This window comes from Microcaecilia unicolor, chromosome 9, assembly GCF_901765095.1.
Source record: "Microcaecilia unicolor chromosome 9, aMicUni1.1, whole genome shotgun sequence".
NCBI lineage: Eukaryota > Metazoa > Chordata > Amphibia > Gymnophiona > Siphonopidae > Microcaecilia > Microcaecilia unicolor.
The window spans coordinates 23,360,531-23,492,239 of NC_044039.1; the positions used below are offsets into that span (position 1 = coordinate 23,360,531).

At 46.1% G+C, this 131,709-nt stretch overlaps 3 protein-coding genes across 3 annotated transcripts; 1 reads left to right on the plus strand and 2 right to left on the minus strand.

The window, feature by feature from the left end:
• Nucleotides 1-1,485: 1,485 nt before the first annotated feature.
• LOC115477709 (uncharacterized protein C3orf20-like) lies at nt 1,486-53,270 on the minus strand. The gene is made up of 11 exons (XM_030214762.1): nt 52,660-53,270; nt 46,006-46,126; nt 41,758-41,889; nt 39,143-39,253; nt 36,778-36,931; nt 28,523-28,745; nt 26,896-26,997; nt 24,137-24,461; nt 21,315-21,431; nt 8,178-8,320; nt 1,486-1,787 (listed from the first exon to the last, which is right to left on the minus strand). The coding sequence occupies exons 1-11, from the start codon at nt 52,710-52,712 to the stop codon at nt 1,646-1,648; spliced, it is 1,623 nt and encodes a 540-aa protein (XP_030070622.1). The 5' UTR covers nt 52,713-53,270; the 3' UTR covers nt 1,486-1,645.
• A 4,719-nt stretch (nt 53,271-57,989) lies between these two features.
• LOC115477959 lies at nt 57,990-75,927 on the minus strand. The gene is made up of 6 exons (XM_030215120.1): nt 75,481-75,927; nt 73,482-73,585; nt 68,292-68,839; nt 65,714-65,785; nt 64,863-64,962; nt 57,990-58,280 (listed from the first exon to the last, which is right to left on the minus strand). Exons 1-6 carry the CDS (start codon nt 75,526-75,528, stop codon nt 58,052-58,054), a joined length of 1,101 nt encoding a protein of 366 aa, XP_030070980.1. The 5' UTR covers nt 75,529-75,927; the 3' UTR covers nt 57,990-58,051.
• Nucleotides 75,928-83,544: 7,617 nt separating this feature from the next.
• METAP2 (methionyl aminopeptidase 2) lies at nt 83,545-121,336 on the plus strand. The gene is made up of 11 exons (XM_030214118.1): nt 83,545-83,950; nt 86,832-86,933; nt 89,089-89,160; nt 96,796-96,898; nt 99,450-99,611; nt 100,726-100,907; nt 101,001-101,095; nt 114,853-114,949; nt 115,834-115,937; nt 118,635-118,750; nt 121,064-121,336. Exons 1-11 carry the CDS (start codon nt 83,704-83,706, stop codon nt 121,314-121,316), a joined length of 1,533 nt encoding a protein of 510 aa, XP_030069978.1. The 5' UTR covers nt 83,545-83,703; the 3' UTR covers nt 121,317-121,336.
• The last annotated feature ends 10,373 nt before the right edge of the window (nt 121,337-131,709 follow it).

Consider the following 131,709-nt stretch of genomic DNA (forward strand, 5'->3'; position numbering starts at 1 on the left):
CTCTCCCCTGCATGCACCCATGTCCAGCAGTGACCCTCCACTCCCCTCGCCCTGCATGCACCCATACCCAGCGACCCTCCTCTGCCCTGCATGCACCCAGATGTCCAGCAGTGACCCTCCTCTGCCTGCATGCACCCAGATGTCCAGCAGTGACCCTCCTCTCCCCTGCATGCACCCATGTCCAGCAGTGACCCTCCACTCCCCTGCCCTGCATGCACCCATACCAGCGACCCTCCTCTGCCCTGCATGCACCCATGTCCAACAGTGACCCTCCTTTCCCCTGCCCTGCATGCACCCATGTCTAGCAGTGTACCCTCCTCTCCCCTGCCCTGCATGCACCCATACCCAGGAACCCCCTCCATCCACCCATGCCCAGCAGCGACTCCCTTTTCCCCCCCTGCCACCCCCTCCCGAGTTGTTTCGTGAATTCTTCTCCTCCCTCCCACCCTCCCTCCCGATCCGGTCCCTCACCGCCCGCTTGTTTTTTGAATTCTTCGGGGCAGGCAGTCTTGCCTGCCCGCTTCCAGCGCCGACTGTCCTCCCTTGCCGCTCGCACTTCAAAATGGCCGCCGAGACTTCAGCCGTAGTCTCGCAAGGCCGCCCTCTGGAAGTCTCGGCGGCCATTTTTAAAGGGCGAATCGGCAAGGGAGGACAGTCAGCGCTGGAAGCGGGCAGGCAAGACTGCCTGCCCCGAAGAATTCACGAAACAAGCGGGCGGTGAGGTGGATCCGGAGGGAGGGAGGAGGCAGGGAGGAGAGCCAGAGCCGGCTCGCTATTTTCAACAACCGGCTCGCAAGCCGGAAGAAAATTTAACAACCGGCTCTTGCGAGCCGGTGCGAGCCGGCTCCAGCACACCACTGCTTTTGTCTGATCTTCAAGGCCCTGAAAGGAAATGGCCCTGAGTACCTGAGAATGATCTTCCACACATCGCCAAGGACACTAAGGTCCTCCTAAGGACTTTCACTAACCACACCCTCTCCAAAAGACATTACACGATGTGATACCCGCAAGCGAGCCTTCTGTGGAGTAGCCCGCACACTCTGGAATGCATTGCCAGAAAGGCTCTGCTTAACACAAGACTACCTCTACTTCAGGAAGTAGGTGAAAGCTTGGCTCTTCAACCAGGCCTTTAATGGAAGAAGTAACTAACTTGTTAGTCTCACTCACACACACAAGGATTGACTCGGGCTGCACATACTGCAGCGGGACATGTTTATCCACTCCTACCCTAGCTGAAATTATATTTAACCATCTCTCTGACCTCACGTGCAACTTTCTTCAAATCAATCACCTTACTTTCTAACTATTCTTACTCTCTTAACCTACCTATATGTTCAATCTTTGCTTATACCCTGCACTGTCAATTAAAATGTCATTGTAAGTAGTAGAATATGCCATACTTTGTATTGTTATTTGAATATTTTTACTGCTGTAATTGCCTATTGCTCATGTTTGATCTATTCTTACTGTACACTGCCTTGAGTGAGTTCCTTCAAAAAGGCGGTAAATAAATCCTAATAAATAAATAAATAAAGCACTGATCGGCAATTAGAGGATGAAAAGCAGGGAATGGTGCCCATCTTCCCTGAAGTAATGGCGATGGCTCTGTAACAATATCCTGCAGAATGCATTCTGTGGAATCTTTTCACTTCCTCTGCTTATCAGAATCGGCTCTGGGATCCTGGAGAAAACTTTCCAGTTTAATAGAGGAGGAGGGGGAAGAGGCTGCTTTCTTCTGGCTTCCTGTGCTGATGGTGAATGTCACAAAGTCTTGCGGAGCTGCAGTTCTGTAAAGAAAGAAGAAAATGTACCTAACCCTGTTGCACGCATCCAATGTTCACCATTCTAGATCACCACCAATACTTGAGCAATTCTTTCCTTTAGCGGTTCTGACAGCAAGATGTGTTTTCAAAATTGTAGGAATCTATGCTAAATATCAGTAACTGACTGTTGTTTGGTAATTTAAATGTTACTGAAACATACAGGATGCAAATGGAATAGATAAGGTTCAGTACTGTATCATTAAGAGTTCTCAGTTGGAATCCAGTTTAAGAAATAATCCTTCCCAGTTCCAAACATCTCATCAGCTTAAGTCTGGGTCAATTATATTGGCATCCTAACAGTCTCTTTCCTTTGAAGTTCTTCAGCACATTCTAGCCGTGATTACCTCTAGGTTGTCAAGGCATATCACCTTTAAAGGATATATCTGTTCCCCTTTAACCTTACTCTCGAGACCCAAGTAAACTCAGTAACAAAGAAAATGTTCTATTCAATGTGGAAGCTCGAACGATTAAAACCTTTCTTCACCAAGAGCAACTTTTCGATACCTAATACAATCAATGGTCCTAAGCCATGCAGATTATTGCAACGGAATCTACGCGGGCTGCAAAGAACGACTCATTAAAAAAAACTCCAGACCGCCCAAAATACAGCAGCCAGGCTGATATTCAGCAAAACACGCTTCGAAAGTGCCAAACCCCTCTGAGAAAAGTTGCATTGGCTCCCAATCAAAGAACGGATCATCTTCAAAATCTGCACCTTAGTCCAGAAAATCATATACGGCGTAGTCCCAGGATACATGATAGACCTTATAGATCTACCAATGAGAAACAAAGTCAGATCGTCAAGATCCTACCTAAACCTACACTACCCAAATTGCAAAGGACTGAAATACAAAACAACTTACGCAGCCAGCTTCTCCTACATAAGCGCACAACTATGGAATGGGCTCCCAAAAGCTGTGAAAGCAATCCACGACCACTAGAACTTCAGGATATCACTAAAAACCAACCTCTTCAAAAGGCCTACCCCAACGACCCCACGTAACCCTCTTCACCTACCAACACGGCATGACTATGATCGAACAGGACATCACGCAATCTTCATCCATTCCGACCCTCCACTTATACCTCATACGATCACTATACAACTTTGTGTTTGTTATCCACCGACTGGGCAAACGCCTTTGACGGTACTATGTAAGCCACATTGAGCCTGCAAATAGGTGGGAAAATGTGGGGTACAAATGCAAGAAATAAATAAATATCAATTTAGGTAGTCAAACTTTAACCAATAAGAAACAAAGTCAGATCGTCAAGATCCTACCTAAACCTACACTACCCAAATTGCAAAGGACTGAAATACAAAACAACTTACGCAGCCAGCTTCTCCTACATAAGCGCACAACTATGGAATGGGCTCCCAAAAGCTGTGAAAACAATCCACGACCACCTTAACTTCAGGAAATCACCAAAAACCAACCTGTTCAAAAAGGCATACCCTACCGACCCAACATAAATGCCTATGCTCTACAACACAGCAAAGCCAAAGCTCGTAATGGACATTATATAACCTCTCCTCTCTTCGACCACAACATCACCATGTATTTGTTTCTCTACCGAACTTGGCGAATGCCTTTACGGTACTATGTCAGCCACGTTGAGCCTGCAAATAGGTGGGAAAATGTGGGATACAAATGTAACAAATAAATAAATATCAATTTAGGTAGTCAAACTTTAACCAATAAGAACAAAGTCAGATCCTACCTAAACCTACACTACCCAAATTGCAAAGGACTGAAATACAAAACAACTTACGCATCCGGCTTCTCCTACATAAGCGCAAAACTATGGAATGAACTCCCAAAAGCTGTGAAAACAATCCACGACCACCTGAACTTCAGGAAATCACTAAAAACCAACCTCTTCAAAATGGCCTACCCCAGCAACCCCACATAAACCTCTTCACCCAGCAACACAGCATGACTATAATCGTACTGGACAACACACAATCTTCATCCCTTCCGACCCTCCACTTATTATTCATACGATCACTATACAACCTTGTATCTGTTATCAACCGACTGGACAAACGCCTTTGACGGTACTATGTAAGCCACATTGAGCCTGCAAACAGGTGGAAAAATGTGGGTTACAAATGCAATAAATAAATAAGAGGAACACCACTTTTGGGGAAAGATTTTGGTTTTCTTTGGTAGTTTGTGGGATAAAAGAGGTTGTCTGAAAACCCCACACCCTCTCCCCCTGTGAATCATTGATTTGCATCTCCATGGGCTAGATCTAGTGGAGAGGGAAGATCTCTCTTTATTTCCCTGTATTTAGGGCTGTTGAGGAGCAGAGAGAAGAATATTCTTGAAAAGCTGTAATTTACAGATAACTTCTCACCTAATGTGCTCTCCACTCTCACTCCCCGCAGTAAAAGTCCAAAAAGCTAAAATCACTCTAGTAAAATGGTTAACATATTATTTACAGGGGGGGATTTACAAGGAATTTGTTCATCCTTTTCTTCACAGATATACAACAGGCAGATAAAAGAAAAATATAAGACACAAAATTAAAGTCTGGATCCTTGACTCGGGACCCTTTGACTAAACAGCGCTGAAATCTGTGCTGGGGGGGGGATTCCATATATGGCACCTAAAAATTCCATGCAGAAAACACTTCCACCTATTCTATAAGATTTAGGCACAGTATATAATAGAATATGCTTAGGCAGAAATCGTAGTGTCTAAATCTATGCGCCTACTTTTACACCAGCAAAAAAATGGCATAAATCCCAGGGTGTAGATTTAACAAACTATTTATACATTGACTGTGTTCTGATCTATCCCCCCTGATACTCAATATAGGTTTCACGCTATCAGAAGGGATCTCCTGTTGTGAGCCCAGTGCTTTAATGTGGCTGGTAAGAGCTTTAAGAATTTGTTATTTTTTATGGTTGTATGAGGTTGATGATGTGTTTAGTGATATTATATATCTGTATGTAGGATCTCCTGAAGAAGTTATAATGAAACATGGCCTGTGTTGAGATCTGTGGATATACAGTGGTGGAAATAAGTATTTGATCCCTTGCTGATTTTGTAAGTTTGCCCACTGACAAAGACATGAGCAGCCCATAATTGAAGGGTAGGTTATTGGTAACAGTGAGAGATAGCACATCACAAATTAAATCCGGAAAATCACATTGTGGAAAGTATATGAATTTATTTGCATTCTGCAGAGGGAATAAGTATTTAATCCCTCTGGCAAACAAGACCTAATACTTGGTGGCAAAACCCTTGTTGGCAAGCACAGCGGTCAGACGTCTTCTGTAGTTGATGATGAGGTTTGCACACATGTCAGGAGGAATTTTGGTCCACTCCTCTTTGCAGATCATCTCTAAATCATTAAGAGTTCTGGGCTGTCGCTTGGCAACTCGCAGCTTCAGCTCCCTCCATAAGTTTTCAATGGGATTAAGGTCTGGTGACTGGCTAGGCCACTCCATGACCCTAATGTGCTTCTTCCTGAGCCACTCCTTTGTTGCCTTGGCTGTATGTTTTGGGTCATTGTCGTGCTGGAAGACCCAGCCACGACCCATTTTTAAGGCCCTGGCGGAGGGAAGGAGGTTGTCACTCAGAATTGTACGGTACATGGCCCCATCCATTCTCCCATTGATGCGGTGAAGTAGTCCTGTGCCCTTAGCAGAGAAACACCCCCAAAACATAACATTTCCACCTCCATGCTTGACAGTGGGGACGGTGTTCTTTGGGTCATAGGCAGCATTTCTCTTCCTCCAAACACGGCGAGTTGAGTTCATGCCAAAGAGCTCAATTTTTGTCTCATCTGACCACAGCACCTTCTCCCAATCACTCTCGGCATCATCCAGGTGTTCACTGGCAAACTTCAGACGGGCCGTCACATGTGCCTTCCGGAGCAGGGGGACCTTGCGGGCACTGCAGGATTGCAATCCGTTATGTCGTAATGTGTTACCAATGGTTTTCGTGGTGACAGTGGTCCCAGCTGCCTTGAGATCATTGACAAGTTCCCCCCTTGTAGTTGTAGGCTGATTTCTAACCTTCCTCATGATCAAGGATACCCCACGAGGTGAGATTTTGCGTGGAGCCCCAGATCTTTGTCGATTGACAGTCATTTTGTACTTCTTCCATTTTCTTACTATGGCACCAACAGTTGTCTCCTTCTCGCCCAGCGTCTTACTGATGGTTTTGTAGCCCATTCCAGCCTTGTGCAGGTGTATGATCTTGTCCCTGACATCCTTAGACAGCTCCTTGCTCTTGGCCATTTTGTAGAGGTTAGAGTCTGACTGATTCACTGAGTCTGTGGACAGGTGTCTTTCATACAGGTGACCATTGCCGACAGCTGTCTGTCATGCAGGTAACGAGTTGATTTGGAGCATCTACCTGGTCTGTAGGGGCCAGATCTCTTACTGGTTGGTGGGGGATCAAATACTTATTTCCCTCTGCAGAATGCAAATAAATTCATATACTTTCCACAATGTGATTTTCCGGATTTAATTTGTGATGTGCTATCTCTCACTGTTACCAATAACCTACCCTTCAATTATGGGCTGCTCATGTCTTTGTCAGTGGGCAAACTTACAAAATCAGCAAGGGATCAAATACTTATTTCCACCACTGTATGTATGAATGTGGATTGGAATTGAAAATCGCTGAGAAGGAAATTTGATATAAGGATCCGGTTTGAGTGGAGTCATTTGCTTCAGTAGAAGATTGACCCACCTCGAAGATGTTTTGAACTTCCATTTTGGATTCTTTTTTCTGTTTATCAACGGACTAGTGTTTGATACTCATTAATGAACTTCATGATGGAACTTTTTACATTTCTTCGTTTGGAATGAAGATAAGATAAGTCATCTGATTTTTATAATGATACATCTTTCTAATTGGTCATGAAAATTTGAAATGAACTATATTGAGTATCAGGGGGGATAGATCAGAACACAGTCAATGTATAAATAGTTTGTTAAATATTAACCAGTGATTATGTTTGATTTGAATAAAGCAATGTGTTTGTAATAATGTTTATTTTTGCTATTGATAAAAGATGATTGGGTCATAATAAAGTGGCAGATAACTAGACTGACCAATAATTAAGAAATTTAACCTGTGTTAGTATATTAAGGGTGTAGATTTAGGCGCAGAGGGCCATTTTCTATAACAGTGAGCGTAAATCTTAGAATGCCCGTTTCCTCGCCTATAACCATGCCCTCTTTTGCCTGTTAGAAGTTAGGCACACTGCGTTATAGAATGCGCTTAGCGAGTTGTGCGCTTAAATTCTAATTTTTGCCTGTGCGTATTAGGCGTACTGTGTTACAGAATACGCTTAGTGAGTTGTATGCGTAAATTCTAATTATTGTCAATTAGTGCTCATTATTGCTTTTTAAGTGCTCTTAACAAATGCTGATTAGCTTGTTTAGTCAATAAAGTTACACGTGTTGTTATAGAATATGCTTGGATTTCAGCGTGGAACTCTAGGTGCGCTAGATAGAATCCGGGGATTAGCATGTTCTAACATGGGACTTTTCCATGTGCTTAGCCCAGATTTACCACAGTTTATTTTGAAAGCCTTTTTCTTTTTAGGTCAAGCACTAATGTTACCATTGCAAAAAAATGTATGTGGGAGCATTTACCATCCTCTATTAAGGAGGTGCTACGTGCCCCCAGGGGTGTAGCTAGGTGGGGCCGTGGGGGCATGGGCCCCCACAGATTTAGCCCTGGCCCCCTCTATTTTTTACTCCTCCCCCACCCTCCGCCGCCAACCCTCTGCCGCCAGGTACCTTTGCTGACTCCGCCAGCCAAAGTCCTCTTCAGCGCCAGTCTCCGGCGCGTTCACTGATCTGTTTCTGTGAGTCTTGACTCCTGACGTCCTGCACGTAGGAACGTGCAGGACGTCAGGAGTCAGGACTCACAGAAACAGATCAGCGGCGGAGGTGGGGGGCAAAAGTGGTGGGGGAGGGGCTAAAATGTGCCCCCTCACCTCGGGCTCTGGACCCTCCTACTGCTGAGGTCTGGCTATGCCCCTGGTGCCCCCATGTACAGAGCTGTGTACATCTAGTGGTACTATAGAAATGATATGTAGCAGCAGTAGTAGTAGTTAACTCCGCATTGCCCGAGTTGCATGCACTAATCAGAACATAAGGTTTAAAAAAAAATAGCTAGCCCCTCCCTCTATGCTTTCAGCCAGTGACCTGATGGTTTCCTAGCAGTGTGGCACATTTGGGATTCTGGCACAACACTTCAAATTGGGAGCTCTGAGTTAATGGTTAAGCTTCTGGGGATTTCCTGAATCCCTCCAAGGCTCTGACCCCACACCAAACATTTCTCAGTAATTTGCATATGTTACATCGATTAGTCTGAATACCTGAACTTAAAATCATGGGGTAGACAGTGGCCCATCAGGTAGTCACTCCGGGTTTTCACTATTTGCTTTAGAAGGTCCTTTATTGACTTGCTGTAGCCATTGAAAATGTAGTTAGCAAACAGTAGCTTTCCCTGAATATACATCTGCCGGAGTAGAGGAGAGAAAATCATTCAACGATGAATAAATTTGGTCTTTTTCATTCACTCCCTACTCCCACCGCCCAGATGTCCCTTTAGCAGGGTGGCTTTATTGCTGCTGATTTTCCCATGCAGAAAAATTCTTACTATATCAGGAGTAACCCTTTATACTAAAGGGCAGCACAGCTTATTACATCAGCAGCAAAGAACAAACTTAAACCTGTGCGCAATTTGTTGTACGACATTTATACAAATGTCTGAAAAGGGAAGAGTCACTTTCTGACCAAGATCCAGGAGTAATAGAATGCAACAGTCCCATAGTCCCAGCTTCTTTTCAAGTAGTATATAACGTATAATTCACTTCATTATCCATTTAAAAACTCATGCAGTGCAGTCCTGCATCTCATAACAAATCTTATGACATTTCTGCAGTTGTGATTTTACCGTCATTAAAGTATAACTTACATTCTGCCCCCACAGCTTGCCTGTGCATGTTTAGATTCAGTTTGTATTGTACTGACAGTAAGCTAATGTAAGCAGCTTTCTGCTAGGTTCCTGTAATTTCTGTTTTTGTAGGTTACATGTTTAGGGATACCATATTTGCTCCCCCCCACTAAAAAAAAGAGGATACATGCCCGCCCCCCTGCCACACCCATCACATCCTGCCCTGCCCCCTGTCACACCCCACCCTGCCCCTGTCACTCCCCGCCCCATCCCGTCACTCCCCCCCCTAAGGATGTCCTATTCTCCCCTCCCCTCCTTTACCTTACCATAGTGACCTGGTGGTCTAGTGACCTATTTGGGGCAGGAAAGAGCCCCCTCTTTCCTACCCGGCACAGCTGCAGACTGTCTTGCTGCCTCCCATCCCAGCACCAATTCAAAATGGCTGCCGAGAGTTCAAGCAGTGACCTTGCAAGACTTCTGTGGAAGTCTCGCGTGAACAATGGAATTACCAACTGGGGCACGCGTTAGCTGGGCGGTAGTTTCAAATTGACACACATTTAGGGTTACCATATGTCCGGTTTTACCCGGACATGTCCTCTTTTTGAGGACATGGCCAGGCAACCGGGCGGGTTTTGCCAGCCTGCCCATTTGTCTGGATTTCCGGACAAACGGGCAGGCTGGCTGGCGGGCGGGCGGGCCTAGTGGTGTCCTATCCTAGTCCCCTCCCATTACTTTACTATACTGTCCTGGTGGTCTAGTGACCTCTTCGGGGCAGGAAAGAGCCACCCTCTTTTCTGCCCGGAGCGCTGCCCTGCATACTGTTGCTTCCTGACGGTCCCGGCGCCATTTCAAAATGGCTGCCGAGAGTCGAAACGACCTTGTGAGACTTGAAGTCTCACGAGGCCACGTCAACTCTCGGCAGCTATTTTGAATCAGCACCGGGACTGTCAGCATTGCAGGCAACAGTATGCAGGGCAGTGCCCCGAAGAGGTCACTAGACCACCAGGGCAGTACGGTAAGGGGAGGGGCGGATAGGACACCCTTAGGGGGGTGTGATGGGGGCGGGTTGTGTGAAAGGGGTGGGGCGGTATGTGTGTGACAGGAGGAGGGGCGGGGCATGTGTCCTCTTTTTGGAGGGAGCAAATATGGTAAGCCTACACACGTTGGATTTGCATAGGCGCCTATGTGATTTAGTAAAGGGGCCCCTAAGAGACTGAGCCTTCTCCTTGGATGTCAGACTAATTTGTTTTGTTTTGTTTTTACTGCTGTAGAAAAACACACTGTGAGAACTGCACAACATAAACCATTCAAATATTAGCAATCCTCACCTTTAACGGTTAATGCTGTTTACTGCCCAAAGCAGTCCATCTAATGCCGAAAAAGTTACAGCCTATTGATTTCAGTTGGCTTCTTTGACACCCCGATTTGGCACGATAAATACAGAGCTCTTAATTCAGTGCACTTCAGGGTTTTTTTAATGCAAATTCTTAAGCATGGGATGCAGTTTTTGCTTTATGGGCTGCTGATGCACCATTAGAGTCTGTGGGAACCTTTCCTATAAAACCCAAATTGCTTGGAGGAGGTTGTGGGAAGCAGCTCTATATACAAAGCAAATGTGCCAACTGGGTCACAGCCCAAGTAATTGGTGATTGTGGCTACTGGGGGTGGAGGGCTCTATAATTGTCAAATGTTATGTATAAACACTAGGTCTCTCTCCAGATCAGGTGATAGGGCTGATTCAAGCTTTTTTTTTTTTTTTTTGGGGGGGGGGGGGGGGGGGGGAGGAGTGGAGGAGTGGCCTAGTGGTTAGGGTGGTGGACTTTGGTCCTGGGGAACTGAGGAACTGAGTTCAAATCCTACTTCAGGCACAGGCAGCTCCATGTGACTCTGGCCAAGTCACTTAACCCTCCATTGCCCCATGTAAGCCGCATTGAGCCTGCCATGAGTGGGAAAGCGCAGGGTACAAATGTAACAAAAGTAAAATAGATACTATTGGAGATTCTACTTGGAATGTTGCTACTATTGGAGATTCTACATGGAATGTTGCTATTCCACTAGCAACATTCCATGTAGAAGGCTGCGCAGGCTTCTGTTTCTGTGAGTCTGACGTCCTGCACGTACGTGCAGGACGTCAGACTCACAGAAGCAGAAGCCTGTGCGGCCACATTGGTGAACTGCAAGGGCCGACTTCTACATGGAATGTTGCTAGTGGAATAGCAACATTCCATGTAGAATCTCAAATAGTAGCAACAGTGGAGGAGTGGCCTAGTGGTTAGGGTGGTGGACTTTGGTCCTGGGGAACTGAGTTCAATTTCCACTTCAGGCACAGGCAGCTCCTTGTGACTCTGGGCAAGTCACTTAACCCTCCATTGCCCCATGTAAGCCGCATTGAGCCTGCCATGAGTGGGAAAGCGTGGGGTACAAATGTAACAAAAATAAAATAGATACTATTGGAGATTCTACATGGAATGTTGCTACTATTGGAGATTCTACATGGAATGTTGCTATTCCACTAGCAACATTCCATGTAGAAGGCTGCGCAGGCTTCTGTTTCTGTGAGTCTGACATCCTGCACATACGTGCAGGACATCAGACTCACAGAAGCAGAAGCCTGCGCGGCCACATTGGTGATCTGCAAGGGCCGACTTCTACATGGAATGTTGGAACATTCCATGTAGAATCTCAAATAGTAGCAACAGTGGAGGAGTGGCCTAGTGGTTAGGGTGGTGGACTTTGGTCCTGAGGAACTGAGTTCAATTCCCACTTCAGGCACAGACAGCTCCTTGTGACTCTGGGCAAGTCACTTAACCCTCCATTGCCCCATGTAAGCCGCATTGAGCCTGCCATGAGTGGGAAAGCGCAGGGTACAAATGTAACAAAAAAAAAAAAAACATGACATCTCCTTCCAGCAAGCTTTGCTGTACAAAGGATGTGACCCCACCAAAAGTTTAATCTTATCTTAAAGGGCTTAATTTTTTTTTTTTAATTAGGATTTATTTACCGCCTTTTTGAAGGAATTCACTCAAGGCAGTGTACAGTAAGAATAGATCAAGCATGAGCAATAGACAATTACAGCAGTGAAAATATTCGAAAACAATATTTATTTATTTGTTGCATTTGTATCCCACATTTTCCCACCTATTTGCAGGCTCAATGTGGCTTATATTATGCCGTAATGGCGATCGTCATTTCCGGAATAAGAAATACAAAGTGGTATTGCATTAATGTTCATTAGTGACAAAGTAAATGAAGAAGTCAGGTAAAGAGAGTTCGGTATTTGTCCAGTTCTGGTATAAGTTTCATTGTCTGGTATTTAGAATGGATCATTGTAGAATGCCTTTTTGAACAGGTTGGTTTTTAGTGATTTTCGGAAGTTTGTTAGGTCGTGCATTGTTTTTATGGCGTTTGGTAGTGCATTCCACAGTTGCGTGCTTATGTAGGAGAAGCTGGACGCAAATGTTGATTTATATTTTAGTCCTTTGCAGCTGGGGTAGTGGAGATTCAGGAATGTACGTGCTGATCTTTTAGTGTTCCTGGTTGGTAAGTCTATGAGGTCTGACATGTAGACCGGGGCCTCGCCGTGAATGATTTCATGAACCAGGGTGAGGAGTGTGGTAGCCGTGTTAGTCCACTCTTAAGGTTATCAATAGAAATCAAACAAAATAAAACATGGAAAAGAAAATAAGATGATACCTTTTTTATTGGACATAACTTAATACATTTCTTGATTAGCTTTCGAAGGTTCTGATCTGACGAAGAAGGGCAACCTTCGAAAGCTAATCAAGAAATGTATTAAGTTATGTCCAATAAAAAAGGTATCATCTTATTTTCTTTTCCATGTTTTATTTTGTTTGATTTCTATTGATGAACCAGGGTGCAAATTTTGAACGCAATACGTTCTTTAAGTGGGACCCAGTGTAGTTTTTCTCTTAGGGGTTTGGCGCTTTCGTATTTCGTTTTTCCAAATATGAGCCTGGCTGCTGTGTTTTGGGCAGTTTGGAGTTTCTTAATGTATGGCATGGTATACTATTTACAATGTCAACACAATATGTAATAGAACATTGTAGGTGATAGCGAAGGGTAAAGCAAAGATGTAACATATAGAAGGGTATGAAAGTAGGAAGAGTTAGAAAGTAAGGTGACTGATTTAAAGGAAGTTGCACATGAGGTCAGAGAAATGGTTAAATATTATCTCAGCTAGGGTAGGAGTGAATAAACATGTCCCGCTGCAGTATGTGCAGCCTGAGTCACTCCTTGTGTGTGTGTGTGTGTGAGTGAGACTAAGGAATTAGTTACTTCTTCCAGTAAAGGCCTGGTTGAAGAGCCAAGCTTTCACCTGCTTCCTGAAGTAGAGATAGTCTTGTGTTAAGCTTGTGGTGCTGCATCTTAGGTATTTGAAAGGCAGTGGGGGATTAGGGAACGTACAATTAAGGGAACGTACACAATGAATTATACTTATAAGACGGCTGGTATGATCAGATTTGCACAAAGGTTCATTATTGGTTTGGAGAAAGGTCTCCTACGAAAGAAATGCCAACAGACAAGGAAGTAGGGATGGACCAATAAAAATGAACTGCTAAAACATAATGTCCATCTACAGTATAGGGCCACTAATTTTTGGAGTACTAGCAGCACCAAACCAAGCTCTCCCTTTATGCTTTCCCATAACAAAGAGACAAAAAGTACTGTAACTTCTAAAACCAACTCCTTGGCTCTTTTGGGGGCTCCCTGGACTCCCAAAGGGGCCTGGCATTCCCAAAGGGGCATGCCCCTTAGGGTCACCTTTTGGCTGTGCATTGCACTAGCTGTGTTTCTTTTCAGCTCTTTTGGCCGTAGCAGTTGATGATGTCAGATGCTGCCACTGCACCTCTCCCTAAACTCTCTAAATTTCTGCTCCAAAGGGACCCAGATACAGAATTGCCCCTTAAGTGTGCATGGAGTCAGCGGTGGGGTTGGGTTGGGGGGTACAGTGGAGGGACATTTTGTGCTTGCCCTAAGTGCTGTGTGCTTAAGTCTGGTGCTATACATCTGTCCCTAAGCCCTGTGAAAGAAAGTTCTTAAATAAAACTAGAGCACTTAATTCTGGGCAGACTTATATGGTCTGTGCCAGAGCCGGTGGTGGGAGGCACGGATAGTGCTGGGCAGACTTATACGGTCTGTGCCAGAGCCGGTGGAGGGAGGTGGGGCTGGTGGTTGGGAGGCGGGGATAGTGCTGGGCAGACTTATACGATCTGTGCCAGAGCCAGTGGTGGGAGGCATGGATAGTGCTGGGCAGACTTATACGGTCTGTGCCAGAGCCGGTGGAGGGAGGCGGGGCTGGTGGTTGGGAGGCAGGGATAGTGCTGGGCAGACTTATACGGTCTGTGCCAGAGCCGGTTGAGGGAGGCGGGGCTGGTGGTTGGGAGGCGGGGATAGTGCTGGGCAGACTTATACGGTCTGTGCCAGAGCCAGTGGTTGGGAGGCGGGGCTGGTGGTTGGGAGGCGGGGATAGTGCTGGGCAGACTTATACGGTCTGTGCCAGAGCCGGTGGTTGGGAGGCGGAGATAGTGCTGGGCAGACTTATACGGTCTGTGCCAGAGCTGGTGGTTGGGAGGCGGGGATAGTGGTGGGCAGACTTATACGGTCTGTGCCAGAGCCGGTGGTGGGAGGCGGGACTGGTGGTTGGGAGGCGGGGATAGTGCTGGGCAGACTTATACAGTCTGTGCCCAGAAGAGGACAGGTACAAATCAAAGTAGGGTATACACAAAATTAGCACATATGAGTTTATCTTGTTGGGCAGACTGGATGGACCATGCAGGTCTTTTTCTGCCGTCATCCACTATGTTACTATGTTACTTAATTCTTAACCAATACATAACTGTATATTTTCCAGAAAGAATGTTTAGGAAAGGCTCTTAAATAGTTAAAGATTTGGACTAATGCCAGTTGTAGTGGGATATATTTCTTTCATATTCAAGTTAGCACTTCCATATGGAAATACAGAAACAGTAACTTGGAAGGCAGCCATGATATCCCCATTGTGCGACTCTATTATGTCAACACAGGCTCCACTCAAAGCCAGTGCTATTCTGGAAACTTTGCAATGGACAGAAGGAAGAGAGGCAGATGCCCCCAAATTTAGGGTGAGAGCAGGCTCTTGGCTCAGATTACTAGTGGCCAAACCCTCTGCGGAAGCTGTGGTCTTTTGGATTTCCCTTTTCCTGGTTCTACCATACTAGTTAGGAGACCGTGAATAAAGGCACTTGGATTCTTCTGTGTATTGAAAATATTAGACTTTGTCGCATTTCCTATTTGAGGCAGGGTTAAAACGTGCCCCAGAAAGGAAGAAGACTAACCTTACTGCAGGAAGGAGGCCTGGACCTGAACAGGAGACAGGATAAAAGCTGTAAGGCCAGATGTTAAGCCTCAGGCAAAAGGAAAGGGGAAAAAAGGCCTGCACCTATTTAATACAGCATATCCTCAGCCCAAAGATTTAATGTCCCGCAGCTTCAGGAACAAGCAATAAATTCTACAGGGATAAAAAAAATGCAAAAAGAGCCATCTGCAAAAGCAACCGTGTGGGCGTATTTTTTTATCCTAACATGGAGCACTTTCAGCCGAAGTCCCACAGTGCAGTTCGTAGAAGACTTTGCAAGCGGAATTGTTTCCTTTCCTGAAACAGCTCAATTTCATGAGAAATTGTTGGTGTGTTCCTGGCTCTGGTGACGTGCAAAGAAATGTTCCCCCTAAAATATCCCTCTCTCATGACAGTGGCAGGTTCTTAAAAACATCACTTGTCCCCATGTTCAAAGGCCCTTAATGCCCCGATATCCCACCTCCCTATCCCCAGTTTAGAACTCAAAGCACTAAACTACCTTCATAAGCTCCTCTACCATTAAAAAAATGAATGACTTTTGGGCCCCTGCCCAGTGCCGTTCCTAGGTCTGCTGCCACCCGGGGTGGATCGCCGCTGCGCACCCCCCCCCCCCCCCCCCGGGTGCAGCGGCATCCGTCCTCCCAGTGTGCAGCATGACACCCCCCCCCCCCCCCCCGGGTGCATTCCTAGCTGCTGGGAGCAGCCGCGCGGCTGTCGGCTCCGCTGGCTCCCTCTGCCCCGGAACAGGAAGTAACCTGTTCCAGGGCAAAGGGAGCAGGGAACCAGCGGAGCCGACAGGCGCGCGGCTCTCTGCACCCCTCCAGCAGCGTGCACCCGGGGTGGACCGCCCCTACCACCCCGCCCTTGCTACGCCACTGCCCCTGCCCCCCCCCATCCCAAACCCTGTTTCACTACAAAGTGACTGAATCCAGAAGAAGCAATGCCCACCCATTCCTGCCCTGATGTGCCATGTTACAAAATGGCACTGCCTGGCCCCTAGCAGCATGTCAGAATTTATCACTACAGGTAAACTGGCCAAAGAAGGAAACACTCTCAAATGACTGCAGTGGTGTAGCTACGTGGGGCCACGGGGGACTGGGCCCTCGTAGATTTGGTCCTGGACCCCCCTGCCGATGACCCTCTTGACCCCCCCTCCTGCCGCCAACCTGCCATCGCCTACCTTTGCTGGCGGGTGACCCCAACCCCTGCCAGCCGAGGTCCTCTTCTTACGGCGCAAGGCTTCGTTCTCTTTCTGAGTCTGACGTCCTGCACATTGTACGTGCAGGACATCAGACTCACAGAAACAGAATGAAGCCTTGCAGATCAGCAAGGGGTCCCCCGCCAGCAAAGGTAGGTGACGGCAGCGGCGAGGGAAGGTTGGCAGTGAGAGGTGGGGTCGAGAGGGTCGGCGGGGGGGGGGGGGTCAAAATTGTTTGTGGTGGTGGCGGTGGCGGGGGGTTGGCAATGGCGGGGGGGGGCTAAAATGTGCCCCCTCACCTCGGGCTCTGGACCCCCCCCCCCCCCCGCTGAAGTCTGGCTACGCCCCTGTACTGACAGACTAACTCATAGTGGTACATGGTGGTGCCAAAGCAGGGGTAAGTGGGCATCTCACATGTCCACTTCTGAATTCAACTTCAAGGGGGTAGCCTCAAATCTGCAGCCTTTTTTTTTTTTAATTTATAGAGATCTTTTTTTGAAAGTTAACAAGAAACAAAAAAACAGAGGGGCGGAGCTTGTGGGAGGTGGAATTCTTACTTGTAATAGTTTGAGCCCTGGAGTAGGGCAAGGGAGGGATGGAGGTACCGGGCCCAGTAGGATTTAAGGTCCCTTTCTTGGGGACGGCTTCGAACAAGTGTCACCTTATATTTTTTTGTTTATTGGTCTGGCCTCTACTTCCATACATTCAAGTACAGAATGGCAACAACCGCAAAGTATACAGTGTCATACTTTGTATTGTTATTTGAATATTTTTACTGCTGTAACTCTGTAACTGCCTATTGCTCATGTTTGATTTATTCTTCTCTACACCGCCTTGAGTGAATTCCTTCAAAAAGGCAGTAAATAAATAAATAACATTTTTAAAAAATCTTCAAATTTTCAGTGAGTTTGTGATGCCACCTAGTGGACAGACTCTTTTATTCTTGAGCTCAGTGTATCTATTTTATCTGGAATCTTTTGGTGCAAGAACATTTATTTTATTTCAATAATACATATTTATCATGTTAAATAGATTTAAGGCTGATTAACATAGCTGTTACCAGGTTACTGTGCATTAATATTAATATTAATGATTAAGCACTATCACTTTAATCCTTATGTCTAATAAGGTCTATCTAGTCGATGACCTAATGTATGCAACAATCCTATCTATCACTCAGGAACTTATATGCTATACCATAACGTATTCTTCTTTACCATGTATGTATGCACCTTAATGCAATGCCTTTGTAACTCTGCTACCCGGAAATGGCAACCGCCATTACGGCAAATGTAAGCTACATTGAGCCTGCAAATCGGTGGGAAAATGTGGGATACAAATGCTACAAATAAATAAAAAAAATTAATTAATTAATATGCATTAATGCATATTATTTACCACATAAGAACATAAGCATTGCCATACTGGGACAGACCGAAGGTCCATCAAGCCCAGTATCCTGTTTGCAACAGTGGCCAATCCAGGTCACAAGTATCTGGCAAGATCCCAGAACAGTAAAACAGATTTTATGCTGCTTATCCTAGAATATGCATTGGATTTTTCCCAAGTCCATCTTAATAATGGCTTATGAACTCTTCATTTAGGAAATTATCCAAACCTTTTTTTAAACCCTGCTAAACTAACTGCTTTTACCACATTCTCTGGCAATGAATTCCAGAGTTTAATTACTGGTTGAACGAAGCAATATTTTCTCTGATTTGTTTTAAATTTACTACTTAGTAGCTTCTTTGCGTGCCCCCTAGTCCTAGTATTTCTGGAAACAGTAAACAAGCGATTCACGTCTACCTGTTCCACTCCACTCAGTATTTTATATACCTCTATCATATCTCCCCTCAGCTGTCTCTTTTCCAAGCTGAAGAGCCCTAGCCGCTTTAGCCTTTCCTCATAGGAAAGTCGCCCCATCCCTTTTACCATTTTCGTTGCCCGTCTCTGTACTTATTAACTAATGAAATGAGATTGAAGGGGGGCAGACTCAAAAAAAATGTCAGGAAGTATTTTTTCATGGAGAGAGTGGTGGATGCTTGGAATACCCTCCCGCGGGAGGTGGTGGAGAGGAAAACGGTAACGGAATTCAAGCACGCGTGGGATAAACAAAGGAATCCTGTTCAGAAGAAATGGATCCTCGGGAGCTTAGCTGAGATCGGGTGGCAGAGCTGGTGGTGGGAGGCGGGGCTGGTGGTTGGGAGACGGGGATAGTGCTGGGTAGACTTATACGGTCTGTGTCAGAGTCGGTGGTGGGAGGCGGGACAGACTTGTACGGTCTGTGTCCTGAAAATGACAGTTACAAATCAAGGTAAGATATACACAAAAAGTAGCACATATGAATTTGTGTTGTTGGGCAGACTGGATGGACCGTGCAAGTCTTTTTCTGCCGTCATCTACTATGTTACTATGTTACTAATTGCATGCAGTAATGCACTTTAGAAAATGTAGTTCTTAATTTGCAGGGAGCAAAGATGGCACCTCTCTTAATTTTTTCTCTCTCTATTCTTTCAGTTTAATGCCTGCTCTAAGCACTGCTACAGTTTCTCATGGCTTGTTTAGGACACAGCCTTCTATTAATAAAACAAAATTCCTTCCATCATTATTTTTAGTTTCAAAGGATCATTTTGTGCTGGGAACATCACCTCATTCTCCTTACTGCTGCAAAATTCAGTTTATCTGTTTTATCTGGATTCTGTGAGATAAAGGGAGCTGAATCGTTTCAATGTGATTTTATTATGAAGTCATTCACCACCACCACTTCCAAATAATGAAACGTGTTTTGAAAGAGGTTGTCAGAGTGTCCGTTACAACACTACTAATAATTTGGATCTCAAAATAATCTTGCAATTCAGTGTATGCAAAGAGATTCCACGTACGTGGAGAACTCAAAAAGTCCCACGGAGGAACTCAAACAGAAAGGGTAGTGGGGGTGAGAACCAGGCTCTCCAAAGCCAGGACCACTGAAGTGGTGAAATGAAGCAAAGTTTATTGAAAAACAAACTGACTTGACACAACGTTGTGTTTCGGCCAGATGGCCTACGTCAGGAGTCAGAATTTCAGTTTTAGTATCGCAAAATGCTAGTCGCTGCAGAACTTCAAAGCTTTGAAAACGCACCCTGTTTTCACCGAGCACCACCAAAACACACGCTCGAAGATTCACCTTTTCAGTAACTGTTACAGTTGCAACAGTCATACATGTAAGTGCTGGTACTCTGTGACATACACATGCAACAGTCATGCATGTAAGTGCTGGTACTCTGTGACATACACATGCAACTGTAACAGTCATACATGCATCTGTAATAGTCATATATGTAAATGCTGGTACTCTGTGTCATACACATGCAGCTGTAACAGTCATACATGCAACTGTAACAGTCACGCATGTAAGTGCTGGTATTCTGTGGCATACAATCATACATTATAGTAACACAGTAAATGAGGGCAGATAAAGACCTGTATGGTCCATCCAGTCAGCCAACACGATAAACTCATTTTACATGGTATGTGATACTTTATATGTATACCCGAGTTTGATTTGTCCTTGCCTTTCTCAGGGCACAGACCGTAAAAGTCTGCCCAGCACTCTTCTTGTACTAAGTTATGAAGCTAATATCAAAGCCCCTTAAAATTTACACTCCAGCCCATCCATATCTATTCTACATGCAGCAGTAACAGTCATACATGTAAGTGCTGGCACTCTGTGACACATACATTCACTCAGAGAATAAAGGAAGGCACCAATTTATAGAATGAGGGGGTTTCTGTATTTAGTTATCTGATTAAGAGGGGGAAGTTATCAACACGAGCTATTGTTCAGCCAAGTTATTTTACCTCAAGTTGGATTATTTTAGCAGAGGGTCTCATTGAATAAAATGGGACCCCTGTGCTACAATAACTCGATTTGTGGTAACATAGTAACATAGTAGATGATGGCAGAAAAAGACCTGCATGGTCCATCCAGTCTGCCCAACAAGATAAACTCATATGTGTATACCTTACCTTGATTTGTACCTGCCTTTTTCAGGACACAGACCGTACAAGTCTGCCCAGCAGTATTTCCCGCCTCCCAACCACCAGTCCCGCCTCCCATCACCGGCTCTGGCACAGACTGTATAAGTCTGCCCTCCACTATCCTCGCCTCCCAACCACCAACCTCTCTTCCCCCACCTGCTCCGCCACCCAATTTTGGCTAAGCTTCTGAGGATCCATTCCTACTGCACAGGATTCCTTTATGCAAAGGAAAAATAGCCTGATTTAAACGTAGCTCACATTGATAACTTTCCCCCTAAATAGCTGTCCAAAAGTTAACCAAACATGTTATCTGGTATAGTCAACAGCCTGGCTGAACCGGAAAGGTCAGCTGAATATCTGGCTATTATTGTCCAGTTGCATAAAATGAGGAACAAGTAATAAACTGGTTTGTACAGGTTCCCAAGTGACCATGGGAGAATGGGTTTGAAATTGGTCACTCAGGACCTCTCCTGCTCTAGACCCCTCCTCCTGTGCAGGGCTGCCGAGAGACTAGGCCGGGCCAGGGGCAAGGCAGCCCCGCCTCGGTCCCCCCGTCACTCCCCCTGCCGTTGCTGCCCCCCACCGCTGCAGTCCGCGGTCTCACCTGCCTGCCTGCCTGACTCCACGGCTCCGGGCCCCCTGCATTCAAAGCGGCAATCGCAGATTGCGTCTCTTCTGGCCTTCCCTCCCTGTATCCCGCCCTCGTCTGATGTAACTTCCGGTTTCCGCGAGGACGGGACACAGGGAGGGAAGGCCAGAAGAGAGGCGATCTGCGACTGCCACTTTGAATGCAGGGGGCCCGGAGCCGAGGAGGCAGGCAGGTGAGACCGGGAACTGCCGCGCCAGCGGCCTGACCCCGGCGCTGGGCCCCCCTTGGAGGCCTGGGCCTGGGGAATTTTGCCCCCCCCCTCTCGGCGGCCCTGCTCCTGTCTAGAAGAGAGAAACACAGACTGTGATACTCCGTAGATGGCTGAACGACTTACAAGAAACATCCCTGGCGCAATGTTGTGTCTGTGAATCAGAAGGACGCTGCCGCTGCCAGTGAGCTCATTCGCAGTGCTGACATCATACTTGAGCAGGCGAAAGGAATCCAATCGGCTCTGTGTTAAAACTTAAGAGTCAATGATAATCTTGCCAAACCAATTCATCATTCTTATGAACTATTTAAACATTTCACCTGACCCTGATGGGTTCAATCAGATTACTAGGAATATGGACACAACTGCGTCAGAATTCCTAGCTGAATTCTGGTAAATGATAAAGGATATGACATGACCTCCTTCAACACTTTGCAGGGGACAAGACAGGGGTTTATAAAATCATGAATAGTACAGAACAAATCAATGATACTAGGACTAGGGGACCCTCCACGTAACTAAGTGGTGGAAGATTTCCAACATATTCAAGGAAGTATTTTTTTTCAGTCAGTGCACACTTTAAGCTGTGGAATTTATTGTAACATAGTAACATAGTAGATGACGGCAGAAAAAGACCTGCACGGTCCATCCAGTCTGCCCAAGAAGATAAATTCATATGTGCTACTTTTTTTATTTGTACTGTCCTCTTCAGTGCACAGACCGTATAAGTCTGGCCAGCCCTATCCCCGCCTCCCAACCACCAACCCCGCCTCCCAACCACCAGCTCTGGCACAGACCGTATAAGTCTGCCCAGCACTATCCCTGCCACCCACCACCGGCTCTGGCACAGACCGTATAAGTCTGCCCAGCACTATCCCCGCCTCCCAACCACCAACCCTGCCTCCCAACCACCAGCTCTGGCACAGACCGTATAAGTCTGCCCAGCACTATCCCTGCCACCCACCACCGGCTCTGGCACAGACCGTATAAGTCTGCCCAGCACTATCCCCGCCGCCCAACCACCAGCCCCAGCACAGACCGTATATGTCTGCCCACATTAGCCCCGCCTCCCAACCACCAGCTCTGCTGGTGAGAGGATATGGCTAAAGCCTGTGGTATGGTTGGTTTATAAAATATATATCCATGTTTCTGAATGAAGGCCCATTTCACATTTCATATTTCAACTTTGTTTAAGGTACTGTGAATAGAAATAAATACATCTTAGACTAAGTGGTCTACAGAGTTCATTGAACAATATTGGGATAAAACAAAGGGGGAACACAGAAGGAGGCCTAATTTACAAGTAAAACATATAAAGAAAGGGTGGGCAGCAGTGGCGTACCAAGGGGGGTGGGGGCGGTCCGCCCCGGGTGCACGCCGCTGGGGGGTGCCTCGGCGCGCCCCTGCTCCTCCGAGTTTGCTAAACTTCGTTCGTTCGCTGCAGCTCCCTCTGCCCTGGAACAGGTTACTTCCTGTTCCGGGGCAGAGGGAGCTGCAGCAAACAAACGAAGTTTAGCAAACTCGGAGGAGCAGGCGCGCGCCGCGGCACCCCCCACCCAGCGGCGTGGACCCGGGGGGGTGTCATCTAGCGGGGGGGGGGGGGGCGCATCGGCGCTCCGCCCCGGGTGCCATCGAGTCCAGGAACGCCACTGGTGGGCAGTAGTACAAGGGAATAGAAATTACTTTACTCTAGGTACAATAGGAGTGGGGGAGGGAGTGATAAGAAGCACACAGACATAGTAACATAGTAAATGACAGCAGATAAAGACCTTACGGTCCATCCAGTCTGCCCAAGATAAACTCATTTTACGTGGTATGTGATACTTTATACCTGAGTTTGATTTGTCCTTGTCATTCTCAGGGCACAGACCATAGAAGTCTGCCCAGCGCTTTTTTGGTACTAAAAGTTCTGAAGATTCTGGAATCCTAAAGAGTTACAAGATTCCAGAATCCCAATTAGTAGCAACATTCCATGTAGAACCCCAAAGAGTAACATAGTAAATGACGGCAGATAAAGAAAGAAGGTTGTTGTGTGAGACCACACACAGCCAATTTAAAGGCTCCACTCAATTATTACCAATTTCTGGAAGTAACAGGGGATAGATCACCCCACTGGGTACTTTCTGGAATGGTTTTGTTAAAAATTGCTTGATAGGTTTTTCATGGAAAGTTTAGAAGGGGTGTGGGAACCTGGATGAGAAGAAAGGTTTGGGAGGTCTTGCTATGGGACTATTTATTTGGGGATGTGTTTTGTTCTGTTTTTTTGGTTGCAAGTTTTCTAATAAAGCTATTATCCAAATATAGATGCCAACATTTCAAAATATTGGGGTGCCAAACAAGTTACAAATTACCCCTCCCTGGACACAGTGAATGAGTTTACTCAATACTGGGGGGGGGGGGGGTCTTCAGCACCTCCAGAGCTGGTTTCTATGCTTCCAGGAGACCTGTATTGGACTGTTGATCTAACCCAGCACATCCTCAATTCTTAGAGGTTACCTGCAGTAACTTGCAAAAATGATTGAATGTGGATTAACTGTGGGGCTCAATTACAAAGGTGCACTGAAATCTGGGCTTTGCATGCCTTTATTTCTGCATGTGTTTTGCAGGTCGTGCACTAATGTTTGCATTAATGCGTAATACCCAGTGGCGTAGCTAGGTGGGACCTGGGCCCCTGTAGATTTGGGCCTGGACCCCCCTGCCAACAACCTGCCCAACCCCCCTCCCGCCGCCAACCCGCCGTCACCGTTGCCTGCCTTTGCTGGCGGGGGACCCCAACCCCCGCCAGCCAAGGTCCTCTTCTTCTCGCAAAAGGCTTCCTTCTGTTTCTGACGTCCTGCACGTCCCGCCTCCCCCACCAGCTCTGCCACCCAATCTCCGCTAAGCTTCTTTGCACCCTTTAATAAAAGCACCCCTAACAGTCAAATGTATCCAACACAAATACCACCCACCTGCATGCAAGGCATACTCCTGTACTGATTCTTTCTTTCATAGAGTTGTTCCAACTTGCCTTCGCTAGGATCATCTTTTGGGTCGAGTGAGGAAATGGCGCAAACCACAATGATTTGTTCTAAGGCAGACATCTGATTCCTAATAAGGTGATCATACTCCAGGTCTGTCACAAAAGGGATCTGATGATTGCTACACCTGCACCTCCTCCCTTCCTCTCCCATCGCAATTCTTCGAAGCACAACGGGGCAGGTCATATGGGAGTTGCACCACAAGCTCTCATCGTGCAACAGGGACTCCAGGGGCATGGGAGGAACAATTTGGGTCCTTAAAAAAAAGAGGAGCAAGTTCAGCCACTATAAGAAATGGGCAATTCAGTGCAATGTCTTATTTTAAAAAAGGGAGATTTTCCAAGGGAAACTACACAGGGACTTAACCTTTGAATACTGTCCATGCATACAAGGTATCAATGGGCTCTGCATCTGCTGTTTGTACAGGTGAAACTTCCACTGAAAATATTGCACATGGATCTGAAAATACAATGCACATACGTAATTTTCCCCTGCTGCCCTAAATAGTCTTCTAGGATCACCTCCTCCATAGTGGGGGCGCCATGCAGGCCACCCGCTTTTAGCCAGACTGAGAGAAGGTAATTTTCAGACACTCAATTCACCTGCCTAAATCCCTATTTAACCATCTGAATGTAATCAATAGAAACAGAATAAAATAAAACGTAGAAAGGAAAATAAGATGATACCTTTTTTATTGGACTAACTTAATACATTTTTATTAGCTTTCGAAGGTAGCCCTTCTTCGTCGGATTGGAAATAAACAGGGCTACCTTCGAAAGCTAATAAAAAATGTATTAAGTTAGTCCAATAAAAAAGGTATCATCTTATTTTCCTTTCTACGTTTTATTTTATTCTGTTTCTATTGATTACCTTTAAAAGTGGACTAACACGGCTACCACATCTCTCTGCTCCAGCTGAATGGAAACCCCATCAAAGTGTGAGTGTGTGTGGGAGGCAGGGGCGTAGGTACGTGGGGCCATGGGGGCCTGGGCCCCCGTAGATTTGGCCCTGGACCCCCCTGTCAACGACCCTCTCGACCCCCCACTCCTGCCGCCAACCCGCCATCTGCTACCTTTGCTGGCGGGGGACCCCAATCCCCGCCAGCCGAGGTCCTCTTCTTCCTTCGTTCTGTTTCTGAGTCTGACGTCCTGCACGTACAACGTGCAGGATGTCAGACTCACAGAAACAGAACGAAGCCCTGCAGATTGCAAGGCTTCGTTCTGTTTCTGTGAGTCTGACGTCCTGGCGGGGGTTGGGATCCCCCGCCAGCAAAGGTAGGCGATGGCAGGGGAGGGTTGGCGGCGGAAAGGGGGGGTCGAGAGGGTCATCGGCGGGGGGGGTCAAAGTTGGTAGTGGTGGCGGCGGCGGCGGCGGGGGGGGGGGTCAGCAATGGCGGGGGGGTCGGCAGCACCGGGGGGGGGGCTAAAATGTGCCCCCTCACCTTGGGCTCTGGACCCCCCTCCCGCCAAAGTCTGGCTACGCCCCTGGTGGGAGGGGGGGCTAGACTCATGTACATGCTGCCTGCAGCTAGTGGGGTAAAACGTAAGCGACATGCTCAGAAAGAAGCATCTGTTGCTTAGGAACCTCTGTCTGGAATCTCTCCTTGTTGCCGGAAGAGGGTGCTGATTAGACTGGAGCATCCGCTACAGAAGCTTCTGTTCCCCCCTCCCCCGTCAGACTGGGCATGACCACAAGAGCTTTGCTTATGCGCAGCTCTTGTGCGCATGTCCCTGGCGCAATCCTTTCACGTTCCTTCCTAATGCTCGACGCTAACAGCGCATGTATAATTTGCATACTATTAGCGCATTAGGAAGTTATTTTTGGGTGGTGGGGTGGTGGTATTTTCCGGTGCCTGAGTTTTGAGCATCGGGCCTAAGTTGTTTACTCAAATTCTAGTGTGCACAACTCTAAGGGGAGGGGGGTGGAACTAGGAGGGTTATGGTCAGGGCAGGGCAAGTACTCAAAAGCCCTTTCAGTAGCTTCTGCAGAGAAATAGTGTAAAAAAAAAATATCCCCATTCCATTTCTTATGTTTCAAAACAACTCTGTGTTTTTGTCGTGCATATTTCTATTCTACCTTTAACCAATGAATTCAAGGCAAAGCACATCAGTAAATAAAAACAATAAACATCACAGCACTTACTAATATCATCTCTCTATATAATAATTGGTCAATCTGCGTCCCTGGATGGCTGGCTGGCTGGGTTCGTAACCGTATGCTAATGAGCTTATGTCAGCTCGCCTCCAGCGTTCCCTTCCCTCTCAGTGTCCCGCCCTCGCAGAAAGACGAAATGACGTCAGAGGAGGGCGGGACACTGAGAGGGAAGGCAAGGGAAGGCTGGAGGCGACATGAGCCGAGCCGAGCCTGCAGCCGCTGCGACCTCAGGTATGGAGGGGAGGGGAGGATCGCTGGACATGGATGAGATGGGATGGGAGGGCAGAGGAGGGGGGAGAATCACTGGACATGGAGGGGAGGGGAGAGGAGAATCGCTCAACATGGAGGGGAGGGCAAAGGAGAGAGACGAGAAAACGCTTAGACGACAGCCTTCCTAGGGCCCGTTTCATTTGTTCCAAAATGGGCGTTTTTGCTTGTTCAATATAAAAACGCTAATATAAATTACATCTTATGGTTATAACATTATAAGTTCAAGTTCCTCTCAAGCTCCCTCAATTATTCCCACTTTTCCTTACCCTGATTTATTAAGGTTCTGACCTCTGGGTGGGGGATTATTGAAGCCTGACTCAGTCACACTGGCCCGGTCTTGTCTGAAATAGCTGTTCAGTAAAGATGATCTGCAAATGGAAAAAGGATATTCATCATAGCTATCAGGAAATCAAACAATTCCAGTATTTTACACCGCAGAAAAACATACATCAGACCCCATAACCTGAGAGGTTTCACAGTGCTACAGAACGGGAGAGGTACTATTGCACCGGAAGGGTGGGAACAAGGAGGAAATGGAAAACTACTGACGTGAAAGTTTAACATTGGTGGTGGGTAAACTTGTGGCCTATCTAGACTGTAGTATACAACCTTTGACACTAATGGATCCACATAGAAGACTGGTGAGCCTACTAGTCAGTGGGAGTTGGGAGAAACATAATAAGCTGAGTGAGAGGTGAGCTGAACAACAGGACAGTGAGGTGCCACAAGGATACAAGCTAAACCCTGTCTTCCTCAAAGTCTTTATCAGTGACAGTGAGAAAAGGTAAGAAGGGAAAGTGTGAAATTTGCAAATACATGATACCTATAGGACTAGATTCAGTACATGGCATTGGCACCCAAATTTGATCAGCAGGAGAGGAGTGGGAACAGAATCAGGCTGTTCAAAGAACAGACCGAGGACATCCAATATTAAGAGAAAGTTTATTGAGAGAAGACTCTACAAGGTACCCTGTTTCGGCACTGGAAGTGTCTTCTTCAGGAGTCTTGATGCTTCGTCCGTAAGAACTTGTGGACAAAGTATTCAGGAGTGAGTCTCTAGTTGAAAGAATGCTGTGGTCTTTAGAAAGACCTTTTTGGAGTGTAGTTTAAAGTATGACTTATGAACAAAGCATCACGGTCCTTAGAAAAACGCCCATGTCGCTCCAGCTTCTATGAGTATCTTTCAAGATGTGTCTAAATTATAGACACATATTTCACCTGATACTCTAGTAGGCACCTACTTTCCTTTCTAGAAGGGTTCTCAACTCAGTAGTCCTCAGGACACACCTAGTCTGTCAGGTTTTCAGGATATTCCTTGTGCATGAGAGAAAATTGCTTAGAATAGAGATAGTATGATATGTTAAACCACCCAGAAACAGTGCCAGCCTATCCCCTACGTACTTAAATTTGCATTATCCAGACTGCAATGGTCTTAGATACAAATCAACTTATGCATCCAGCTTTTCCTACATAAGTACACAACTGTGGAACGCTGTGCCCAAAACCTTGAGATCTATTCATAACCATCTCGACTTCAGGAAATTACTGAAAACCAACTTGTTTAAGAAGGCCTATCCCCCTGACCCACATTAACTTTCTACTTCCTGCGACACAGCAAAATATGGACCGTACTAGACTTCTATCACCCCTCTTTATTTCTTTGTTGCGCTATACTTATGTTTCATTGAAGTTGATTACTATATTGTGTATTTGTATTTTACCGAACCGGAGCCTGCCTCTACGGTATTGTGTAAGCCACATTGAGCCTGCAACTAAGTGGGAAAATGTGGGATATAAATGTGTTAAATAAATAAATAAATATCTTGAAAACCTGTGTCTCGAGGACTGGGTTGAGAACCACTGCTTAGGGGAATGTCTTGTTCTTCCACGTACCTGGGAGATAGGAAACTCTTAGACATGTCCCACTGTGCGTTCCCAGCAGGGGCTGATTGAAAACGGCCTAGCCAAGGGTGGCCTTCAGGTCCGGAGGGATCACCTTCCTGGCTTGCTTGCAAATCTTGTGCAACTGAAGGAGCGACTGCGGACTGAATTTTCCGTTTTCTTGCTGTTTTCTGAGGAGCGCTGGGCATCCGATGTATATGCGGGGAGTCGATTCCTGAAACACAGCATGTTACCTGAGTGATAGGGAGGAATGTACCACAAAGTGCCTGCTCTGAAGTGTAGGAGTGGGATTTTGCTACCCAGGCTGAATGAAAAGCGCTTTCTTGCCTAAGAAGGGTTTCTTAAGGGAATTTTACAGAGTGAATACGTCAGCATAAATTGAACATAACAATGATGAGCAAGGCGATCATTGTTTCTGATGACAATTACATGACTCAGCAAAAAGAATCAGGAGCTGTGGATCTTTTTCTAATGAGACAGCAGGGTCGGTCTTAGGCAGGGGCGATAGGGGCGGTCGCACAGGGCCTCGCATCTCTGACACGTCTGTCCTCCTGTCTCACAACACCTCCCTGCTCCGTACCTTAATGTGCATCCACATTTCAGTAGAAAGCACCAGGCAGCAGCAGCAACTTTCATATCCTGTCAGCTGCTGAGCCCAGAGCCTCCTCGCTGCTGCGTCCCTCCCCTTTTTGATGTCACTTCCTGCTTCCGCAAAGGTAAGATGCAGCAGCGAGGAGGCTGGGGGCTCGGCAGCTGACGGGATATGAAAATCGCTGCCACTGTCTGCCGCTCTTTACTGAAACGTGTTGGATACATATCAAGGTATGAACCTCCTTATGGCTTATGGTGGCGGGAGCGGGCAGGGGGCGGGCACGGGCGAGGGGGGCCTACTGAACTGGTCTACACAGGGCCCCACAATTGCTAGGACCAGCCCTGTGGGACAGCACAGTTAATGTACACAGTGAATACCGTATCTCCGTGGGCTTGATTTATCTAGGGATTGATGTTCAAGCAATTTGACCCAGGTGACTAAGCATTTACTCTGGTAAAATTGTCAGCTGAAAATTGCTCTCTCTCTATGCAAATGAAAATACATGCGGCGCTATGATACAATGCGCATATTTTCACCTGCACCACATAGAGGCAAGCAGGAAGTGGGAGGGGGAAGGCTGGGAATAACATGGAGATTCTCGTGCCTTAATGATGGTACTAATCTTGCAACTGCTGTCAAATGCAAAGGTCCATATACATATGGTAATGCCTATGGGGCCTGCTAGCCCTGCATTTTCAAGGGAAAACTCTGTTGCACCCTGCAAATTAGGTCCTACACAGGTTGGATTTAAACTCAGCCTTCTCAATACGGTCACTCAACTAACCACTAGGAGTGGCCTAGTGGTTAGGGTGGTGGACTTTGGTCCTGAGGAACTGAGTTTGATTCCCGGTACAGGCAGCTCCTTGTGACTTTGGGCAAGTCACTTAACCCTCTATTGCCCCACGTAAGCTGCATTGAGCCTGCCATGAGTGGGAAAGCGTAGGATACAAATGTAATAAAATAGATACCATTGGAGATTCTACATGGAATGTTGCTACGTTTGGAGATTCTACATGGAATGTTGCTATTCCACTAGCAACATTCCATGTAGAAGGCTGCGCAGGCTTCTGTTTCTGTGAGTCTGACTGTGCAGGACGTCAGACTCACAGAAGCAGAAGCCTGCGCGGCCACATTGGTGGAATAGCAACATTCCATGTAGAATCTCAAATAGTAGCAACAGTGGAGGAGTGGCCTAGTGGTTAGGGTGGTGGACTTTGGTCCTGGGTAACTGAGGAACTGAGTTTGATTCCCACTTCAGGCACAGGCAGCTCCTTGTGACTCTGGGCAAGTCACTTAACCCTCCATTGCCCCATGTAAGCCGCATTGAGCCTGCCATGAGTGAGAAAGTGCGGGGTACAAATGTAACAAAATAATTCCTAGGGGCTGCTGAAGTCAATCAACCTGAGGCAAGGAATTGTACACCCCCTTGAGTGAATTCCTTCAAAAAGGCAGTAAATAAATCCTAATAAATAAATACATAAATATGTTCTTTGATGTGGTTGACTCTTTCTCCAAATGGTTTTCAGACCTGAGGAAGGGAGTATCAGCTCCCAAGAACTGGTCACGTAATGGATTGTTAAGCTGCTGATTCTTCTTTGCCTGTTAACCTTTATGTCTATCCAAATGGTTCAAAGTTACTCTGAAAAGGGGGGTGAGATTTGATATACTGTCTTTCTGTGGTTACATCCAAACCAGTTTACATATTATACAGTGGCATATTTAGCATAAGTACGTCACGGTGTACGCACCCCCCTGTCAGACCTGGCCCTCCCCCTCTTAAAATCCTCTCGGAATCTTCAGCCGGCAGCGGCAGAGCACTCATAGGCTGCCTGTGGTCTGTTTTGGGGCTTCCAGTTCAAGGAGGAAGTATCGGAGCAGGCCGCAGGCAGCCCATTGCCGGGTGGAGACACAGAGGATTTTGGGGTGGAGGGTGGCAGCGGTGGGGGGGGGGGGGGGGGAGGAACAGCATGGGGGACAGGGAGAGACACACCCCCTGTAAAAAGTTCCTGGCTATGCTACTGATAGTATATGCAGGTACTTATTTTGTACCTGGGGCAATGGAGCATTAAGTGACTTGCCCAGAGTCACTCACAAGAAGGTGCAGTGAGGATCGAACCTGGTTCTCAACCAATTGCACTAACCATCAGGCTGCTCCTCCACTCTCCGGTCAGGACAGCTTCAACAACCACAGTCATCCCCATGTCGTGCCAGCGCTTTGCTGTGCGTGTGGAATTCCAAACATCATGTCAGCTAAACTAAGGATTTATAATGCGATTGCTGCCAAGACTAGTCATTGCCCACCTGTCTAAATATACCACAGGAATGCAACAGATTCAAATTCAGCTCTGGCATCTTCACAAGTACATCATCTGGGGTGGGATATTGCGTATGCACATTATCATATAAACTCTCCCCCTAGTTGGTAGGTGACAAGCAAATATATTCTAACTGAGCACACCCTGTCCTTAGTGTGCCTGTGTGTAATATGGAGGGCTTTTTTTGAGGGGGTACTTGGGGGCACTGAGTACCGGCACCTTTTCCATTGTCTGCTAAAATTGACCCACGGACTCAGGCTCTACGCAACAATTCTGCCTTGTCCTAGATTCTGTGACTGGTTGCAGGGGGCCTGGATATTGTGGGGTGGGTCCCTCAGTGATCACCCCACCCCTGAAGGGTGGCCTGGCATTTGAGTACCAGCATCTTTTTTGCAAGAAATAATGCACTGGTAATATGTGTAAGCATGTACTCCTAACTAAATCTTTGCTGGCAGACCTTATCCGCTCCTCTTTTAGGCTGGGTGATATAACAAATCCTCCTTTTGTTTATTTTCCTAAACCACTGTAAATCTCACCACAGCACTAGAGGGGCTGGAAAGAGCCCGCAGGCATTTCTGTAACCTGCTCTTTAAAAACTCCACTGCTGAGGGAATTCTGCCATAAAATTAAAATGTTGTGCAACAATCTTTTAAAGTCTACAGACTTTTTGTGTGTGCATAATTTCCTATCGTAAGGGTTGCTTTCTTCCCACCCCCAGCCCTGACTTCCCAGCAGTGTCACTCTCCAGATTCCACCCTCCCAGCTTTCTCTGGAGCCTTTTAACTAAAAAATATGGTAAAAAGTGGCCTTACGCAGGTCATTCCTGTGCTCTAATGCCATTTTTATCACAGGGGTAAAATAGCTGATTTTTCTATTTGTAGTATTAATGGCTACACATTAATTTTCCCCTTAGCACGAGGCCATTAACATGTGACCCCTTACCGCCTCTTATTTTGTACGCGGTAAGGGCTCATGTGCTAACCATGCCCTAATCGGTTAATCGGAAGGAATGGATCCTCAGGAACTTAGTCAAGATCGGGAGGCAGGGCTGGTGGTTGGGAGGCGGGGATAGTGCTGGGCAGACTTATACGGTCTGTACCCTGAAGAGCACAGGTACAAATCAAAGTAGGGTATACACAAAAAGTAGCACATATGAGTTATCTTGTTGGGCAGACTGGATGGACCGTGCAGGTCTTTTTCTGCCATCATCTACTATGTTACTATGTAGCACAAGGCAGAGCATACCCACTCTCCACCCCCAGTCCTGACCCAGAACTATAAAATAAATGCTATTTTTTAGTGTGCGTCCCAGGGGCATAGCTACATGGGGCCACAGGGGCCTGGGCCCCTGTAGATTTGACCCTGGACCCCCCTGCCAACGACCCTCTCGACCCCCCCTCCCGCCGTCAACCCGCAGTCGCCGTCTGCTAACTTTGCTGGCTGAGGACCCCAACCCCCGCCAGCCAAGGTGCTCTTATTCCTTCGTTCTGTTTCTGAGTCTGACGTCCTGCACGTACCTCGGGCTCTGGACCCCCCTCCCGCCGAAGTCTGGCTACACCCCTGGTGCGTCCCATGGTAAGGTATTTTTGGCTGCGGTAAGCATGCGTTAGTGCTTATCACAGCTTAATAAAAGGACCTCTCTGTCTCCAACTTAAAATGATCTCCCCCCACCCCCTGCAAGCAGCTTCAACCAACAGATTTCTCTGTCTGGCTGTTTCTCTCTGACTCCTAGTTTATCCCTGCACTTCTCTCTCCACCTCCCCAGTTCGCTCTCTCCCTATTCTTCAGCAAGAACCCCAAACTCTCTTTGCTGTTCTCTTTCTCTCCCCACCTTCTGTCATTTCCCCGCCCCAACGACCTTCAGTTCATCCTTTGTCCTCCAGAACTTTTTCTCTTCCCCTCAGGCACATACCCTCAGTTCTTTCTCTTCCCCTCATCCCCACCAAAGTATGTGCCTAGCTCTCTTTCTTTCCTCCTCTCCAAGCACACCCACACAGTCCCAATTTGCTCTCTATCAGGGTTGCCAGCTGGGAAAAACTTTCCCAGCCCCAAACGAGCCGTAAACCCACCCAAAAACCGCCCGTAGCCAATCCCCGTCTCCTGTGTCACCGAACCCCGCCTCCCGCGTCACCAACCCCGCCCCCGCATCACCTAACCCTGCCCCCGCGTCACTAACCCTGCTTCCCACGTCACTAACCCTGCCCCCTACGTCATCCCTGACGTCACCCCGCCCCTGAAAGGCTTCTATTGGTCCAATTTGGACCAATAGAAGCCCCGGAAAAGCTTCTATTGGAGCAAATTGGACCAATAGAAGCCCCAGAAAAGCTTCTATTGGACCGAATTGGACCAATAGAAGCCCCGGAAAAAACCGCCGAACTCGCACAGCGGCGACGGGAAAACCGCCCAAAAAACTGCATCCCGCGGCCGGCGAAATTTTCCCACCGCCGCTGGCGAAAACCTGCCCAATTGGGCAGTAAAACCGCCCACCTGGCAACTTTGCTCTCTATTCCCCCCAGCACATGTTATACATCCCTCAGATTGCTGTCTGTCCCCACCCCCTTGGCATCACCTGGTTGTTTCTCTCTCTCTCTCCCCACCCCCTCAGCACACAATTGTAACTTGCTCTTGGTTTCATGCCATGCTGATCACTTGCATGGCTGCCGAGGGGAGGAGGCAAAATTCCCCGGGCCTGGGACCCCAAGGGGGGCCTGGCATCGGGGTCTCTCTCTCTCCTGCTCCTGATGGAAACCGGGTGATCACGTCCCAACAGGAGCAAGAGAGAGAAAACTCCGGTGCCGGATCCCCCCTGGAGGCTGGGGAGGACCTGGAGGAGCAGACACAGCAGACTGGCGGGGGACTGGTGGGGATTTTCCTCCAGCGCTGCTCTTCTTCACAGTCTGCCGCATTGCCTTCCAAGCGGCTGATTTCCCCTCAGGCCGCGCAGGCTCTGTTTTGAAAACAAGCATGCGCATCCTAAGAGAAAAAGCATTACAGTTGTGGTGGGTGGCGGCAGAGACAATCCATGGGAGGGGCGGTGGTGACGATCCTGGGGGGGGGGGGGGGGCTGGGCCTAGAGGTGGCCCTGCTGCAGGCCCGGCTTAGTCTCTCTGCGGCCCTGATCACATGACAAAATAAGGAGACGAGCAGCCTGCATATTGAGTTACATTCTCTTCTGCCACCAAGACTCTGCTGACTGGAACCATGGCTGTACTGTGTCTGCACAAATCAGGACACCAGGGTGGGGGTGGGGGGGGGGGAGAAGCATAGCAACCAACTTTTCAGAATGATTGGGAGTGCTAAACCAATTATAAGTTACCCCTCCTTGGGCAAAGTAAAGGCACCTGCTCAATATTGGGGGTGCTGAACAACTCCCAGCACCCACAGAACTGGCACCTATACAGAGGAAGGTGATGTGACCAGACAGGCAACCTCTTTCTATGATCCGTGTTGAGGAGAACAGGAAGCCGTGCAAGCCACTGTCACTGCTTCTCTATGGTCCTGGCAGGGGCGTAGCTAGGTGGGGCCATGGGGGCATGGGCCCCCACAGATTAAGCCCTGGCCCCCTCTACTTTGGACCCCCCTCCCGCCACAGACCTCCTGCCGCCCCTCCCCCGTCACCACCGCCACCAGGTACCTTTGCTGACGGGGGTCCCCAACCCCCGCCAGCTGAAGTCTTCTTCAGTGCTGGTCCACTCCGGCGCCTTCGCTGATGATCTGTTTCTGACTCCTGACGTCCTGCGTGCACGAGGCTACATACAGGACGTGCACGGAGGATGTCAGGAGTCAGAAACAGATCAACAACGAAGGCGCCGGAATTGACCGGCGCTGAAGAAGACTTCGGCTGGGCGGGGTTGGGGACCCCCGCCAGCAAAGGTACCTGGTGGCGGCGGCAGCAACAGCGATGGGGGAGGGTCAGCAACGGTGGTGGGGGGACAGCGGCGGGATGGGGGGGTCGAAAGTGGCGAGGGGAGTCGGCGGCTGGGGGAGGCAGGCTAAACTGTGCCCCTCCACCTCTGATTTTGGACCCCCCTCCCGCCAAGGTCTGGCTACGCCTCTGGGTCCTGGGGCAGAATTCTATCCTCGAGGGAAACTCTACAGAAATTCTACATTGCGCAGAATTCTCCCTAATTAACTTCTATCTCCCTTGCTGCAGTTTCAGTCTATTACTTTTTTCTTTTCCCACAAGAGATGGAGAAAAACTATGGGATCTTAGGATTTTTGCCTGCAACCTTGCATGCATCTCATCTTGGGTACCTTTAGCGGGAAGAGATCAAATTCTAAACCAATAACACTTCTCAATCCAAAAAGGGACCTTATCACTGAGCTGAAAGAACAGGTGCCCTAAGCCAGTGGTTCCCAAGTCCAGTCCTGGAGCACCGGTTGCCAGTCAGGTTTTCAGGATATCCACAATGAATATGCATGAACTTGATTTGCATGGACTGCCTCCATTATATGCAAATCTCTGTCATACATATTCATTGTGGATATCCTGAAAACCTGACTGGCAACCGGGACTCCAGGACTAGACTTGGGGAAACACTGCCCTAAGCCGGTGCTTCTCAACCCAGTCCTTGGGGCATGCCCAGCCAGTCAGGTTTTCAAAATATCCACAATGAATATGCATGAGGTAGATCCGCAGACTAAAGAGGCAGTGCATGCAAATCTATCTCATGCATATTCATTGTGTGTATCCTGAGAACCAGCCTGACTTGGTGCGCCCTGAAGACTGGGTTGAGCAGCCCTGACTTAAGGATTCACAGAAATGACTGTAGAACAGCAGAGACATACGACTGTAGTTCATCTTCACGCAGTCATTCATCAGTCATGTGGATGTTGCAAAAAAAAAAAAAAATTCAACAACACAGCTAATTGTTGTGGGACACTTAGATTCAAACTTGGAAAACAGAAGGCCACATGACTCTCCCTACTGTGCGGGAGTAGGAACACTTCACAGAAGTGCAATTGAATACGTTGAGCTTTTTTTCCTGCATCGACAGTGGATTACAATTGTAGCAGAAGCCTTGCTTTCACTCTCTTTGAGCGTAATATTTGTATATTTATATATCACAAGACTCCTGAAGAAGGCGTTTGTAGCGCCGAAACACGTCTGTGTTGAGTCAAGTGTATATTTAAATAAAGAGATTGTTCCTAACCTACGTCGCCTACTAGTGTTGTTCGAGCCTACTCCTCCTACTCCCCCTTTCCTCAGATTCTACTTTTCGTAGGAATTTGTGTACCTCCACCCTCATGGTGGTTTGGCTTGCTGCTCTCCCTACTGTGCTACAGACTCCATTTCCAATACTAGAGTAAGAGCGCCCCCATGTGCTGGAGGAACTAACCGGCAGCTATTCGGTAGTGCTCCATCCAATCATCTAGAATGTTCTTGGCCTTTCTCTGCAGTTTTCTCAGTTCCGTGATTGTGCTCAAATCATTTGCAGGGCCTATGTCCACCTCAGGTATTTCAAGGGTCTTCACCAGCTCGGACTGTGCCAACTGTTGAATATATGAAAGGCAGAAAAGGTAATAATTAAAAATGGGGCTAAGAGACGGACTGGCGCCTGCTGAAGATACTTGAGAAACTGAGCTCTGAGCAGCACGAAATTTCAAAATTTTATAAGGTGGAGGAGTGGCCTAGTGGTTAGGGTGGTGGACTTTGGTCCTGGGGAACTGAGGAACTGAGTTCGATTCCCACTTCAGGCACAGGCAGCTCCTTGTGACTCTGGGCAAGACACTTAACCCTCCATTGCCCCATGTAAGCCGCATTGAGCCTGCCATGAGTGGGAAAGCGTGGAGTACAAATGTAACAAAAATAAAATAGATACTATTGGAGATTCTACATGGAATGTTGCTATTCCACTAGCAACATTTCCATGTAGAAGGCTGCACAGGCTTCTGTTTCTGTGAGTCTGATGTCCTGCACGTACGTGCAGGACGTCAGACAAGCAGACAAGCAGAAGCCTGCGCAGCCACATTGGTGATCTACAAGGGCCGACTTCTACATGGAATGTTGCTAGTGGAATAGCAACATTCCATGTAGAATCTCCAATAGTAGCAACAGTGGAGGAGTGGCCTAGTGGTTAGGGTGGTGGACTTTGGTCCTGAGGAACTGAGTTTGATTCCCACTTCAGGCACAGGCAACTCCTTGTGACTCTGGGCAAGTCACTTAACCCTCCATTGCCCCATGTAAGCCGCATTGAGCCTGCCATGAGTGGGAAAGCGTGGGGTACAAATGTAACAAAAAAAAAAAAAAAGGTGCTCCAAGCTCAGACTTCTGAGAGATGTAAAGTCTGGAAAGATGCTGGAATTGGACGTGAAAAAATGGAGGATCTGGCTAGCCTTATAGACAGTATCCATCTGGCAGGTTTTTAATTTGTTACTACATACAGCCCATTGGATGTCTTATAAGTTCTCGAAGCTCAAAGATGTGACACTGATGATAGACGCCAGATGTGTAAGGTGGCAGTTGAAACCTTTGAACGCGTGAAATATGCTTGCTCCCATTTACAAACTTTTTGGTTTGAAGTATGGGATAGAGTCAAACATCTACTGCCTCGTTCAGAGAGAGTTTAACCTATAAGATTTAGATTTGGAAATCTGTGGGTCTGGGAGGCTCATTGCCAAAGGGATGTGCTCAACATCTGGATTTTCTACCATCCACAATGCTTACATTGATCATTAGGAACTGAAAGGATACATCTTCACTCGCTGGAGCTCAACAGTGGAATTTAGTCTTTTTCGTAGATACAAAAAGAGGGCAGAGGACAAGAGAGAATTGAGTAAGGACAAACATCGCAAGCGGGAATTACAGGATAATTACATGTCTGGAGTGTAATCTTTTAGAACTGTTTGGATGCTTTTGGTTTTGGTTGTTTGTTTATATTGTTAAAAATGACTAAAGAGGTTTGAACTTCAAAAATGGTGCACTTTTCTTCTGACGTGGATGAAAAGGAAAGACAACAAATAATGGAGAGTGTGAGTCTCACATCATTCAGTCTTTATTTAAAACATTTAGTCTATGATGAGAGGAGTCAATGATACCACATAACATCAATCCATGGCACAGAAGCCTCGACACGGCTGTGTTTCAGCACTAGGCCTGCGTCAGGAGTCAGCAGTACCAAGACACAGTTGTAACTCTGATGAACAGAAACAGCCTTGTTGGATGGGCTTGAAATAAACATCAAGGTCATTGCTTCAAACGTATCTTCCAGGTTGCCCGTGGCCAGCCCCACGATTTTCCTTCTGTATCTTGGTACTGCTGACTCTTCCTGATGCAGGCCTAGTGTTGAACGTCAGCCAGGATTCACATAAGACTCGGCAGCTGGTAAATGCCGAAGTAGCTCCTACAGGTCTGAGAGGATCACTTATATTGAATATCCTGGGCAAATTCTACCCACAACGATCAGCATTTTTAAAAAAAATACTGAACGCCGCAGACTGAATACTGACCAGTTACAATCTAACCCCCCTGTTTACTAAACCGCGCTAGCGGCTGCCAGGCGGCAACGCAGACACAGCCCGTTCAAAGTGAAAGGGCTGTGTCGGCATTAGCGCACGGCAGCCGCTAGCGCAACTTAGTAAACAGAGGGGTACGTGATCCTCTCAGACTTGTAGGTGGACACCGAGAAGGTTCCAAGGAGGGCTCTCTTTACCTCACTGGTAAATGCCTTCCAATTTAAGAAATCCATGTGCTCATTAACTTACCTCCTTCTTAACTGGCTTCTTTGCCTCCTTCTCTTTGGGCTTTTTTCTGTTCCCTTTGGCTAGTTGCTTAGCTGCCCTGGATGTAAAGTTTTCATTGGTGAGTAGCAGTTCCTGCCAAAATGAAATCAGGAGCAAAAATTAAGGTTGGGAATCAAACCTAATTCTCCTGCACGGCATTGTCGGCCTTTGGACTGGCTCTTCAGCTTTTCCATCCCAAACTCAAATGATTTATAATATAATCATTAGAAACCCCAAGGACCTTCAAGAATGCCCTAAAGATTTCTATAAGATTTACGTTATGTACTTTTTTAAAATTAGAGAAACAGCCTTCTGTGTTGTCAGACTCCTTGCTAAGGAAGAATTCCACTGCCTGATATACCCTATATGCAGAATTATAAACTGGTATCAGAAGTGCTCAGGGTGCATTTGATTAGGTCACTGGTGGCCTCCTGAGCAAAGACCAGAACAATTTCTCCAGAAGCTATCTGCAGGGCAGCAATGTGGTCATTGTTGCATTTTCCATTAAACACTATAAGATAGATGTTTTGGTCAGAGGGGATAGTGCCTTTGACGGGGCCATTTTTAGAGGGGTCCTAGTGTTCCTCCTGCTCTGAGGGATAAGCTTGGGTACATACTATAAATGTGGACTGGTCTAGGAGGATGATAAGGAAGGTGAAATTATTCTTACGTGTTATCTTTCCTTTTGTCCTGCTCAATCAATCCAACATTTTTCTGGGACGATTGCAGCCTGGGATTTGTCTGAATGGATTCTGGCTCGTCATTCTAGCTTTGTATTGTCCCTGGTTTCCGTATATTGTCTGTTTTTTGGTTTCACGGTTTTTGGCTTTGGAATTTGCATGCTGAATTGTCCCAGGCTCACCACTCCTTTTGGTATTGGTGTCATTGGACTAGTCAGATTTCTCTGCCGCTCTGTGCCAGAGCCGGTGGTGGGAGGCAGGGATAGTGCTGGGCAGACTTGTATGGTCTGTGCCAGAGCCGGTGGCGGGAGACGGGGCTGGTGGTTGGGAGGCGGGGATAGTGCTGGGCAGACTTATATGGTCTGTGCCCTGAAGAGGACAGGTACAAATCAAAGTAGGGTATACACAAAAAGTAGCACGTATGAGTTTTTGTTGGGCAGACTGGATGGACCGTGCAGGTCTTTTTCTGCCGTCATCTACTATGTTACTATGTAAGGTTTGGACCAGTTTGGTGATAATACTGGCTAATACCATTCCCTGCTTTAGAATGTAATTCCATGGCAATAAATCATTATCAAAGTCATGAACAGATTTATTTCTCATGTGCCCACAGGGACAGGATTTTGAGCATCTTTCCCCAGCCCTGGCCCTGCCTCTCCTCTACATACATAACACCCCATTCCCAACACAAAAACAAAAGTGAATTTCAATGGCCCCAACATAACAGAACCAGAACTGCTGCTGTGACCTCTTCCTAGTAGCCTCTGCCCCCCACCAAATATTCTACCCTTTTCAATAAGGACCACTAAAAATAGCATTCACACGATTTATGTGCCTGATAAGTTAGACAAACTCTAAACAAAGAAACTGAAAAACACAGGCAGATAAAGACCATATGGCCTATCCAGTCTGCCCATCCATGCCATCTACTCTCCCTATCACTCCCTTAGAGATCCTATGTACTTATCCCACGCTCTCTTGAATTCAGATACCGTTTTCAACTCCACCGTTTCCACTGGGAGGCCATTCCATGAATTCACTAGCCTTTTCATGGGGATTGTGGTGCAGTGGTATGGCCATGGCCCACCCTATTTGGACTCTGGCCCACCCAAAATTGTGCACTCTTGCTATGGCTTGCAGAGGTCCTCAAACCCCATCAGCTGAAGATTTCCTCCTTCTCAGGCAGCCAGTGCTCTTTCAAATGGCAGCTGGCAGCACTTGCCTCAAGCTGAAACCAACACCAGCCCCTGTTCACAGGCTTAGTTTTCATGCATGCCCACCCACCTTGGACTCAGGCCCACCCAAAATTGGCTGTCTGGCTACGCCCCTGCTGTGGTGTGTGAAAGGAGGGCAGCAGCTGCGGCAGTAGGGGGTGTGGCAGCGCAGCGATGTGGGGGGGGGGGGGGTCCCAGATCACTCTCAGTCCGCCCCTGCTTAGTGGTCAGTGATCCAGTAACTTTGGTCGATTTTGATCTCCGATTCCTCCTCTCTCTGGGATGCTCTCTCCTCCTCCACTTCCAGGGCTTCTCAGCCACTCATTGCTGCCTGCTTCCTGCTGCGATTCTCCTCCACTTGAGCATTCTGTTGGGTAATGCAAAACAATGACTTAGCCCCCCTCTCCTCCCCCCCCCCCCCCCACATTTGGAAAAATTCCTCCCTAAACTACTGAGCTCACAGTCGGTGTTCACATCATATGTGTAATATTGGTGCCACAGGATCCCTCTAACGTCAGTAACAGACAACTCTACAGACAGGATTATCATATATACAGAGAGAGATGTGGGGAAAAAAAAAAGTATGTATAAATGATGGGAGGGAAAGAGTAACCGTAAAGAGCAAAAGCTTTATGAAAGCAGTGCCCGGTATCTGAAAAAGTGTGTACCAGTCCGAGGCAGGCTTAAAATAAATAGCTCCTACCTGTTCCTCCGACTGTTGGGGCACCCCACCCTGCAGTGAGGAGACAGATAACCTTATGCTCTCCTGTTGGCATTTAAAGATTAGGCTGATGGCAAACTGCCCTGCAATTCTCACTGTAATGTATTCATTAACCTACAAGAAACAGAACCAACAAGGTACATATTCATTGGAGGAAGGAAATTTAGGGACAGGCGCTCAAAATCCTGGAAAAAATGGCACTATGTGACAGCTCATTTTTTAGGGCTCGATATTCAGCCCATGGTGCTCAGCAGTTTATAAGCGATGAATTGCCGTGGGCTGAATTAACATCGCCTGTTCAATGCCAGGCCATGTCCGGACGGTGTCATTGAATATCTGGAAATGTTCAGTCATCTTTAAGTAAACTGGGCATCAGACAATATTCAGACTGGTGACCGGTTAGCGGGGTGGATAAAGATAGGGCAGCCTTCTTGCTGTCCTAATTTTATGCGTTTAATTAGTTAATTAGTTACGGCCCCGTGAAGGGGCGGGGAAACCCGTATTATCGAAACAAGATGGGTGTCCATCTTTCGTTTCGATAATACGGTTGGGGACGCCCAAATCTCAACATTTAGGTCGACCTTAGAGATGGTCGACTTAAATGTTGAGATGGTCGACCTTAGAGATGGTCATCCCCGGTTTTCGGCAATAATGGAAACCGAGGACGCCCATCTTAGAAACGACCAAATCCAAGCCTTCTTGCTGTCCTAATTTTATGCGCTTAATTAGTTAGTGGACTGAAAATCGCCGCTAACTGGTTAAGTGTGACCTCTGCCCAAGCTCCACCACTGGACCATCCCAGCACCAACTAGACAGTACTTGGGCAGTCGCTGTAATATACAGCAGCAATAACCACTTAAATGCCACTGAATAATGCCGGATGGCCAGCTTAGTGAGGTTTAACTGGGCTGGAGCAATTGACTTCATTATACTGAGCCATATTCACAAACGTCTAATCTTTCACAAGCTGACAAAATAACCTGGAGGCCATGTGGCTCACCAAAGGGAAGTCAACATCCTATATAATAATTCTCACCTCCAACGTTTTGTGCTTGGGACCATGGCTCCCTGGAGGTGGTGGTCTCCTAGGCAGACATGCACTGACGTCACTGACGTCAGGACAGCTGATTCCAAGGCAAGGGGAGGAGTAGGGAAACACGCTCAGCGTGTTTCCCTACTCCTCCCCCTGCCTCGGAATCATCTGTCACCCCCCACGCTACGGCCCCCTCGACCCCCCCCGGCCCGCCGAAAACCGCCCCCCGCCACCGTTCTGGACTACTTGTGCTGACGGGGGACCCAAACCCCCGACAGCTGAAGTGCTGTTGTGCCCTTCGCGTTGTTCATCTTCTCTGGAAGTTTCTTTGACGCAGAGGAACTTCCAGAGAAGATGAACAACGTGAAGGGCACAACAGCACTTCGGCTGTCGGGGGTTTGGGTCCTCCATCAGCACAGGTAGTCCACAACGGTGGTGCCGTGGCGGGGGGTGGTTTTTGCCAGCACGGGGGGGGGGGGGGGGGGGAGAAATTGCCTGCCTTGGGCCCGTTTCCTTGCCTTCAGAAACGGGCCTTTTTTTTACTAGTATTGTAAATATTTAGCAGCAACCACTTTGAGGCAGTTGGTTTATTCTTAGTTAGCAGCTAATTACAGAGCTGCCAAGGGGGGCTGATCTCTTATATGGGAGATTTAGGACCTACCCCACTTTGCCCATAACTCCGCCCCACCCATAACTCCACCCAGCCCCACCCACAACTCCGCCCATCCACACCCACAATGCAGTGTTGCCAGGTGGGCGGTTTTCCCGCCCAATTGGGCGGTTTTCCGTGACCCGCCGCGGGAAATTTTTGCCCGCGGCGGGTTGCGGTTTTTTGGGCTTGTTTTGGGGTCTTTCGCGGTTTTTTTGCAGTTTTTTTGGGCCGTCGGGGCGGGGCTAATGGCGTTTTGGGCGGGGTTAGTGACATTTTGGGCGGGGTTAGTGACGTTCTGGGCGGGGCCGATGACGGGGAGGCGGGGCAGTGATGAAAGAGGCGGGGCGGGGTTGATGACGGCGGGGGCGGGGTTGATGATGGCGGGGGTGGGGGTGTCAGGGGCGGGGTTTGACTTTGGGCGGGTTTTGGGCTGGTTTTGGGCTCGTTTGGGTGGGAAAAAAATTTTCCACCTGGCAACCCTGCCACAATGGCATTTAGCGGGACCAGCGGCAGCAGGAGATGTTTTAGGAAGGCCTCTTCTGTTGCTGCTGCTGGAAGGAGAGGCCGCTCAGCAGGAGATCCCAGCTCCTCAAAGGGCATACAGGAGATGATCTGCAAAAGCGGGAGCCTCCCACTAAAAGCAGGAGATTTGGCAGATCTGTAATTATACTGTCTGTCCGTGGTGATGTGATCTAGGCAGGGAACATGGCTGTTCTTTGCCTGCCATCAATCTCAGCGCTGGTAGAGAGATGGGGTATGAAACGTCAAGCAAACCAGCAGGCAAAACACAAGGATGACGCAAAGCAAACAACCAATGGACTCAGAGTTCACATCAGTAGCTTTTTTCAAAATAAGATGGACTCAACACGAATCGTGTTTTGAGCACGCTTTTACCAATACATAAGACTGGCTTTTCTGTTGGCAGGAGGTGAGAGGACAGCAATGTAGTTGCAGAATGAATGTGAGTTGTTCTATTAATAACCTCTTGGTTTGCCTGTGACTTTCCTGTTCATAGTATGGAGTTATGCTTTTAATGTATTGTAACCACTAAATAAGATCGAATCTCGGTGTGGAACAATACACAATCATTAGATATAACTAAACGATAGTTTCCACGTGTTAAATTACATAGATGTTTACACTGAAGGAAAAAATGGCCTCACAGAGCTCCTGGATTAATGCAATCAAATAGAGCTGAAAGGGAACTTTATATGATCCTCTGTTCATCATTGGCCATAAAATACCTTCGAGAGTGCTATACATTCGATAACTGGCACTGTAACAATTCAAATACTATTTATTATATCCACAGTAACAGTGTTGTGCAAAAAAAAAATTTTTTTAAGGCTCTCAAATATACTGAGCTGAAATGTGTAGACAATTCATACGATTGAAAGATTACTTATCTTTCAAGTTCTCTTGCTGCCGACACTGTAGCTTCTGTTGGTAGAGCTCATTTTTTCTCCCCTCGTCCCAAGCCGACGATGGCCAGCGTTTCGTTCCACTGCCTCAGGGTGTTGAGAGACAGAGAATAGCTTGACTAGAGCCAATTTCAAAGTTGATCCACCACCTTGACCCTGAGGCAGTGGCACGAAACGCTGGCCATCGTCGGCTTGGGGCGAGTGGAGAAAAAATTAGCTCTACCAACAGAAGCTACAGTGTCGGCAGCAAGAGAAATTGAAAGATAAGTGATCTTTCAATCGTATGAATTGTCTACACATTTCAGCTCAGCATATTTGAGAGCCTTAAAAAAAATATTTTTTGCACAACACTGTTACTGTGGATATAATAAATAGCATTTGAATTGCTACAGTGCCAGTTATCGAATGTATAGCACTCTCGAAAGTTTTTTTTTATGGCCAATGATGAACAGAGGATCATATAAAAATCCGTTTCAGCTCTATTAGATTGCATTAATCCAGGAGCTCTGTGAGGCCATTTTTTCCTTTGGCGTAAACATCTATGTAATTTAATACATTTTCAACACGTGGAAACTATTGTTTAGTTATATTTAATGTATTGTAAACCATTTTGTTTTGCTTTTACAAGTTAGGCGGTATATCAAATTTTAATAAACGATCAATATTCCAGTTCTACTGTTCCCTGGGTATAAGAAAAAACAGGATAGTCCTGGTATTTTTAAAATGTTAACCCCCCCCCTTTTTTTTTTTACTGGGTGGCAGTCTCTGTGCCCTCTCATCTATTTTGATAGGATCCTGCCTCAAACCTACATGCCAGTTTATGGGTCAGGTGTGATAATATTTTAAAGAAAAGCTAATTCTGCTTTAAATTACTATTAAAATATTTATATCTCACCTATCATAATACTTCTAAGCAAGTTACAACATAACGTTCATAATAAAATTAACACAACACTTATAAACACAATTGAACAGTTCTCTTTAAGAGAATAACAGCGAGGGAAAGACGAGCATTTATAAAATATTAGAAATCTTGTTGTTGATAATTTGAAATAGAGTAAATGTTTTTGAAAAAAAAATGACAGATCCAAACCAAAAGTGCGGCAAAGAGAAATACTAATTACCTGCATGACCACGGACTCACTAAGCCTCCCAGTCAGGGGCCATCTCCATTCCTTTGTTACCTCTCCTTCCTTATCCATTGTCATCCCTCCTTCTTGGTTAAACATCAGTACTATAACCTTACTGAAAACAAAAGAAACATGAAGCTTGTTTATACAATGGCTTGATGTTGTAGAAGAGGGAGATTTACAGCTGGAAAACAAAGTTCAAGAAGAGGATTAAAAGAGATTGGAAGGGAACACTAGGGAAGGGGGAAAACAGCACCAGAGTCACCAGAAGTACCATGTTTTCCCTGATGAGTGTCACACAATGCTTTTTTAGCAAGCCCTACAAAACCTGTTTGAGGAACCTTTCCATCATTTGGGCTTTCAAGCTATCCCAATTAGCTTTCGAAGGTTGCCCTTCTTCGTCAGATCGGAAATAAGCAAATGTTGGTAGATGACAGTATATATAAGTGAAACATCAAAGGATTCCAGTGACAGTCTAACAGGATGGGGGTGGATAGGTGAGAGACAGGAAGAGGGACAGGGAGATATGCATGGAGACAGGAGGGTGACAAAGCAGTACAATTTCTAGAAAACCCAGATCTTTGTTAAGTGCTGTCTGGTGGGTGTCAAAATATGTAATCATTCTGACTTCAAAGGTCTTACGTTCCTGTATTGTTTTAAAGTTCCCTTTCAGGATTCTTACCATGAAGTCACTGGTACAGTGTTCTGGTTTTGTAAAGTGCTGCCCACAGGTGTGATATCTTTATTAGTACTAGCATTTTTCATATGGTGTCTATGTAAATTAAATCTCTTCTTTAGCATCTGACTTGTTTCTCCAATTTAGCAGCCTTCGTTGCATTTTTTTACACGGAATGATATATAACACATTGGAAGATGATTAAGTTATGTCCAATAAAAAAGGTATCATCTTATTTTCTTTTCCACGTTTTATTTTGTTTTATTTCTATTGATTACCTTTAAAGGTGGACTAACACGACTACCACACCTCTCTACTCAAGCTATCCCAATGAATATGCATGAGATCAATTTGGAAATATTGGAGACTCAGCATATGCAGATTTTATCGTATGCATATTTGATATGGATATCTTGAAAACCCGACTGGTTGTGGGGTCAGCAGGACGGGTTCGGAAACTGTTGACTTATGCCATGCAGTTATGATACAGTCTGTCATTTCTATCACCTGTTAGGTCTTCTCACACATTCTGAAAGCAGGTAAAGAAACATTATTCATGCACCAGTATTTATGACTTCTTATTTTCTATTATAAAATCATTTGCTTTTTTATTTTATTTTTGTTACATTTGTACCCTGTGCTTTCCCACTCATGGCAGGCTCAATGTGGCTTACATATTGTATACAGATACTTATTTGTACCTGGGGCAATGGAGGGTTAAGTGACTTGCCTGAAGTGGGAATTGCACTCAGTTCCTCAGCACCAAAGTCCACCACTCTAACCACTAGGCCACTCCTCCACTAGCAACATTCCATGTAGAAGCCTGCCCTTGCAGCCGCGCAGGCTTCTGTTTCTGTGCGTCTGACGTCCACCACCCTAACCACTAGGCCACTCCTCCACTAGCAACATTCCATGTAGAAGCCTGCCCTTGCAGCCGCACAGGCTTCTGTTTCTGTGAGTCTGACGTCCTGCACGTACGTGCAGGACGTCAGACTCACAGAAACAGAAGCCTGCGCGGCTGCAAAGGCAGGCTCCTACATAGAATGTTGCTAGTGGAATAGCAACATTAACATTCCATGTAGAATCTCAATTAGTAGCAACAGAATCTCAATAGTAGCAACATTCCATCTAGAATCTCCAATAGTAGCAACATTCCATGTAGAATCTGAAATAGGGAAAAGGAACTGGGACTTGATATGCTGCCTTTCTGTGGGGTTTACATAGTATATACAGGTACTTATTTGTACCTGGGGCAATGGAGGGTTAAGTGACTTGCACAGAGTCACAAGGAGCTGCCTGTGCCTGAAGTGGGAATCTAACTCAGTTCCCCAGGACCAAAGCCCACCACCCTAACCACTAGGCCACTCCTCCTAGTCCCCAAAAGTGAAAAACAGGTCTGGCTAAGCAGCAGAATGGGTAGGTCTGGGAAGCCTTGGCTCAGCCAACTTTTTGCCCTAAATGGGAGACTGAGGACCAGCATTGAAGATTAGTTCCCACCCCCCCTCCCCCGCCAAAAAGGTGTTTGCTGCCCCTGATAACCAAAATTTGCAAACCAATCTATTTCTTGGCCACTCCTGTCTTTTACATATGTGGTTCTTCATTTGCATTTGGAGGCCCGGGTCCGGGGAATTTTGTCCCCCCGCCCCCCCCCCTCTCGGCGGCTATGATTGAAGGAGCAGGAACTGTTCCTTTTATAAAGCTTTTTCCACATGTAAACCATGTGTCACATGGCCTTTTATCAAATTACATGGCTACATACATGTGTAAGAAGTAGACACACCGCAAGATTGAACCTCTTTTTAAGTAACCTATGTGCAGGTGTTCTTGGAGGCGTAGTTTTGGTAGAGCATGTATGTCTGGATGTTCCAAAAGACACATGTGGAGTGCCAAAAAGGCACTTATTTGGAATTTATTCTCCAAAGGAAAGTAAGGGCCCCCTTTTACTAAGCCGCATAGGCACCTACGCACGCTGAACACACACCGAATTGGAGTTACGGCCCGGTTACCGCGTGGCCCTTGCGGTAATTTCAATTTTGGTGCACGTCCGCTACAAGCGTCTGAAAAATATTTTTATTTTTTGGCGCACGTAATGGACGCACGCCAAGTGGCATTTGAAGCGCATAGGTCATTACCGCCCAGATTCTTTACCACTAGGTCTATGGCTGGCGGTAAGGTCTCAGACCCAAAATGGACGTGCGGCAAATTTCATTTTGCCGCACATCCATTTTTGGCCAAAAAAAAAGAGGCCTTTTTTACAGGCGCGCTGAAAAATGGATTTGGCGTTGCGCCCAAAACTACAGTAGCGCAAGCCATTTTTCAGCGCGCTTTTGTAAATGGACCCTCTAAGTGCCTCGTGTAACAGAGATGCTCCTATATTTTAGGCACCAGGCCATGGAACTGCAGTAAACACTTGGGCATAGTGAAGGGTCTCTTGTGAGCACCATCTTTAGCATTGAAGGTAACTTTCTCGCATTGGAAATCCTTGCACCAGGGGCGTAGCCAGACAGCAGATTTTGGGTGGGCCTAGGCAAGAAGTGGGTGGGCACCAAATGTTCTCTCCACCACCCCTACATCAAAAACGTATCTCAGCTGGTGGGAAAATGCTCCTGTCCAGTCTCCACCTTGGTAGTCTGCAGCAGGCATGCGCTGAAAACTGAGCATGCGAAGGTGCCAGTATTTTGGAGAGCAGCATTTTCATTACCATGTGCTACTGTTGGATGGGCCTGAGCCCTAGGTGGGTGGGCCCCGGCCCACCCAGGCCCACCTGTGGCTACGCCACTGCCTTGCACCAAGCCACCTACCAGGAATGGTGGAACTTAGTGCTCCAAATCTACAAATACGAATCACACCTTGCAAAGACATCTTCTCGCTTTGCTGCATATCGGGAGAAATGGCTACCACTTGTATCATATTCTGGCATTGTACAGCGATAAGCACTCAATTAGATGTATTTTATGGCCTATGCATGTTTTATACTTTGATCTGTACCCTCCAGCCCCCTCCCCCCCTTTCCCTTCTTTTTCTCTTTTCTGCCTATCTCTTTTCTTAATTTTAAACCTAGATATGGATAGTTACTTCTTACATGTGAGCTCCGGTATTGCCTTACTTTGTAAAATGTTACTTGTTGTTATGTTGTGAGCTCTTGATTGTATTTGTATTGAAAATCAATAAAAGAAATTAAACTAAAAAAAACAACAACAAAAAAACAACAACCACCCATGAGTAAATTTTTAGGATTCTTTTGCACATAACCACGCACCCCGCCCATAGTCCACCCATGTGTCCACCCATCTGCAGAGTACATGCCATCGCATTTAAACGCCATGTTTTAGAGTAGCGTGCTGCTGGAATATTGGTATTTACACATATACATGCATGTGCGTATATGCTAGTATGCTCATTATTTTCACGCTTTCGTGGAGCCGAAAAGTTGGCTCTTTCAGTGCACATGGAAATTTGTGTAAGAGAATTTATAGGCTGCTGAGGGAGTAGAAGAGAAGCCTAATGGTTAGTGCAGTGGCCCAAAAATCAGGGGAACCAAGTTTGATTCCCACTGCAGCTCCCTGTGATCCTGAGGAAGTCATTTAACCCTGCATTTCCCCAGTACAAACTTACAGCCCTGTTTACTAAGCTGCACTACAGGTGCACTAGCGTTTTCAGCACATGCTAACACTGGAGACGCCCACAGGAATATATGGCTGCTTCCAGCGTTTAGTGCGTGCTAAAAACGCTAGCGCACCTTAGAAAACAGGGTCCTTAGATTGTCAGCCTGCTAGGGACAGAGAAAGTACCTGCATATAATTTATGTAGACCACAGAAAGGTAGCATATCAAATCCCCTTAACCCTTTGCAGGAGCCCGTTTCAGAAAGGCACATTGGTAGCAGTCTTTTTTGACATTTCATACCAGGGGTGTAGCTATGTGGGGCCACGGGGGCCTGGGCCCCCCCAGATTTGGCCCTGGGCCCCCGCTGCCGACCCTTCCAACCCCCCTTCCCGCCGCCGCCAACCCGCCACCGCTACCACCACTTTTGACCCTCCCCACAGCGCCCCTCTCCTTTCGACCCCCCTTCCCGCCGCCGTCAGGTACCTGTGCTGGTGGGGGTCCCCAACCCCCGCCAGCCAAAGTCCTTTTCAGCCGGTCTCCCGGACGTTCAACGTGCAGGACGTCAGGATGACTCACACAGAAACAGAATCCCAGGTTTCCACATCAGCTGCAGCAACGTGCCGGCCCAGAGACCGGCTGAAGAAGACTTTGGCTGGCGGGGGTTGGGGACTCCCACCAGCACAGGTACCCAGTGGCGGCGGGGGGGGGGGAGGGTTGGTGGTGGCAGGAAGGGGGGTCAAAAGGGGAGGGGTGCCGTGGAGGGTGAAAAGTGGTGGCAGCGGTGCCAGGGGAGGTCAAAGATGGTGGGGGGGGGGGCTAAAATGTGCCCCCTCACCTCGGCCTCTGGCCCCCCTCCCGCCGATGTCTGGCTACAAACTCTCTGCCATGAAATTAGCCCCATATGTCTCTGTGTAAATAATCACTAAGAATAAAAACCAACTGTGATAATCAGGCCTGTCCCTGGCCCTTGAAGACCAGACTTAATGACATCTGGAAGTACTCAGGACAATTCATGTTATAGTTCCTTGATAACCAAGTTACCAAAGATCAGAACGAATCAATAAATGCATAAAGAAATATGAAGTGGACCATTAAATCTGCCAGCTGCTCATGGGATCACCAGAGCTGATCTTTCAGACATGTTTATAGTGTAATGAAAGTCCCACAGGCTTGACCACAAAACGAGCACATTCTTGCAAAGGCTGGTCTCACCTGTTTAGTTCTCATTCCTAATCCTCTACTTCTACTGACTCAACGATTGAGCGCTGTGTCTCAGACACACAGCAGCAGTTGCCTGCTTGGATGAGTGACAGTTTCCATATACAGAAGACCAACAAAAGCAGGATCTGCCTGCGCTGCAAATAACTTAAGTTCTCCATTCACTGAACGCTTTTCTGTTGCAAAGTAGCCAAGTGAAGGAGAGGCCTAGTGGGAGGTCGCCTGACAGAATGGCAGCTTAGACATAGAGCTCGCCCTCGACCGCAAAGAATATCTTTTAAAACCTGGTCTATACAAATCAAAAAAATTGTATTTAAATACAGCATCGGGAAAAATCAACATGCCGTCTCCAAAATTGTCTCAACAAGATCCAACTGCAACACCGCTTCCAGAACACTGCACTAACAGCCAGGGAAGCCTGGTTCAAATCCAGCTGCTGCCCTGTGTGGTCTTGAGCAAGTCTCTTAATTCTCCGTTGCTTCATGTACAAATGTATTCTCCTGTTTACTAAGCTGCGGCTGCTGTGTGGCAATGCCGACACAGCCCATTCAAAGTGAATGGACTGCGTTGTGTGATAAGTAAGAGGGTGTCCTATTCGGTGTGGGCCACTAGAGGGTGCTAGAAGAAGGTGGAGGTCGCTAGGACCGGGGAGAGCCCTGGGATGTCCACAGGTGTGGGAGGTTATGGGCTGGGTCCTGTGTAGCTAATTAACCACTTTATACCCCACCTGAGTTGTGAGAGGAAGTGAAGTGAGCTGGCAGCAGGAGAAGAGAGAGCCCCTGGAAGATACTGGCTAACCCTATGGACTTGTGGAGGACTGTGTGTCCAAAGGAGATCAGCAGGCTGAAAATCCTGGGGTAAGAAGTCCCTAAAGCATTAGTGTTTGACTATGTGTCCTCAGTACTGATAGGAACTGTGTGTTCAGTGGAGGGACTGTGTGTCCAAAGAAGAAAAGACTGTGTGTCCAGAACTGTGTGTTCAAAGAGGGGATTGTGTGTCCAAAGAAGAAAGGACTGTGTGTCCAAAGTACTGAGAGAGGCAGGCCGTGGTAAATACAGGAGGGAGGTTTACATGCTACTTCCAAAGCTCTGCTGAAAGAGCCAAATTTTGATCATTTTTTTGTACTTACAGATGGAGAGTCCAGATTACCTGTTGGGGAGGCAGACACTGCCATGTCCAAAAGGTGTGAAGCTAGCCAGCATAGACTGAGGTGACGTGTTGCTGTAGACATTGGTGTAGATGCCTCCACAAGACAGGCCGGAATGACTCTGGCATATAGCGAGGTACCCAGAAGGATAACTGCAAACAGAGTCAAGGAGATTTCCGTTTCAGGCCTCCTTCTCATAATGCTATCAACATATCAGCAAAGGCTGGCTCTGTTCCTAATGCAAAGTCTAGCCCAGTGCTTCTCAAACCTCTCCTGTGGGACCACCAGCCAGTCAGATTTTCAGAATACCTCTAATGAATATGCATGAGGCAGATCTGCATGCCTGCAATCTCCATTAAATGCAGATCTCTCTCATGCATATTCATTAGGGATATCCTGAAAACCCTAACTGTTTGAAAACCAGGGATCTAGCTGTAGCTTACCGACAGTAGGTCCCATGAAAAGGCTCAAGGCATGAAATGAATCCAGTTTTTTTTTTTTTTTCAGGCCAGCACCTAGATCTCTGCACTAAGGTAAAAGACACTTCCATTTTTTTTTAAATCAAAGGCTTTCCTTACAGAGAAATGTCAACTTTAAGTGCTCTTAAAATATTTATTTTATTACTTTAAAAGGAGTGAAGCCTGTGAAAACTGGGATTACTTTAATCAGTGGGATTTGAATTAGAGATTTAAGTATATGTATTGTTAAATAACTTCTGTTTTTTTTAAAGAGAAAGAATGTAATCAGATGTATTATTTCTAACTAATATTGGACAATAAGTATGTTTTCAATGAAATGATTTGACTATACACCGTATTGGCCTTGAAGAAGCCAACCAGATGATCAATGTGGAATAATGAATTAGATGAGTAATATCTGGGGATAATCAGGTTAATACCACTTTTTTTTTCTGTTTACTGTTTAATTGATCTCCTTATCTTGTTTCACTCTCCCTATCTAGTGGTCTAAGGAAGAGAATAGAATTACCTGACTGAAATAATTCCTACCTATTATTTTCTCTGTATTTCCAGCAAGTTGTTTTATCGCTTGTAAAAATGTAAATGGTTATAAATAAAAAAATTAAAAATATATATATTTATTTACTCAGGGGCCCTTAGTAAAAGGCCTGCAGTAGTATAGACGCGTGTTTTGGGTGTGCGCAGAATCATTTTTCAGCGCAACTGTAAAAAATGCCTTTTTAAAAATTTTTGCCGAAAAGGTCTGAGACCTTACCGCCAGCCATTGACCTAGCGGTAAGGTCTCACACGGTAACCGGCGGTAATGGTCTACGCATGTAAAATGCCAATTACCACCCGATTACTGCTGGCGTGCCACAAAATAAAAATATTTTCCAGTGCACGTAGTGGACGTGCGTCAAAAATGAAATTACCACAAGGGCCACGCGGTAACTCAAAACTGACGTGTGTTGGGCGCACGTAGGCGCCTACATGGCTTAGAAAAAGGGCCCTTTATTCCATTATTTAGCCCATCCAACCGACAACTCCCAGAACAAGTTACAGAATTACATTCATCCTATATAATAATTTGCACCTCCAACGTTCCATGTCTGGCTGCCTGGGTTCGTAACATCTCCTGACATCAGCTAGCCTCCAGCGTTCCATTCCCCCTCACTGTCCCGCCCTCGCGTCAAGACGTAATGATGTCAGAGGGCGGAACAGTGAGAGGAAAGGGAACGCTGGAGGCGAGCTGACGTCAGGAGGGATGTTACGAACGGAACGGAAGCCAGCGCCAGCCAGCTAGAGAACGTTCAGGTACAAATCGAGGGGAGGAGAGAATCGCGGGACATCGAGGGGAGGGGAGGGCAGGGCAGAGGAGAATTGATGGACATGGATGGGATGGGAGGACAAAAGAGGAGAGAATCGCGGGACACGGATAGGAGGGCAGGGAAGAGGAGAATCGCTGGACGTGGAGGGGAGGGAAGAATCGCTGGACATGGAGGGGAGGGGCAGGGGAGAGAGAAACAAAAAGCTTACATGACAACCTTCCTAGGGCCCGTTTCTTTGTTGAGGAAACGGGCATGGTTCTACTAGTAATTTAATAAAACAATACAACATATAACAAAATTAAATTAAACAACAGTTCCAGCCTGACAATTTCTATTTCAGCTGATCAAATTGCTAGATTAAAATAAGCAAGTTTTACAAAACAGCCTTACGAAATCTCAAAAGATCATTAACAGATCTCGGAGAGAGAGAATCCTTGTTCCATGACCAGATCATAAAATAAGAGTAAACTTGAGAGTGAGCAAGCTCAAACTGAAAGGATCTGGCAGGAGGTAAAAGAAAACACCTCTCACCCTGAGAAAGTAATGATCGCTTAGGAGTATAAATTGGCAGCTTATCAGAAACATATCTTGGTGCCATGCCACGAAACACTTTCAACGCCAACACCAGCATTTTAAAATGCAATGAAAATAGAAGAGGTGGCATTGTAACCCAACAGCGATAGATTTTCATTAAGAATAAAGTCTAAAGGAGCTGAAGAAACTGGAAGGGTCCCACAGAAAAATAAAAAAAACCTTTTGGGAAATTTTTAGAAAACTGAGCAATGTACTGTGGGGGTTATGGTTATTGCAGAGAGAAGAACATTTTTTCACCTTCAGCATATGTTACTGAGGACACAGAACAATAATAATATAACTTCTGTACTTGGTATTATATGAACATTAACAATTATATGGACACTAGTAAAAAAAAGCCCCGTTTCTGATGCAAATGAAACGGGGGGCTAGCAAGGTTTTCTTCTGTGTGCATGTGGGAGTGTGTGTATCCCTACCCTCTGGCCTCTCTCCCCTCCCCCCTCTGAGTCCTTCACTGTTACAGAGCAAGCGATTTGATTTCGTGCTTTGCTGTTTTCCTTCACTGACTGTTTGTGTTACAGAGAGGGCGGGGCAGACACTCATGGGGAAACCGGATATCTCTCCCCCTTCACACTTCCAGCTGGAGGCTTCATAGAACGTTGGTGTTGCCTTTTATATAGAGAGATGTGCAGTATATTGGAAGAAAAAACTCAGGAGGCCCTGAAGGATCATCTACAGTAACATCTCACATTTGTTTACAAAGTAAACATTTTAAAATAATGTAAAAAAAAAAAAAAAGAATGCTGTATAGGGAGGACGTGTCCATCTATCTGTGACCTCACTGTGGTATTATTTTGACCAAACTCTTGACCCATGCTAATTATAAATGCTGCCTCAGCTTGGATCTGATCCAAGTTCTGATTCTTCCAAGCCCATAATTTGAGAGGTTTGGATGAATGCAAACCAGTACTTCCCAGCTTTATAAATTACCTCACACTCATTGGTCTGTATTAGCTGTGTTGTCACAATGGCATCAAACAGAGGAATAGACCAATTAGATCCCATTCTACATGAATTAATACCTGAATGTGTTCAAAATATGGCTGCTCCAAGGGGACCTTGCAGGAGAGAAGTTTAATTAACAGATTACATCATCAAGATTAAATTATATGCTACTAAACCAATGTGTCAGACTATATAATCCAACAACATTCAATGCATTAACTAAAATGGGTCTCTTGCTGTTCACAGTATTGCTGGTGATTGATGACTCTATTTTTCTGGCAAATACATGGAATACTGCTGAATTATACAGTTTGACATGTTTATTTATTTAGATTTTGCTCACACCTTTTTCAGTAGTAGCTTAAGGTGAGTTACATTCAGGTACTCTGGATATTTTTCTATCCCAGGAGGGCTCACAACCTAAGTCTGTACTGAGGCAACAGAGAGTTAAGTGACTTGCCCAAGATCACAAGGAGAAACAGTGTGATTTGAACCTGCCACCTCTGGATTGCAAGACCAGTGCTCTAACCACTAGGCCACCAGGTGGCCTAGTGGTTGTACATCGGTGTAGCAGCATATCATTTAATCATAATTATATAATCTGTTGATTGGAATGCTAGAATACATTAGAATATAATTATCTTGTCTGAGTTCAAAAAAAGAGGCAAATATTTATTTATATTGGGGCCCTTTTACTAAGCCGCGTAAGCGTCTACGCGCACCCAACACATGCCAAAATGGAGTTACCGCACGGCTACCACATGGCTCTTGCGGTAATTTAATTTTTTCTGCATGTCCGATGCGTGCGGCCGAAAAGTAATTTTTATTTTCTGCCGCGCATATCGGACACACGCCAAGTGGCATTAGGCACGCGTAGGTCATTACCACTCGGTTACCGCGTGAGACTTTACAGCTAGGTCAATGGGTGGCGGTAAGGTCTCAGACCCAAAATGGACGCACGGCAATTTTCATTTTGCCGCACGTCCATTTTTGACAACAATTTCTTTTTAAAGCCTTTTTTACAGCTTCGCTGAAAAATGATTCTGCGCGCTCCTAAAACCTGCGCCTACACTACCGCAGGCCATTTTTCAGCTCACCTTAGTTAAAGGACCCCATTGATATTTATTCAGATTTTAACTTCTGGAGCAGGCATAGCTGAAACATGGCCATACCGGGTTTCATTACATGGCTGTCCTCATCTTGGGAGCAGAAGAGTAGTCTAATGGTGAAAGTAGAGAGCTGGGAAGAAGATCCAAGTGCAAATCCCAGGGCAGCTCCTTCAGGCCTTGGGCAAGTCATTTAACCCTTCACTGCCTTGCGTCCACACTGTGTAGTTGGCACCAGGGCCGCCGAGAGGGGGGGGCAAAATTCCCTGGGCCTGGGACTCCAAGGAGGGCCCAGCGCTGGGGTCTCTCACCCTCTCCTGCTTCCAGGCCACCGGCGCCACAGTCCCCAGTCTCCACCTGCCTACCCTCAGCTCCCTTCTGCAGGCCACCCGGTCCCCTGCATTTAAAAAAAATCTCGAAATCGGCAGTGCCTTCTGTGTGAAAGCGGCAGATCGCCTAGGGCAGGCCTTCCCTCACTGTGTCCCGCCCTCCTCTGATGTAACTTCCTATTTCCACGAGGGCGGGACACAGTGAAGGAAGGCCTGCCCAAGACGATCTGCCGCTTTCACACAGAAGGTGCTGCCGATTTTGAGATTATTTCTTTTTTAAATGAAAGGGGTCGAATGGCAGGCAGAAGGGAGCTGAGGAAAGGTAGGTGGAGACTGGCGACTGCGGCGCCGGCAGCCTGGGAGCAGGAGAGGGAGATGACAGCAGTAACGACTGGGGGGAGGCGGAGGCGGGGCGGCCTTGCCCAGGGCCCGGCTCAGTCTCTCGGCGGACCAGGTTGGCGCTATTTTTATTTGTTTGAAGTTCATTAATGAATAATATAATAAAATAAATACTTTCAACTATTTCTTTTTGTTAACTTGGTTCCACTTTTTATATTTGGATCCACTGCCTCTGTCCTTTTACCCCTGCTCCCTCCTCCCCTGTGTCAGAAAGCCTCTTTCATTTTAAAGGATATTAAGTCAGAGAAGAGCCATCAATCAGTGCGTAGTGCAATTTTTTCAACACAGGGTCTTTCTTCTTCATCTCTGGAACCAGAGGTTTTCCATTGTGCAGTACGAGGGAGGCACTGCTCTCGCAGGCCTGCTTTTTGGGCTTGACGACTTCTTGCTTAGAGTCATCATAGTGTCGAAGAAGGACTGGTTTGTCAAATCCCTTTTCCTTCAGATCAGATAACTGTTTATTTCTGTCAGAATAGGATAAAAAATACATTTAGTTATTTTGAGGTTTTAAGACCAAAATACTTCAGGTAAACTGAACAGGCTCTAATTCCTGTAAAATCTCATTCCAGCTCCCTATAGCGAAGAGCCACCATGGGTCAAAATGTTATATTTCTTACAGAGTTGTAGGCTTGTGGCATTCGATCCTTGTATCCATCCATTCATCTGGGCTGCGAAAGAATAGAACTTGATGAAATTACAGATGAGAGCACTCACTTCAATTTCAAGCTCAAATGACAGGATTTGACTATTCACCTTTCCAAGTCCAGGCTCATGGGAGTTACATGCCGATATAGTAGATATTTAGGGCCCAATATTCAGCGCTATTTAATCGGCCAAGAACAGGCTCCTGACTGGATAAATAGCGCCTAGCTGGCTAAGCGCTAATATTCAGTTTCAGGAAGCAGGTGAAAGCTTGGCTCTTCAACCAAGCTTTTAATGGAAGAAGTAACTAACTTGTTAGTCTCTCACACACACAAGGAGTGACTCGGGCTGCACATACTGCAGCAGGATATGTTTATCCACTCCTAGCCTAGCTGCAATAATATTTAACCATCTCTCTGACCTCATGTGCAACGTTCTTCAAATCAGTCACCTTACTTTCAAATTCTTCCTACTTTCTTACTCATCTATATGTTACAACTTTGCCTTACTACTACTTAGCATTTCTATAGCGCTGCCAGGGTTACGCAGCGCTGTACAAGTTTAGACAAGGGGAAGGACAGTCCCTGCTCAAGAGAGCTTACAATCTAAAGCCCTGCACTACCAATTATAATGTTCTATTACATATTGTGTTGACATTGTAAGTAGTATATTATGCCATTTTGTATCAGTGGCGTAGCCACAGGTGGGCTTGGGTGGGCCAGGGCCCACCCATTTATGGCTCAGGCCCACCCAACAGTAGCACATGTTTAGTGGTAACTGGTGGGAATCCCAAGCTCCGCCAGCTGAAGATTTTCCCCTGATGGTAACAAAAACGCTACTGTCCATGACACCGGCACCTGCGCATGCTCAGTTTTCAATGCATGCCTGCTGCCAAGGTGGAAAGAAGCATTTTCCCACCAGCTGAGATAATTTTTTTTTTTTGGGGGGGGGGGAGAGAGAGAGAACACTTGGTGCCCACCTAATTCTTGCCTAGGCCCACCCAAAATCTGTTGTCTGGCTACGCCCCTGTTTTGTATTGTTACTTGAATATTTTTACTGCTGTAATTGTCTATTGCTCATGTTTGATCTATTCTTACTGTACACCGCCTTGAGTGAATTCCTTCAAAAATGCGGTAAATAAATCGTAATAGATAAATAAATACATAAATAATAAAAAGATAACCGGTTATCTCTGCTGAAAATTAGTGCTTAGCACATGATATAGCTGGTTATCTGCAAATATTCAAGTGCTGGCTGGCTAAGTTTAGCGGGCAAATCGGATTGCATAAATAACAGTCCTATCTTTGACCGCTATTAACTAAACTGGCCAGTGCTGAATATTCAGATTGCAGGTTAAGTTAGAGCTGGCCAAAAAAACCCCCCCCAAAAAAGGGATATTCAATGCCAGTCACTGGAAATGTCCCGGCATTGACTATCCAGGGTCAGCGCGCTGGTGGCTGACTATCAAGGGGTTAATATTTAGATCATGCCTTTCCAGTGGTAGTTCAAGGCAGTAGGTACTTCCCTGTCCCCTTCACTAAGATGCAGCAAAATCCAGGCTTAGTGTATGCTAATGCGGGACATTCCCATGCGCTAAGCCCAAATTTACTGTGGCAGTATATCTAGGATTTTTTTTGTTGTTGTTGTCGGCAGATCTTGGGAACACTTTCCACCTCTTATTTAGGAGGTGCTAGGTGGAGGGGGGGAATTCATCAAGCAGTGTTAGGGCTTTCTCACAGGCATTAGGGCCTTAACGTGCGGTAATGTGCACTAAGACGCCTATACCTATGGGCTTCTATGCATTTAGCACACGTTAAGGACCTAACACCTGTGCAAAGGCTCTAATGCTGCTTGATGAATTCCCTCCAAGTGCTTCTACTACTACTTACTATTTCTATAGCGCTACTAGACATACGCAGCCCTGTACACTTGAACATGAAGAGACAGTCTTTGCTTGACAGAGCTTACAATCTAATCAGGACAGACAAACAGGACAAATAAGAGATAAGGACAAAGAGTAGCAAAATTCCGGAATCCAAACAGTAGCAAGATTCCATGCAGAATCCCAAACAGTAGCAAGATTCCAGAATCCCAAAGACTACTACTACTTATCATTTCTATAGCACTACTAGATGTACACAGCACTGTACACTTGAACATGAAGAGACAGTCCCTTCTCGACAGAGCTTACAATCTAATCAGGACAGACAAACAGGACAAATAAGAGATAAGGACAAAGAGTAGCAAAATTCCGGAATCCAAACAGTAGCAAGATTCCGTGCAGAATCCCAAACAGTAGCAAGATTCCAGAATCCCAAAGACTACTACTACTTATCATTTCTATAGCACTACTAGACGTACATGTAAGACAGTCCCTGCTGGACAGAGTTTACAGTCTAATCAGGACAAACAAACAGGACAGATAAGAGATAAGGGAAAGGGAAATGGGACTTGATATACTACCTTTCTGAGGTTTTTGCAACTATATTCCAGGGGCGTAGCCAGACTTCGGCGGGAGGGGGTCCAGAGCCTGAGGTGAGGGGGCACATTTTAGCCCCCCCCCCGGCACCGCCGACCCCCCCCCCACCAACTTTGACCCCCCCCCCTCCTGCCGCCAACCCGCCGTCGCCTACCTTTGCTGGCGGGGGACCCCAACCAATCTCTTCTTCCCAATCCCGCACAAGGCTTCAGACTCAGAAACAAAACAAAGAAAGAAGACCGGCTGGCAGGGGGTTGGGGTCCCCCACCAGCAAAGGTAGGCAACAGCGGGTTGGCGGCAGGAGGGTCCAGGGGCAAATCTATGCTCGGCGACTCAGCGTTCTCAAACTTGCACTTTGGTAGCACTCTAAATCGCTTTGTCGTCCAATAGAGGACTCATCTATCGACCCCTGAAGAAGGCTTTTCTGCCGAAACATGGACCATGTAGGGTCCCAATAAACTTTGTTTGGAGCTCTTATCTCTGTGGTTGGGCTGGTCACTTGGACTTGGCTTTCTTCCACCCTGAGTCTGCTTTGCTTGCGTTATTGTGGAAGGAGTGGACCCCCCCTTTTTTTCTCCTTTTTTTTTCACCAGTGAAAACATAACTGTTTAAGGAGTCCTCTTACTAAACCACGGTAAAAAGTGGCCTGTGGTAGTGTGGGTGCATGTTTTTGGCATGTGCTAGGACATTTTTTACCGCAGCTGGGGGAAAAAAAAAGGCTTTTTTTTTTTAATGAGGCAGTAAATGGCCGTGTGCTAATATTAAAAGTAACATGTGGCTATTTACTGCCTGAGCCCTTACCGCCACCCACTGACCTAGTGGTAAGGGCTCACACGCTACATGCGGGTGGGTACTCAAGCAGTGCCGTACGCCAATGTGGGCGTGCTGCCGATTATCACCGGGAACACCCCCACGGTAGAAAATAGAAACATATTTTCAACTGTGGGCAACAGCGTACACCAACTTCAAAATTACTGCCGGGTGGGCGTGCTACCCGGGCGGTAGTGTCGATTTGGCACGCGGTACACGCACAGTAGCCCTACTGCCTCTTTGTAAAAGGGACCCTAAGCGTGATATTCAGCATTTAAGTGGCTATGAAGACCCACATAAAGACAGGACTGATTTTATGCGGTTCTATTTAGGCGATTACTACTACTACTACTACTTAACACTTCTATAGCGCTACAAGGCATACACAGCGTTGTACACCATACACATAAAGACAGTCCCCGCTCAAAAAGCTCACAATCTAAATAAGACAACAGATAACAGACAGAACAACTAAGGGGTAAGGGGAATTAAAGAGGAGGGGGTAAAAGGTACAGGCAAGTGAGCAGTGGTTAGGACTCAAAAGCGGCGTCAAAGAGGTGGGCTTTTAGCTTGGATTTGAAGACGGCCAAAGACGGGACTAGACGTACATGCTCTGGAAGTCTATTCCAGGCGTATGGTGCAGCGAGATAGAAGGAACGAAGTCTGGAATTAGCAGTAGAGGAGAAGTGGACAGACAAGAGAGATTTGTCAACAGAACGGAGTGCCCGAGGGGGGGCGTAGGGAGAGACAAGAGTGGAGAGGTACTGGGGAGCAGCAGAGTGAATACACTTATAGGTCAGTAAGAGAAGTTTGAATTGAATGCGGAAACAGATAGGGAGCCGATGAAGTGACTTAAGGAGAGGGCTAATGTGAGCATAGCGATTTTGGCGGAAAATGAGTCGTGCGGCAGAGTTCTGGACTGATTGAAGAGGAGAGAGATGGCTAAGTGGGAGGCCGGTGAGAAGCAGGTTGCAATAGTCTAGGCGAGAGATTACCTTGACCGATTAATTGCTGAATAATTGGCACTTAACTGGCCGCTCCCAGAACACCCCCAAAATAACTGGTTTTGTGTTAGGTGCTAACCGGACATTTTCAGCGGCTCTATCCAGTTAAGTGTTGCTAAGTATGACCGGTTAACCCCAGGCAGTAGATATAAACAGCCGCTGGTTAAATCATGTTGATTATCGACCCCTTCCTATGCTGTCACATGCAGTACTATATTGGTAAGTACCTCTGGCTGTTTTGCCCTCAGTTTAAGCAGCATAATTTAGAATTCAGTAAAAAGATTGAATTAATTAACGGGGTGGCGACTTATTTTAAACTTCCTTTAAGAGTGATAAGCTAGCATGGTGAGCAGGAAAATGACAATTTTCTGATGTCCCCAAGTGAATAGAAAATGTAAATGTATCCCTTAAATAAACTAACCTAGATGCAATGAAATATGGATTTCTGTAGTACTGTGCAGGTCTTTTTCTGCCGTTATCTACTATGTTACTATCCAGCTTATTTTCAAAGGAGATCGCCGGCCATCTTCCGACACAAATCGGGAGATGGCCAGCGATCTCCTGAACCCAGCCAATTCGGTATAATCGAAAGCCGATTTTGGCCGGCGCCAGAGGCGTAGCCAGACACCCAATTTTGGGTGGGCCTGGGCCCAAGATGGGTGGGCAGAAGAACCCCACCCCATCCCATAGGTGATTTGGTCTCTCCTCTCGCCTGCATGCCATATGGTCTCTCAAATATCCCTCCTCCCCTGCACATCTTTTAAATTTCAGATTTTCAGTGAGGAGCAACTAATACACACTACTCATGTAGGCCCCACATCCTTCCCACTGATACAGCTTCCTGTTTCCGCATAGGCAGGAATACGTCAGAGGGAAGGCTGTGGGGCCGGTGTAAGCAGTATGTATCAGTCGCTGCTTCCTGCAGGCGAAGATCTGCTATTTATAAGGTATGCAGGAGGGACAGTTGTTGGGAGTTTTCAGTGTGGGAATCTCTGCCGGCCACATCATAGGTGTGCTACTACTGGTGGGCCTGGGCCCACCCAAGCCCACCCTTGGCTACGCCACTGGCTGGCGCCAACTGCTTTCCGTCGCAGAGCCGGCCAAATTTCAATGGGGCGTGTTGGTAGGGTAGCGAAGGCGGGATGGGGGCGGGATGGGGGCGTGCTCACGAGATGGCCGGCTTCGCCCGATAATGGAAAGAAGAAAGCCGGCCCTGACGAGCATTTCGCCGGCTTCACTTGGTCCCTTTTTTTTCAGCACCAAGCTTTAAAAAGGTGCCCCAACTGACCAAATGACCACTGAAGGGAATCGGGGATGACCTCCCCTTACTCCCCCAGTGGTCACCAACCCCCTCCCACCCAAAAAAAATAATTTTTTTTGGCCAGCCTCTATGCCAGCCTGAAATGTCATACCCAGCTCCATGACAGCAGTATGCAGGTCCCTGGAGCAGTATTTAGTGGGTGCAGTGCACTTCAGGCAGGTGGACCCAGGCCCATCCCCCCCTACCTGTTAACACTTGTGGTGGTAAATGTTAAGCCCTCCAACCCCCCCCCCCCCACAAAACCCACTGTACCCACATGTAGGTGCCCACCTTCATCCCTAAGGGCTATGGTAGTGGTGTACAGTTGTGGGGAGTGGGTTTTGGGGGGCTCAGCACCCAAGGTAAGGGAGCTATGCACCTGGGAGCAATCTGTGAAGTCCACTGCAGTGCCCCCTAGGGTGCCCAGTTGGTGTCCTGGCATGTGAGGGGGACCAGTGCACTACAAATGCTGGTTTCTCCCATGACCAAATGCCTTGGATTTGGCCGGGTTTGAGATCGCCGGCATTAGTTTCCATTATCGGCGAAAACCGATGCCGGCCATCTCTGACATTTGGCCGGCCCCAACCGTATTATCGAAACAAAAGATGGCCGGCCATCTTTTTCGATAATACAGTTCGGGGCTGCTCTTTGCAGCGCCGGCCAAATAGATGACCGGCCATCTATTTGGCCGGCGCCATTCGATTATGCCTCTCCACATTACTGCAAATCTATCACTTAGCTTTACTAGCCCCTCAGATATCAGCTGGGAAACAATTCACACAGAAAGCATTTGCGAAGATAGGTTGATTACATTGGTATCTGTGCTAACTGCAGTCTCTCCACTGCCCAGCGATACACAGCTTTCCATTCTTTCTCTTCAGACTCGGGGTCTCTGTTCTGAAATATCCAACCTGCAGAGAAAACCCAAAAAAACATTTAGAATTAGTTTATCTATAAGAATCCCTGAGAGATATAACAACAATAAAGCAAACATACAATGTGAATATCCTGTACACCCTCAATATGGATTAGCCTCCCCCCAAACCATCCAAAATCATAAAAATTAAAGGCAGGTTACCCATGTGCAATAAGGACAAATTCCTTTGTGAAACTTCCTACCCACCCCCCTCCTCCCACCCTGTCAGACTGTCATAGTAATGCTTGAATGTTTTCACTTATATACACTGTCAGCTAGCACATTTGCTTATTTCCGATCTGACGAAGAAGGGCAACCTTCGAAAGCTAATCAAGAAATGTATTAAGTTATGTCCAATAAAAAAGGTATCATCTTATTTTCTTTTCCATGTTTTATTTTGTTTGATTTCTATTGATAACCTTTGTGAAACAAAAAGTGGCTAGAGCTGATCTAAACGTTAAGCAAAACGCCTTCAAATTTTGTTTCGGAAGATAAGTCTTCCAGAGATTAGTAACTTGGTGATTGCTTGAGATCTGAACCGTGATTTTTTCATGGGTGATCTGAGAAGTTGGGCGTGTGTTGCTCAAGGGAGCAAAGAGTCTGATGAAACCTTGCTTGCCCGCTATTTTCAGCTTTTCTGAGTTGTAGGTAACTTTTACCATGTTTCCATCCCTGTAATCTAATTTCTAGTCTAGACCATTTATCATTCTCCTGTAATATGTCACCTTCGGGTCGGTAAATCTTACCTTGCTCCTCACACATTCTTGATGACATTGAGAAACTGATGGTCTCATATACATGTGGTTGTGTAACAGGAACTAAACAAATAACAAAGGAAAATATTAATGAATCTGTATCACTTATTCCCATACAGTAATTACGTATTGATAGTTTTATTTCATGCTCAACAGACTTAAGGGCCTTTTACTAAAATGTCCAAATTAGTGTGCACTAAGTACAAAGCTTGTGCAGTAACGGATGGGGATGTCCCCAGCATCTACAAGGGAGGAAAAAAAATCTTTATCATATATTAAGGGGGGCAATTCTATGACTGGCACCTGCTAGGAGCTCCATGGTGCGACCTCACCTTGAGTATTGAGTACTGCATTCAATTCTGGTTGTCGTATCTCAAAAAAGATTAGCAGAATTAGGTTCAAAGAAAAGTGACCAACAGTGACGATCCTAGGTCGGCTGCCACCCGGGGCGGATCGTCGATGCGCCCCCCCCTGGGTGCAGCACGACCCCCCCCCCCCCCAGGGTGCATCTTTAGCTGCGGGGAGCAGTCGTGCGGCTCTCGGCTCCGCTGGCTCCCTGCTCCCTCTGCCCCGGAACAGGATACTCAGCTAAAACTGGCCTCTACTGGAGCTATGATGCCATGAGCGTTTAGTCATGACTACTAGGGGTTTTTCTTCATTCCTCCACCAGCATTAGTACTCTTCTCCTCTATGTCACCCAGCCGTTACAATGATCTGTAGTCCTCAGTTACAGACCACAGACTGCATCCTCTTCTAACTGATGGCTAAGACTACTTCTCCTTGCATCTGTGAACCAGGTCCAACCCAAGGGTATCTAATGTTCTATGCTCAAGACCCTTCTCCTTCACCATCTCCCCTTCCCTATCTCTTCCTCCAACCTCTTCCCTTCGTTAACCCCTTTCCACTCCCAGTGTTCATCACCTGTGTTTCTCTACCCCTTCCAGAGTGGCAAAATTTGGGGGCAGTCGTTAAACAAGATGCAGTGTGGTTGGTGTGGAGCCTTGATCACCTGTGCAACTCAAGGTCTGCCACATCCCACTGCCTCCAAAGCAGGTAGTTCAGAGCAGCAGAACTTGAGCACGTACACATGATCAAAGCCCCAAGCCAATCACAAAGCGGAAGGGAAAAAAAATGAATAATTCCAAGAACTCCAATAGTCAGATGCTCTTCAAAACATCAATGTGTTTATTCTCCAACAAGAAATGCCAGAGTAGACCAGACCTAACACGGACCGTGTTTCGACAATCAGCCTTACTCAGGGCTTCCTTCAATAATGAATACTGAGACAGATGGAAGAATTAAAATCTCTTATGTGCTATGATCCAAGTTGTATGCGCTAAAATTATCTGGCTCTAAGAAATTCAGTACAAGGTGTAATACAAGTGCTTCCCATAATGCAGCATATATGGTATCAAACCGGTTTGATATCGTATATACTGTTAGTGCATACAACTTGGACCCCTGAGGAAGGCTGATCGCTGAAACACGGCCTGTGTTGGGTCTGGTCTACACTGGCATTTCTTGTTGGAGAATAAAACATTGATATTTTGAAGAGCATCTGACTATTGCGGAGTGGAGGAGTGGCCTAGTGGTTAGAGCACTGGTCTTGAAATCCAGAGGTGGCTGGTTTAAATCCCACTGCTGCTCCTTGTGATCTTGGGCAAGTCACTTAACCCTCCATTGCTTCAGGTACAAACTTAGATTGTGAGCCCTCCTGGGACAGAGAAATATCCAGTGTACCTGAATGTAGCTCACCTTGAGCTACTACTGAAAAAGGTGTGAGCAAAATCTAAATAAATATTTGAGATTCTACATAGAATGTTGGTACTATTTGAGATTCTACACAGAATCTTGCTAGTGGAAGAGTGGCCTAGTGGTTAGAGCACCACTCTTATAATCCAGAGGTGGCTGGTTCAAATCCCACTGCTGTTCCTTGTGATCTTGCACAAGTCACTTAACCCTCCATTGCCTCAGGTACAAACTTAGATTATGAGCCCTCCTGGGACAGAGAAGGTGTGAGCAAAATGTGAGTTTTTGGAATTATTCATTTTTTTCCTTCCGCTTTGTGACTGTTCATTTGACTCCTGTGGAATTCTTCTTCCCCTTCTGCTTCAGTTTCAAGGCCCCATGCTAACCCTGTTGAGTCTTGTTTAGAGATGATGACTGCGGTGCCAGTGCTGCCCTCCCCCCCCCCCCCCAATTGTGCAGACCTAGGCAGATGCCACATCTGCCCTAATGGTCAGACCAGCTCCACGTGGCATCCCTAATTCCGGCTGACTGCAGGCCCAGCATCTGGGCTCGACTATCCGACCCAGGTCTCCCACACAGCAAGCAAACAACACTGACAGGAAGTCATCACATCGACATCATTGTTCCTTTATAGAAACTTAATTTGGCAAGCATAAACCCACCAAGACAGAGAATGCTGTGATAATGGGACTTTCCAGTGTGCATTAGACAATAATTAATACAGAAGTAGCATTTCAGTGAGGGGAGTTAGCTGGGCCTTGGCAGACAGGGAAAGCAGGCAGTTCGGGAACAGAATATCCGATTTCAGTTTTACTCTCACCTCTGTTTCCAGGAGGCTTGTTAGGTGCAGCTTCCCTGTTCCTCTTTTCTTTCACATTCTCTGCTAGTGTCACGCGCTTCTTATTTTTCTTGCTTTTGACTTTTTCCACTTTCTTGGTGGCAGTGACCTCAGGCGCAGCTGGCTTGTTGCTCCGTTCCTGGGCTCCTACTTTCATACCACGGCCTACTGGTGCCTGCCAGTACTTTTTAGGGTACACAGCACCTTCTGTGAGCTCCGTCCAGCTCTGGTTCAGCACATTTACCAGTCCCTGGGGGAAATTCGTCTCATACTGAGAAAAAACATCCAATAGTTTCTCAACTTCATAGAGCAAGGACGGTGCGTTGCATTTACAGTCATCAAATGGACTCATCTGAAGGTCTTCATTAGACGGAGGAACCTGGGAGAGCTTAGGACCTTCCATGTCACCTTTCATCATGGTGGAAGTGAGTATCTCAGGCAGAGTGGCATGCTTCTCTTTTCCTGTTGCATCATCGTTCAGTAAAACCTCTTCATTTCTTTCACTCATATGTCCAGCTTTTTGCTTTTCACTTAGACAAAGGTAGAAAATAGAGTGCAATTGTTAGTATCAATTCTAGTTATTTCTGTTGCTGAATGGAAGCTGTTGAGTGCTAGTCTGTTGAGAACGTGGAGGGGCATTTTTGATATGACGTCTGAATCAAAACGTCCAAAATCTGAACAGGAAAGATGGTCATTTACGGTCATTTTCAACAAACAAAAATGTCTATCTTTTCCTTTTGAAAATACTGTTTGGAAAAACGTTTTGTGATTTGGACGTTTTAGTTTTTGGTCCATTTTCTAACAAAAAACGTCCAAAATAGAGGAGTGGAACAAAACAAAACTGTCCAGGACTAAAACTTAGATGTTTTGAGCTAGACCAGCACTAAACTTAGGTGTTTTGAGCTAGACCTGTTTTATGACAAACAGCTGCAGTGGGAATTGAACTCACTTCCCCAGGATCAAAGTCTACTGCACTAACCACTAGGCAGGATCAAAGTCTACTGCACTAACCACTAGGCTACTCCTCCACTCCACACAAAAAAAGTGCCCCTTAAGACCAGATGATCACTGGAGGGAATCAGGTATCACCTCCCTTTACTCCCCCAGTGGTCACTAACCCCCTACCACCCCCAAAAAACGTGATTAAAAATATTACTTGCCAGCCTCTATGCCAGCCTAGAGGATGGCAAGTAATATTTTTAATCACATTTTTTTTAAAACAGGTCTAGCTCAAAATGTCTAAGTTTTAGTCCTGGGGTCTAACTCAAAACGTCTAAGTTTTACTCCTGGACATTCTTGTTTTGTTTCATTATGGCTGAAAAACTTCTAAGCAGGGTTGCCAGGTGGAAAATTTTTTTCCCACCCAAACGAGCCCAAAACCCGCCCAAAGTCAAACCCTGCCCCTGACACCCCGCCCCCACCGTCATCAACCCCGCCCCCGCCGTCATCGGCCCCGCCTCCCCTGTCATCGGCCCCGCCCAGAATGTCACTAACCCCGCCGAAAACGTCACTAACCCCACCCCCACGGCCGAAAAAACCGCTTTAAAAACCGCCCAAAAGCCCCAAAACAAGCCCAAAAAACCACAACCCGCCGCGGGCAAAAATTTCCCGCGGCGGGTCACGGAAAACCGCCCAATTGGGCGGTAAAACCACCCACCTGGCACACATTGCTTCTAAGTCTTAGGAACGCCCAAGTCCCGCCTTGAACACGCCCCTGGCACACCCCCCTTGAGATTTAGATGCACTTCTGAAGGACTTCAGAGAAAAACATCTAAAAAGAGGTTTCGAAAATACTGATTTGGACGTTTTTGTGAGAAAAACGTCCAAATGCAGACATGCCACTTTTTGGATGTTTTTCTCTTTTGAAAATGAGTCTGCTAGTAACATTGTAAATGACAGCAGATGAAGACCAGTATGGTCCTTCTAGCCTTCCCAGTCAAGTGGCTAGAGTTATACCTGATGCTCCTTAAAAAAAAAAGTTGCTTACCTGTAACAGCAGTTTTCCATAGACAGCAAGATTGAGTCAGGCACACAAGTGGGTGACATCATCTAACGGCACAGGGACAGATCTGGTTTCCCACAGCTTAGAGCTTAAAGTTCTGAACATGATTGGCTTTTTTCACCGGTTCCTCAGTTAGTCTGAGAGCTGTAGAACGCAAACAACGCTTGGGGAGGTGGGTGGGATTGCGTGCCTTATCAATCCTGCTGTCTATATCTGTTACAGGTAACATAGTAACGTAGTAAATGACAGCAGATAAAGACCTAAGCAGTCCATCCAGTCTGCCATCAGTCACACATTATCAATTCATGATCGATTCATGTATCACATTGCAAATGTGTACTTGATCCTGATCTTTCTTTGCCAAACTGTAGAAGCTACCTTGCTTTTCTGTCGACAAGCAGGGCTGAGTTAGGCGCACACTGGGTAATTCCAAAGCTTAGGGCTGCTCAGTCTTGAATTAGGTTAGGCTTTTGAGCAGACTGCACAGTCAAGCTTAAGAATTAGAGATTGACCAGCATCACATGACAAACACACTAGCTAGCTTATTTTCGAAAGAGAAAGACGCCCATATTTCGACCCAAATCGGGAGATGGGCGCCTTTCTCTCATGGGCACCCAAATCGGTATAATCAAAAGCCGATTTTGGGCGCCTCCAACTGCAGTCTGTCGCGGGAACGAATAAAGTTGGCGGGGGCGTGTCGGAGGCGGGGTGAAGGCGGGACTGGGGCGTGTTTAGCAGCCGAGGAGAGATGGGCGCACTCGGCCGATAATGGAAAAAAGAAAGGCGGCAGTAGCGAGAATTTGGCCCGCTTTTTTTGGACCCTTTTTTTTCATGAACAAGTCCCCAAAACGTGCCCCAACTGTCCAGATGACCACCGGACAGAATCGGGGATGACCTCCCCTGACTCCCCCAGTGGTCACTAACCCCCTCCCACCAAAAAAAAAATAACTTTAAAAACGTTTTTTTTCCAGCCTGTATGCCAGCCTCAAATGTCATACCGAGCTCCATCACAGCAGTATGCAGGTCCCTGGAGCAGCTGTTAGTGGGTGCAGTGGACTTCAGGCAGGTGGACCCAGGCCCACCCCTGCTACCTGTTACACTTGTGCTGGTAAATGGGAGCCCACCAAACCGCCCCCAAAACCCACTGTACCCACATCTAGGTGCCCCCCTTCACCCATAAGTGCTATGGTAATGGTGTAGAGTTGTGGGGAGTGGGTTTTGGGGGGGGGGAATTTGGGGGGCTCAGCACCCAAGGTAAGGGAGCTATGGTCTTGGGAGGTATTTTACATTTTTTTGTAATTGTTACAAGTGCCCCCTAGGGTGCCCGGTTGGTGTCCTGGCATGTGAGGGGGACCAGTGCACTACGAATCCTGGCCCCTCCCATGACCCAGTGCCTTGGATTTGTTCATTTTTGAGCTGGGCGCCTTCGGTTTCCATTATTTCTGAAAACCGAAACCACCCAGCTCAAATCCGCCCAAATCCAATGCATTTGCCCGGCACCAACCGTATTATTGAAACAAAAGATGGACGCCCATCTTTTTCAAAAATACAGTCTGTCCCGCCCCTTCACGGACCCGTCCTTGGAGATAGTCGCCCATGGAAATGGGCGTCCGCGTTCGATTATGCCCCTCTATGCTTCACTGAGGTGGAGGAGTGAGGAAGTGAGAGGGGAGATCTTAAAGGTCGGTACTGTTTATGTATCACTAGCACATGTTATATGGTTGTGATCATATTCATGTTGTATTCTACGTTCTCTTGTTCAGCGGCTTGATTCATTATTTTTTGTATTTTATTCATTTTTGTACCATTTTAATACAATTTTACAGTCTTTTATACCTTTGTATGTTACTTGCATATTTGTTTTTTACAATTTCATATGTTTTATATATTGTTATATTTTTGTGTTTTATTTGTGTTTCACTTGCTTATTTGTTTATAGGTTTTATATGTATTATTGTTTTAGACCTCTGATACAGGCACTTTTGCCGAAACATGGTTCTGAGTTGAGTCTTCAAGTTCAAAGTGTATGAGTGTATTGACCACCAATACATACTACAGCTAATCATTTCTGGTCCATTGTGTGTTTTTGAAGAGCCGTCCCACCTCCCTACTTCTTTTGTATGTTTGGATTTTGCTTTTGTAGGGATTTGAGTTCCTCCACCTTTTAGGTGGTTTCTTTCCGCTTTCATTTAAAATGACTACATATCCCTAATTTATAGCTGGATGGAACAGTGTACCCAATGATTGAGAGTCCCTCTCATTTGGAATCTGTAAATTCTGCCTTTGTTGCATCACCCCCCCCCCCCCACTCCCCAGAGCCCCAAATAAGTTGAGGACCAAACCTAGGTCTCCCACACTGCCTTCAGTCATACACTAAACTATTTGGTAGTTAGATCATGAATATTAAAATTTAAAAACATTTCCCAGAAATTATCAAAAAAGCAACATTTCTAAATTAGTCTGTTGATAGGTTAGGGTGGTGGACTTTGGTCCTGGGGAACTGAGGAGCTGAGTTCGATTCCCACTTCAGGCACAGGCAGCTCCTTGTGACTCTGGGCAAGTCACTTAACCCTCCATTGCCCCATGTAAGCCACATTGAGCCTGCCATGAGTGGGAAAGCGCGGGGTACAAATGTAACAAAAATAAAATAGATACTATTAGAGATTCTACATGGAATGTTGCTACTATTGGAGATTCTAAATGGAATGTTGCTATTCCACTAGCAACATTCCATGTAGAAGGCTGCGCAGGCTTCTGTGCAGGACGTCAGACTCACAGAAGCAGAAGCCTGCGCGGCCACATTGGTGATCTGCAAGGGCCGACTTCTACATGGAATGTTGCTAGTGGAATAGCAACATTCCATGTAGAATCTCAAATAGTAGCAACAGTGGAGGAGTGGCCTAGCGGTTAGGGTGGTGGACTTTGGTCCTGGGGAACTGAGTTTGATTCCCACTTCAGGCACAGGCAGCTCCTTGTGACTCTGGGCAAGTCACTTAACCCTCCATTGCCCCATGTAAGCCGCATTGAGCCTGCCATGAGTGGGAAAGCATGGGGTACAAATGTAACAAAAATAAAATAGATAGATAAAGTTATAGATATTTAACTACTACATGATGAGGATACAGAATCCCACCCTCATTCCATCCCCCTGGGACTACAGACACCTTTACCTGTTAATAACAGCAGAAAGGCGAGGGTTAACGTTCATGGCCTTTACATCAGCAGGTAGTTCCTCTGGCATTTTTTTGACCCGCTTACTTGTTCTGATTTTGGTCTGAAATATAAAATTGAGGACATTCATCAAACAGCCAAACTGAGGGACCCTTTCACTAAAGGGTTGCCATGTGGCAACCTGGAACTACCCCTGGCCCACTGCAGGTGCCAGCGGTAGCTCTTCCCCCACAGCGCACCATTTCCGGCGCTAGCGGAAATATTTAACAAATATTTCTTCAGGGGGTTACCTGGCAGTAATCGGGCATCGGGTGGCAAACTTACTACACGATGAAAAAAAGGATCAAAATACCATTTACAAATAGAGTAATCTAAACAAAACAATGGTATGTCAATAATAACGTAAAGTGTGGAAATACGGAACCATAAAGTAATATTTCAGGACCACGAGTAATTGTTCAAGAATAATTTTAAAAAAAATGTAATTATTCAAACAATAATTTTTCACAATTGGAGAGGAAAAGACCTCATAACGACCAGAATCAACAATATTTAGGCTCTTTTAAGTAATGTGATTGGTCAAAAAGTAAAAATGGGTAAAAGAAAAACCTCCCAAGAAAAAAATCTTGGGTATTGGTAATGGTTTGGCTGAGTCTCCAGAAGAAGCTGTTGCGAAACGGGTCACTGTCGGGACCTCAGCCTTGAAGTAAAACTAAGAGGTTCATGTTACAAAGCATAAGAGACATAACGATTTTCAATCTACAGAGCAAGGAAATGTGATTTCATTAACAGAAGATTGGATATCCATGCCTGTGCTTTAACAGCTAAGTATTTTTTTAATATATTGATGAACAGTTGATCAGTTCAGAAATTCTTGTTAATGTAACACATATATTTGATTGTGGGGTAGATGGTACAGTGATTAAAGGTGCACTTAATTCTTGGATCTACTCTGCAAGATTTTTTCTTGGGAGGTTTTTCTTGACTGGTGATTACTTTTGACCAATCACATTTTTTTGTTTCTTTTTTTTGTTACATTTGTACCCCGTGCTTTCCCACTCATGGCAGGCTCAATGCGGCTTACATGGGGCAATGGAGGGTTAAGTGACTTGGCCAGAGTCACAAGGAGCTGCCTGTGCCTGAAGTGGAAATTGAACTCAGTTCCCCAGGACCAAAGTCCACCACCCTAACCACTAGGCCACTCCTCCACTGTTGCTACTATTTGAGATTCTACATGGAATGTTGCTATTCCACTAGCAGCATTCCATGTAGAAGTCGGCCCTTGCAGATTACCAATGTGGCAGCGCAGGCTTCTGCTTCTGTGAGTCTGACGTCCTGCACGTACGTGCAGGACGTCAGACTCACATAAACAGAAGCCTACGCAGCCTTCTACATGGAAAGTTGCTAGTGGAATAGCAACATTCCATATAGAATATCCAATAGTAGCAACATTCTATGTAGAATCTCCAATAGTATCTATTTTATTTTTGTTACGTTTGTACCCTGCGCTTTCCCACTCATGGCTCAATGCGGCTTACATGGGGCAATGGAGGGTTAAGTGACTTGCCCAGAGTCACAAGGAGCTGCCTGTGCCTGAAGTGGGAATCGAACATTACTTAAAAGAGCCTAAATATTGTTGATTCTGGTGGTTATGAGGTCTTTTCCTCCCCAATTTTGAAAAATTATTGTTTGAACAATTTAATTTTTAAAACCTTATTCTTGAGCAATTACTCAAGGTCCTGAAATATTACTTTATGGTCCTGTTGTATTTCCACACTTTTACGTTATTATGAACTTACTACAGGGCCATTTCATTTTGGGCTATTTCCACCCACTGTGGTAAAACAGCCCAGGGGTCCCTTTACCGTAGCTTAACAAAAGGGCCCCTGAGAAGAGAGCGGTTAACCTGCTCCCTTTACTGAGCAGACTGGATAGACCAGGCTGGTCTTCATCTGCCGTCATTTACGATGCTGCTGTGAAGTGAAGAGGTGAAAATACCTGGTCATGGAAAAACAGAGGTCCGGGAATCAGGGCTGACGCTGTCATTGCCTCGGGAGATGTCGGTGCTGGAGTGGACAAGAGCAGAGGAGACCAAGGAAGTTCCCAAAATCAAGTTCCAAAATACACACAGACAGTTCCGACAGAAGTCTTTAAAATGATCTTCGCTAGTCTGTCCTGCCACCAGATGTAAAAAAACAACACACTGAAAATAATTGAATTAGGACAAGTTAGCAAAGGCGTCTTTGTTACCTTATGTACAAAAGTATTAACACCGCAAAAAGCTGTTGATTAGCTACTCAAAGAAGGGGCAGGAATTTAACAACAAAACTTGCAAATTTGTCAGTCTCTTCAAAAAAAATCAAGTGCTCCAGTAGATGCAAAACTGCAGACAAGCTGCAAATTCCACAAGAAACTGCAGTGCTTCTCGTGTCCTCCCCAGTTTAGACAGCAAGGTTGAAATCAAATGCCACACGGTAGCCTGTCTCCCTGGGAAAGTGCTGCAAAGTGTCTCCTCTGAGAGACTGCCAGGGTCAGGGTGACTCTCTCTCTTGCAGCTAGAGTTTGAGGGTTGGTTGCTTAGCTACCTTCTGCTTTCAAATGCATTGCACACAGTCTTTTCGGATTGCTTATTGGAAGGAAAAGAAGAAATGAACCTTCGTCTCCCGCCTCCCAGAAATGCCTCCTCTTAATTATTTGGCTCCTTTCCCTGTGTTACTAGTAGAAAATTCAAGATAGTATGGTGTGCTGCAAACCAAGTAGTACAAAAAAACAGAAGAAACCAGTCTTCGCAAGGAAATCAACAATAAACAAAACAGCAAAGATGACCAACAAAAAGCAAAAAAAAAACAAAAAATATAAAAATAAAATATATATATAAAAAACATCAAAATTTAAAATTAATCATAAAATATGTATTTAAAAGATGAATCCATCAAAAACAAAAAATTACATAAAAAAAGACAACACTTTGGATGTAAAAATGAAGAATCAACTTTATTAGCCAAACTGTAGCAGGGAGAAAGGGACTGGACACAGCTGTCTTACCAATAAACTGAAGCTATAGTGCTCAATTGTACTGGAAACAAAGTTGTTGAGCGGAGAAGATCAGAGCAGTACAATTGAGCACTATAGCTTCACTATAGCTTCAGTTTATTGGTAAGACACACATATTCTTTTTATATTTGGATAGAATTAATAATCAACAGACGGCAGAGAAGACTCCTGATGCAGGCCAGTACGGCCGAAACACAGCTGTGTCGAGTCTCTTTCTCCCTGCTACAGTTTGGCTAATAAAGTTGATCCTTCATTTTTACATCCAAAGTGTCATCTTTTTTATGTAATTTTTTGATTTTGATGGATTCATCTTTTAAATACATATTTTATGATTAATTTTAGATTTTGACGTTTTTTATATATATTTTTTTATTTTTATTTTTATATTTTTTGTTTTTTTTTGTTTTTTGCTTTTGTTGGTCATCTTTGCTGTTTTGTTTCTTCTTCATGCTGCAAACCAAACAATTCTATTCGCTTCCAAACGCCAGCCATCTGAATATCGTATAGTTAACTACTCCAAAAAGGAGTCCCAACTTTATAAACACTTATTGCTAAATATTTCTTCACCAGGATGTCAGCAAGGCGACTGAGACATCCCAACCGAAATCTCCCTTGTAGAAGTATTTCCAAAACTTCTAGGGAGTGGAGGAGTAGCCTAGTGGTTAATACAGTAAACCCTGATCCTGGGGAACAGGGTTTATTCCCACCAGTAGTGTAGCCGGAGTTTAATTTTTTGACGGGCCCGGAGGTGAACTTGGTGGGCACAGGTCTCGCATTTCCTCTCCACCAGCCACCACCCCTCCCCGCCCGCCACCGCATTTCCTCTCCATCTGCCCGCTGCCAACGCATTTCCTCTCCATCCGCTACCCCCCCCCCCGCGCGACAGTCCCCTGCACATGGTCAGTTCTGGTCATTTTTACTGACCTGAAGCACCGTTCTCCCTCCAGCACCGGCGATTCCTATAGCCAGCCTTCTGCCAGTGCATGTCGTCGGAGCCTCTTCTCAGGCGCCTCCCACCCATAGGAGCCGACTCTGTGGGTGCTTGAGCACCCCCAATATTGAGAAAATTCCTTGTATGTGTCCAGGGAGGGGTTATTTCCACTAGGCTTAGCACCCCCAATAATTTTGAAAAGTTGGCTCCTATGCTCCCGCCTACTCTGCAGCTTCCTGTTTTCCGCAAAGGTGGGACGCAGGAAGTTGCAGAGTAGGCGGGACGTGCCTGAGAAGAGGCACCAACGATGCACGCTGGCAGAAGGCTGGCTATGGGAATCGCCGGTGCTGGAGGGAGAACGGCGCTTCAGGGCAGTAAAAGTGAGCAGACCACGCGGATGGGGAGAGTGGGCAGAAGAGGCTGGCCAGGCCTGGAGCTCTCCTTGTGACTCTGGGTAAGTCACTTAATCCTCCATTGCCCCAGGTACAAATATCTGTATATACCACATAAACTGCCTTGATTGCAGTTGTAAAAACCACAGAAAAGCAGTATATAAAGTTCCATTCCCTTGATTAAACTGCACTAAAACATGAGTTTAGCACATTTTAATGTGGAACTTTACTGCACTCTAAGCCAGTGTTTCCCAAGTCCGGTCCTGGAGTACAGGTTGCCAGTCAGGTTTTCAGGATATCCATAATGACTATGCATGAAAGAGATTTGTACATAATGGAGGCAGTGTGTGCAAATCAAGTTCATGCATATTCATTGTGAATATCTTGAAAACCTGACTAGCAAGGGGTACTCCAGGACTGGACTTGGGAAACACTACTTTAAACCCATATTTATGATGCCAGTATTTTAAGTTTTGTTTTGTTTGCAGTTCCCATGTTAATTTTTCCATTAACACAGAGGACTTGAATAAAGTAACGCTGGACCATTTACTGCCTCCTGTTTAGGGGGAGCCCAACTGTTCCCACATTAAAGGGCCCTTTTACAAAGCTGTGGTAAGCACTAGCATGTGCTTACCATGGGGCACGCTGAAATGTCCTGTAGCAATTTTGGGATATGCGTACACTCCTCCCATGCTACAAAATAACATTTATGTTTTAGCTCTGGGGGCAGACAGTGGGCATGTTCTGCGCTAATCGGTTAGTAATTAAACTCTGGAATTCATTGCCAGAGAATGTAGTAAAAGAAGTTAGCTTAGCGGGGTTTAAAAAAGGTTTGGATGGCTTCCTAAAGGAAAAGTCCATAGACCATTTTTAAAATGGACTTGGGAAAAATCCACTGCTTATTTCTAGAATAAGCAGCATAAAATGTATTGTACATTTTGGGGATCTTGCCAGGTACTTGTGACCTGGATTGGCCACTGTTGGAAAAAGGATGCTGGGCTTGATGGACCTTCGGTCTGTCCCAGTATGGCAATACTTATGTACTTATGTACGTGGGCACTGCCACGTGCTAACTGATTTGATTAGGTTTAAAATATGAGCCTTTACCACCTTCATAATGAGTGGTGGTACGGGCGGTAATACTGACACAGCCCATTCAAAGTGAATGGGATGTGTTGACATTGCTTTGCGACAGCTGGTAGTGCAGCTTTGTAAAAAAAAAAAGGGAGGGGGGATAATTTGTAAACCACTTTGGCCACCTTTGTTGTTTTAGTGGTATACCAAGTTTTGAATAAACTATAAACATATTCTTACTTTTCATATAAAATAAATCCATTAGCATAAATGCAGAATACACACCTATGCTTAATCCCTATATTAATGTTCAAAAGTGAGGTGGGGATAGGGCAAGGCTGAAAATCATCTAGGGCACCTAAATCTAGACTGCACAACTTGACATTTCGTTCTTTAGATTGTAAGCTCATTTGAGCAGGGACCGTCCTTCTTTATTTTATTTTGTACAGCGCTGCGTAACCCTAGTAGCGCTCTAGAAATGTTAAGTAGTAGTAGTAATACTCTTTCACTTGCCCTGCAATGAAGGCATTTTCCATATACCCAACAGTGCTTCCAGGTTCTCATGAGTCTTCATGCCCAGTTTCAAAGGAAATTCCTGACAGTTTCCCCTTGAAGATGTCATGGTGGGCCAGTGCTGCAAGAATTCTTTAACTCATACATTTTGCAGATGTAAAGTACACGGGGTTAGTTACTCATGAAGATTTCTTACTGAAATACGTATGCCAGCTTTACTGACCCCGCTGTTCTTTACAAAGGGGGTCGGTAGTGTAAGAATTTTCAAGTCCTTTAAAAAATTTCTCCCTGGTATTTTAGCCATCATTTTACTCAAGATGGATAGAAAAGTTAACATTTCTGCAATATGCACAAGACCAAATGGGAAGGTAAATCCAATGTCAAACAAGGGGATTGGAAGGCACCAGGACAAAGTCCAAGATAAACCAGAAAATTCAGTAAAATCAATGGAGGTATTCACAATGCAATCTTTGCATGCAGTATACAGGATATACACGACAAGATATCCCAACACAGGCAGTGTTTCGGCACTTACGCCTTCATCAAGGGACCTGCCAAAGTAGCACCAACATCGGAACTGCAAGCTGCTACCGTCTATTCAATGTAAGTATACAAAATGCTAATCTAAATACCAAAAGTTGGTGGCATCCTCTCAAAAAGGTGCAAAAAGCGCCATCGTTTTGATTTCAAAGGTTTTACATTCCTGGATTGTCTTCAAAATTTCCTTTTAAGACAATCCAGGAAGGTAAGACCTTTGATGTCAAAATGATGAAATATTTTGACACCCACCAGACAGGACTTAACAAAGATTTGGGCTTTCTATCCCACTATCTAACATAAATTCTACACTTTGTCACTGTGTTATCTGCCATACGTGTGTGTGTGTGTGTGTGTGTGTCTCTCTCTCTCTCATCCACCCAGCTCTCCCTGTTTTTCACCTAACCTATCTCTCCCTTTTCCTGTGAGACTGTCATTGGAATGCCTCTGTTTCACTTTATATTCTGATATTTGGCAACATTTGCTTATTTCCAATCTGAAGAAGTGTTACCTTTGAAAGCTAATCAAAAGATGTATTGTTAGTCCAATAAAAAAGGTATCATCTTATTTTATTTTTTCTGTTTTAATTTATTTATATTTATTACCTGAAATATTCTTATAATTCTTATGCTGAAAAAATTCACCATTTTGCCACAAGGACCTTTTATGGCACTAATTTCTGGTATTGCTGCTATACATTTTATAGCAATGTTGAACAGCATGGTTCATAAAAGTAAAACTGAGGGTTTGCCTGGGGTCTGATGCCCTTGCAGCTGGTCCTCCTGGGTAAGGGTTGCAACCCAGGAATCAAGCCTCAGATCTTTTAAATGGCCCTGCATGTACCATCTGTGCCACTAGGCTGGCCCTGAATGCTGTCCTTCTTAAAGAGAATTTAGTCTTAAATTCTAAAATGGCTATCCTAGAAAATTCTACTAGAGTTTAAACATGTAAACCTGAACATGTTTATGGAGGTTTTGAATTATTACTTTGATAATCAAGTCTCAGGCCTGAGTTGCCAAATAACTATACAATCTTCACTGTGCTAGCTCAGTTACATTTTGTATGGAGCTTGTAGCGTTATCAATAATGTGTTCATAAGGAATGTATTCTGTAATCAACAGTATTACTTCACTCTACTTGCTCGGGCACCCGACAACACAGACTCTTAATCTGATGTATGTCATCCAGAGCATGACTCACTAAAACGTTGTGGTGATAGCCTAAGCTTTCATGCACTTAACTCAAGCAGTTTGAGATAATTATAGAGGCAGAAAACAAGATTTTCAAAATGTTTTTATTCTGTAGGGAAAATAACACATAAACACAGCAGTCATTCTTGCTCAGGGGAAACAAGGGATAGAGAATTCATCTAAGAATAGCCAACAGGTTAGAAGGTCATGATTAAACGATAAATTGTGAAGGGCCTAATTACTTCCAAGGGAGTTTAGAGAAGCCTGCTTTGAATTTCACCATCCTTGTTCTTGCTGCTCTGTGCTGGTCTCCACAGTCTCATCTTCTCCAGAAGATGTCTATAGCTGGAAAAGTTCTGCATGGATGTGATGTCTGGGGTTATTAATTCATAAATGTGTTTGGACTAAACACACAAAAAAAATGCAATTCTATAAGCTGGTGTCTACACTTAGGTGACGGAAGAGAGGGTTCTAAAGTACACAAACAGCAAAAAGAAAAAAAGTACAATTGGGCCTTCAAGACTGTGACAAGCAAGAGTCGTTTATTCTGAAACACATGACACGGGCCGTGTTTCGGCATAACAACGCCTGCCTCAGGGGTCTAAGTCCTCAAAATAGTCTCCAAAATAGACACCAAAACTAAACAAATACTTGAGATAGTGCTAATAGATTTAATAGATTAGAAAAACGCCGTAGTGTGTCTTTAAAGTCTGAACTTCTCCTGCACACAGCAAACATAAATGCCAGCAGCACAGCAGTTCAAATCACTGCAGTGATAGGGCGTTTTTCTAGTCTCCCTAATAGGTATCTTGGTAGCTCTGTCGGCTCTTTAACAACGTATCATTAACAAGTTATAGGAGGTGGGGAAATTTGTTGAACTATATTAACTTCCAATTAGATATATCCTTTTTTTGTTTGTTTCATAAGTACATAAGTAATGCCACACTGGGAAAAGACCAAAGGTCCATCGAGCCCAGCATCCTGTCCAGGACAGCGGCCAATCCAGGCCAAGGGCACCTGGCAAGCTTCCCAAATGTACAAACATTCTATACAATCAAGCCATTGTGACATCACTAATGAGGTTGGCTCTTATTGGTGGAATGAGCCACTATGACATCACAATAGGTTAAATCACTGCTCTATGTAATAAAAGTGAGCCAAGTAGAGGACATGCCACACTGGGAAAAGACCAAGGGTCCATCGAGCCCAGCATCCTGTCCACGACAGCGGCCAATCCAGGCCAAGGGCACCTGGCAAGCTTCCCAAACGTACAAACATTCTATACAATCAAGCCATTGTGACATCACTAATGAGGTTGGCTCTTATTGGTGGAATGAGCCACTATGACATCACAATAGGTTAAATCACTGCTCTATGTAATAAAAGTGAGCCAAGTAGAGGACATAAGTACATAAGTAATGCCACACTGGGAAAAGACCAAGGGTCCATTGAGCCCAGCATCCTGTCCACGACAGCGGCCAATCCAGGCCAAGGGCACCTGGCAAGCTTCCCAAACGTACAAACATTCTATACAATCAAGCCATTGTGACATCACTAATGAGGTTGGCTCTTATTGGTGGAATGAGCCACTATGACATCACAATAGGTTAAATCACTGCTCTATGTAATAAAAGTGAGCCAAGTAGAGGACATGCCACACTGGGAAAAGACCAAGGGTCCATCGAGCCCAGCATCCTGTCCACGACAGCGGCCAATCCAGGCCAAGGGCACCTGGCAAGCTTCCCAAACGTACAAACATTCTATACAATCAAGCCATTGTGACATCACTAATGAGGTTGGCTCTTATTGGTGGAATGAGCCACTATGACATCACAATAGGTTAAATCACTGCTCTATGTAATAAAAGTGAGCCAAGTAGAGGACATAAGTTCATAAGTAATGCCACACTGGGAAAAGACCAAGGGTCCATTGAGCCCAGCATCCTGTCCACGACAGCGGCCAATCCAGGCCAAGGGCGCCTGGCGAGCTTCCCAAACGTACAAACATTCTATACATGCTATTCCTGGAATTGTGGATTTTTCCCAAGTCCATTTAGTAGTGGTTTATGGACTCGTTTTAATTAAAGTTTGGTAGGACCCATAGGTACCAGCTCTGTGGGTGCTTGAGCATCCCCAGTGTTGAGCAGATGCTTTCACTAAGTTTGTCCAAGGGAGAAACGGGTAGATTGTGATGGGTTTAGCCATAGCATCCTCAATCATTAAGAAAAGTTGGCTCCTAGCCCTTAAATTTTCACATAACTATTCACTAACTAGCTCCCGCCATGTTTGAAACAGCTGACCGACACTGTCCGTATTATGACGTCAGGACGGCCTGACGTACCAACGTACCAAGCTTCTTCTTTCCCTTCTTCCCCTCCCCCCCTCCCCCGGGGAACGCTTGAATTCTCTGGCGTAGCGAGGAGCTCTCGCGCCAGCGTCATCATCTCTGCATTAGTCGCAGCAGAGCAGACGGTGTGTGAGGCGCGTGAGAGAGACGGACAGTCAGGTTCCGGAGCCGCCGCTATCCCAGCATGCCCCTGCGGGACGGCTCTCACCATAGAGCCGACGACACGGTCGGCCTCGTCTCGCCTCCTCTCTGCGGGAAGATGGCGGGCCTGCAGCGGCAGCCCCTGGCAGTCTCCGGAAAGGAAGAACAACAGGAGGAAACTCAAGTGGCGGTGGGCCCGCCTGAGAAGGTTCACGTGAACGGGGAGTTGGAGTCCGAGGAAGCTGCCAAGAAGAAGAAAAAGAAGAAGAAAAAGAGCAAAACGGCGGCAGGTAGGGGGAGGGACGGACGAGATGGGGAGGAGGAGGAGGGGAGACCCGAAGGTAGACGGGACCCTTGGGGGGGGGGGGGGGGGAGAGATACTCTTCGAGAGAATGAGGAAATGGGGGGGGGGTGGTTGGGGGAAAGGGGTGTGTGAGAAGGGGGGGGAGAGATACTCTTCGAGAGAATGAGGAAATGGGGGGGGTGGTTGGGGGAAAGGGGTGTGTGAGAAGGGGGGGGGGAGAGATACTCTTCGAGAGAATGAGGAAATGAAGGGGGGGGGGGGGGTGAGCGCTATGGAAGATAGGTTGGGGCAGGGGGTTCTGTCTGCCGAAGAAGGGCAACATCAAGGAAGGTATTAAGTTATGTCCAATAAAAAAAGGTATCATCTTATTTTCTTTTCCATGTTTTATTTTGTTTGATTTCTGTTGATAACCTTAGGGGAAAAAAAAGGGGGGAAGGGACCGATTTGGGGATTTCAGTTACGGTTGATAGACCAAGAAAAAGAAATTATTCTTTTTGTCCCATTTTTTTAGACCCTGCTTTACACGTGTAGTGATTACAAGCTGCCCCCATTGGCCGTATACTCGTTGCGCACAGAATGTGTTGCATAATCCTTGATGGAGTCCTACTTTTGAAACTGGATGTAGACACTGCACCCGTTCGGACCGTAGTGTAAAGTCCCTTTTCTGACCGGTGCACCACGACCCTGCTGTTTTTCCAGAGGGAACGAGCAAGAGGTTTCAGAGCAGAAGAAACCATTTGTCAAAACATCAGTTGGAGTTTGTGCAGGATGTCTCTTGGGTTCACATATTATTTTGTAGTGGTACCTACAATTTTCCATTACCAGTGCTGATAAGGACATAAAGATTGACAGTTGAAGATTTAAGTTTGTGGGTCTAGAGCTGTAAACAGAGTTTTTTTGTTTGTTTGTTTAGGATATCCAGTAATGAATATTTGTCCAGTTTATGCATATCTTTAGCCTTCTAAATCAAGAACAAGTTTATTGCGTAGCTTGGTTAGCTTAGATGCCAAACTTGTTTGTGAACCTTGAATTTTGGCGTTACAAACATATAATTAAAGGCATTTAGTGATATAGCTAGTGTTTAATGCTGTCAAGTTTTTTTTTTCTTCATGAACAGATCATTCTGTGCTGCATAAGCATATTGAGAGTCACAGAATGGCATACAGTTGATCAGTGTGACCTGGTTTGCCTTCCCTTTGTCTTGGTATGAAGTGCTTTTTGAGACTGTTTACCTTTGCTTTGGCCTTCTGAATTAGGGATGGGAAACGAGGGTTTAACTAGGAGTAAATATAAAAGGTTATTGAATATGTGTAGTTCATACTGTAGCTGCTGTTCTAATTTTAGGGCATGAAATGTATACAGTTTTTGCTTATGTCTGTGATGATTTATTTTTTATTTATTTATTTTGGTCCACAAACTGTTCCCCAAGCTTAAGTCAGCTTAGTTCAAAACACATTAACTACTACTACTACTACTATTTAGCATTTCTATAGCGCTACAAGGCATACGCAGCGCTGCACAAACATAGAAGAAAGACACCAGAGTATTAAGCTCTCTTGGTCCTGGGGAAAACTATCTTTGTTTAAATTTTTATTGAAAAAGTTGCAGAGAAAAGAGAAAACAATACAATAGGTTAACAACACTGCAAAGCATCCTAACAATAGCACCATGATACAAACCTTAACATGCCACTGTTTATGAGAAAACAGAACCCGCACCTCTGCATTACATGTTGTTGCATGATCCATTCCACATAAGAGAAGGCTGGAAATCTGGTCTTTAGAAGTTGTAATACAATATGTGGTACCAATATAAGAGTGCTTTTTTTTTCCCTCTCCAGTTCAGTCAGAACTAGACTGGGATCTGGTGCCATGAGCCTTCATTGGGTTTTCATCAATAATTTATATTCTCTCACACCCTCATATCTCACACCCAGCAACCATCCTGGGACAGGAATTATGCACTCTGGCTCTCTTCATAACTTAGATGATCAGTCAGAAATCATGAGTATAAGTGCTATTCCCATGCAGTGACCACAAGCCCTTTCTGGCCCTTGTGGGGGGGGGGGGGGTGTGTATGAATAATGCCTTATGACCTGAGGAGCAGGAGAATCAAGCTGCCTACACGGTAGTTAGTGTACAGCATTTATCTGAGCCCCTGGGGATGCCCCCAAAGTTGATATTTTATATGAGAAGGGGCTTGTGTTCTTTAAATCTCATTTTATGTTACACTGGCTGATCACATAAATACTGAATAGCAGACGCTAAGAGCATTTCCTTTGAAAGACCATTCTTTATTTTAACTACAAAAAGGTGTATATCAAATCCTATCACCTTTCCCTTTTGTCGCATCTCACTAGCAGTGTTTGCCAGTACTGAAAAAGAGGCCATCTGTGTTTTATGAATAATATACAAAGATTGCCTCTTCAAACATTAATGCTAAGACTTCTGAGCAGCTGATGTTTTGAAATTTAGATTCACATGTTCCGGTCATAAGACCAAGCAAGACATCAAATATTTTCTGCTGTAACTAAGGAGACAAAGCACAGTAATGCTGAGCTGACAGATATTAGGAGATCTTATCTAAGCCACATTAATGGTGGAATATGTGAAGCATTTGACCATTATTCAGATTGCTGATGGGAGTGAAGTAGAGGGGTAGGAAACATCTATAAACCAGTAGCACTGAATCCCAGGGCAGTGCCTTGAGGAGACTTATATGGAGAAAATCTGAGGGAAGAGAGCCAGAGATTTGACAGATTCCTGCAAAGGATGCTTGAGGACACACATCTTTTTGCTGTGCTGAAGATATTGATATTTTTCATGATGTGGACAGTAAGATTAAGTACATTTTCATTTCTTTTAAAGGACCACAGGATGTAGAGAAGGATATGGGAGCTGCCTCTATTAATGATGTAACAAAGCAACTGGAGAAACAAACATTGGATGACAAGGATGAAGATGATGATGGTAACTAGTGTGTGCATTACTAGCTAAATAACCGCTTGCTTTATATTGGCTAGAACCAATCTAAAGTGAACGTTAACAGCATGGTTGTAAGCTTTGTGCATCTGGCCCTCAGTCTGTTGATACCTGCTATAGTACTTGAATGGTGCCTAATAAGGCTTCCTTATCCTACCAGGCCAGGGGTGCTCAAGACACACCCAGGTTGTCAGGATACTTCCAATGAATATGCATGAGAGAAATTTACATGCGCTACATCCATTGTATGCAAATTTACCTCAGCATTGAGGGTATTTTGAAGACCCCCTGAGCACTGGGCTAGGAGCTGAACTAGACAATAATCAGCACATCTCATCCATTGGTAAGTTTGTAAACATTACAGCGTTGGCAGTAACTGGAAAGCACTGGGATCACGGCCCTAGGAGAATTATGGAGAAGGAAGAGATGATCGCTTGGGATGTTCCCATTCCTACTGTTTTGCTACCAGCGGATGGCTGTGGAGAAAAACTTAACTGCTCCAGTGACATCATCATTATAAGGGTTGGTGTAGACTGGAATCCCCTGTTTGTGTGCGTGAAAAATAAATATAAAACTTCAGCAGATTGTAAAGTGGGCTGGTGTAGTGAGGAGTGAAGAAAGCCTGATCCCTGGGGGTTTTCAGTCCATAGCCTGGTCCTGGGACTGATGCTGGCACAGGTCGCTACGGGACCCTGCTGGAAGGGGATGGGGAATAGTGGTCCCTGGTTCCACTGCAGAATCCTAGTGGGGGGGGGGGGGGGGGGGGGGGGGGGGGGGGGGGGGGGGGGGTGGGAAACAGGAGCTGGCTTGGTTCTCTTTATTCTTCTAGCATCCATAAACAGAGAAAAACTTGCTCATACAGAACTACCCACAGTTACCACTGTCACACACAAAGAAACCAAAGTGCCACTGTTGCTTACATACATTAACTTCTCAATGTGCCTTTGGAAACGGAAACTTGGTTAAAAGCAGTCTCAAAATGTGGACAGAGGGAGCATGACTTATACGTAGAATAGCCTTCCTGAGATGATATGTTGCAAAAAGATGGAGAACTTTGGGTTGACATTGAAGAGCAGAGACTGTAGGAATGGAAGGAGGAGTGGCCTAGTGGTTAGGGTGGTGGACTTTGGTCCTGGGGAACTGAGGAACTGAGTTCGATTCCCAGCACAGGCAGCTCCTTGTGACTCTGGGCAAGTCACTTAACCCTCCATTGCCCCATGTAAGCCGCAATGAGCCTGCCATGAGTGGGAAAGCGTGGGGTACAAATGTAACAAAAAAAAAAAGAGCAGAGACTGTAGCAGCTTGCCTAATAAACCAAGATACCCACCTCCTTGCAAACTCTGTTAGATAACCAAAATTTAACTTGTTTTCTTTAGTCATCTCCTGGATGGAGGGATCTCCTAGCCTTCACAAAACTGGCATGCAGTGGCTAAATTCTGGGTATGCATGTACCATTTTCTAGGAACCTGATGTCTGCAGTCTGTCACACTGATGGCTGTGTTAAATAGGGAAAAGGGAGAGGGTTTACTGGTTCTGTACTACTATGAGCCTTCATCCGGTTTTGATGGTGGCAGACACCCAAAAAAGCACTAAGAAACTGGTGAAATAAAAAGAAAAGGGGGTGAAATGTCACTGAATTGGTGTGGTTAAGACCTTTAATCTCAGTCTTCTAAATATTACCTACATATTGGTGGTTATTTGCTGATGATCAGAAGGGAGCAAAGAATAATGCGGAACCTGAGTCAAATCGGGTAATGCCATTAGAGGGCACTGGAAGTTCAATAGCTGTGCTGTATGCTGGATTATTTTCCTCAGAACAGCAACTCTAGAAACATTCATTTAACTGACTTGTTTTCCATTGAGATTTTCACCACTCGGGCCCACATAGGGATGTACTCTTTCTGTTTAAAAAACAAAACAAACATGCACTAATGTGGAACAACATAAAAGGCGATAAGAGGAATCCAAATGAAACTAATTTTTTTGCCTGTACCTTCCAATATCTGGCCAGCTTTCTGCTGTTAAATTGGGTTTCTTGAAGCTTGGGCACTGCTCATGAGTTATTTTTAAATGCTGGTTGTCCTAGGTGCTTTTGTGGATAACATGTCTGTCCTTACTGACATTGAGGTTTTTGTTTTACTAGATGGAGAAGGGGAAGGAGAAGGAGACGGAGCAGCAGGGAAGAAAAAGAAGAAGAAGAGAAAGAAGCGAGGATGTGAGTCTTGAAATGCAATTTTTGGCTCTTTTTCGGAGGTGTCTTTTTTGCCTGCCTTATTTCAAAGATGTTTCACCTTTTTCCTTTCCCATCTGGTTCTCATCAGGAACATGAAAGCAACTGTTCCATTATATAGCTTCGTACTATGTGGGGATAGTAGTCTTTATCAACTGACAACTGAGCTGAGACATCTCTCTTGGCATCTGTATTTTCTATCTCCTGGTGGATGGACACAATTTTCAGCCTCTGGTTCTGGGTGATTTGCTTCTGGTCTAGTTGATCTTTGTGAGTGGCTTGAGTCTGCAGAGTCCTATCTGGAGGTCTTCAGATCCTTTGTCTGTGGTCCCTGTGAATTTACTTCATCTCTCCCCAGTTTCCCATGGAGCTTTCCTTTTCCAGCACAACAGCCTAAAAAAAACCCAAAACAAAAAGAAAGAGGTTTACTGGAGAGTATGGGAAAGAGTATTAGTCCTGAGCCTTCCTCATCTGTGGTAAGACTTGTGGAGACTGTGAGCTTGGGGGGGGAGCAGTCGACAGGGGTAAGTCCGACTAAAGTTTGAGGTGGAACCACTTGGAGGGCTGCAAGGTCTACTTGGTGCAATATCCTGACTCGCTGCTTGAGAATGTTGTGTTGCGCTGGTGATGATAGGAGTGAATGGCGAATCTGGTGGAGGCAGTTAAGTGGCGTTCCTACTTTGGGACCGGCCGAGCGTTGGGACATTGCACTGTGAGCAAGTCAGGAATCCTGTGGGGCATAGAGGAAATGGTCGGTGGCAGCACATATTTGGATTCGGCGCTGCATCTGAGTATGTCAGGGTCTTCGGGCTCTTTGGCAGGGCTGATATGCAGTGTGATACAGGAGAGTGCAGGAACAGGCACCATTTGTTGGGGCTGACTGGCAGTGAGGAGCAGCCTCTGACTGATTAGACACAGCACAGCTGCCATCTTAAAACCTTAGGGCCTGACAGAGCATGCTGCTGCATCTGGATCTTTGTTTTCTTTGGACTTTATATTGCTCTTACACCAGGCCTATTTATTGAAGCAGGGTCAGTCGGAGTTGCTGCAAGGTGCTACAGTTTCTCATCCTGCTGCCCCTCCGGCTCTTAAGAGATCTTGTTTAGACCTCCAGGAGTGGGAGATAGAGAGAGAAACAGAATCTTATCTAATGTGGCCTCAGTCTATTCAGAGGAGCCCTTGTTGAAGGAGCTGTTAGAGGAGGGAGATGATTTGACAGTATTGAGGTTTCATAAAAGAGTAGCTCAGTACTCTTATTTCTGAGGCACTGGCAGTGCTTTTCATTGAGGAGCCTTCTGCTTCGGCATCAGGAGTTCCATCGTCATCTATCATGAGGTGCTTGGAGGTCCTTCTAAGGCCTTCCCAATGCATCCAGACATTCAGGACCCGATTACAGCAGAATGGGTCTCTGGACGCAGGGCTGAGAGTGGGAAGAGCCATGGCTCGCCTCCTCCCGTTCTTTCTGGAGGAGAAGGATAAATTGCAGTTTTCCAAGATGGGCTTCCTGGTTATTATGGTGACTAAGAAAACCACCTTGTCGGTGGAAAAGGGCATTGTTATAAAAGACCTACAGCCTTCAAATGACAGTGTTCAACTCATTCATGGCAAGAGCAGTCTGCAACATAAAACTAGCACCATAATGCCTTTCTGGAAGTGGGGTTTGACCTGCTTGGCGAATGCTATTTATGACATGTTACAGCCCACAATATGTCTTTGGCTTTGGCTGTTAGGGCACATCAACAACTCTGGTTGTAGCATTGGGCAGCTGAAGCAGCATCGGTCATGTCTAGTTAACCACTTGCCTGAAAGGGCAGTTTATTTGGAGACGATCTCGGTAACTTGGTGAAAGAACTGTGGGAAACTAAGCCACATCGGTTGCCAGAAGTTGCTGAAATGACTCTTGTTTTCTGTCTTCAGGGAGCTCTTGATTTCAGAACAGCAGACAGAACTGGCCTGGTCGTCAGCAATATGGTTGAGTCCTGCTTTCAGGCATGCCAATCTTCCTTTCATGCAGATAGAAAGTCCTCCTCTGTCAGCTAGATCACTCGATGCTTCCAGAGCTTCGCGATGATGCAAGGCTGGTCCATTCTTACTCCAGTGGGAGGACATCCTCAGGAGTTTCGGAAGGAGTGGTTCGAAATCACGTCGGATCAGTGGGTTCTGGATATTATTACAGAAGGCTACAATTTGGAGTTCTCCCACCTGGTTGCTTCTCTCTTTTTGTCGAAAGGAAACCAAGGTAGTCGAGGTTCAGGCTACCGTAGATTCCTTGCTGGTACTCCGGGCCATTGTTCCAGTTCCCCAGGCCAAACAAGTACAAGGCAGGTACTCTGCCTACTTCATTGTCCTAAAGAAGGAAGGCTCCTTCCGTCCGGCCTTAGGTTTCAAGGTCTAAACTGCTTCCTCAGAGTGTCCTGCTTTCGCATAGAAGACGTTAAGAGCAGTCATAGCCTGGGTTCAAGCGGGAGAATTTCTCACCGCCCTCAATCTCGAGGCGTACTTGCATATACCCATACAGCCACTGCATCAGACGTTTCTACATTTTGAGATGCTGGGCCGTCACTTCCAGTTCAGGGCTTTGCCCTTCAATCTCGCCACAGCTGTAAGAACGTTTACCAAGGTTATGGTGGTGGTACTTGCATATACCCATATGGCCACTGCATCAGAGGTTTCTATGTTTAACGGTGCTGGGCTGTCACTTCCAGTTACATAGTAACATAGTAGATGACGGCAGATAAAGACCTGTACGGTCCATCCAGTTTGCCCAACAAGATAAATTCATTGTATGAGCTACTTTTATATGTATACCTGACCTTGATTTGTCCTTGCCATTTTCAGGGCACGGGCACAGACTGTAGAAATCTGCCCAGCACTAGCTTTGCTTCCCAGTTACCAGTATTGCCACCCAATCTCTGCTAAGCTTCTGCGGATTCATTCCTTCTGAACAGGATTCCTTTGGGTTTATCCCATGCATTTTTGAATTCAGTTATCGTTTTCATCACCACCACCTCCTGTGGGAGGGCATTCCAAGTATCCACCACCCTCTCCAAGAAAAAGTACTTCCTGACATTTTTTCTTAGCCTGCCCCTCCCCCCCAACCCCTTCAACCTCAGTTCATGTCCTCTAGTTCTACCGCCTTCCCATCTGCGGAAAAGGTTTGTTTACGGATAATGTCTGTATCGTATCGCCCTTATTTCTCCTTTCCTCCAGGGTTTACTTGTTCAGGTCGGTAAATCTCTTCTCGTACGTAACACAAATCCCATACCATTTTTGTAGCTTTGCACCGTTTCAAGTCTTTTTACATCCTTAGCAAGATACAGCCTCCAAAACTGAACACAATACTCCAGGTGGGGCTTCACCAATGACTTGTAGAGGGGCATCAACACCTCCTTTCTTCTGCTGGTTACACCTCTGTATACAGCCTATCATCCTTCTGGCTATGGCCACCGCTTTGTTGGCTTCAGGTCCTCAGATATTATCACCCCTAGATCCCTCTCCTTTTCTGTGCACATCAGACTCGCCCTTCGGTCTCGCCTCAGCTCCAAGAACATTTACAAAGGTTGTGGTGATGGCGGTCTCTTTTCGGCACCAGAGAATCAGCGTGCACCCTTATTTTACTTGCAGAGAAGTGGGCTCCTCAGGCCTTGTGGGCTTATTCTCGAAGGCGTACAGCAACATCCTGGGCTGAGATTACCTTACTGTCTCCAGTGGATATTTGCAAACTGGCGACATGGTCGACACTGAATACCTTTGCCGAGCATTACAGAGTGAACGTTGTGGTGCACTCAGAAGCCAGTTTTGGGACTTCGATTCTCAGGGTGGCGGTGCCAGGATCCCACCTACTCCAGGGATTACTTGTTCTGAAATAATGGGAAGCTATGTAATGGAAGGAAAAATTAGGCCTTATCAAATGTTTTTTTTTTTTTTTTTCTTTCCATGGGTCCTTTCCACTATCCTAGAGTCCTGCCCAAGGTTTCTGAGATGTTTAGTCGGTGCAAAGAAATAGATCAAATAATGACTGTCACCTTGCGTGGTGCTTCCTGAATACCCCTTCTTTACAAGTTGTCTAGAGATGAGATGTCCACACTTGTTTGCTCATCTGGTAATTGTTAGGTTAGCAAGTTGTTTAAGGTGGTTGTGTTTATTCTGAGTTTCTCCTTACTGCTTGGCTACAAAAATACTGAGGAGCTGGACTGGATGTCCAGAGATGTTTCAGCTCAGGTTTTAAGTTCTCTGTCTCCACCTGCTGGTTGATGGACACAACTATTCCCATAGGTTCTGGAATAGTGAGAAGGCTAATGGAAAGGAAATTATCAGGAAAGACCTAATTTCTCTATAGTGAAGGTGGTGGAAAGTGTTTTTGTATAACCAGCACCACTGTACTAAATCCCTACTACCCTGATTCTAGCAGAGTTGTGAAACTACTTGTTCTTGGCCCATTTTTCTCCCACTGTAGAGGCTGTTATTTCTAGTCTTTTTTTTTTTTTTTTGTATTTTTGGTAATACATAAGTACATAAGTAATGCCACACTGGGAAAAGACCAAAGGTCCATCGAGCCCAGCATCCTGTCCATGACAGCGGCCAATCCAGGCCAAGGGCACCTGGCAAGCTTCCCAAACGTACAAATATTCTATACGTTATTCCTGGAATTGTGGCTTTTTCCCAAGTCCATTTAGTAGTGGTTTATGGACTTGTCCTGTAGGAAACCGTCTAACCCCTTTTTAAACTCTGCTAAGCTAACCGCCTTCACCATGTTCTCCAGCAACGAATTCCAGAGTCCTCACTGGTTTCTGGCCACCACCACCCTATATCAGACTGGAACAGAGCATGCTATATGTATAAAACATACTAGGGAGGCTTGTAAGTGCCCCAGTTTTTGGCACGGTCTTCTCAAGGGCATTAATATCCTGAAATAAATCCTAACACCTACACTAGAATTACAGCGAGTAATTATGTGGTGTAAATTGGACACTGCTGCATTTTTGGGGGGTTTAGTTTTGTTAGTGTCATGGTGATTTCTTAGCTTAGAAATTTTGGGGAATAAAGAATACAAATTGTTCAAAACACAATTTTTGTTTTTGGAATTCTCAAATGAAAATTATGTTATTTGGTAATAGAGAAATGAATGTCATAAGAGATTGAGGATGTACTCGGCACCTTTTTCTGAGCAGTTTCGATATCTAATTGCTACATTCATTTTTTTTTATTATTGAAAAGCATAATTTATTTTACCTTTGTTTCTTAAATGCCTATTTGTAATAGAGGCTTGGGTTAACTGTTTAATATGGTGATTTTAAAATTAGTTGTTTTTTATGGTAGTGTGTGGTGCTCCTAATTAGCAATTAGAAATGTTATTATATAAATGGCCATCCTATATAATAATTCTCACCGCCAACGTTCTGTGCCTGGGACCGTAGCTCCCTAGGCTGAAGGTGGTCTGCTAGGCAGACACGCACTGACGTCATGACAGCTGATTCCAAGGCAAGGGGAGGAGTACCCTACTCTTCCCCCTGCCTTGGAATCATCTGGCCCCCCGGACCGCCGAAAAGTGTCCCCTGCCGCCATTGTGTACTACCTGTGCTGATGGGGGACCCAAACCCCCGACAGCCGAAGTGTTGTTGTGCCCTTCGCGTTCCTTCCTCATCTTCTCTGGAAGTTCCTCTGCGTGCGTCTGACGTCAGCACAGGTAGTACACAACGGTGGCGGTGGGCGACAGGTTCGCTGATGGGGGGGCGGGGGGGGGGGAGGAATTGCCTGCCTAGGGCCCGTTTCCTTGGCTTCAGAAATGGGCCTTTTTTACTAGTTATTAATGTTTTTGTAATGTGATTTATTAGATTTTCATAATATTTACATTGTGGTTTTCCACTACAAGCCATCCTTTCTCCCCTCGGTAGTTTTTTTTTTTTTTTTCCTTTGATTTTATATATTGTAGTTAATTTCCTACTATGGCTTTCGTATTATTGATGTAAACCGCTATGGTGGCACCTGCCCTTTAGAGGTATATCAAATCAAGGAAATTTGATCACAGGAAAGGGATGGTAAATAAGACTGAAAATACTATAATGTCTCTGTATCACTCCATGATGCGACTTCACCTTGAGTATTGCGTTCAGTTCTGGTTGCCACATGTGCACTCCCAACAACAATGTAATAGGTCACATTGATGTAACCAACAACAATGTAATATGTTAAATTGATGTAAAATGTAAGCCACATTGAACCGACAATTTTGGTTGGAAAATGTGGGGTACAAGTGCAGAAAATAAGTTAAAAAAAAATAAAATAAAAAAGAAAGATATAGCGGAATTAGAAAAGGCTCAAAGAAGAGCGACCAGAATGATAAAGGGGATTGAACTCCTCTCACATGAGGAAAGGCCAAAGAGGCTAGGGCTCTTCAGCTTGGAAAAGAGACGGATAAGTGGAGATATGACTGAGGTCTACAAAATCCAGAGTGGTGTAGAACAAGTAGATTGGGTTTCTGCCAGGTGACCTGGCTTGGCCACTGTTGGAAACAGGATACTGGGTTAGATGGACCATTGGTCTGGCCCAGTGTGGCTATTCTTCTTAAGTTACCTACAAATGCACTCAGTCTGCCGCCCCTCACTACCTCTCTACCCTCATCTCCCCCTACGTTCCTGCCCGAAACCTCCGTTCACAGGACAAATCCCTCCTCTCATTACCCTTCTCCACCACCGCCAACTCCAGGCTCTGCTCATTCTGCCTCGCCTCACCCTATGCTTGGAACAGCCTTCCTTCCCATCTTCAAGTCTTTGCTTAAAGCCCACCTCTTCAATGCTGCGTTCGGCACCTAACTCCTACCTTTCAGGAAATCCAGACTGCCCCTATCAGACTGACTGTTCACGTGTCCTTTAGATTGTAAGCTCTTTGAGCAGGGACTGTCCTGTGTTAAATTGTACAGCGCTGTGTAACCCTAGTAGCGCTTTAGAAATGTTAAGTAGTAGTAGTAGTTTTCTTTTTGTGTATGATGTATAAAACAGTTTTCTTACATTAAATATTGGATTGTTCCATTATATACCAAATCTCATTATATGTAAACTTTTTTTTTTAATCAACTGTAGTAACAGTGTGTACCATTAAACCTGTCCCAGTGCTGCTGTTTTTTTTTTTTTTATGTGCTATTTTGAGAAAAGTTAACCGTGGCAACATGTTATTGGGAGCATGCCCAGGAGTGTGTGTCTCTCGCTTTCTGGTTGATACTGGTCCTAGGAGACTAGGAGTTTTTTTTTTTTTTTTTAATACAAGCAACTTAGGTTTCCTGTTCTTTCGGATGTGATGTTATAATTTTTTTTGCACGTTCTTTGTCTTTATTTAAATTTTAAATATCAGTATAGATGTGTCTATAGTGTTTGTTTCAGGAGTCGGTAGGCATTTCCCCCCCCCCCCCCCCTAATTAGTATCTTTTTGATAATAGAAATACTGATTTTGTCACAAAGGTGAGCCTCAACTCCATTCAGCTGCCTCCTTTCTTTCACCCCCCTCAACTGTAATACCTTGTTCTGATTCAGGGCTCTTTTAAAGCACCTGTGGTGTAAGTGAACCACAGACCATGTTTAGTACCAGCTGCAAACGCTTTGTAAGTCTTTTATTTCTACTCAACAGCCAAAGGGCAGACAGATCCACCCTCTATTCCAATATTTGATCTGTATCCTAGTGGGATCTTTCCAAAAGGAGAGGAATGTGAATACCCACCAATGCAAGATGGGTATGTACGAATTTTAAACTGTATTAAGGCAATGATAGTACAGTTATTAATGTTGAAAGACCGCTGGCCTAGGTGTTTATAGTTAAGTACTGGATTTCATACAGTTGCAATCAAGAGGTGACTGCTATACTTCGTAGACCTCCATACATTCCAGTGCCAATAAACAGTATTGTGGTGTGGGCTGGTAAACCTCAGTAACGATGCACTGTTTGGTTCTTTTAACCACAGTGTCTTTTATAGTCCTCACTGGTTTCTGGCCACCACTACCCTATATCATTTGCTATTAATATCCTAAGAAATCTCTTTGAGTAATTTACACTGCTATTTGCTTTTAGATATTTATACTCTTAGTAACTGTATACTCATCTTTTGAGTGTAATGTTAAATCTAGTCAGCTCGGGGATCCAGGCTACAGTTTTTAAGGAGCTGGTGGAGTGAACAGAAGTGCCCAGATTTGGGCTACATGGAATGGAAATGCCCAGGGCCAAGCACTGCTTTTTCTTTTTACTCCAATCCTATAATTGAGAGAGCTTGTGGTGTAGTCAGGTCATTTTACCTACTACGTTTGACGTGAGTGCAAATCCGGCACTTGGATTTCTGTCAGGTAGCTTGCCTCTGGCCAACTCGCCCATCCGTCTGGCAGGTGTTCACTTACTACATATGGCAGAATAACAATGGAATTTGATTAGGATGCAATTTCCGCTGATAAGAAAGATCTTGCGGTAGATACTAGTGGTGGTGAGGGGGACACAATACTAGAATGTAGCTCTATTGTGGTGTATACAGTGTTCATGGACTCTTAATAGGAGTTTCCACATGCATGCACTGGTACAGTGCTGTGGGACTCACGTTGTGATGTAGCCCAGTGAACATGAATAGCTATATTATCTCACAGAGCAGCAGTATAAGAGCTTGAGCACCCGCCAGGTTAAAGGAAAACTTTAAAGGTGAAGTTCTGGAAATTTCTCCCCACTGTTTTCATTGTTGCTCATTAGAATTTCTCATGTGCTGCTCTTCAGAAACTACCTTTTCAGTGATTTGGCCATTTCAAGTTTAATGTACCCTTTAATTGAGGTAGCACCAAGAGCATCCACTCCCCAGAGTGGAGGAGTAGCCTGGTGGTTAGTGCAGTGAACTTTGATCCTGGGGAACTCAGTTTGATTCCCACTGCAGCTCCTTGTGACTCTGGGCAAGTCACTTAACCCTCCATTGCCCCTGGTACAAAATAAGTACCTGAATATAAGTAAACCGCTTTGAATGTAGTTGCAAAAACCTCAAAAGGCGGTATATCAAGTCCCATTTCCCTTTCCCTCCTGAAGCCCGCTGTGCCTACCTTAAGGACACCCTGCTGATCTGATAGGTTGGGCAGGAGCAATCCCTGGTTGCTCCTGCCCATGCCAGCTCAAGGTTCAAAATTGTAGTTGTGACCTGTAGCAGTAGCCTTGTACTACCGCTAGGGTCCCTCTTGGATGATATTGGGGGGGGGGGGGGGGGGGGGTGGATGCTCAGTTGAGGCCACGGTGGTTCCTTAATGTTGTTAATTTTAATTGCAATCACTATAAACACCTGAAATCAAACACGTTAAACTTGATGAAAGTACTGCATTTTACATATCTTCCCAATTTATTTTAGTGTTAGTCCGTGTAGGTCAAGTGAAAGATTATTAGGTGGTCCCTGCTCAGTTAACTTTCAGATCTGATGCATCCCCCCCCCCCCCCCCACCCCCCAAAGATTTATCCAGAAATATCATCAACAATTTGTGACCGGATCGTGAAGGCCATCTTGGGGTATAAACTTGAATAAGGGGACAGAGCAATGGAGGAAGATGTACATTCAACCAAGTCCAAACCTGTTTTTCATAAATCAAAATGGGATGTGCACTCATAAAATTGTATAATGAATGAATTTTCTAATAGAACCCCTCTAAGAAGTTTGAAAATGCAAAAACCAGTTTGCGGGTGTCTCTTGGTAAACTCTTAAAGATTCCAACACGGGAATCAATACAATTTAATTATTCAAATAGGAACCTCAAATCTCCACATAAGGAAATACAAATGTACAAAAACTATCCCTAGAACTTGAGGAGTCCGTTACTATCATTGGTTCCAATCAGGAGGAAAAGGGAAAAAAAAAACATCAAACGTAAAAACTCATCATAGATGAGAAAACCAGATGAATGTGAAAAACCCTTTTCCACCTGAAAAATAACCCCAAAGAAGACACCAAACACCAAACTGACAAAACTAAAACTGGTTCCAAAACCTATTACTGGCTGTAGCGTAATTCCCTAATCCACAGACACTGGTCAACCGCAACTTAATGAATTTTCTAATACCATTTATTTTACTCCTTGGTACCATCAAATTCAGGTGATACCGAATAATCTCACAACTTTGTTACTATTGATGTTATATGGTTAAACTAGAACAAATGTGTATTGAACACGTGGTGAATAGATGACAGTTTAATTTTTGCCTTCTCTTTTGCTTGCTAGCTGCTAGTAGTTCCTGCTTTTTGATAACTTTTATCACTTGCTCTTTGTCCCCTGAAGGCGTACTGCAGCTTGGAGAGTGAGTAATGATGAGAAAAAGGCATTGGATCAAGCCAGTGAAGAGGTTTGGAATGACTTCAGGCAAGCTGCTGAGGCACATCGACAAGTGAGAAAATATGTGATGAGCTGGATCAAGCCTGGAATGACAATGACAGAAATTTGGTAAAGAAATCTGGTGTTTAAAAATAACCTATTTTATTCTTCCACTAATTTGTGATTGCCTATACAAACTTGTTAAGCGCTGTGTGATTTCAAAAATATTTAGCGTTATTACGTATATAACTATGCAGAGCTCGTCCTCGGCTCATTAGCTTACTCTTAAATCATGCGTTCACCGTTCAGAAGAGCACATAGATATTTAGCAACTTATCTTGACTTATAGCAAATAATCTTTTCTCAGTGATTGAAGACCTGCAAGTGGTTCAGTATCTGCCTACGTCCCTTGCTGGTATGATTAATGGCGGTATTAGGCTTCATGAACCTGCACTGGATTGAGGCTTGTGTGCTTTCATTGACCACTGAACCTCAGATTTTAGTAACATTTAAGTTTGATTTTTAAATATTTTCCAGTGATAGAATTAAAGCATTCCTTAGCATCCCTCCGGACCGGCCCAGGATTGGACTGATGGGTTGTGCTCGCCTACCAGCAGGTGGAGACTGAGAAAATTAATATGAATTAATATGCATTTAACAGTGTTAAATCTGTTTTTTATAGTTAAATTAAGATTGCCATTAGCCACAGAAATATTCAGTGTGGTGTGGTGTCTAATTTTGTATGAATTGCACGTAACATGCAACTCAATTTAATATTAAAAAAAAAAAAAACCCTAGTGGTTAGGGTGGTGGACTTTGGTCCTGGGGAACTGAGTTCGATTCCCACTTCAGGCAGCTCCTTGTGACTCTGGCCAAGTCACTTAACCCTCCATTGCCCCATGTAAGCCGCATTGAGCCTGCCATGAGTGGGAAAGCGCGGGGTACAAATGTAACAAAAAAACAAACTGAAACAGCCGCATGGATTTATTTCAGATTGAGTCCCTGGACTCTTAAAGATTTTCCATATTACACTCTTGGAATTTTTAGGGTCTAAATCGCGCTTAAATCACTTGTAGAGGTATTTACAAATAGGCATAAGCAATCCATTTGGCTGCTGGTAGTAATACATTGATACCAGGGTTGCATTTGGAAGGTTTGCATAGCCATTGAGAGCTGTGTGTTTGGTATAATGTGTTTAATGCACAATGATAGTGACTATAATGCTATTTGACTCTTCTTACAGTGAAAGGCTAGAAGATTGCTCACGCAAGTTGATAAAGGAGGATGGCTTAAATGCAGGTCTTGCATTTCCCACTGGTTGTTCATTGAATAATTGTGCAGCTCACTACACGCCCAATGCCGGGGACCTAACAGTATTGCAGTACGATGATGTATGCAAAATAGATTTTGGAACCCATATTAATGGTTAGTGTTTACTTTACTTTTCACATGATGTAATCTTACACAATTGTATTAAATGCATACGGTTAACCAGAAGGAATTCCTTCTGTTTTTCAGGTCGTATTATTGACTGTGCTTTCACTGTCACATTTAATTCAAAGTATGACAAACTGCTAGAAGCTGTCCAAGATGCTACAAACACTGGAATCAGGGTATGTATGTTTTGGCAGTCACATTGCTTTTGTGCTTACTCTGTTAAGGCTGATCAGCATTCAGGCAGTGCTTCTCAACTCTCCTGGGGGCAAACCTAGTCGGTGGTGCTTTTTTCAGAATTATCACACTTATGTCTTTTTTAATATGTTTTATGTTTTTCTGAAAAATTACTTAGTCTTAATTGAATGTTTATTTTTACTAATTATGTGTGTTCTGTTGTAAGCCGCCCAGAACTGTGGATGGTGCGGGATATAAATGTTTTGTTAATTAATATTCCTGAGAGAAAATTTGCATACAGTGGATCTCCAATGTAACATAGTAGGTGATGGCAGAAAAAGACCTGCACGGTCCATTCAGTCTGCCCAACAAGATAAACTCATATGTGCTACTTTTTGTGTATACCTTACCTTGATTTGTAGCTGTCATTTTCAGGGCTCAGCTTTATCTCGTGCTTACTCATTGCAGTAACCCTGAAAAGCAGACTGACTGGTTGTACCACTAGGAGAAGTTTGCAAAGCACTTTTCTATCTCATTCTTATCTGGACCTGTTTCTTTAGCCCTAAACACTGAGTAATATAGTCCTGGTGAAACATTAGAGCTAGTGCCAAATATTTAGAATGACCAGTTGGTGGGGTTCCATCAGTGGAAGTTGCTTTCAACTGGGAGTTGTTCATGAATGTCGCAGGTTTGCCTCTTGAGCTAGTGCCTTTTGATGCCACCACATATTTAGGGACAAGGAAGTAGCGTGATCAACAGGACACTTTCCAAAAAAAAAAAACCGCAGAGACGAGAGATAAAAATAATGTTCTTTAATAGGAGATAAGACTCAACACGGCACTGTGTTTCATCGAACAATGCCTGCCTCAGGAGTCTGTACTTGGTAAACGTCAGTTGATGTAACTGAAGACAGAGTGAACCAAATAGAACCTTTAAAAAGGCTTGTAATGGGTAAGTATAAAAGATACGTAGATTGAAAACACAAACAAAACTGGAGGAAAATCAATTTCAAAATTTGCCAAGTGTAGCTGACATAGCAATATTCCCACTTGGTACATTTTGCAATTGAATTCCTTCAGTTGTATTTGTGTTTTTGATCTCTACGTTTACTTCCGAGTACCAAAATGCATAATATCTATGTCAGTGGGGACAGTAGCACACTCCTGATAACACTCTTAAAGCACAGAACCCTAATTTTTTACATAAAATACACTGCAAACTAAAATCAGCTTACCTGAGAGAGAAGAGAAATAATATAAACATACCCGCTGTTCAGATGACTGCTAGCCTCATATCCCTTGGAAAATATGCCCCACTGGGCAGGAATGAAGAGGGGGGGAGGGACCTGGCACCACTTGGTGTCACCAAAACCAGGAGATGAGACCCAGAACCATCGTGGTCATCCAAGCTCATTGAGGAAGGTCAGATAAAATGTGAGTGAAGACAACCAGCCAGAACTGCCTGCGCATCTGACACCCAGATAAGCACCAAGGCAGAGCTGCACAACCATCCGCTAGGAGACGCAGAATACTGAACAGTCCAGGCTGCACGATATCCTTAAGGGGCAAATTACTTAGAGAAAATAGTTCCCATCTCCTTCCGCTGGTGGATGGACATAACCCATTTGTCAGCGGGGCATTCTGAATGCAAATGTGTGACTGCTTCAAGGAGGGATAAGAATGTAGCATAAGAGTAGCCATACTGGGTCAGACCAATGGTCCATCTAGCCTAGTATCCTGTCTTCCAAACAGTGGCCAAGCCACGTCAAAAGTACCTGGCAAAAACCCAATTCTCCGAGGACAAGCAGGCTGCTTGTTCTCACTGATGGGGGTGACGTCCACGGCAGCCCCTCCAATCGGAAACTTCACTAGCAAAGTCCTTTGCTAGCCCTCGCGCGCCCGCGCGCACCGCGCATGCGCGGCCGTCTTCCCGCCCGAAACCGGCTCGAGCCGGCCAGTCTTCTTTTGTCCGCACTCGGTACGGTCGTGTTTTCGCCGTGTCGAGCCCCGGAAAGTCGACCTCGCGCGTCCAATTTGTTTTGAACGTGTTTTTTTTTTTTTCCTTCGGGAAAGCTTTGTCCTAGTCGGGAAGTGCTCCGGAAACCCCTCGCCGGGTTTCGTGTAAATCCTCCCCGTACTTCTTGCTTTTTTGCCCCGGTAAGTTTTCTTTCGTCGTCGGGGTAGGCCTCTTTTCGGCCTCGGTCGAGATTTTTTTCTCCCTCTAAATTTTGGTGCTCCAATTTTCGCCATTTCGGCTTTTGATTTCGCCGGCGTGATTTTTCCGCCCATGACATCGAAGCCTTCCAGCGGCTTCAAGAAGTGCACCCAGTGCGCCCGGGTTATCTCGCTCACTGATCGACACTCGTCGTGTCTTCAGTGTCTGGGGGCCGAGCACCGCCCTCAGAACTGTAGTCTGTGTTCCCTGCTTCAAAGGCGGACTCAGGTAGCGAGACTAGCCCAGTGGAACGTGTTGTTCTCGGGCTCTTCGTCGGCATCGGCACCGGGACCTTCGAGTGCATCGACGTCGTCAGCGTCCAGACCATCTTCCTCGGCCGCCCCTGCATCGAGTGCATCGAGGCATCGGGCCTCTGCATCGGCGCCGAGACATCGGATAGCTGCATCGACGTCGGTGGTACCAGGACCTCGTCTGCTGATGTCGTCGGACGGTGGTGCATCGGGTGGAGTGCAGGTGAGGGCTGTCCATTCCCCTGCTGGTGGCGGTGAGCCCTCGGGTGGGTCTCCTCCTACCCCGAGGGCTCCTGCGGTACAGCCCCCCCGAGATCGACCTTCTTCAGTCTCGGCCCCGAGGAAGCGACGGATGGATTCGACGTCCTCCTCGTCGGTGCCGGGGAGCTCCGGTGACATGCTTCGGAAGAAATCGAAGAAGCATCGACACCGGTCTCCTCCCCGTGTCGGCACCGAGAGCTCTGGGTCGCCGAGGGATTCGGCACCCAGCAGGCATCGGCACCGAGAGGACCGCTCACCCTCTGTTCAGGAGGTGTCGATGCGCTCCGCTCTGGACAGCCCGGAACAGCCTCCACGCCCGGAACAGGTTCTGACGTCGACGCCTGCATCGACCTCTCAGCCTTTCTCCGCAGCCACTCTAAACGAGAGCCTCCGGGCCGTTCTCCCAGAGATTCTGGGAGAGCTGTTGCGCCCTACCCCTCCGGTACCGGCGGTGCTTGCGCCTCCGGTACCGTCGAGCGTGGCGCCGGCTGGCCCATCGCCCAGGTTGAGGTCCCCGACGTCGGTACCGCGTGCGGTGCCGACCGCGGCCACCTCCCAGGAAGGCTCCCCGACTACGTCGGCGGAGGGAGCTTCGCCGATGCGGGCCAGGGAGTCTACCTCTCGACGCCCCCATCGTGGACGTGGCTCCACAGAGTCGAGCAGGGCGAGGTTGCAGACACAGGTCCGTGAACTTGTGTCTGACACCGAGGGTGAGGCCTCGTGGGAGGAAGAGGAAGATCCCAGATATTTCTCTGACGAGGAGTCTGAGGGTCTTCCGTCTGATCCCACTCCCTCTCCTGAGAGACAGCTTTCTCCTCCCGAGAGTCTGTCTTTTGCCTCCTTTGTCCGGGAGATGTCTACGGCCATCCCCTTCCCGGTGGTTGTGGAGGACGAGCCCAGGGCTGAAATGTTTGAGCTCCTGGACTATCCTTCTCCACCTAAGGAAGCGTCCACTGTTCCCTTGCACCATGTCCTGAAAAAGACATTGCTTGCGAACTGGACCAAGCCATTAAGTAATCCCCACATCCCCAAGAAGATTGAGTCCCAGTACCGGATCCATGGGGACCCAGAGCTGATGCGCACGCAGTTGCCTCATGATTCTGGAGTTGTGGATCTGGCCCTAAAGAAGGCTAAGAGTTCTAGGGAACATGCTTCGGCGCCCCCGGGCAAAGACGCTAGAACCTTAGACTCCTTTGGGAGGAAGGCCTACCATTCCTCTATGCTCGTGTCCAAGATCCAGTCTTACCAGCTCTACACGAGCATCCACATGCGGAACAATGTGCGGCAGTTGGCGGGCTTGGTTGATGCTCTTCCCCCCGAGCAAGCCAAGCCTTTTCAGGAGGTGGTCAGGCAGCTGAAGGCGTGCAGAAAATTCCTGGCCAGAGGAGTTTATGACACTTTTGATGTTGCGTCCAGGGCCGCTGCTCAAGGTGTGGTGATGCGCAGGCTCTCATGGCTGCGTGCCGCCGACATGGAGAATAGACTCCAGCAGCGGATTGCGGACTCGCCTTGCCGTGCGGACAACATTTTTGGCGAAAAAGTCGAACAGGTGGTAGAGTCTCTCCACCAGCGGGACACCGCATTCGACAAGTTCGCCCGCCGGCAGCCTTCAGCTTCTACCTCTACAGGTAGACGATTTTTCGGGGGAAGGAAGGCTGTTCCCTATACTTCTGGCAAGCGTAGGTACAATCCTCCTTCCCGACAGCCTGTGGCCCAGGCTAAGCCCCAGCGCGCTCGCTCTCGTCAGCAGCGTGCGCCTCAGCAAGGCCCCGCGGCTCCCCAGCAAAAGCAAGGGGCGAGCTTTTGACTGGCTCCAGCAGAGCATAGCCGACATCCAAGTGTCCGTGCCGGGCGACCTGCCAGTCGGGGGGAGGTTGAAAGCTTTTCACCAAAGGTGGCCTCTCATAACCTCCGATCAGTGGGTTCTGCAAATAGTCCGGCAGGGATACACCCTCAATTTGGCCTCAAAACCTCCAAATTGTCCACCGGGAGCTCAATCTTACAGCTTCCAGCACAAGAAGGTACTTGCAGAGGAACTCTCCGCCCTTCTCAGCGCCAATGCGGTCGAGCCCGTGCCATCCGGGCAAGAAGGGCTGGGATTCTATTCCAGGTACTTCCTTGTGGAAAAGAAAACAGGGGGGATGCGTCCCATCCTAGACCTAAGGGCCCTGAACAAATATCTCGTAAAAGAAAAGTTCAGGATGCTTTCCCTGGGCACCCTTCTCCCCATGATTCAGGAAAACGATTGGCTATGCTCTCTGGACTTGAAGGATGCCTACACACACATCCCGATACTGCCAGCTCACAGACAGTATCTGCGATTTCAGCTGGGCACACGCCACTTCCAGTACTGTGTGCTACCCTTTGGGCTCGCCTCTGCGCCCAGGGTGTTCACAAAGTGCCTAGCTGTGGTAGCAGCGGCGCTTCGCAGGCTGGGGGTGCACGTGTTCCCATATCTCGACGATTGGCTGGTGAAGAACACATCCGAGGCAGGAGCCCTGCAGTCCATGCAGATGACTATTCGCCTCCTGGAGCTACTGGGGTTTGTGATAAATTACCCAAAGTCCCATCTTCTCCCAGTGCAGAAACTCGAATTCATCGGAGCCCTGCTGGATTCTCGGACGGCTCGCGCCTATCTCCCAGAGGCGAGAGCCAACAACTTGTTGTCCCTCGTCTCGCGGGTGCGAGCGTCCCAGCAGATCACAGCTCGGCAGATGTTGAGATTGCTGGGCCACATGGCCTCCACAGTTCATGTGACTCCCATGGCCCGCCTTCACATGAGATCTGCTCAATGGACCCTAGCCTCCCAGTGGTATCAGGCCGCTGGGGGTCTAGAGGACGTGATCCACCTGTCCACGAGTTTTCTCGAATCCCTGTATTGGTGGACGATTTGCTCCAATTTGACTCTGGGACGTCCCTTCCAAATTCCTCAGCCACAAAAAGTGCTGACCACGGATGCGTCCCTCCTGGGATGGGGAGCTCATGTCGATGGGCTTCACACCCAAGGAAGGTGGTCCCTCCAAGAAAGCGATCTACAGATCAATCTTCTGGAGTTGCGAGCGATCTGGAACGCTCTGAAGGCTTTCAGAGATCGGCTGTCCCACCAAATTATCCAAATTCAGACAGACAATCAGGTTGCCATGTACTATGTCAACAAGCAGGGGGGCACCGGATCTCGCCCCCTGTGTCAGGAAGCCGTCAGCATGTGGCTCTGGGCTCGCCGTCAAGGCATGGTGCTCCAAGCCACATATCTGGCAGGCGTAAACAACAGTCTGGCCGACAGGTTGAGCAGGATTATGCAACCTCACGAGTGGTCGCTCAATTCCCGTATGATGCGGCAGATCTTCCAGGCGTGGGGCACCCCCCTGGTGGATCTCTTCGCATCTCAAGTGAACCACAAGGTCCCTCAGTTCTGTTCCAGGCTTCAGGCCCACGGCAGACTGGCGTCGGATGCCTTCCTCCTGGATTGGGGGGAAGGTCTGCTGTATGCTTATCCTCCCATACCTCTGGTGGGGAAGACTTTGTTGAAACTCAAGCAAGACCGAGGCACCATGATTCTGATTGCTCCCTTTTGGCCGCGTCAGATCTGGTTCCCTCTTCTTCTGGAGTTATCCTCCGAAGAACCGTGGAGATTGGAGTGTTTTCCGACCCTCATCACGCAGGACGAAGGGGCTCTTCTGCATCCCAACCTCCGGTCCCTGGCTCTCACGGCCTGGATGTTGAGGGCGTAGACTTTGCCTCTTTGGGTCTGCCAGAGGGTGTCTCCCGCATCTTGCTTGCTTCCAGGAAAGACTCCACTAAGAGAAGTTACTTCTTTAATTGGAGGAGGTTTGCCGTCTGGTGTGACAGCAAGGCCCTAGATCCTCGCTCTTGTCCTACACAGACCCTGCTTGAATACCTTCTGCACTTGTCTGAGTCTGGTCTGAAGACCAACTCCGTAAGGGTTCACCTTAGTGCAATCAGTGCATACCATTACCAAGTGGAAGGTAAGCCGATCTCAGGACAGCCTTTAGTTGTTCGCTTCATGAGAGGTTTGCTTTTGTCAAAGCCCCCTGTCAAGCCTCCTACAGTGTCATGGGATCTCAATGTCGTTCTCACCCAGCTGATGAAACCTCCTTTCGAGCCACTGAATTCCTGCCATCCGAAGTACTTGACCTGGAAGGTCATTTTCTTGGTGGCAGTTACCTCGGCTCGTAGAGTCAGTGAGCTTCAGGCCCTGGTAGCCCAGGCCCCTTACACCAAATTTCATCACAACAGAGTAGTCCTCCGCACTCACCCTAAGTTTCTGCCAAAGGTTGTGTCGGAGTTCCATCTGAACCAGTCAATTGTCTTGCCAACATTCTTTCCCCGTCCTCATTCCTGCCCTGCTGAACGTCAGCTGCACACATTGGACTGCAAGAGAGCATTGGCCTTCTATCTGGAGCGGACACAGCCCCACAGACAGTCCGCCCAATTGTTTGTTTCTTTTGATCCCAACAAGAGGGGAGTGGCTGTAGGGAAACGCACCATATCCAATTGGCTAGCAGACTGCATTTCCTTCACTTACGCCCAGGCTGGGCTGGCTCTTGAGGGTCATGTCACGGCTCATAATGTTAGAGCCATGGCTGCGTCGGTAGCCCACTTGAAGTCAGCCACCATGGAGGAAATTTGCAAAGCTGCGACGTGGTCATCTGTCCACACATTCACATCTCATTACTGCCTGCAGCAGGATACCCGACGTGATAGTCGGTTCGGGCAGTCAGTTCTTCAGAACCTGTTTGGGCTTTAGGATCCAACTCCACCCCCCGAGGGCCCTGTTTGTTCTGTTCCAGGCTACACTCTCAGTTAGTTGGTAAATTTTTTTAGGTCAATCTCAGTTATGTCCTCGCCGTTGCGAGGCCCAATTGACCAAGGTTGTTGTTTTGAGTGAGCCTGGGGGCTAGGGATACCCCATCAGTGAGAACAAGCAGCCTGCTTGTCCTCGGAGAAAGCGAATGCTACATACCTGTAGAAGGTATTCTCCGAGGACAGCAGGCTGATTGTTCTCACAAACCCGCCCGCCTCCCCTTTGGAGTTGTGTCTTCCCTTGAAGTGTATTGTCTTGCTACATACTGGACTGGCCGGCTCGAGCCGGTTTCGGGCGGGAAGACGGCCGCGCATGCGCGGTGCGCGCGGGCGCGCGAGGGCTAGCAAAGGACTTTGCTAGTGAAGTTTCCGATTGGAGGGGCTGCCGTGGACGTCACCCCCATCAGTGAGAACAATCAGCCTGCTGTCCTCGGAGAATACCTTCTACAGGTATGTAGCATTCGCTTTAGCGCAAAATTCCAATCTACCAATCCCAGGGCAAGCAGTTGCTTCCCCATGTCTGTCTCAATAGCAGACTATGGACTTTTCCTCCAGGAATTTGTCCAAACCTTTTTTTTAAACCCAGATACGCTAACTGCTGTTATCACATTCTCCAGCAATGAGTTCCAGCGCTTAAATATTCGTTGAGTGAAAAAATATTTCCTCCTTTTTATTTTAAAATATTTCTATGTTAACTTCCTCAAGGGTCCCCCAGTCTTTGTACTTTTGGAATGAGTAAAAAATAGATTTACTTCTACTCATTCTACACTACTCGGGATTTTGTAGACCTCAATCATCTCTCCCCTCATCTGTCTCTTTTTCCAAACTGAAGAGCGCTAACCGCTTTAGCTTCTGTGTTTAAAGCCATACATTTAGTTATGGAAACACAAACAAGTTTTTCACTAATTGGTTACATTTATGAAACATACTTTAACAGTGGCAGTATATACACTAACGGCATTCAAATTATGTAAAAAATTATTTTTACTATAGTATGACCAGCTGAATTTCTAAGAGTATTTTTAGTAACAGATGGTCAGAGCTCACAAACCATGATTCCTTTTTTGTTTATAAAACTGGAAAACAAAATCTTCCACAGACAATTTAAAGATAATCCACAAGAGTGAAAGTAGTGAACCACAATCTTCAAGGTGATCAAAATGATGCTTGTTATCCAATGTATAACAGTTCTGCCAAACTGAACCCGGCATGGGGCTGTGTTTTGGCAGTCAAATCCTTTGTCAGGGGTTCTTATAAGCCAGCAATGTTTTCATAAATATGAATAATAGAGTGTTTGCCGATTTGAGTGTGGGTGAGATGCAAAGAGCCTTTAACTCTCTTTGCTGACTCACTTTGCTAAGTTTTTAAAGTTTGATAACTCTATTATCCATTTGTATGAAAACATCGCTGGCTTAAAAGAACTCTGGATGAAGGCTTTGAGTGCCAAAACATGGCCCATGTTGGGTTCAGTTTGACAGCTGTGTTATATATTGGATAGTAAACATCTGTTTGGTCACCTTGAAGATTGTGGTTGGCTACTTCCACTCTTGTAAATTATCCTTTTTTGGTTTATGCCGACTAGCCCCGCCCTAAGAAGTGACTTGTGTTCCCCTGCCAGCAGATGGAAACTGGGTTGGAATGGTGGAAGCTCAGAACTGACTTTACTTCCCTTATAGGTGACTAGTGCTGGTGCTGCCTTCTGTTGTTCCATATTCCTCTGTCTCCAGCAGATAATGCAGACATGTGCAGCAGGATTGCTAGACTCCCCAGGGCAATAGTTTCTGGGCTATGTTCCCCTGGTGAAGCAGGATCTCGGTAAGAGCTCCTAAGGCAACAGTCTTCAGGGACTGGTAAGTGTGCTCCCAGGGCTTATTAGCTACAGAAGCTGTCTGGTTGAGTATGGTCGGAGAGAAGGGCTAATTCAGGAGGGTAGATCCTAGTTTCATTGCTGCTCCCTGGTTTCTTTTTCTCTGCAAGAGAACCCTTTACTAGAAAGTAATTTTTGCTGAAGATTTTTATTGAAAAAAAAAAAAGTGCAGAGGGTGAGCTCCTTGAAGGCAAGGCCACAGCACTGGCTTGTCAGGAGGAGGAATCCCCTATTGTCACAGTGCTAGGGAGCAGGAGATTTAAGATGTTTGGGGTTCGCCTGTGCCCTGTCCCTCCTGCCTCGCATTGAAAGGCAGCTAAATACAAGGTTGGGAGTGGGACAACTTTCAAGATAGAGCAGGCTACTGCCGTGTGGCCATGGTGCCATATACTGGTCAAAACGGCTGCAGTATTGGGCTTGTCATAGCCCTGTGTATGCCTCCTTCCCTTTATCCTTTGGTCCTGTGTTTAGAGTCAGCATAGCAGGAATGGTCTTAGGAGCCTTGTTGGTTCCTTCTCACTGGGGGTGTTTCAACTGACATGGTACTAATTATACAGAATACTTTTGTAAGTTGCTATTTCCTGGTGGGAGAGGGGAAGTTGTTTTGTCTTGGACCAATGTCTCTTTCCAGGTGCACCCATATCCCTCCCCCACCAAAGAAAGAAAAAAACTTTAGTGGAAAGAGTTCCCCTCTCAGATCCTCTCAAGAGTAGTTGGGGAAGAGCAAGATGAAGAAGCTAGGCTATAAACCTGGTGAGTTCAGGTGGAGGACATCCTTTTCCTTTGAAGGAAAATGTTCTCATATTTCTTCAGGAGAAGCTTCTAAATTCTGTTAGGTGGCCACCTTGCGTCCTGCTTCTGGGCGAGAAAAAAAAGGCGGTTATATCACTTTTCTCATAAGAACTCCAGTTCTGTGGGGCAAAGTGTGCAGCAGATGTGTGACTCAGCCCTCTTTCTTTGGGTCCAATAGCCCCTGGCTGTTACCTTAGGGTTCTCCTTTCAGATAAGTGTGCAGAAGTTGGATGGCTTGATTTTTTTATGTGTGGGGAAACAGCTTCGCACATAGTGGAAGTAGGTAATACCAAGGAGTGTCTTCCCTTGGATGCCTGGTTAGCTGGCCCAGTTTGTTTATTTTATTTATTTATTGCACTTGTATCCCACATTTTCCCACCTATTTGCAGGCTCAATGTGGCTTACAAAGACTTGTTATGGCATCGCCATACCAGGATGAAGAATACAATTGGTGTTACAAAGAAGTCAAGGAAGACGAGGTTTTGGTCAAGCAGTTGTAGAGAGGTACATTCTAGATAAAGTTGGATAGGTGTTGTGTTATAGTTAGTTATGGATTTTCGTGGTAGGCTTTGTCAAAGAGGTAGGTCTTCAGAGATTTGCGGAAGTTACTTAATTCATTGATCGCTCTCAAGTGAGTTGGAAGTGCATTCCACAGCTGTGTGCCCATGTAAGAAAAGCTGGTTGCGTGTGTTAGTTTGTATTTTAGTCTTTTACAACTGGGGAAATGTAGGTTGAGAAAGGTGCGGGAAGATTTTTTAGCGTTTCTGGGTGGCAGGTCCACTAGGTCTAGCATGTAGGTCGGGGCATCTCCGTAAATGATCTTATGTACATGAGTGCAGATCTTGATACGTTCTTTAAGTGGGAGCCAGTGTAATTTCTTTCTCAGGGGTTTTGCACTTTCATATTTTGTTTTCCCAAATATGAGACTGGCTGCGGTATTCGCTGTTTGAAGTTTTTTGATGGTCAGTTCTTTACAGCCAACATAAAGTGCATTGCAATAGTCCAGGTGATTTAATACCATTGACTGTGCCAGGTTCCGAAAAATGGCCCTTGGGAAGAAAGGTTTTACTCTCTTGAGTTTCCACATGGAATGGAACATTTTCTTAGTTGTATTCTTCACGTGGTTTTCAAGTGTGAGATTTCGGTCAATGGTGACACCCAGAATTTTCAAATTGTTTGAGATGGGGAGGGAGAAGTTTGGGGTGGTTATGGTGGTGAATTTATTTGTATTGTGTTGTAGTGTAAGATATTCATAGAGATTAAAACTCAGAAGGGTGGTTACTGTAAACTCACTCTTGAATAGTTTTTCGCCCTGCCTTTTATGGAAAGCCCTGGGTACTTTGTTTCAACATTTTTATTGATGGCTAAGAGAAGAACAAATTCACCGTAATGAATGTCATAGGAAAATACCAATATGTTCACACAAGTCATCAACCAGCATTTACCTTTTTTTAATCCCGCCTCCCCCCCCCCCCCCCCCCCCCCCCCCCGCTATGAAACTCACCAAAAGCCAAAACCAAAATGCTGCAAAACAGAGCAGAAATTCAACATATCTCTTGTCATCATTCAATGACAAAACAAACCCCTCCAACCCCCACCCAGCCCAACTCAACCCCAAGTTCACCATAAGTTGACTTAGTAAACAATGAACCATTAAATTACCTGCTGAACAGTTGTATTTGACCAAAACCACTTCAACTCCAGTATTGTAACCCTAAACTGTAGGGGAGACCTCTAGTCTTTGGCCCCTCCCTATCCATTGCAATGATGTAACCCCCCCCCCCCCCCCCCCCACACACACACACCTTTAGTTCTGGGTACTTTAATGGGTCCTTCAGTTTTGTTTTGTTTTGTTAAGTTTTTCCTAAGTCACTTTCCACCTGGTTGTGGATATCTGAGTTTTTGGTGTTTTCTTTCACAGTAGCACCAGGAGCCTTTGTTAGTGGGTTGTACTGTGCTTCCCCTTGGTTTTCTCTGTCATCCCTAAGGTTGGCTGCAGTAGTGATGGCTTTTGGCTTAATTCACTTGCAAACTTGAGGCCTGTTCTCTGTTGGAAAGGCGTGGTAGTAGTGTCTAAGGCACTCCGGATAGAAGTTGCTGTGAGAGTTTGAGGAAAGCGAGATGAGCGCTTTCTTATGGTCCTTCGCCTGATAGGAGCATTCTTATATATTCTCCGAGTACTACCAGATGGTCCTAAAATATATTTTCCCCGAGTCAAATAGCTTCAGGCTCTCCTCTTGTTCTTAAGGGTGTTGGTAGAAGCAGCCTACCTGTGCAGGGAGTGATTCTTAGTCCACTATTCAATCGTTTGGCTGTGCAGGGCAAGTGGGTGACTGTAGCATATTAAGGTAAAATCTCTGGAGAAGGTTGAGTAGCAGAAGTAATGAAGGGGGAGGGTTTTTTTTTTACTCGGTGGTATATATCGAAGTGGAAATTTTAGAACGGAAATGGGTTTGGCAGTGAACGGTAGGAAAGGGTTGTGTAGGCATTTGATTGTCAGTGTTCTATAATCTACTAGGATGGTAAGAAACTGTATATAAATGAAATAAACATTGTCTTAGCAGAGAGTTGAGCAACATTCAGGGTTTTTCAGTGCTGGGATTACTGGAATGGCTGATTTTGTAAGTTTTAGGGCCATTTTTTCTGCCCATCTTTGCCGTATATTGGCGTTTCTTGGTTTGCAAGGCTCCAGGCCTCACTCATGGTTTCCCAGATCTTCCTTTGCTCCTCATCCCAAGCATAACTCTTCCTTCTGACTCGGGTAGTGGATGTTGTAGTATGAGCGTGTCAAAAACATACATCGCTCAAATTTCACTTTCATGTTGTATCTCCATACACGTTCTGTCATTTACTGTGTTACTATGTATAATTGTGATGCTGTTCCTACAGAGAAGTAGCAGATGAGTGACTATTCACAGATGTCCCCTGCTGTATTCATTGCGGGAAACAACTTCTTAGTACTTTCCTCATATGCAGGCCTTTAGTTTGAGTGGAAATTCTTGTTCGGGACAGATGGCAAAGGAGCAGTTGACTATTTAATGGTCCAGCAATCCTGGCCACCAGCTTGGAATAAGGCACAATTAAGCTCTAGAATTAGTTCCTGGAGGATGTGGTGAAAGCAGTTGGCACAACTGGTTTTAAAATAGGTTTGGACAGGTTTCCAGAAGCAAAATTCATAAACAGTCATTATCAAGGTAGCCTTGTTGTTTATTCACTTGGGTTATCAACCAAGGAGAGAGGTTTTTGGCTGTATCATGTGTGGTTTTGATCCTTTTCTAGAAGCTCAAATAAGTGTGGGTTTTTTTCCCTTCAGGTCCTTAACCTAGATTCTTAGCTTTGACATACTGCTGCGTTTCCTCTTCAGCGTTCTTATCAGTCCCATGTAAGGGATGTAGCTTTCAGATGCTTTTTTTTTTTGTCTGAATCTGGTAGGGGAGGGTTAACCCCACTTATCTGGCAGGACTCAAGGAGAGAAAATTAATAGATAAGTTTACATTTCACCATTAATTCCATAAATACAAGGTGTTTTTTTTTTTTTTTTTTAATATAGTGTGCAGGAATCGATGTTCGTCTCTGTGATGTTGGTGAAGCTGTTCAGGAAGTTATGGAGTCTTATGAAGTGGAGATCGATGGTAAAACATATCAAGGTAAATGGCATAAGGCTGTTCAACCCTCAGTGGTGAAGGTTTAGACCATGAAAAGCAGCCATCTACCAAATGCTAGGATTTGGAGTTCCTTTAACATAAGTACATAACCATTGCCATAATGGGATAGACCAAAGGTCATCAAGCCCAGTATCCTGTTTCCAACAGTGGCCAATCCAGGTCACAAGTACCTGGCAAGATCCCAGAACAGTAAAACAGAATTTTATTCTTATCCTAGAATATGCAGTGGATTTTCCCAAGTCCATCTTAATAATGGCTTATGGACTTTTAGGAAATTATCCAAACCTTTTTTTAAACCCTGCTAAGCTAACTGCTTTCACCACATTCTCTGGCAATGAATTCCAAAGTTTAGTTACTCATTGAGTGAAGAAGTACTTTCTCCTATTCATTTTAAATGTACTACTTAGTATGTTTTGAAGGTTCAGTGCCTTAAAGCATGCCACTGCACTACAGTCTACTTTTTTCAACTGAAGATCTTAACTTAAACTGTGCACTTTTGGCTCTTATATAGAGGATCAGATTTCCCTAGCTACTGTAGACTTGTAGGTCATATCTTATGCCTTATTGGATTCTTGCAAGCGTTTCTGCTCAAGCATACTTGCTTTCCTGATATAGTCCATTTTGTACACTTATCCTGGGTCAAATTTAGGATCTCACTTCTAACACAACCTAAGGACTTTTTTCCCCATGTGCATCTATGGCAAAAACTTTGTACATAAGACCCCAAGGGCCATGCACCCTAGTGTCACAGGAGACAGACTTTTCTAGCACCCTGTGCTTGCAGTAGAAGCTTTCCATCTGTGGGTACCTGAAGGCTCAGTGTTTCAGATTTTATTTCTGAAAGCTTGTTTAATTTGCCTCAACAGTGAAACCGATTCGCAATCTGAATGGGCATTCCATTGGCCCATACAGAATACATGCTGGCAAAACTGTCCCCATTGTGAAAGGAGGAGAGGCAACAAGAATGGAGGTAAAACACTGGGAGCTTTTAAAAATACTTTCTCCACTGGTTATGCAGTGTTTATTCAAAAGATACAGCGCTGAGAACTTGAGCCACCTAGGATACGAGGGTTTAATGTGGCTGCTTAATACACCCCAGAAAATTATGTGATTGTGTGCATAATCACAAAAGTTTGCATACATTTTTGGTAATGTAGCAGGGCAAGGGAGCCTTGTGGAGGAAGGCTGACACAGTGGGTACAAGCAGATGTAATTGGTTATCAAGAGCCAGTCAGCATGCCACGTGCATCTGCTGAGGTCATCAAAAGTGGCATTCAGTATGCAAGATGCTATCTGCCTGCCTGGCTGAGAGAAAAGGCACTACATCACCTGCTGGAGCTGCCTGCCTTGTGTGCATCAGCTACTCAGAGGAAAAGGGTTACCTGCTGTGTTGACACACCGAGTGCATTTGAGCTGCTGGATGTTGGGGGGGGGCACACCTGGTAAGAGAAGGATCCTGAGAAGAGCTTCTAAGACATGGGTGAGCTTAATGGGAGGAGGTGAACCTAACAGAGAAGGGAAGAATTCAGATGCTTGATGAGATACAGGGAAAGGAGGGGTGCCTGATTGGGGGGGGGGGGGGGGTATGGAAGTGAAGGAATTTTGATGAGGGAAAAGGGTGAGAGTGGAGACACATGAATGGGAAAGGAGGGAGAGGAGATGGGGTCTGATGGGGGTGAATAAGTTTCTCTGTTGGAAAAGGGGAGCACCTAATAACTGAAGGGAAAGGCTGCCTGATGTGGGGTAGAGGGTGACTGAAACTAACATTGTGTCAGCCGAAATAAAAAAAATCTGTAGCCAAAATTCGCCATGTGGTTTTGGCCATAGCTAAAACCGAAAATACCAGCACACACCTCCTTCCCTCTGAGTCTAGCTGGTGGTCTAGTGGCTACCCCGATCCCAAGTCGCTCCTGCCCTTGCCGGCTCTGCTGTCAAAATGGCTGGTGTGATTTCCTGCAGCAGCCATTTTGAGATTGAAAGCTAGCTAGTAATCCAAGTCACTCCTGTCCTGCTCTAGTGTAGATTAAAGAACAAAGAAATGAGTGAAATTTTTCTAAAGCTGACTCATTCCAATCACTACATTCAAAATAACCAAAATGTAGGGGGGAAGGGAACTTCTTGCAAATTAAAAAAAAAAGTCTTTATTAACAGGTCAGGCATGAAGGAAAACATACAAGTCATCTCCAATACCATTCTCTTATCTTTACATAGACAAATGTGTAATTGCAATAAGAGAATTTCAAGCAGGACAACATTTCCACCAGCCCAAACACACGTAATGTGGCTAAGTGAAACTTCAGAACTTTTTAAGATCATTTTGTACTGAAAAGTTAGCCCTCCCCCCTCCCCTCCTCCTGGAAACTTTTTTTTTAATCTGTATATTTCCTGATTACATTGGTCTCTTGCCTGTCTTCTTTTTTTTCACTGGATCCTCTTTCCATTTCTTCCATCTCTACATCTTACAGAAACTTTTTTCCCTTTTCATCTTTTTCCATTCATAGCCCAGGTTTTTACCTCTTAAACCTCACCTACCCTCCAGTCCACGAGTTTCCTTCTTTTCACCTCACTTACTAGCTTTCTATCTTCCACTCACTCCAACCCACCCATTGTCACTTTTCTCCCTTTCCCATCCTTGTTCTGCTTTTCACCTTCCCATTCCCTTCGTTCACCTCCACCACACCATTTCAGCTTCCATGCTCCTCCTTTCCACAGACCCCTTTTCTCTGTACACTGCCTCCTCGGATCTTTCAACACCAGCCCTTCTCATCTTCCTCTCTAGAGCAGGGATTTTCAACACAATCCTCAGGACACACTTTCCCAGTCTAGTTTTCAGGATGCAATAATGAATGTGCGAGAGAGATTTTCATATAGTGAAGGCAGTGCATGCAGATCTAGTTCTTTACGGTTTATTGAAACTTTATATACTTTTTGTTGGAATAAAATATGCTAAAGGATTACCTCTTTTTAGGCAAAATTTGTTATATCACACTTGATGAGATACTTAGAACCAGGGGCGTATCTGCGTGGGGCCTCAGGGGCCTGGGCCCCCGCAGATTTTGCCCTGGACCCCCCTACCGCCATCAACCCTCCCCCGCTGCCGTTGCTTACTTTTGCTGACGGGGGACCCCAACCCCCGCCAGCCGAGGTCCGCTTCCACCTGCCGCTGCCTTAAAAACTACTTCTTCAGCCGGCGGGGGACCCCAAACCCCCGCCAGCCGCCCCGAGGTGTTTAAAATTCATCTTCGGCCTCCGTGGCCGTGCTGCTGTTGATAGGCGCTGTTGAATCCACTTCAGAGTCTGACGTCGCAGCACGTACAACGTACAACGACGTCAGACTCCGAAGTGGATTCAACAGCGCCTATCAACAGCAGCATGGCCACGGAGGCCGAAGATGAATTTTAAACACCTCGGGGCGGCTGGCGGGGGTTTGGGGTCCCCCGCCGGCTGAAGAAGAAGTTTTTAAGGCAGCGGCAGGTGGAAGCGGACCTCGGCTGGCGGGGGTTGGTGGCGGCGGGGGGGGGGGGGGGGCTAAAATGTGCCCCCTCCCTCTGGCTCTGGCCCCCCCTACCGCCGGAGTCCAGATACGCCCCAGCTTAGAACAGAGCATGTGCTCAGAGAAGTGGTTCCAAGCACACTGCATGTATTTACTGACTTCCTTGCTTTATAGGAAGGAGAAGTGTATGCTATCGAGACCTTTGGAAGCACAGGAAAAGGAATTGTTCATGATGATATGGAATGCTCTCACTACATGAAGAACTTTGATGTTGGGCATGTGCCAATAAGGTTAGAGAATCAACCTTTGTTCCATCCAGGAATCATCAGAAAAGTTGCCACTTTTTACCTTATCTTTTGTAGATGAGCAGCAGTTGATTCTATCTCATTAGGTTCAAAAGAGGGGTTTGTATGAAAAAGATGACAATGCTAGTGAAGCTGGAAAAAAATAGTGGGGTATTCCTTTACTTCTAATTTCCTTCTGGATTGAGAAGCTAGTGACAGATCAAGGTCCAACAGAACTGTACACGTGCAGATTTAGGGCCCGATGCACAAAATGTACTGGGCCAGCAGCATGCTTTTTTTGACTGGTTCCAGCCAGTTTAGCGAGCATGTTATTCAGCCGGAGATGCACAACAGGGTTTTCTGGTCTGGTTTTTGTGCGTGGCTGCAGACAACGTAAAGTGTATGTTAATGCATTTAAATGACCTGATCGGTATTCAAAAATGTATTCTGAGCAATGCACATCCGTTTTTCTGAGCAATGCATGGAAGCTGCCCCTAACTTTTTGTATGGTAATTTTTACGGGTGGTCAGGAGCTGTTTGCTGTTGCATGATGGTGGCCTCGGGGGTTTGGATGGTCCTTGATGTACAGCAGACTTGTTGGATGGACAGGTGAGAGGATCAGACACTTATGAAAGTGGCAGTGAGTTGCCCACCCCCAGCATTGCCTGTCGCAGTGGTTCCCAAACCTGGTCCTGGAGGCACCCCAGCCAGTCAGGTTTTTAGTATATTCCCAATAAATATTCATGAGAGAGATTTGCATGCACTCCACTGCATGCAGATATATCTCATGAATATTAATTGTGGATATCCTGAAAACCTGACTGGCAGAGGTGCCTCCAGGACCAGGTTTGGGAACCACTGGCCTAGCGGAATTGCAGGTGGGGGCCACTTGCATCTGAGAGACTTTGGGCTGGTGCCACTTTTGTACAACCCGATCACCACCCGATTGCACCTTGCCTACTAGGCAAACATGGCTTTCATATATGTAGATTGTATGTGTGTATGAAAGCTGTGTGTAGCGCACATAGTTCTCTCATGGTTGATCCTCTTTCTCCCCCCACCCGCAATCTCCGATCAGTACAGCTTTGGATCCTCTCCCTCATAAGTGCTGCTACTGGTCCCCCCCCCCCCCCCCCCCCCCCATACCCTTGATCAGCGCTGCACCTCTGAAATCTGCTCCTGCTTTGACCCCTCTCACTGCTGCAGAAGCATGAGATGGTTTCTAAGTGGCTGTTTGCTGTTTCTGCTAAATCTGATAGGGTGTGTTTGGGGGGGGGGGGGCTGTAATTGTTGGCTGCTGTTGGTACACGCATGGCAGCCATGCTTAGCAAGTGGCTACGCCTGTGGTGGTGCTTTCCCCTACTGATGTGCTTGCTGTTTTTGCAAGCAGTCATTTGCATGTGATTTCCTTCCTGCATGGCTTCTCCTTTCTGAATCAGTAAGCTTCAACAAGGATTGGAAAGGTAAGGGTTGTGTGTGTGTGTGTTGGGGGGGGGGGGGGGGGGGGGGTTAATGCATCTCCCTTTCAGTGTACATAGTTTTTCAGCCACTCAAATTGCCATCCTTTTATAAACTAACGGAGTCTTTTGTTTTTGTTTTTTTCTTGTTACGAAATCACCCAAAATGGGAAGAAATGTGATCCTTTTTTAAACATTTCATGAGAGCCCATAGAGTGCCTGAAGAGGCAGAGCGTACTGTGCTTGTTCTAGTTCCATATTTTCTGCTGCTTGATGGCAGTTTTGGTGCCAGAAGGAGTCTGATGCAGGAACCAGAGCTGGTGTAAATCTTTTGTCCTGCCCCTGACTCGGCATGCGGTTTGTAAGTAGATTGTAGGCAGGGAGATGGAAAGTGTTGCCTATTGCCTCCTTTGCCTTCTCTGTAAAAAATTAAGATAAAACTGAAGAGAAATGCTTTAACCGAGTGGGTTGTTGCTTTTTAATATAATGGTCTGAAACAGTTCTTAATTGGCCATAGGAGTACATTGTCTTATTTCTAAATTGACATTAGAAATATGCAAAGGGCAGACATTTTTGGTTTGTTTTGGCTTTTGTCCCTAATTTTTGCCCTTTTTTTTTGGTTCATTCTGCATTTAGATGTGCATTGATAGGTTTATACTAATTTTGTATGTACTAAATTTAAGAGATGGTAGTAAATTGAATGCACATCCCTAGTGAGCAAATGATTCGACACCATGTTTTCATAAAACCCTGTTAGACCATGAAATGCTAAGCTCCTTTTTTTTTTTATAACTGTGCTATGAAGTTCAGCGAAATTTCATTCACACGAATGGGAGAAAATACTGAATTCTCTCTGTTGCAGGCTTCCAAGAGCAAAACACTTGCTGAATGTCATCAATGAAAACTTCGGCACCCTTGCCTTTTGCCGCAGGTGGCTAGATCGCCTAGGAGAGAGTAAATATCTAATGGCTTTGAAAAACCTGTGTGACTTGGGAATAGTGGATCCCTACCCTCCACTGTGCGACATTAAAGGTTCCTATACAGCCCAGTTTGAGCATACCATACTGCTACGCCCTACTTGCAAAGAAGTTGTCAGTCGAGGACATGACTATTAAACTGAACCACACCATTGTCACCATCTTTATGTTCTTTGCTTTGTTGGAATGCAGTATGTCAGATTTAATTTGCAACATGTCTCACTTAATAGTGAACTTATGTAATATTTTCCTTCCTTTTTGGAATAGGAGGCATTCAGGGAAAGTCAAGACTTTTAATATAATAGTGGAAAGCTTTTGAACCTGTAGAGATTTCATGTGTTCAACTGTTACCCTTTTTTTTTTCTCCTTGTTTAGGAGAATGTGTAATTAAAACAAAAAAAAGCTAAATTCTTAGTTTGGATTCAGCATTTCTACATTTAATATTTAGGACATTTTATTATAAGATTTATGCTTTTTTTTTTTTTTTCAAATATTTATATTCCAACCTGAGTGCTTTCATAAACTTGACTATCTCTGATTTCTGCATATAAGAACATTGCCTTTTAAAATTCCCTGGAATCTTTTTTTGTAAAAAAAAAAAAAAAAAAAAGAATTAAAAGTTGAAATTTTCAGAGCTATAAAAGTACAATTTAATGCTTGTGTAGTGATTTCAGGTGGCCTGAACACCGTACCATATAGAGGAAGGTGAGCAGCAGTAGTTTCTTGTGTAAGTACTGAGCTGTCCGTGATTGATCACTAGTCCTAACATACTTCTGGAAGTGTTTGCCCTAGAAACAGAAGCTGTATGAGATGTACAGCACTTGTTTGAAGTAAGGGGCTAAGAAAAGTCTGTCACTGTATTGAGGATGCAGGTAGCTCATTCATGACCCTATGGGGTGTGGCAGAGGTCCTCCATAGTGTGTAATTTTGGTCTGGCAGCTGCTTCAGCCCAGTTGGAAACAGCTGGAATCTGGAACCATGAGCCCTTATTTGCAGTTATCTAGGGATTTTATATTGCTGCCCAAGCATACCTAGTCTGGTATGTTGCATTGGTAGCCCTGCAACAGAGCTCCTTCTGAAACCCTACTTTTGGGTACCAGGTACCATTCTCAGATAGTTACAGTGACTCCATTCCTTCCCCCAGGGGCTTTGATTGTGGCCTGTACAGTAGCCCCAGAAGACCTGACCTGGGAATGGAACTGGAGAGTTTTCACGTGGTTCACAGCATTTTTCATATGAGAGAGAGGTCCAAACACTTTTTTTTTTTTTAACCAGAGGGTCTTTCCTTGCTCCCCCCCCCCCCCAATCAAAACTGACAGATCCCAGAACAAGCAGCTAAAGAGTTCAAGTACACAGTGATGAGAGAGATCTACTTTCTTACAAACTAGGATTGTGGTATGGGGGTGGGGGGTGGGGAGGAGTGATGTCCAAGAGGAGAAGGCATGCTCAAAAGTTTCTGAAAGCTCTGGGTCTCCTTCCACTATATAGCATTGTCCCCATATGGTAATGTCTGGAGTGAGGCATAGCAGAAGGGGGAGGATAGATAATTTATAGATTTGTTCCATACTTATAGTAAAAAGGAATGTTATTTCACCCTAAAGCATATGTTCTACAGAAGGCTATCAGATGTTTATGGTAACACACATTCCATAGAAATATGTAAAAGGGACACAATTGGGTGTCTTATCCCACCTGTTTAAGTGAGCACAATTAATGTAACTTAAATCCTGAGTGTCGGGTTTCACAGTTGAGGTGATATATTGTTGGAATGTTGTGTATTGTAAGTATGGTTGTGCTGTTGAAACAGTTTTAAGTGTTACAAGTAGAAAAGCATAGTGTGTGTTTGTGGTGAGGGGAGCAGAGGGCTGGTAGTGACTGATGTGTGTAGCAGTTGGGTAATGTATAGTGCTGTCTAAAATATACAATTAAATTATACACGGGATAAGCATGTGGGATCGCTTAGGAACAGGAAGAATTACGGGTTACAGAGGATGGGCAGACTGGATGGGTCATGGCCTTTATCTGCTGTCATGTTTCTAATTCATTAAAGTAGGAGTTTACTTCAGTGATTTATCCAACATACTGTATACTTTCAGTGTGCAAGAACAAGAAATTTTTAGAGTAATTATGCAATCAAGAGTTTGATTTCTTGCTAAATCTTCATGTGCCTTGACTTAGTAGTTGATGAAACTCCTTTTTGCAGGTGTAACAGCCATGAGGTCATGTAGGTTGTGACCACTGACTTTGCACAGTGACATGGTGCAGTTCTTGCTTATTTTTAAGTGGTAGATTAACTCAAGCTCTTTGAGTACAGGCCACAGACAATCTGTAGCCAGTCTTTAAGCCTTGCCACACATTTTATATTGGATTCATATTTAGGCTTTGACTGGGCCACTCGACTGTACACTTTTTTTTTTTCCTTGCTGAGCTACTTCATTGTTTTTGCTTTGTGCTTGGTCATTGTCCTGCTGAAACTGTCCCCCTACATGTTTCCATACCAGCAAATATGAGCACATCATATGGCTTTCCTGCAGTAGTGACTTCTTTCTTGCCATACCCCAAAATAGCCAGTTTTGCATTGGATGCTAACTGGACACTTTCAGCAGTAGTAACTGGTTAGCCCTGGACAAGTGATTAATCGCTTTGATTATTGATCTTAAACCCCCCCCCCCCCCCCAATTGTCTTTAATGCTGGATAAAATTTGCTTACAGTTTTCATAAAATCTGGGATGCAGTTAAAGCCTGATTCTAGTGCTTTTACATGGAAGTGTTAGAACGGAGGCAGTGCCTGTCCAGGATTATGCTATCGATAATTTAAGTTAAACAAGTGGTAGTTCCATATCATCAAGCTGATCAATCCATAGACTGGTGGGTTGTGTCCATCTACCAGCAGGTGGAGATAGAGAGCAAACTTTTGCCTCCCTATATGTGGTCATGTGCTGCCGGAAACTCCTCAGTATGTTCTCTATCTCAGCAGGTGGTGGTCACACACAGCAGCAGCAGCTCTGGCTAGGCCTCCAAGCCTAATTTTTAGGTTTTGTTGAGTGCCTGGGGTTGAGGGCTCTTTTGAGCAAGTGCAAACCTGGTGGTGCCAGGTCCCTCCTTTTCTCCCCCCTCCCGCTGGCTCCGTTAAGAAAAAAAAAAAAAAAAAAATTTTAAACGTCTTTAAAGGCGTTTATTTCGACGTTTATTTAAGCGTCTATTGCAGCTACTCACTGGGACACCAGGTCGTTACAACTCGGAGCGGACAGCAGGTAATTTTACCTTTTTATAGCGGGCGGGGGTTCCCCGATTCTTCTCCTCGTGGCACATGGCGTCGGAGGGCGAGGGCGCAAAGGGTCGCTCCCCGGGTCGCTTGAGCGCTTCTAGAGGGGATGCGGGGGTCTTAAAGCCTGATTCGCCCTTGTTGGGTGGCAGTTTCGTGACCGATGAATGTCCCGGTCCTTCCTCCGGCGTGGCGGTTTTTCCCGCCATAAACGCCCATCCCCCGCTCCTCGCCTCCGCCATTTTGGCCGGCCACGCGGCTCGGACGGCTTCTTCTTGGACCGCCCTTGAGGTTGGAGACATTAATGCCATGAACGCCCTTAATTTGGGCGACGGCACAGAAGCGGCTAAAGTTAAGAGCCGTTCTTCCCGCGCGGCTCCTTCGCGGAGTTTCGCGCCGGACGCCATTTTGGATGCGCAGCAGGCCTCTCCCCCGCTGTTGCGAGCGCCGGTTGAGAGTGCGCCTAGGGCTGTTGCCCAGGCTGCGGAAGTGCACAGTCTGGGGGGTTTCTCCCCCGAGTTTGTTTTGCTGCTGCATCAGGCCTTCCTCATGCACAACGCTGCCCCCCGCTCCCTCGTCTGGTAAAGAGGTTGAGGTTCCCAGAGGTAAACGCCCTCGGGTTGATTCCCAGGCCTTGGAGGAATTTGTCTCCTCCGATGTAGATGAGGGCAGCGTGTCTGAGGTCTCCCAACGGTCCTTTGCGGATTCCTTGGAAGAGACGGATCCCCGCTCGGATGGAGCGGATGACCCCTCTGCAGCGCGGCTTTTTCGCCCAGAGGATTTGCCCAACCTGTTGTTACAGGCCATGGACACTTTGAAGATTTCCTCTCCGGAGGACGTCTCTCCCTCAGCCCCTGTTGGCTCTGCCATTATGCTGGGGACGAAGCGCCCGCCTAGAACCTTCCACGTGCATGATGCCATGCACACCTTAATTTCGGCTCAATGGGATGTCCCAGAAGCGAGCCTTAAAGTGGCTAGGGCTATGTCCCGCCTCTATCCTTTGGCTGTGAGTGAACGTGAGGCCTATCTGTGGCCTACCGTGGATTCTTTAATCACTGCGGTGACTAAGAAAACGGCATTGCCGGTGGAAGGTGGCACGGCCCTAAAGGACGCCCAAGACAGGAGATTGGAGGCGGCCTTAAGGTCGTCCTTTGAGGCGGCTGCTTTAAGTTTGCAGGCCTCAGTTTGCGGCTCCTATGTGGCCAGGGCGTGCCTGACTATGGTGCAGCGGGCTTCCCCCTCGGATCATTCCTTGAGGGATGATTGGCCAGCCCTGGAATCGGGCTTAGCCTATGTGGCAGACTTGCTGTATGATGTCTTGAGAGCCTCAGCTAAAGGCATGGCTCAGACAATCTCTGCGCGGCGGTGGCTTTGGCTGAAACATTGGTCTGCTGACCACGCCTCTAAATCCCGCCTGGCTAGGTTGCCTTTTAAAGGCAAGCTGCTCTTTGGGGTCGAGCTGGACAAAATCGTGACCGATCTCGGCACATCTAAGGGCAAGAAGTTACCAGAGGTCAGGGCTCGGGCTAGTGCTCGTCCCGGTACCTCCAGAGGACGGTTTCAGGAAGCCCGTCGGTACCGCCCGGGCAGGTCGGGTTCTTCTGCCCCCTCTTCCTTTAAGAGGCATTTCTCCCCCAAGCAGCGTTCCTTTCGCAGAGACCGCCGTCCCGGAGGTGCTCCCTCCGGTCCTCCCCCAGGGTCTCGTACCCAATGACGGGGTCTTGGTCCACGCCCCAGTGCAGATTGGAGGACGGCTGTCCTCGTTTCTGGGCGAGTGGACCACAATAACTTCAGACGCTTGGGTGCTGGAAGTCATCAGAGACGGCTACAAGCTAGAGTTCTGCCGACCCTTAAGAGACGGGTTTGTACTCTCTCCCTGCAAGTCTCCGGTCAAAGCTGTGGCAGTGCAGCAGACTTTGGACAATCTGATCCGCCTGGGTGCGGTCGTTCCGGTGCCAGAAAGTCAGCTTGGCAAGGGGCGTTACTCCATTTACTTTGTGGTACCAAAGAAAGGAGGTTCTGTCCGGCCTATCCTCGACCTCAAAGGGGTCAATCGGGCCTTGAAAGTGCGGCACTTTCGCATGGAGACTCTCCGCTCTGTTATAGCGGCAGTGAAGGCAGGGGAGTACCTGGCTTCCTTGGACATCAAGGAAGCGTACCTGCATATTCCCATCTGGCCTCCTCATCAACGCTTTCTGCGTTTTGCAGTCCTGGGCCGACACTTCCAGTTCAGAGCCCTCCCGTTCGGGTTGGCTACTGCTCCGCGGACCTTTTCCAAAGTAATGGTGGTCATAGCGGCCTTCCTGCGAAAGGAAGGAGTACAAGTCCATCCTTATCTGGACGACTGGTTGATCCGAGCCCCCTCTTATGCAGAGTGCGGCAAAGCTGTGGACCGGGTAGTTGCTCTTTTGAGCTCCCTGGGATGGATCATCAACTGGGAGAAGAGCCAGCTGCGCCCGACTCAGTCCCTGGAGTATCTGGGAGTTCGATTCGACACCCAAGTGGGCAGAGTGTTCCTGCCAGACAATCGGATTGTCAAACTTCAGGCTCAGGTGGACCAGTTCCTGGTAGACTCTCCTCTTCGGGCTTGGGACTATGTGCAGCTGTTGGGCTCTATGACGGCCACGATGGAAGTAGTGCCCTGGGCCAGGGCTCATATGAGACCACTACAACACTCTCTGCTGCAGCGCTGGACTCCGATGTCGGAGGATTATGCGGTGCGTCTTCCCTTGGATCCAGCAGTGCGCAAGGCGCTGAGCTGGTGGATGCAGGCAGACAAGTTGTCTGCGGGAATGCCTCTGGTGACCCCAGAGTGGATTGTCGTCACGACGGACGCCTCATTGTCGGGCTGGGGAGCCCACTGCTTGGGAAGGACAGCGCAGGGGCTCTGGTCTCCTGCAGAGGCGAAGTGGTCTATCAACCTCCTGGAACTCAGAGCCATTCGGTTGGCGCTTTTGGAGTTCATCCCGGTACTGGTGCTGAAGCCTGTACGGGTACTGTCGGACAATGCCACGGCTGTGGCCTATGTCAACCGCCAGGGAGGTACCAAGAGCGCCCCTCTAGCCAAGGAGGCTATGAATCTTTGCCAGTGGGCGGAAGCGAACCTGGAGCAGCTTTCAGCGGCCCACATTGCCGGAGTCATGAATGTCAAGGCGGACTTTCTCAGTCGCCATACCTTGGAGCCCGGAGAGTGGCAGCTATCTGCTCAGGCGTTCTTGGACATCACGAAGCGCTGGGGCCAGCCGAGCCTAGATCTGATGGCGTCATCGGCCAATTGCCAAGTGCCGCGCTTCTTCAGCAGAGGACGGGACCCTCGATCCCTGGGAGTAGATGCTCTTCTCCAACAATGGCCGACACAAGAGCTTCTCTATGTGTTCCCACCCTGGCCCATGTTGGGCAGGGTCCTAGACCGGGTGGCAAGACATCCCGGCAGGATAATCCTGGTGGGTCCGGATTGGCCCAGACGTCCCTGGTATGCGGACTTGATCAGGCTCTCAATCGACGATCCTCTGCGGCTGCCAGTGGAGCAGGGCCTGTTACATCAGGGTCCCGTGGTGATGGAGGATCCCTCCCCCTTTGGTCTTACGGCCTGGCTATTGAGCGGCAGCGTCTGAGGAAGAAGGGCTTCTCAGACAAGGTCATCGCCACTATGCTGAGAGCGAGGAAACGCTCTACTTCTACTGCTTACGCCAGGGTTTGGCGTATCTTTGCAGCGTGGTGTGAAGCAGGCTCACTTTCTCCCTTCACTGCTCCAATTTCTTCAGTGTTGGCGTTCCTGCAAGAAGGTCTGGACAAAGGCCTGTCGCTCAGTTCCCTTAAGGTCCAGGTAGCGGCTCTGGCTTGCTTCAGGGGCCGCCTGAAGGGTGCTTCCCTGGCTTCCCAGCCAGATGTGGTGCGCTTTCTCAAGGGAGTTAATCACCTGCGCCCTCCTCTGCACTCAGTGGTGCCTGCGTGGAATCTCAACCTGGTGCTAAGAGCATTGCAGAAGCCGCCGTTTGAACCCTTGTCGAGGGCATCTCTGAAAGACCTGACGTTGAAAGCAGTCTTTTTGGTGGCTATCACTTCAGCCAGAAGAGTTTCCGAGCTCCAGGCGCTCTCATGTCGAGAGCCTTTTCTGCAGTTCACTGAGGCAGGAGTGACTATTCGCACAGTGCCTTCCTTTCTGCCCAAGATTGTTTCTCGCTTCCATGTGAATCAGCAGCTCTGTCTCCCTTCCTTTCGTAGGGAGGACTACCCAGAGGAGTACTCTGCTCTTAAATATCTGGATGTGAGACGAGTCATCATCAGATACTTGGAAGTGACCAATGATTTCCGGAAATCGGATCATCTGTTTGTCCTGTTTGCAGGTCCTCGTAGGGGTCTGCAGGCTGCTAAGCCTACAGTGGCAAGATGGGTCAAGGAAGCCATTGCAGCGGCTTATGTGGCCGCAGGGAAGGTGCTGCCTATCCAGCTGAAGGCTCACTCCACTAGAGCTCAGGCGGCCTCGATGGCAGAGGCCGGTTCCGTCTCCTTGGAAGAGATATGCAAGGCGGCAACTTGGGCTTCGGCCCATACATTCTCCAAGCATTACCGCTTGACTGTGGCTGCTCGGGCGGAGGCCCGGTTTGGAGCTTCAGTGTTGCGGTCAGGGATTTCTATGTCCCGCCCTGGGTGAGTACTGCTTCGGTACATCCCACCAGTCTATGGATTGATCAGCTTGATGATATGGAAGGTAAAATTATGTATAATCATACCTGATAATTTTCTTTCCATTAATCATAGCTGATCAATCCATAGCCCCTCCCAGATATCTGTATTGTTTTATTCTGGTTGCATTTCAGGTTCAAGTTTACTCTTCAGTTACTTCAGAAAGACTTCGTGTTCAAGTTTTTTCACTTGGATTCTTCAAGAGTTAAGACGAGTTTGTGTTACAGTGAGCTGCTGCATTCCTCTCCCCTCCGTTTTACGGGGCTGGATTGAGACTTATAATTCTGCCGGCACTCCCTCCCGCTTCGTGCGGCTGTAGGGCAGTTTTGTACCCCTCCCGCTTCGGCGGTGTTCGGGTCAGTCAGCTCCTCCCGCGGTTGCGGTTGCAGGATAAGCCAGATCCCCCCGCATCGGCGGGTGTGGTGTCCCTCCCCCGCTCCGCGGGGATGAGCTGGACGGATTCCCCTCCCCCACTTGTGTGGGGATGAGCTGGGTTAATTCCCCTCCCCCGTTTCGGCGGTGGTGAGCTGGGCAGAGTGTCCCTTCGTGGGTGTAATTCTCTAAGTGCTGAGTCCTGCGGATGGAGCTTTGATATCGACATACTGAGGAGTTTCCGGCAGCACATGACCACATATAGGGAGGCAAAAGTTTGCTCTCTATCTCCACCTGCTGGTAGATGGACACAACCCACCAGTCTATGGATTGATCAGCTATGATTAATGGAAAGAAAATTATCAGGTATGATTATACATAATTTTACCTTTTATGGTGCCTTTGTAAACTGCAGGAGTTGACCACTAGGCTGTAGCTGCTGTTGACTGGCAAAGAACTTAATATCTTGAGGGGTTAAATACAATTACCATAATTGTGAGTTACAAATAAAATAATGTATGTACATTCAATTCAGGTGTGTTCAACAATTCAATTATAAAAGGAGTGGCCTAGTGGTTAGGGTGGTGGACTTTGAGGAGTGGCCTAGTGGTTAGGGTGGTGGACTTTGGTCCTGGGGAACTGAGGTCGATTCCCACTTCAGGCACAGGCAGCTCCTTGTGACTCTGGCCAAGTCACTTAACCCTCCATTGCCCCATGTAAGCTGCATTGAGCCTGCCATGAGTGGGAAAGCGCGGGGTACAAATGTAACAAAAAAAAAAAATATGCTTAGAAAGTGGACTAATTTTAAAGCAATCAGCTGTGAACTATGGAAGCTAGAGTTCAATTCCCACTTCTGGCACGGATGGTCTGTGACCTTGGGCAAATCACTTTCTCCCATTGGTGTAGTATTGTGAGGAGGACCTTCAACATTTGTTGTACCATCATAAGCTCCAACTTTACCTTCTCTTACCAAAACATCCTCTGTACTTAGCATTCACTCCAAAAAGAAAAGAAGGGCTGTCCCTTTTGAGCCTTATCACATGGCTCAGTTGAGATTATAGAACATCCTTTTCATGTTAGGTGCCTTTGACGTAGTTGAATGCTTTCTACATCCCATTCACACAAACCTATTATGGTACTTAACTCTTATTTATAGGGTTTATAGTGTAAAACTGGAACCATTTTGTAAAGCCTTGCCTCCTCTTGCTCCAGTATGGATAGACCAATTTTCTGAAAGGGAAGGGGAACTCTCTCTTATGACACACACAGATTTATTTTATTTAACACATTTATACCCCACATTTTCCCACTAGTAGTAGGCTCAATGTGGCTTACACAAGACTGTAGGGAAAACTACAGTGCATTAAAATACAATTAAACAATGTAAAAGTTTATGTATCGTTTAGACAACAAAGATAATAAGAGTGAGTAAGCAAGATAGGGTCCATGGATTTTGCAGTACTAAAAGAAAAGGTAAATTAGGTTGAGCCAGGAAAGTAGGCCTTCTTGAACAAGGTGGTCTTCAGTAATTTCCTGAAATTTAGATGGTTCTGAGTTGATTTTAAGAATTCCAGAGCTGTGTTCCTATGAAAGAGAAACTGGATGTGTAGGTAGACTTGTATTTAAGACTGTTGCAGACTGGATAATGTAAGTTTAAGTAAGAATGGGAAAGATTGGAACTGTTTCTGGGTGGTAGGTCAATTAGATCTAAGGTATCCAGCAACTTCACCATAAATAATCCTGTGAATCAGGGTGCAGACCTTGAAGACAATTCGTTCCTTAATGGGGAGCCAATGGAATTTTTCACGAAGGGGATTGGCAGATTCGAATTTGAGTTTTCCAAAAATCAGTCTTGCTGCTGTGTTTTGGGCGGTCTGAAGTCTCTTGATAATATGTTCTCTGCATCCTGCATAGATTCCGTTGCAGTAAATCCAAAACACTGATTTTGTTACAGACTTCAACAAATTCTATGTGAGAACTGAGCCTCTAGTGAGAAGCCATAACCTAAATGTTTTTCTGCTTTCTAATAGGGCAGCTATTAGGTTTTCAAAAGAGAGACTTAAATACTGCCTGAATAAGCCACCACGGACACAGTATGAAACTTTGTTTATTGAGGTGTAATTGAACAGCTGAGGTAACACTTTGCATAGGTGTTCATGGCAATTTAAATTTAATCTATAAAATTAATCCTTTCCCTTTTTTTTTGTT

What these genes read in the sequence shown, in the direction of transcription:
- LOC115477709 (XM_030214762.1), bottom strand. Translation starts at nt 52,712, where the DNA reads ATGCTGGCTAGCTTCACACCTTTTGGACATGGCAGTGTCTGCCTCCCC. An exon ending in CCCAACAGTCGGAGGAACAG is followed by an intron (nt 39,254 to 41,757) that starts GTAGGAGCTATT and finishes TCATTTTGGCAG; the next exon opens with GAACTGCTACTCACCAATGA. An exon ending in CCCCATGATTTTAAGTTCAG is followed by an intron (nt 1,788 to 8,177) that starts GTATTCAGACTA and finishes CTTTCTTTACAG; the next exon opens with AACTGCAGCTCCGCAAGACT.
- LOC115477959 (XM_030215120.1), bottom strand. Translation starts at nt 75,528, where the DNA reads ATGACAGCGTCAGCCCTGATTCCCGGACCTCTGTTTTTCCATGACCAG. An exon ending in CTTTCTGCTGTTATTAACAG is followed by an intron (nt 68,840 to 73,481) that starts GTAAAGGTGTCT and finishes CCTTTGTCTAAG; the next exon opens with TGAAAAGCAAAAAGCTGGAC. An exon ending in CAGTTAGCACAGATACCAAT is followed by an intron (nt 58,281 to 64,862) that starts GTAATCAACCTA and finishes CTATTCTGACAG; the next exon opens with AAATAAACAGTTATCTGATC.
- METAP2 (XM_030214118.1), top strand. Translation starts at nt 83,704, where the DNA reads ATGCCCCTGCGGGACGGCTCTCACCATAGAGCCGACGACACGGTCGGC. An exon ending in CTACAAACACTGGAATCAGG is followed by an intron (nt 101,096 to 114,852) that starts GTATGTATGTTT and finishes TTTTTAATATAG; the next exon opens with TGTGCAGGAATCGATGTTCG. An exon ending in CGATGGTAAAACATATCAAG is followed by an intron (nt 114,950 to 115,833) that starts GTAAATGGCATA and finishes TTGCCTCAACAG; the next exon opens with TGAAACCGATTCGCAATCTG.